The following is a 143,670-nucleotide window of genomic DNA, read 5'->3' on the forward strand; positions in this document are numbered from 1 at the left end:
AGCTGCTGCAGCTCACAGGGTGTAATCATCTTTACATTGAGCCCTTACTCTTATTCATTACGTGATAAAAATGCCAGACACCTTGGCTGAATGAAGAAGAGGATGACTCATATGCTGCTTCCTATTGCCCTCCTATTGTATGATTCGTTGGGTCAGTCTTCCTGGATGGTGTGTGCTGCGAGGCTAGGGACCATTTCTTTCCTTTTTCTTGCTCATGACGTTGAAATCCAGGGAGAACCAGGGGACCAAGGTAGGCCGGCCCATGGAGGCCCAGCATTGGTCCCATCATTGCTAGGGGTTTTTGTGATATTCCCCTGGAAACTCAAGCTGAGACTGTCGCCTCTCTTCCTGCTGCTGGGTGAGTTAGTGGTGCATCTGGGGGTGAGGGTGGGTTGGTAATTTAGGCTGGAGTCCAGGAGAATCAAGACATGCCAGGTCCACTTACGCAGATGCTGCTCATTTGTTTGCAAAGTATCAACTCTTCTTTTTTAACCTGGGCAAAATGTACCCAGGTAACATGTAACAATTTAAAAAAATTATTTTCTCTATTATTTTGTCATTGAGAAATGTTCTGTAACTACTTTTTTAATGTGGTAAAATATATGCAACATAAAATTTATCATTTTTAAGTGCATTTTACTTTTAGTGTTGAGCAACCATCACCACTACCCCTTTTCAGAACTTTTAATCCTCCCAAACAGATCGGTACCCGTTAAACAACAGCTCCGATTCTTCCCTCCCCACCAACCTCTTTTCTGGCTCTGTAAGAGCCTATGCCAGGCCCCTCATGTAATTGAAATCAAACAATATTTGGCAGTTTGAGACTGGCTTATTTCACCTGGTATAATTTTTTCAAGTGTCATCCATGCACTGGAACTTCATTCCTTTTTAAAACCGAGTGATCTTCCATTATATGCGTAGCCGCATCTTGCTTACTTGCTAGTTTCTATGTCCACGAGCTGATGGGTGCTTGGGTTGTTTCTGAAGCCCCACTCCTTGGATGGGATTTGAACCCATGATCACTGATTTAGGAGGGGACTCAAACCCACTCTTTTAATTGAAACCACTCGCCTGGTGTCAGGGCTTATTAAGCTGAGGTTCTTTTGTCTCATTCCAAAAAGAATTCAGCATGAGGCAAAGCCAGAGGCAAAGAGTGAGTTTATTAGTGCAGGATGCTTGTAAGAGATAGAAGTGGGCAAGCAAGGGAGCTCGGCCTCTAGAACAAAGAGAGCTACATCTTAGAGAAAAAGTGAGGAGGGGAGAAGACCACCTCCTTCCTCATTCTTGGGCAGACATCAAGGCTTACATCATTAATTCCTCCTTTGACCCTGTGTGGTCTAACCAGAACTGTGATGGCCCTAGTAAATCATAGGTATATTAGCAAAAGGGTGGTAACATTACCAAACTATGGTCATTCATCTCAGGTTTTGGTGCAATGTCCCCTTTCACCTAGTTTCTTTCCTCCTTCACATATTTTCCTCTCTTGACTACATTCGGAGATTCTGCTCTTCAAGGACCGTTAGCTCCCTGACTTCGCATAACAAGACTCAGATCCCATATTGTCCTGTATTTTAACTGTCAGGGTTTGTGGCTTGAGTGTGCTTGGATGCGCTTGGATGCCCCTGGTCTTCTTTCAAGGTAGTGTAGATTGTTGCTAGGTTACTGGATTCTTTTCTTGAGTGGTCATTAGCTTACAACAGTCTCCCAAACAGCTTTAAAATTCCCTCCCCCTGTCTTTAATCCTGTAGTGAGGTTTCTAAACCAACTATTTTAATTATTCTTCTCTGTCCCTTTCATCGCCACCTTTTGACGGTGGTGAATAATTACTTACCCCAGTGTTTTTAATAAAAGCATACTCATGATGAAACATAACTACATTAAATTTTGCTACATAGTTTCAGATAATAACACACAGAACATAAAGAACTATAATAAGCAAAAGTATAAACAAAGCACGAAAGCAAAAGCACACCTTAGGTTCAAAGGGTGAACAACTCTGCATCATTAAAAAAGCATTTGCTGAAGGCCCAAGATGAGCCAAGCACACACCCTGAGATTCTGGCCATCTCAGGATCATCCTCCCAGGTTGGTAGGGGCTGGGTGTGTGCAGGGGAGACCTCAGCAGGTAGCTCCGCCTGCAGTCAGTTGTGGTTGGTGCTACGAGAGAGGTACAAGCCAGGTCTTCAGGCCTTTTGGAGGCAGGGACAGAACCCCTCGGGAGCTCTCCAGAGGCGGCAGATTTTGGCCCAGTGACTATGCGAGTAGATGAGGCATTGACTGTGGTTAAGTTCCTCGCTCTGCTCATTCTTTTGCTGAACCCAGCTACTAATAGTACTTTCCAGTTTCTTGGGCCTTTTCCTTGTCTTTGGGTTCCTCTAGTTTACATGACTTATAGCTGTTAATCCTGCATTTAAACTGTCCTGTTGCTTAGACTCCAAGTGCCTTAGATTTGCCTGGCCTGGTCCTGCTGTGTGTCTCAGGGCAGTCCCGCTCCCGTCAGCCTTCTGGAAAAGCTGCCTCTCTCTGGGTGATTTGGAGGACAGCTCTTGGTGGGCCAGACCTGGACCACACTGTCTGTCCAGGGGTAGCACCTGGTGCAGGGAGTGTGAGCAGCCCCAAGCTCTTCCTAAGCTGTGTGGCCCTGGGGAGGTTGCGCGACGCCTCTGACCCTCTTGTGTAACACGGGGCACTGGGTGACCTCTGTGGCCCTTTCCAGTGCTATAATTCTATGATTGCCCTATTGTGATTTAATTACCTTCCTCCATCACTCTCAGAGTGAATGACTCAGCAGTCTGTTTCTCTGTTGTTTTTAAGGCAGCCTGGTTATTTTGCCATCACAAGCAAAGGACTGTTCTGTAGTTAAACAGTCTTGACCCAGCTGGAGTTAGGCTGACGCTCACTGGAGTTCTTCCCACTGTCCTCTTTCAGTGAAGCGGCTCAGACCCGGCTGGCCAGAGGCGCCTGGAGCCATGTCAGAACTTTGAGCAAGTCCTGGTGACAGGGACCGGCTGTCACCCACCGGTCTTCCCAGCCCGACTTCAAGATGCTGAGCCTGAAGCTACCCAGGCTGCTCAGCATGGAGCAGGTGCCCCAGGTATGTGCTCTCGTTCCAATGGTTGAGTTCCAGGCTGCGACCAGGGCTGGGCCTCTGCAACACGCCGACTGCTATGTCTCCACCCAGTCTTCTCTGTGTAGACCCAGCCTCTGCAAGGAGGCCCTCACGGATTCCCTTGGGGAATCCAGGCTGCCTGTTTCCCTCACCTGCACCGAACCTGAAAATGGAAGTGATCCTGAAACTATTCTTGAGTTGCAGCGCTCGCCTGTGACATCTGTATTTTATCCTGAAACAGAGCCGTTATTGAGACTACAGAGTCAGGCTGCAGAGATGAAGCCAGCAGCACCGGCTGAGTGGCAGCTTTTTAAGTGTCGTCTCTCATGGGTGCTTGGAAGCAGGCGAGGGGCTGAGTCACCTGAGTGTGGCTTTGCTGTTGTTCCCGTTCCTTGCAGGGGGCCTGAGCCAGGTGTGAGTTGAGGCAATCAGGGAGAGTTGTCGCACCTCCTTTGCCTGAGTGCTCAAGGGCAGCCACCCTGAAACACCGGGAATGCAGTGAGAATCTGTGTTTTCAGTGAGACTTAGGTGAGGCTGTGCTGTCTGTGAGCTGTGGCCAGTGGTTCCTGCCCTTGCAAAGTAATGTCATCTCACTACACCCTTGTTTTGGTGTCTATTTCCTTCCTTTTAAAAAAAAATTTCTTTTTTTTTTTTTTTTGGTCATGAGGCATGTGGGATCTTAGTTCCTGAACCAGGAATCGAACCTGTGTCCCCTGCACAGAGTCTTAACCACTGGACCATCAAGGAAATGTCCATATTTCTTTCCTTTTTGACTGAAAAAGAATAACTGTTATTTCATGGTGAGACGTTTCACCTGGAAGACGTCACGGGAAAGGTGGGTGAGAGCTCCTTTCCACCCAGCTGACTGCCCAGCCCTTATGACCTCCCCCCTCCACAAAAAACAAAGTCCCAAACAATCTTGGCACCGTGAGTGGAAGAGTAAGAAGACACAGAGCACTAGATCCTCTCCCTAAAAGCCTGCAAGGCTAGGTGATGCCAGCAGGCACTGGGGTGAAATCAAAAGGCTGTGGAGCTGTTGGAGGATGGAGCTGCAGATGCAGCAGGTAACAGACACGCTGGAAATGAAGCCGGGTCCCCACAGTGCTGTCGAGCAGGGGTCCTGCCTGCATTCTCACGAGGCTGTGGGTGTCTTCCTGGTGCGTTTCCCTGGCTGGTTCTACCCACAGAGAACTAGTGGCTGTGATGAGTAGGGAGACAGAGTGATCCTTTGATTGATGCACTTGACATTTTTATTGACTGCCTACTATGTGCAAGGCTTTACTGTTTGTGGAGCCCAGAGAAGAATCACATACCAAGCCTGCCCTTAAGGGGCTCTGTGTCGGTTGGGAAGATTTAAAATCATGCAGGAGCACTTCCACGGCCAAGTGGTTTAGGGTGTATGCTCAGAGAGGGGCACATTTGTTCAGAGGAGGGGTTGGTCGCTTGGGGGAGGAGGGGATCAGGGAAGGCTCCGTGAAGGGGATGAGCTGTAAGCTGCATTTTGAGGATGGGTAGCATTTGGGAGGTGGGGAGAGCACTCCAGGTGGAAGGAACGATATGAGTGAAGACCTGGAGCTGGGAAACCATGGGGCAGGTGTGTGAATTCTTGGGGCAGAGGTTATAGGTATCTTCTTGGATGTCTTCCTGGGAGTTTTGGTCAAGGGTGGGTTCAGGACTGTGCCCAGAAAAGAAATACAAGAGAAAAAGTGTTCTCACTGGGGATCTTGGGTTCCCTGCTGGGATTCTGAATGTATGGGGGTTCTGAGGATAAGGACCCAGATGGCCCCTGAGGCTGAAGATGATGTGTCTTCTGTCCAGTTTTCCATAAATGATGGAGATGACAGTTTTCTTTTTAGTACAGTGGCACTAGTCAGAGGCAGAGACCAACATCACGTCTCACATCTGTTTCCTTCAAAACTTTCCTTTGGCTCCCGCATCCACTACTTGGCTTCCCAGCATCATGTGCAAGGTTCATGCGGCCCCAGGGGGAACACAGTGGCTCTGCCTGTCTGGAGGGTGGTTTTATTTGAGGATTTAGTTGGGGAGGAGGAATGACATCTTAAAAATATTCAGATGCAACCGTTTTAAGGAGAAAATGCCTAATTTGCATGCATATTTAAAATAGGAGACTTCATAGAAATGTTAAGCTTACTTTTGGTGGGCTCTTTGGGTTCCAATACTTGGTCCGCAGAGTGACCTTAATCTCCAGACCTCAGTTTCTGCATCTGTAAAATGGGGTGATGCTAGAATCTGCTTCCTAGGGTAGTGGTGAAGATTAAGTGAGGCAACCTATGGGAAGTACGCGGCATGTGATGAAGTCAGTAATGCTGGCTGTTATTATCAACTCTCCTGTGCCCTCCGCACTTGGAGGAGTGGAGTGTGTTGGGAGGAGGCATTGAGCTGCCCCTCCCAGAGACTCCCTCCCCAGCTCCCTGCCTGGTATCCCCTGGCCTGACCATTATCCACCTCCTCCATTGTTTTTTGTCCATTAAACCCACTTCTCCAGCCACACTGGTGCTCTCTCTAGTCTCCCCACTGGATCGGACATTCACTTTTCTTGATCTCTGTTTGAAGAAGGGTTACTCCATCTCCTCCCCTCCATTTCATCCATCCTCCTTTCTGACTCCTGCATGGAGCTGCTGGTGCCCTCTCCCTTCAGCTGTTGGTTGACACCTCTGCACGCTGCTCTGTACAGCCGCCTCTCCCTTCATATATTAGCCAGCTGTGTGGCCTAGGCCACTTCCCTACCCTCTCTGAGCTTCATCCATCCGTGGAGGGGTGGGGCACCACCTCTTGGCATCCTTTATTCCGGCACAATCCTGCTAATGGCTTACTTACAGGAAAGGACAGTTCTCTCCTCCTATGGAAGGTGTGACTCAGGTGCATGCCTTATAATTTCAAGTCTCCCTTGTGCCTAAAAACAGACCTGGGTACATTAGGGAGCTCTGAAAGACGTGAACAAAGAGCTCAAAGAATGGAACAAATGTCTAAGTGTTGATTCCTACACAAACCCAACCTAGAGACAAACAGGGAAGTCTAGACTGCAGGTTCATGTGGAACATGGCATGACCCTTGGCCAGGAAACAAGAGTATTTGGGGTCATATGGAGGATCTTTTGTTAATGATAGCCCTGGCCCCGAGGCTACAGGTAAACTCACCACATTGTCCGGGAGGCCTTAATTTAGGGGCACAGGCAGGAGGGTTCCTGAGGTGCTGGCTCTAGAGAGGGAAAGCAAACCTTTTCTCAGCCTTGCACTGTGCTCTGCCACTTACAGTGGGAATTTGGACAAGACTCGTAGTGCTAAGCCTCAGTTTCCCTGTCTGTGAAATGGGGATAGTATCTATCTCACAGATATACTGTGACGATCCAAGAAAAATGAAATAGACTGTTGGGCTAACAATGAAGGAGCAGAAGCAGAGTCAGATCAGTGGTGCTGGCTGGGTGGGCTTGGGCACCTGGAAACAAGGAGTCAGCTCATAGCAACTGGTTTTCTCCAGCCCAGGATTTCTCAAAGTGAGTGCCTAGATCACCACCATGGGAATCAGAAGCTTTATTAAAGTGAATTGTGATTGCAGGCATTTTTGTATTGTTCTTGATTTTAATCCAAAGAAATGCTTTCAGCATTTTGTTACTTAATGTTAGCTCTTTCTCTGGGTGTGTATATTTAAATAACCTGCCTTTCTATCCCTTGTTTCCTAGGATTTTTTTCCCCCTGTAATCAGTAATAAATTCTTTTTCCTATCATATATCTTCTGAGATGGTCATATATGACTCATTTGAAAGTTGTGATGTGGTTAATTACATTGATTGACTTACTAACGTTAAACCAACATTGTATTTAAATATTACTTGGTCATGATGGAGTATGTTTTTAATCTGTTGCTGCAAGCAGCTGATATTTTTGACTAGGATCCTTCAATCTATTTATTGAGTTGGCCTGTAATTTTTCTTTCTTATACTGCCCTTGCCTGCACTGGGGATTATGATGGTGGCAACCACAGATGAGTTGGAGAGTGTTGCAATTTTATTCTATAGAAAAATTGTATAATATTGGAATTATGCATTCCTGACTACTTGGTAGGCTTTACCTCTAAAGCTGTTCGATCAGGACCATCATGTTGCTTACCTCAGGGGAGCATCATTTATCTCTTACTCTATGTGAATGACATGGTGGAACTGTGCAAGGGACAACTTGATGCTACAGCTGAATTTTCTCTGTTGAAAGTTTTTTTAAACACTTTCATTAAAATATAATTTATGGGGCTTCCTGGTGGCTCGGATGGTAAAGAATCTGCCTGCAATGTGGGAGACCCAGGTTTGATCCCTGGGTCAGGAAGATCCCCTGGAGAAGGAAACAGCAACCCACTCCAGTATTCTTGCCTTGAGAATCCCATGGACAGAGGAGCCCAGTCCATGGGGTTGCAAAGAATTGGACAGGACTGAGTGACTAGCACTACTGCTGCTACCATAAAATACTCCCTTTAAGAGGACACAGCTCAGTGAGTTTTAATATGCTGACCCACACAAAGTATGTTGTACAAAACCGTCACCATGATCAATTTTAGAATGTTGTCATCACCCTAGAAAGAGAATCTGTACCAAGTAGCAGGCCTTTCCCACTGCCCCCTCTCCCAGGCCTGTGGCAACCACTAATGTACTTCATCTCTATGGATGTGCCTATTCTGGATATTTCGTATAAATGGGGTCATGCAGTGGGTGGCCTTCTGTGAATGCCTTCTTTCACTTAGCATAGTGTTTTCAAAGTTCATGTGTGCTATGGCATGGATTAGCACTTTATTTGTTTTTATGGCTGAATAATATTCCACTTATGGATATACCAGTTTGTTTATTCATTCATCAGTTGGTGAACACTTAAGTTGTTCCCATGTTTTTTTGGTTATTATGAGTAATGCTATGTACGAGTTCTTTGTGTACAAGTTTTTGTGTGGACATATTTTCAATTCTCTAGGGACGCACCTAGGAGTGGAATTGCTGGGCCACATGATAAATCTAGGAGTAACTTTTACTTTTATTGTGGCAAAATATGCTTAACCTAAAATTTACCATCTTAACTATTTTTAAGTGCACGGTTCTGTGGTGTTAAATACAGTTACCTTATTTTGCAGCCATCACTACCATTCATCTCCATAATCCTTTTTATCTTGTATAACTGAAACTCTATACCCATTAAATAAGAACTCCCCATTTTCCCCTGGCTGGTCTCTGACGACTACCATTAACACATTTTGTCTTTATGATTTGACTAACTTAAGTACTTCGTGCAAGTGAAATTATACAGTATTTGTCTTTCTGTGACTCTCTTATTTTACTGAGCATAATGTCTTCAAGTTTATCGATGTTATAGCGTATATCAGAATTTCCTTCTTTTTGTAGACTGTCCCTAAGTTTAGATGACTGGTATTTTCTGTTTTTTTTTTTTTGATAGTAGCCATCCTAACAGATATGAGGTGATATCTCACTGTAGTTCCTATTTGAATTTTCCTAAAGATTAGTGATATTGAGCCTCTCTTCATGTGCTTATTGGCCATTTGTATACTTTCTTCAGAAAAGTGTCCATTCAAGTCTTTGGCCAGTGTTTAAGTTGGGTCATTTGTCTTTGTTGCTGAGTGGTATGAGTTCTTTTTTGAATACAAGTCCCTTATCAGATACATGGTTTGAAAATGTTTTCTACCACTCTGTGTGCTGCATTTTCATGTTATTCATGGTATCCCTGGAAACATGAAAGTTTTAAAATTTAATATTATCTAACCCCACTCCAGCACTCTTGCCTGGAAAATCCCATGGACGGAGGAGCCTGGTGGGCCGCTGTCCATGGGGTCGCTAAGAGTCAGACACGACTGAGCAACTTCACTTTCACTTTTCACTTTCATGCACTGGAGAAGGCAATGGCACCCCACTCCAGTACTCATGCCTGGAAAATCCCATGGAAGGAGGAGCATGGTAGGCTGCAGTCCATGGGGTCACGAAAAGTCGGACACAACTGAGCGACTTCACTTTCACTTTTCACTTTCATGCATTGGAGAAGGCAATGGCACCCCACTCCAGTATTCTTGCCTGTAGAATCCCAGGGACGGGGGAGCCTGGTGGGCTGCCGTCTATGGGGTCGCACAGAGTTGGATGTGACTGAAGCGACTTAGCAGCGGCAGCAGCAGCAAATATTATTTTTCATCTGTTGCTTATGTTTTGGGTGTTATAACTAAAAAACGTTTGGTTTATCCAAGGTCATGAAGATTTACTCCTATATTTTCTTTCAAGAGTTTTATCTCTAAAATTTAAGTCTATGATCCATTCTGTGTGTGTGTTAGTTATTGTGCTTGTGTGCTAAGTCGCTTCAGTCATGTCCGATTCTGGGTGACCTGATGGACTGTAGCCCACCAGGCTTTTCTGTCCACAGGGATTCTCCAGTCAAGAATACTGGAGTAGGTTGCCATGCCCTCCTCCAGGGGATCTTCCCAACCCAGGGATTGAATCCTTGTCTCTTATGTCTCCGCGTCTCCTGCATCAGCAGATGGGTTCTTTACCACTGGCGTTAGTTATTGCAGGTGGTGTGAGACAGAGGTCCAGCTTTATTCTGTTTGTTGTTTTTTTTTTTTTTTTTTTTACTATGGATATCAAGCAGTCCCAACAGCATTTGCTGAAAAGACTGTTCATTATTTCTTCAGGAATTATCTTAACACCTTTATTGAAAATTGATTGACTGTAAATGTGAAGGTTTATTTCTGGATTCTCAGTTTTATTCCATTGATCTGTTTGTCTGTTCTTATGTCAGCACCTCATTGTCCTGATTACTGTGCTTTGTTGTGAGTTTTGGAATTGGGCAGTATGAGTCCTTTAACTCTGATCTTCTTTTTCAAGGTTGTTTTGACTGTTCAGGGTCCCTTGCATTTCCTTATGAATTTTAGGATCTATTTGTCAGTTTCTGCCAAAAAAAAAAAAAAATGCAACCAGGATTTTAATAGCGGTTCCTTTGAATCTGTTGATCAATTTGGGAAGCATTACCATCTTAATATTATTAAGTAAATTAAATCCATGAACATGGGCTGCCTTTCCTTTTGTTTAGGTATTCTTTAATTTCTTTCAGCAATGTTTTGTAGTTTTCAGTATGTAAAATTGTACCAGTAAAATGATTTGTTAAGGTTATATCTAAGTGTTTTGTGGTTCTTGATACTGTTGTAAGTGGAATTGCTTCCTTAAATTTATTTCAGATTTTCTTTGCTAGGATATAGAAGTAAAACCAAGTTTTGTATACATTGTATCTTACATGCTTGCTGAATTAATTTATTAACAGTATTTACAGTTCTAACAGTATTTTAGTGACTCCTTTAGAAATCCCTATATGTAAAAATTATATCATCTGCAAATGGAGATAGGTTTGCTTCTGCATTTTAATTTAGATGGTTTTTATTTCTTTTTCTTGTCCAGTTGACTTACCTAGACTCTCCACTACAATATTGAATAGAGGTGGTGAGGGCAGACGTCCTGATGGTGGGAGGAAAGCTTTCTATTATATGTTAGCTCTGGGTTTCTCATAGATGGCCTTTCAGCTTTAAAGGAGTTCTGTATTATTTTACTGAGTATTTTCTGATCACAAAAGGGTGTTGGATTTGTGAAATGCTTTTTCTGTGTCAACTGACATGAACATGTGGTCTTTGTTTTAATGTTCTCTTCTTGGTTAATCTTGCCAGTTTGTCTTTTAAAAAAAAAAATATTTGAAAAGAAGATGATTTGGGCTTGGTGGAGTCTCTCTATAATGTAGTTTATATCTCTGATGTCTCTGCTAGTTTTATTATTTTCCTTCTGCTTTGGGTTTGTTTACTATTATTTCTCTAACTTCTTAATCACTCTACCTCGTAATATAAACAATTAAATATATATATATATATATATATATTTCTTCCTGAGTATTGCTTTAACTGCAGTCCACATATGCAGTTCTAATTAATTTCTAACTTCCATTTTGATTTCTTATGCAACTTATGCTTGCTTAAGCTATCCATAATTGAAATGTGTTAAAATCTTCCACAGTGGTATCATATTTGTGAATTACTCCATGTAGATAAGTCAGTTTTTGCTTTATATGTTTTGAGCCTGTGTTTTTTAGGTCCATCTAAGTTCTTAATTTTATCTTCCTGGTGAAGTAAAGTTCTTATTATTTTTTTAAAAGTGGTTCTCTTTATATCTAGTAATGCTTTTTGTCTTAGCGTCTGTCTGATAGTCCTATAGTAACGCCAGCTTTATTGTTTTTGCTATGTGTCTGATTTATTTCTTTCCTTACTTTGACTAATAATCTCTCCCTGTCCTTATATTTCAATTGTGTCTCATGGAAACGGTACAGTTGGATTTTATCTTGCTTGGCAACATGTGTCATTTAGAGGGATGGTTTAGTCTGTTCCTATTTATAATGAGTATTGAAATACTTGCATTTATTTTGATCATCTTATGTGCATTTGTCCTGTTTTCTCTGTTGTCCTCCCTTTCCTGCATTCTTTAAGTTTTACATTCTTTTCTTTTTTCCTTTTGAACATGCTCTTTTCCCTTCCCTTGTTTTGTAATTAGTATGCTAGATAGATTCTCTGAATTTATCAGTTTAATGGTTACTCCAGCTATCTTTACATGGGATTAATATGTCTGTGGTCAATAATGGTTTGCTTTTCAGAGCAAAGGCTGATTTCTTGCTGACATTACCCAGCTAAGTGGTCAGTGAGGAACTGTGAAGTGTCCAGGAGAATAAAAGGTTAGCCACCTCCTAGCTGCTCTGTCGGGAACATATGGCCTCCTACATCGCCACAGAAGGGGAAGAGGGAGAGATGTCTTAGGTTGGATTTCCCAGAAACAGGCTCTGAGGCAAAAGACCTGCATGTGGGAAATTCATGAGGAACAATATTTAAGTAAGAGGGGGAAGCAGGCTTGGGTAGAAGGAGAAGTCACATCACAGGCCTCAGCTGACCCCACCAGGGAGCTCTGGAGCGGGGTTGATCCTTCAGAATTGTCCCCAAGGAGAAAAGAAGGCCAGGACTTTGTATCCATCCTTAGTTGGGGGGGGGGGGGGGGGGTGGTGCTGCCCTTTAGCAGTGAGCATAAAGTGGGCAATGTAGCCATTTTCAGCCAAAAGTGATTTCCACTGGGGGATGAGTGGCTCAGTTCTTAAGAGTGGAAGGGTTGCATCCCAAGTCCACCATGACAAGAAGGCGTCATTCTTTCACTGCCCTGGCCTGGAATTAATTGCAACCAGATACAGTCAACATGGCCCCAACCTAACAACAGGAAGGTCTGAGACGTGTAAGAAGGCACTTAGAGTATGCGGCGAGCACCAACTGTCTTTACTCTGCCTCGCTTCTTGGATCTGAGGACTAGTGGCTTTCAGCAGTTCTAGACATTTACAGACCTAGGCATGTGATGCTTTTGAATTGTGATGCTGGAGAAGACTCTTGAGAGTCTCTTGGACTTCAAGGAGATCAAACCAGTCCATCCTAAAGGAATTCAACCCTGAATATTCATTGGAAGGACTGATGCTGAAGCTGAAACTCCAATACTCTGGCCACCTATGCGAAGAGCCGACTCATTGGAAAAGCCTCTGATGCTGGGAAAGATTGAAAGCCAAAGGAGAAGGGGTGGCAGAGGATGAAATGGTTAGATAGCATCACCTACGCAGTGGACATGAGTTTGGGCACACTCTGGGAGATAGTGGAAGACAGGGTAGCCTGGTGTGCTGCAGCCTATGGGGGTTGCAAAGAGTTGGACTTGACTATGCAACTGAACAACAGCTATAGACATTTACCAGTTATCTCTTCAAGTATCACATCAGAATCATTGTATTTTCTCCTTCCAGAGAAATTTTTGCAATGTCTCTTATTTGCTTTTTTACATCTTCTATTTCTTAATCTCTCTGACTGCATCCTGGATAGTTTCTTTGAATGTATTTTCAGTTGGCTGATTACCCTGTCAGCTTGGTGTACTATGCTATTTATCCTTTCAATGAATTTTTATTTGTTCTTGTTTGTAATTTCTTAAAGTTGCATTATCTTCTTTTCAAATCTGCTTGTTTATTGTTTCTATGTTTATCTCTTTCTGTAAACATACTTGAACATCATTATTTTATATTTCAGTATCTGTTCTTTGGTCTTTCTGCTGTCTCCTGTTTTTGCTGTTTCTCATCTGTGGCATTTTGTTTCCAGGTGTGTGCATGCTTGTATTAAAATAGAAATTCTTCAGAGAGGATTTGCATTTGTTTTGTTACCCGCCTGAGGAAACTACAAAACTTTGATTTCTGTTTGTAACCATGGTAAGTTTTCCACTTGAGATTTCTCGGACCACGGTGGTGGTATGGATTTGGACCACGGACCCCCTGTGAAGATGAGCTGATGGTCCTGAATTCTTGGGAGAGATTTTTTTTTTTCAGAGACAACTTGTATAACTGTCTTGTTCTGTCTGGTAAGATTTATTTTGCATTCACTTATCTTTAAAGTCCTAGTTTTATTGATGAAGTCACCTGTTAGATTCCCTGCTTTTGATGGGTCTTGGATTTCATCTTTTATTTGCAAAGCTTGGCAGCAGAAACTCTGATGGTGAAAGCAGCTTACCTCATAGAGTTCCTGGTTTCCTTTGTTTGAGGGCTTTATGGCTTCCTTCCTTTTGTGCCATCTTGCTAATACATTTATCCAGTACATGATTCAGGCTTCATGTAGCATTTTAATTGTTTTCTTTGAAGGATCTTCATGACATCTAATCCACCATTCTACCAGAACCAGAAGTTCCCCAGCTATTCTTCCAGGCCCTTTCTGCATCACAAGGGTCCAGCCATCCCTTCCTTCTGAAAACTTTCATAACATCTAGCATATCCATGAAATGTTTGTAGCAATCCTTGACTCCACTAGGCTGGATGTAGTGAAGCATCCTGGGCTTTTCAATCTAACTAACAAGGGTTTGCATCTTACTTCTGCTATTTCTTCTGACTTTGGAAATTCCATTTCATAGAACTTCACTTTCCTCATCTGTAAAATGGGCTTGACAGTCGTTACCTTTCAGTGCTCTCATGATGAACAAATAAAACTGGGTTTTCCCCTGCCATGCACTGGATCTGAATCAGGAGAATAAATCAAGGTCACAGACTATATGTCTAAATATTAAAAGTCGAAATGAAGCTCATATTTACATAAATTCTACCTTGACAAACATCCCTTCATAATGACAAAAAACAATATGTAAAACTGTGATTCCCAGGTGATGCTAGTGGTAAAGAACCTGCCTGCCAATGCAGGAGACCTAAAAGATGCGGGTTCGATCCTGGGTCAGGAAGATCCCCTGGAGGAGGACATGACAATCCATACCACTGTTCTTGCCTGGGAAATCCATGGACAGAAGAGCTTAGTGGGCTACAGCCCATGGGGTTGCAAAGAGTTGGACACAACTGAAGCAACTTAGCACAATGCCAATAGAATGCCAAAGACAACTGAACGAATTATTATTTTACATGTCTGGATATGATGTTGATGAATTAGTGATGTTTGGATGAGTATAATAGCATATTACAAAGCAGAGACATTACTTTGTCAACAAAAGTCTGTCTAGTCAAGGCTGTGGTTTTTCCAGTGGTCATGTATGGATGTGAGAGTTGGACTATAAAGAAAGCTGAGCACTGAAGAATTGATGCTTTTGAACTGTGGTGTTGGAGAAGACTCTTGAGAGTCCCTTGGACTGCAAGGAAATCCAACCAGTCCATCCTAAAGGAAATCAGTTCTGGGTGTTCATTGGAAGGACTGATGGTGAAGCTGAAACTCCATACTTTGGCCACCTGATGCAAAGGGCTGACTCATTTGCAAAGACCCTGATGCTGGGAAAGATTGAGGGCAGGAGGAGAAGGGGACGACAGAGGATGAGATGGTTGGATGGCATCATTGACTCAATGGACATGGATTTGGGTGGACTCTGGGAGTCGGTGATGGACAGGGAGGCCTGGCGTGCTGCGATTCATGGGGTCGCAAATTCCCGGACACGACTGAGTGACTGAACTGAACTGAATACACATAATTCATAAATTTGCATGTTTATTCTATAACATTTATTTTTCTTGCCTTCACTTCAGCAAAATTATGATAACTTTGTAATCAACATTATCACATAATTTGTGTTCTATTAACAGTGATGCCAAATTAGATCATTATTCATGAATCATAGTCCTTAGGTATTTTTAAAAAATTTTTATTACTTTTATTTGCTAGAAATTTCTGTTTTTACTCAACTCTGCTGAGACAGAGGAACTGGAATTATCAAAAATATTCTTAAAGCCACCTTTAGAATCAGAAATTACTATAAATTTTGCTTGTCAGTTTCAAACATTGTAATGCAGTTTCATATAATGATTATAACTGAGCACTAGAATTATTAAATATTTTAATTTCATATGAATTATCATCTTATGTTGCTGTTTTCACTCTCTTAAAACTGTATCTGTATCTATAGTTACTTGATTTTTCTTTCAAGAAAAAAAGATTATAAACAAAAACTGAAAGTAGTATCTTGCTCAGTTAACATTATACTTCAGTCAACAATGTCCAGAAAAGTGATTTCTGTGGGAATCAATTTCAGGATTGTTTGTGAATCTTCTCTTTCATTGTCCACAGACGTTCTTGTGTCCTTATTTGAATTTTATTTTATTGAAATATCATTTTTGTTGAATATCTCATGTGTGGTTCCTTTAGAAAAGGTCTAGAGATATTTAAAATAATTAATAGACATTTTTAATCCCTTTAAAAGTGAAATTAGCCAAATCTAGATTTTTTTGGAGGCTTTTGCTAAGCACCTCCCATAGCAAATATCTGTGGACAGCTCAGGTTCAAAACTAGTGTCATTTCCCAAAAAAAGGTGGGATTTGCTCTATTCGAGGACCTTCTGTTGTTTCATTGATTTCTTTGTCATCTTGCCTAAATTTTATCTAAGTGTTTAATGACATTTATTTGGCCTTCCCATTGCATGCATAAGAGTAGTTTATGGTCAGATTTGATATGTGTTTCAGCAAGATGTGCCATATTGGGGAAGCTTCAGAGGATGTCATATATAATCTTTGAATTGTGTCAAAGCAAGGCATCAGTTGTCCTAGTAAGAAATTGAAACCATGTGCTACCATCTCCAGTTCTAAGAATGGTTTTGGATTTGGGGACAAATTTGACCTAGTATTAGTTTTCTCTTGTCACCATAACAAATTACTGCAAATTTGATAGCTTAAAAAGAGGATAGATTATCTTACAGTGCTGTCAGTTACAAGTCTCACACGGGTCTCACTAGGTGAAAATCAAAGTGTCAGTGGAGGCTCGATAGGAGAATCTGTTTTCTTGCCTCTTCCAGCTTCTGGCAACCACCCACATTCCTTGGCTCCTGGCCCACTTCCTCCAGCTTCAAAGCCAGCAGTGTTGCAGTTGTCAACCGTTCCTCCATAGCCACATCTCCTCCTTTCCTCCGCTTTTAAGGACCCTCATGGTTACATGAGGCCTACCTGGACAGTCTGGATAATCTCCCTATTGTAAGGTCAGCTGATTAGCCACTTGAATGCCCCCCATGACCTTAACTCCCCTTTGCCATGTAACCTAACATACTTACAGGTGCTGGCAGTTAGGACATGGATGTTCTTGAGAAGACATTGTTTTGCCTACTACAGATTTTCCAATCATGTTATCACAAGCTTGCCCATAGCAGATTTTTAAATCAATGCCTAGGATTTGAAATTGGTTTTCTAGTTCTTAGATCAAAGACTATATATTATACTGATGGAATGTATCATTATACTGATATTATTCTATATATGCTGCTGCTGCTAAGTCGCTTCAGTCGTGTCCAATTCTACGCGACCCCAGAGACGGCAGCCCACCAGGCTCCCCCGTCCCTGGGATTCTCCAGGCAAGAACACTGGAGTGGGTTGCCATTTCCTTCTCCAATGCATGAAAGTGAAAAGTGAAAGAGAAGTCGCTCAGTCGTGTCCGACTCCTAGTAACCCCATGGACTGCAGCCCACCAGGCTCCTCCGTCCATGGGATTTTCCAGGCAAGAGTACTTATATAGTATATGTTATTATAGTGACGAAATGCTCCACTGTTTCTCCTTCATCACTTCTTCTATAGATCAGCACTCTGTATTATGCCCATCATTCAGTGGGACTTCTCACCTTGGTATACCCTACCTGCACCTTTTTAAGAACGTACTATATGTCTTTTTTTTTTTTTTCACTTTATTGTTCATTAAAGTATTAATATCCTTTGGCTCCTCCATCCTAGATACAATGATCATTTCTTTTCACTACTTTGTTTCCGTCTTACATGTTTGGTCAGAAGAAATTTACCATCATTTTATATAAATGTGGCATTGAATGTTTGGAAAGCTACTTTATTCTTGACTGAATACTGAACACATTTTTTAAAGAACATTGCCCCCAGTATTCTAAATTGACCTTTACCTGTAATTGCTTAACACCAATAATGGTTGGCTATTAATTCGGTCGATTTACAGTTCTAGTATTTGTGCATGGGTTTTGTACCAGTGATGTTTTATGCTCTTTAGGTTGAGAACTTAAGTGTTTTTCTTTTACCAGGACCAGCCACGGTTTATTCTGCATGAGACAGTGGCTTGATGTCAGACCCAGTGTCGGGGACCTTGCAGTACTCACTAAATGACAGGTTATACTTGACACAGCATTCTGTGGCCTGTTCTCTTCCCTCCCTATTCTCTGCAGGCCTCTGCCCACCAACACCTCACCAGACTCCTTGCTGGTGTCTCACTGTCCCCTCCCTGACTTTTCATGCCCGTGTCTTTGGTTTCATCTTAACTTACCTAAAGGGCACCTCCTCTTTGGTGATGAACTAGATTCCAGGCAGGGAGGTGACAGCACGATGCTGAGCCAGGAGCCTGAGCTGGAGGCCAGACATAGCGGCGATGTCTGCGTGCCCTGGGAGCATGTTGGCAATGCAGACGCCCCAGCCCCACCAACCGCCCCAGTGATCTCAGACACCTGCAGAAGGACTGTGGAGAGGCGCTGGCTTAGAGACTTTGTCACTCAACCTCACCACTCACAGTTTGTCTTAGTCAGCTTGAGCTGCCATAGAAAGTAGCACAGACTGGGTGGCTTAAATTTCTGGTGAGCAGAAATTTATTTTCTCACAGCTCTGGAGGCTGGAAGTGCAAGATCGAGGTGCCAGGAGGGCTGGATTTCTCTGAGGTCCCTCTTTAGCTTGGAGAGGGCCACCTTCCTGCGGTGACCTCCCTGGGTCATCCCTTTGCCTGCGTATCCCTGGGGCCTCCCTGCATGTCCAGATTTCCTCCTCTTGTGAGGGACACCAATTAGATTAGAGTATCCCTCTTGTTTTGACTTTATCACCTCTCTTTTTTCCCTTAAAAAAATTTTTTTTTATTTTTAAATGAAACAAAGATGAATATTTTTAATGATAATAGGTAAAATTCACAAAAAAGATAGACATCATAAATGATTAGACTCCTAACAACAAAGAAGCAAAGATGCCTAAAGCAAAAATCAGAAAAAATATAAGGGAAAAGAAAAAATATATAGTCATAGTGAGACATATTAATAGTTCTCTGAGAATATTTTATCAAGTGCAGAAAAAATAAGAATAGAAGCATCTTGAGTGATGTCATTAATAATTTATATGTGATAGATTTATATTCATATTAATTTCATATCCTATACAAATATATTAAAAATTTTGTATCTCATACATTGTAATTAGATTTCCATAAGACATTAGAAAAACTAGCTAAAGGATAAACCTTACCAAGTTTGAAAAAGTAGAATCCTGGGGGTTTTTTGTGTAATTCATTTATACATATACACATATATTATTTTTGAAAATACTTTCAATTATAGGTTATTGTAAGATATTGACTATTGTTCCCGGTGCTATACAGTAAACCTTTGTAGCTTGTTGCATATCTATTTTTTAAAATTATAGATCTAGCATTCTATTCATACTAAGTCAAACAAGTGGAATCAAAATGCCATAAATGTTTTAGTTAGGATAAAATTCTTAAGTTTTCTAAAAATATATATTATATGTATTATTTCTATATATATATACAGAAGCTTTTCTGCTATGCTTGATAAAGACTTGAGAAAGAACATTAAAAAAAAAGGAGCTGGAGAAATCGGAAAACATAAACTAAGTGAAATGGGAGACTGAATATGAAATAGAAAAAGTGAAAGAAACTAGATAAAAGTAAGAGGTCCTCATAGAGTCCAGTTGTTTTAAACATGGCTGCTCATTAGAAACACATCTGGAGCTTTGGAGGAAAAAAAAACAATACCTGGGCATTTGTATTTTTTAGAAAATTCGAAGATAATTCTGATATGCATCTGTGTTTTAAAAAGTGATTGCAGGTTTCTCTATTAAATGGTAGTTTTGGTGATACAGAATTCTGTTGTTTTTCTGTTGAACAATCCTGATACAATGGTATTGAGTAATAGCTACGTAATCACAATTATAGAGGATGTTTATCAGTTTTTACAATCAATAGCCAGACAAAAAATAAAAGATAATTATAATTGCAAGCCATAATGAACACGTGATTAACCTAACAATATAAAATAATTACATGCACTTTGGAGGATCAAGCAGAGTGATGTGGTAAGTGGAAGTGCATATATGCGCGCTTCATCTGCGCAGCCAGTCCATGTCTGTGCTTGACGTAGTTAATCCACTTACATCTAAGATAATTATCAATATGTATGATCCTGTCACCCTGTTTGTTTAACCTATACCCTGAGCACATCATGAGAAATGCTGGGCTGGATGAGTTACAAGCTAGAATCAAGATAGGCAGGAGAAACATCAACAACCTCAGATATGTGGATGATTTCACTCTAATGGCAGAAAGCAAAGAGGAACTAGAGAGCCTCTCAGTGAGGGTGAAGAAGGAGAGTGAAAGAGCCAGCTTAAGACTAAATATTAAAAAAACTAAGATCATGGCATCCGGCCCCATTGCTGCATGGCAAATAGAAGGGGAAAAGGTGGAAGTAGTGACAGATTTCCTCTTCTTGGGCTCTAAAATCACTGCAAATGGTGACTGCAGCCATGAAATCAGAAGACGATTGCTTCTTGGCAGGAAAGCGATGACAAACTTAGTGTGTTGAAAAGCAGAGACATGACTCTGCCGACAAAGGTCCGTATAGTCAAGGTTATGGTCTCTCGAGTGGTCATGAGTGGTTGTGATAGCTGGACCATAAAGAAGGCAGAGTGCCAAAGAACTGATGCCTTCGAACTGTAGTGCTGGAGAAGATTCCTCAAAGTCTCTTGGACAGCGAGGAGATCAAACCAGTCAATCTTAATGAAAATCAACCTTGAATAATCACTGGAAGGACTGATGCTGAAGCTAAAGTTCCAGTATTTTGATCATCTGATGGGAACAGATGCATTGGAAAAGTCCCTGATGCTGGGAAAGATGGAGGGCAGAAGGAGAAGAGGGGATCAGAGGATGAGACGGCTGGATGGCATCTCCGATGCAATGAACATAAACTTGGGCAAGCTTAGGGAGATGGTGAGGGGCAGGGAGTCCTGGCGTGCTTCAGTCCATGAGGTCGCAAAGAGTTGGACACGACTGGGTGACTGAGCATCAACAATGTGATCCTATTACCGTTTTCTTAATTGTTTTGGGTATTTTCTATAGACGGGTCTTTTCCTTCTCTTGTTTTCTACCTAGAGAAGTTCCTTTAGCATTTGTTGTAAAGCTGGTTTGATAATGCTGAATTCTCTTATCTTTTGCTTGTCTGGAAAGCTTTTGATCACCTCATAATCACCTCTTTTAAAACTATCCCCATGGGACTTTCATGGTGGTCCACCAGTTAAGAATCTGCCTTTCTATGCAGGGACATGGGTTTGATACCTGGTGGGGTGGGAACTAGATCCCACATGCCACAGTTAAATTTGTATTCTGCAACTAAGACCTGGTGCAGCCAAATAAATAAAAATAAATAAGTATTTAAAAACGCTATCTCCAAATACAGTTACATTCTGAGGTGCTAGAGGTTAAGGCTTCAATATAGGAATTTTGTTGTTGTTATTGCTCGGAAACCCAGTCGTGTCTGACTCTTTGCGACCCCATGGACTGCAGCACGCCAGGCCTCCCTGTCCCTCACGATCTCCTGAAACTTGCTCAAGTTCATGTTGATTGCATTGGAGATGCCATCCAGCCGTCTCATCCTCTGATGCCCTCTTCTCCTGCCTCCATCTTTCCCAGCATCAAGGACTTTTTTAATGAGTCATCTGTTCCCATCAGATGACCAAAATACTGGAGTTTCAGCTTCAGCATCAGTCCTTCCAGTGACTATTCAGGGTCTGTTTCCATTAAGATTGACTGGTTTGATCGCCTTGCCATCCAAGGGACTTTCAGGAGTCTTCTCCTCTCCAGCACTACAGTTCGAAGGCATCAGTTCTTTGGCATCTGCCTTCTTTATGGTCCAGCTATCACAACCATATGCGACCACTAGGAAGACCATAGCCTTGACTGTATGGACCTTTGTCGGCAGAGTAATATTTCTGCTTTTCAACACACTGTCTAGTGTTATGGGAGATGCAATTCAGAACAATGACACGTTAAAGAGAAACAACTAAGGTTCAGGGAAGTGTGTGACTGTCCACAATCACACTGCAGGCTGAGAGGGGAAAGCTTCATCTCCAGTGAGTCCCCCAGAGCGGCAGGGAGGATTGTGAGAAAGACCAGGACACAAGGTCTAATGTCTCAGCTTTGCCCCCACTAATTCTGCGATCTTGAATAAATGCCTTCACCTCCCTGGACCTTAGTTTCCTTTTCTGTGAAATGGGGACAGGAAAAAACTGTCCCTCACTAGGCCATGAGGATTCAGTGAGATCTAGATGAAAAATGCAGATTACCACACAGAGGCCTGTGGCCTGATAACCCCACTCTGGCGGCTTCTCTGCTTTGCCATCAAAATCCACTCTTATTTACCGCTAGCCAGGTTCGATTATTTTCCTCAGGTGATTTGCAGTTTAATAGCTGGAAACACCAAGGGTTTGAAATAGTCACAGTGGAGTTTCAGGCATCAGTTGGCAGGTGCACGGGGCCTTTCTTGGAAGCCCAGTGTGCGGCAGGCACTAAGCGGAAAACCTACTGACGTGCCCTTCCACCTGGCTGCCTGGGGGTTCTTGCTCCTAAATTATAGGCTGCACACAATTTGATTTCATTTCACTCTAAATTGGTTGGCCTGCAACCAGGGAGGCAAGGTGGAGTCGAATGAATTTTGCTGTGCAAATAAACCAGCGTCTGCTAACTCAGGGCTGCTTAGAAATGAGGCCCATTTACAAACATTAAGGCAATGACTGTGGTTTGCCTTTTGGGGTCAAACTAGGCACAAATGCAAAATTGTTTTAAAATGTTTTGTTGTTCAGGTTTATGTAGCATGTAAATCCTAGGGACAGAGGAGCCTTGTGGGCTACAGTCCATGGGCTCACAAGAGTTGGACATGACTTACTGATATCTGTTCTGTGAGGATCTACTCTGTGCAAAGTGCTTTGCTGAGGCTGGAGCCAGACTGGAGAGAACTTGTCTCTCTCTGCTTGGAGGGGTTCAGAGCTGGAGTGGATCTAACAGCGCCACCTAGTGGGTGGAAGGTCAAATTGGGGAGGCAGAGGCAGGTTGTTCAGTCACTCAGTTGTGTCCAACTCTGAGACTCCATGGACTGCAGCACGCCAGGCTTACCTGTCCTTCACCATCTCCTGGAGTTTGCTCAAACTCATGTCCATTGAGTCAATGATGCCATCCAACCATCTCATTCTCTGTCGTCCTCTTCTCTTCCTGCCCTCACTCTTTCCCAGCATCAGTGTCTTTTCTAATGAGTCAGATCTTTGCATCAGGTGGCCAAAGTATTGGAGCTTCAGCATCACTCCCTCCAATGAGTATTTAGGACTGATATCCTGTAGGATTGACTGGTTTTATCTCCTTGCAGTCCAAGGGACTCTCAAGAGTCTTCTCCAGCACCATAGTTCAAAAGCATCAGTTCTTCGATGCTCAGCCTTCTTTATGGTCCAACTCTTACATCCGTACATGACTCCTGGAAAAACCATAGCTTTGACTATATGGACCTATGTCAGCAAAGTAATGGCTCTGCCTTTCAATACACTGCCTAGGTTTATCACAGCTTTTCTTCCAAGGAGCAAGCATCTTTTAATTTCATGGCTGCAGTCACCATCTGCAGTGATTTGGGAGCCCAAGAAAATAAAGTCTCTCACTGTTTCCATTGTTTCCCTATCTATTTGCCATGAAGTGATGGGACCAGATGCCACGATCTTAGTTTTTTGACTGTTGAGTTTTAAGCCAGATTTTACACTTTCCTCCTTCACCTTCATCAAGAGGCTCTTTAGTTCCTCTTTGCTTTCTGCCATAAGGGTAATATCATCTGCATATCTGAGGTTGTCGATATTTCTCCTAGCAATCCTGATTCCAGCTTGTGCTTTATCCAGCTTGGTATTTCTCATGATCTACTCTGCACAGAAGGTAAAATAAGCAGGGTGACAATATACAGCCTTGATGAACTCCTTTCCCAGTTTGGAACCAGTCCGTTGTTCCACGTCCGGTTCTAACTGTTGCTTCTTGACCTGCGTACAGGTTTCTCAGGAGGCAGGTAAGGTGCTCTGGTATCCTCATTTCTTTAAGAATTTTCCACAGTTTATTATGACCAATCAAAGGCTTTAGCATAGTCAATGAAGCAGAAGTAGATGTTTTTCTGGAATTCTCTTGCTTTTTCTATGATCCAACAGATCATGCCAACGGATGTCGGTAATTTGATCTCTGGTTTCTCTGCCTTTTCTAAAACCAGCTTGAATATCTAGACGTTCTTGGTTCACATACTGTTGAAGCCTAGCTTGAAGGATTTTGAGCACTACCTTGCTAGCTTGGGAAATGAGTACAATTGTGTAGTAGTTTGAACTTTCTTTGGCATTGCCCTTCTTTGCGATTGGAATGAAAACTGACATTTTCCAGTCCTGTGGCCACTGCTGAGTTTTCCAAATTTGCTGACATATTGAGTGTAGCACTTTCACAGCATCATCTTTTAGGATTTGAAATTGCTCAACTGGAATTCCATCACCTCCACTAGCTTTGTTTGTAGTGATGCTTCTTAAGGCCCGCTTGACTTCGCATTCCAGAATGTCTGGCTGTAAGTGAGTGATGACACCATTGCAATTATCTGGATCATTAAGATGTTTTTGTATGTTCTTCTGTGTATTCTTGTGACCTTTTCTTAATATCTTCTGCTTGTTAGGTCCATACTGTTTCTGTCCTTTATTATGTCCATCTTTGCATGAAATGTTCCCTTGCTATCTCTAATTTTCTTGAAAAGATCTCTAGTCTTTTCCATTCTATTGTTTTCCTCTATTTCTTTGCAGTGATCACTTAGGAAGTCTTCCTTATCTCTCCTTGCTATTCTTTGGAACTCTGCATTCAGAAGGGCAGATCAGATGTTGTTTTTTTGACAGAGTGGCTCCCTTCCTTTCTTTTTTTCATCCTGTATCCATTTGGACTTCATTTTTCTTTTCTTGAGATCTGCTTTCAATCCCACCCATATGGTGTGGTTAATGGGCTTTTCCTCCATGTACGGTTACATGAATGGTAAGAGGGAAGCAGGCTTTCTCCTTTTCTTTTTTAAAAATTGCAGTGTAGTTGATTTGCTATGTTGTACTAATCTCTGCTATACAGCAAAGTGACTCAGCTATACACACTTATGCATTTTTTATATTCTTTTCCATTATGGTTTATCCCAGGAGATTATGGTTCTCTGTACTATACAGTAGGACCTTGTTTATCCATTCTAAATGTAATAATTTGTAACCACCAACCCCAGATCCCCAGTCCATTCCTCTCCCATCCCTTCCCCCTTGCAACCACAAGTCTGTTCTTGTCTGTGAGCCAGTGTGTCATAGTTTAGCTTTCACATATAAGTGATATCGTATGGCACTTGTCTTTCCCCTTCTGACTTTTCGCGCAGCGTGGTGACCCCCGGCTCTGGCGTTAGGTTGTTCTCATGGCCGAGTGATGCTCCGTAGGTCTTTCTCCTTCTGACTTTTCGCGCAGCGTGGTGACCCCTGGCTCTGGCGTTAGGTTGTTCTCATGGCCGAGTGATGCTCCGTAGGTCTTTCTCCTTCTGACTTTTCGCGCAGCGTGGTGACCCCTGGCTCTGGCGTTAGGTTGTTCTCATGGCCGAGTGATGCTCCGTAGGTCTTTCTCCTTCTGACTTTTCGCGCAGCGTGGTGACCCCTGGCTCTGGCGTTAGGTTGTTCTCATGGCCGAGTGATACTCCGTGTGTGTCTGCGCCACATCTTCTTTACCTGCTCCCCACTCATCTGCCAGTGGACACGTAGCTTGTCTCCATGTTTCGGCTTTTGTGAGTAGTGGGAAGCAGGTTCTTTTAATCTGGGCCTAACCCTAGCCTTGCTGTAAGGCATCTTCGCCAGGCCTGGGGCCAGATGCTTAGATATGGTCGAGTTGCCCAGTGTGTGATTTCCCAGCGCCTCTGTTCCTCTCTGGCTGGTGACTCTGTCAGCATCCTCTCTTGTCTCCTAGAATGCAGGGTGCAAAGAGAGAAGGACGATAGTGTACCCTGAGTCACTGTGGACAAAGCATAGGTGGCCTCCCCTCTGGGTCTCGTAGCCACCGTCCAGCTGCAGCCATCACTGTGTCTAAGCTGTCCCGCAGACCTGCCTTGCGTCTGCCCTGTGAGCCACCCGCGCTTGCCCAAGGTTCCGCAGGCCCCTTGTCATAAGATCTCCCGCTGAATGAGATCTGCTAAACTTACTCATATGAAGGAGTGAGTATGAGTATCAATTGCTCCTTTCTGGAGCCCTTGTACTTCAGCAAGCAGCCAATGCTTTAATAAAAAAAAATTTAAGGAAGAAAGCAAGAAACATAAGTAGAATGATAGGCCCATAGTTTCTGCTGGGGGCCTTCCACACGCCCACCAAGCAGGTCCCATCCTCACATGGATCAAAGGCTGAGGCCATTGGCCCATTTGCCTCCTTGTCAGCATGCACATCACCAGATGGCCAACACTGAAATCAGATTGATTATATTCTTTACAGCCAAAGATGGAGAAGCTCTATGCTGCTGCTGCTGCTGCTGCTAAGTCGCTTCAGTTGTGTCTGACTCTGTGCGACTCCATAGATGGCAGCCCACCAGGCTCCCCTGTCCCTGGGATTCTCCAGGCAAGAATACTGGAGTGGGCTGCCATTGCCTTCTCCCAGAGAAGCTCTATACAGTCAGCAAAAACAAGACTGGGAGCTGACTGTGGCTTAGATCGTGAACTCCTTATTGCCAAATTTAGACTGAAAGCAAAGAAAGTGGGGAAAACCACTAGACCATTCAGATATGACCTAAATCAAATCCCTTATGATAATACAGTAGAAATGAGAAATAGATTTAAGGGACTAGATCTGACAGACAGAGTGCCTGATGAACTAGGGACGGAGGTTCGGGACATTGTACAGAAGACAGGGATCAAGTCCATCCCCAAGAAAAAGATGCAAAAAAGCAAAATAGCTGTCTGAGGAGGCCTTACAAACAGCTGTGAAAAGAAGAGAAGCAAAAAGCAATGGCGAAAAGGAAAGATATACCCATTTGAATGCAGAGTTCCAAAGGATAGCAAGGAGAGATTTAAAAAAAAGCCTTCCTCAGTAATCAGTGCAAAGAAATAGAGGAAAACAACAGAATGGGAAAGAGTAGAGATCTCTTCAAGAAAATAGGAGACACCAAGGGAATATTTCATGCAAAGATGGGCTCAATAAAGGGCAGAAATTGTAGGGACCTAACAAAAGCAGAAGATATTAAGGAGAGGTGGCAAGAATACACAGAAGAACTGTACAAAAAGGATCTTCATGACCGGGATAATCACGATGGTGTGATCATTCACCTAGAGCCAGACATCCTGGAATGTGAAGTCAAGTGAGCCTTAGAAAGCATCACTGTGAACAAAGCTAGTGGAGGTGATGGAATTTCAGTTGAACTATTTCAAATCCTAAAAGATGATGCTGTGAAAGTGCTGCACTCAATATGTCAGCAAATTTGGAAAACTCAGCAGTGGCCACAGGACTGGAAACGGTCAGTTTTCATTCCAATCCCAAAGAAAGGCAATGCCAAAGAATGCTCAAACTACCGCACAATTGCACTCATCTCACACACTAGCAAAGTAATGCTCAAAATTCTCCAAGCCAGGCTTCAGCAATACATGAACCGTGAACTTCCAGATGTTCAAGCTGGTTTTAGAAAAGGCAGAGGAACCAGAGATCAAATTGCTAACATCCACTAGATCATGGAAAAAGGAAGAGAGTTCCAGAAAAACATCTATTTCTGCTTTATTGACTATGCCAAAGCCTTTGACTGTGTGGATCACAATAAACTGTGGAAAATTCTGAAAGAGATGGGAATACCAGACCACTTAACCTGCCTCTTAAGAAACCTATATGCAGGTCAGGAAGCAACAGTTAGAACTGGACATGGAACAACAGACTGGTTCCAAATAGGAGAAGGAGTACGTCAAGGCTGTATATTGTCACCCAGCTTATTTAACTTAAATGCAGAGTACATCATGAGAAATGCTGGGCTGGATGAAGCACAGCTGGAATCAGGATTGCCAGGAGAAATGTCAATAACCTCAGATATGCAGATGACACCACCCTTATGGCAGAAAGTGAAGAACTAAAGAGCCTCTTGATGAAAGTGAAAGGGGAGAGTGAAAAGGTTGGCTTAAAGCTCAACATTCAGAAAACGAAGATCATGGCATCTGGTCCCATCACTTCATGGCAAATAGATGGGGAAACAGTGGCAGACTTTATGATTTTGGGCTCCAAAATCACTGCAGATGGTGAGTGCAGCCATGAAATTAAAAGACACTTACTCCTTGGAAGGAAAGTTATGACCAACCTAGACAGCATATTAAAAAGCAGAGACATTACTAACAAAGGTCCATCTTGTCAAGGCTATGGTTTTTCCAGTAGTCATATATGGATGTGAGAGTTGGACTATAAAGAAAGCTGAGCACTGAAGAATTGATGCTTTTGAACTGTGGTGTTGGAGAAGACTCTTGAGAGTCCCTTGGACTGTAAGGAGATCTAACCAGTCCAACCTAAAGGAGATCAGTCCTGGGTGTTCACTGGAAGGACTGATGGTGAAGCTGAAACTCCAATACTTTAGCCACTTGATGTGAAGAACTGACTCATTTGAAAAGACCCTGATGCTGGGAAGGATTGAAGGCAGGAGGAGAAGGGGACAGCAGAGGATGAGATGGTTGGATGGCATCACTGACTCAATGGAGATGAGTTTGAGTAGACTCCGGGAGTTGGTGATGGACAGGGAGGCCTGGGATGCTGTGGTCTGTGGGGTCATGAAGAGTCAGACACGACTGAGCAACGGAACTGAACAGCAGCCCTGGTGGGCAACCGCTGCAAGCTGAGACTCTGCTGCCCATTAGAGAAGGCTGTCCACTGTAATCTGGGAATGTCAGCAGAAACCACGGTGAATCAAAACCTAAAATTTTTTTATTTTAGCTAATCAAAAAATAAGCTAAAACCCAAACCTAATTCAAATAGTACTTCTTCACTGGACCTTCAACCAACTTCGTTTGTCCCCTCCCCCTGGTGGACCAGTTTCACCCAGAAGTGACCCAAGAAGGGAATGTCCTGGCCATCTGGTAAGGTAATGCTGCCCATTTCATAGATGAGGACACTGAACGCTGAGAGCTGTGGTCCAGCTTAAAGTCATTTAGCACGTCAATGGCCCAGATTCGACTCTTTCTCTGATATCTCCCTGCTTTCTCCACTCCTCCAAGAGACCACTTGACTCCGAATCAAGAGGTAGTATAGGTTATAATACATTGTTTATTCTTGTATTTTTTAAAAAAATTCTTTATTATTTTTTAAGCCATTTTGAAAAATAGAAGTATAGTTGATTTACAGTGTTGTCGTGTTTCAGGTGTATAACAAATTGTATAAGCAAGTATAAAGCAAAGGTATAAAACAAAATATGAAGCAAGGTGTGCACTTTGCTGTACACCTGAAACATACATCTATATTTACATACATGTGTATTCTTTTCCATATTCTTTTCCACTATCAGTTCAGTTCAGTCGCTCAGTCATGTCCGACTCCTTGCGACTCCATGAACCTCAGCACACCAGGCCTCCCTGTCCATCACCAACTCCCAGAGTTCACTCAGACTCATGTCCATCGAGTCCGTGATGCCATCCAGCCATCTCATCCTCTGTCGTCCCCTTCTCCTCCTGCCCTCAATCCCTCCCAGCATCAGAGTCTTTTCCAATGAGTCAACTCTTCCCATGAGGTGGCCAAAGTATTGGAGTTTCAGCTTTAGCATCATTCCATCCAAAGAAATCCCAGGGCTGATCTCCTTCAGAGTGGATTGCTTGGATCTCCTTGCAGTCCAAGGGACTCTCAAGAGTCTTCTCCAACACCACAGTTCAGAAGCATCTATTCTTGGGTGCTCAGCTTTCTTCACTGTCCAACTCTCACATCCATACATGACCACTGGAAAAACCGTAGCCTCGATTAGACGGACCTTTGTTGGCAAAGTAATGTCTCTGCTTTTCAATATGCTATCTAGGTTGGTCATAACTTTTCTTCCAAGGAATAAGCGTCTTTTAATTTCATGGCTGCAGTCACCATCTGCAGTGATTTTGGAGCCCCCAAAAAATAAAGTCTGACACTGTTTCCACTGTTTCCCCATCTATTTCCCATGAAGTGATGGGACCAGATGCCATGATCTTCGTTTTCTGAATGTTGAGCTTTAAGCCAACTTTTTCACTCTCATCTTTCACTTTCATCAAGAGGCTTTTTAGCTCCTCTTCACTTTCTGCCATAGGTCATTACAAATATTGTATATTTTTGAATCAAGGTTCTCTCTTAAACTAAGAAGTTGGTAACCCAGATGGGAAATGAATGTCTAGGTTGGAATTCTCCCAGCCTTCCATTCCTCCCACAGCCCTAGAAAACCATATGGAAACCTTTAAAAGTTATTATGACTCGATTTATAATTGGTTCAGTTCAGTCGCTCAGTCGTGTCTGACTCTTTGCAACCCTGTGAACTGTAGCACGCCAGGTCTCCCTGTTCATCACCAACTCCCAGAGTCTACTCAAACTCATCTCCATTGAGTCTGTGATGCCATCCAACCATCTCATCCTCTGTTGTTCCCTTCTCCTCCTGCCTTCAATCTTTCCCAGCATCAGAGTCTTTGCAAATGAGTCAATTCTTCACATCAGGTGGCTAAAGTATTGGAGTTTCAGCTTCACCATCAGTCCTTCCAGTGAGCATCCAGGACTGATTTCCTTTAGGATGGGCTAGTTGGATCTCCTTGCAGTCCAAGGGACTCTCAAGAGTCTTCTCCAACATCACAGTTCAAAAGCATCAATTCTTCAGTGCTCAGCTTTCTTTATAGTCCTACTCTCACATCCATATATGACCGCTGGAAAAACCATAGCCTTGATTAGACGGACCTTTGTTGGCAAAGTAATGTCTCTGCTTTTTAATATGCTGTCTAGGTTGGTCATATAATTGATTTACATTACATAAATTTAAATGTAAAATTTACGATTACTAATATTGTCATTATTATTTGTCTCAATCTACTCATTTTTATTTACTTTTCAAAGATTATAGCAACATTCAGCTAAATCAGTGGTTCTTAACTAGGGGAGGTTTTGCCCCAGGGGACATGGCAACCTTGGGAGACATTTTTGGTTGTCACAGTTCGGAAGAGGGGCATGGTGGGTGCTACTGGCATCTCGTAGGGAGAGGCCACAGATACTACTGACAATGCATAGGACAGCTCCCCCAGCAACAAAGAACTGGCCCTACATGTCAGCATTGTCAAAACTGAGAAACCCTGGTCCGTTAAGGCAAATCCTGCTACTCCAACAAATGAAGTTCTTTCCTTTTCCGTGTTCCTCCCAGCCGCCACCCCACCATGTGTGCTTAAATTTCCATAGTTCTTAGCACCATGGCAGGCCTACAGTTGACATTCCACTTTTGCTTCACTTAATGTTACATCCTGAGCTTTTGTTCCTCATGCCTCATCATCTCCACAATTACTGTTTTTTTTTAAAAAAAAAAATTAATTTATTTACTTATTTGGGGCTTCATCAGGTCTCAGTTGCGGCACACAAGCTTCTTTTGAGTCATGGCGCTAGCTCCAGAGCAATGGGCTCTGTAGTTACAGAACATGGGCTTAGTTGCACCGCAGCGTATGGTGGTAAAGAACCCACCTGCCAATGCAGGAGACATAAGACATGCAGGTTCGATCCCTAGCTCAGGAATGTCCTCTGGAGGAGAGCTTGGTAACCCACTCCAGTATTCTTGCCTGGAGAATCCCATGGACAGAGGATCTTGGTGGGCTACGGTTTGTAGGGTCACATAGAGCCAGACATGACTGAAGCAACTTTACACGCATGTGGGATCTTAGTTCCCTGACCAGGAAGCGAACCCATATCCCCTGCATTGGAAGACGGATTGTTAACTGCTAGACTTCCAGGGTTTCCCTGGTGGCTTAGAGGTTAAAAGCACCTGCCTGTAATACAGGAGACCTTGGTTCAATCCCCAGGTCAGGAAGATCTCCTGGAGGAGGAAATGGCAACCCACTCCAGTATTCTTGCCTGGAGAATCCCATGGGTGGAGGAGCCTGGTGGGCTACAGTCCACAGGGTCACAGAGAGTTGGACACGACTGAGCAACTTCACTTTCAGACTTCCAGGGAGGACCCCACAATTACCATTTTAAATGGCTGTAATGCAGTCCTCCAAGCAGGTTGACACCTTGTATTTTATCTGACCAGTCCAAGTTTCTCATCCAGGATGAGGTGGTTGCCTAGAGCCTTGCCAGGTGGGCTGCCTGAGGTGGGGGGTGTTTGTGTGGGCCTTCTCCTCCACCTGCAGACCAGGCTGATGCCATCATAGTCTTCATCAAAAGGCCTTTGTGAAGCGCTCTGGTGAATATACCCTGGGCCCCGGGGGGATCTCCTGCAGAGATCATCCCACCAGCCCCTGACATGCAGGGCTTGTCGGCTCGGACAGGCAGCATATATGTCAACCATCCAAAGACCGGGCTGTAGGCCCCAGGCAGAGGGTGCAAAACCAGATTCTTAAGCAACATTCATGACAGAAGTAAGTGCCTCTGGGAATGGACAGACAGGCTGGATTCCCAGAGGAAGTCGGGGCCTTGAATCTGCTCCTCCAGCCAACTGCAGGCTCCTGGGAGGACACAAGATTTTAGAAACCATGGGGAGGAAGCGGGAAGCAGCTTGACAGATCAAGGACCTGGGGTCAGGCGTTCCAGGCTCCAGTGGACAAGCGCACAGCCTGGGAGAAAGGTGGATGCTGCCAGGGACGTTCCCCTGAGACCTTCCGGCTGCCCTCCTGTGTAACCTCAGCGTCGCTTTCTCCTCCCCCGCAGGTGTTCCACGAGCAGGGCATCCTCTTCGGCTACCGACATCCACAGAGTTCCGCCACTGCCTGCCTCCTCAGCCTTTTTCAAATGACCAATGAGACCCTCAACATCTGGACGCACTTGCTGCCCTTCTGGTACCTCCCGGCCCCCTTGTCCAGCCGTCTCATGCAGAGCCTGGGAACTGGGGCTTCATTAAACATAGCTGGGGTGGGGCAAGCTGAGGTTCCGTGCTGGAATGTGGGGGACTCCCCCCGTGGTGCGTGAGTGTGGAGCCAGAGGGCATGGGTGAGCTCTAGAGCATGGATTGCCGTAGAATCTGAGGGGCTCCTACAGCTCCCCAGTCTTTCCCCGCTCCCTGCTTCAGGGCCTGATTTGAGAGCATTGTCTTATTCAGCCTTGGAGGCTGTCTGGGTCTTCTAGAAGCCCTTGGCTGACGCTCCCTAGCTTGAACAAGCCACCTCTCTGGGCTTTGCATGTTCCCATCTGCAGAGCAGGAGCAATAGGCAGCACTTTTTCCAGGGCTGCCCCGAGGATTATCAGAGGAGACGTGGGAAGAGGCATCGGGCACAGAGCTGTGGATGCTCATAGTCATTCTGGGGCCGCGGCCGCTGTGAGGCACTTGGTCAGGCGGCACTTTGGCAGAGCCAGCCGAGAGGATGAGCGCTCTGGCAAGCGCTTGCGCACAGATGGGAACTGCCAGGCAGCGGAGCGGGACCTGGTTTAGAAAGATGGGGGCCAAAGACTAGCTTCGCACACCCGGTGCCTGGGCATAGCGAGTGGCGGGTAGAGATGGGATCATAGTATGTGAGAGCTGGAAGGACCTCGGAGGTCACACAGGCCACCAGTCCCCTCACACCGCCACCAGCTGACGCAGATGCGGCCCAGAGAAGGGCGTGGCTTGCTTATATCTCATGGCAAGTTATAGCCTGTTCCAGAAACAGGCTAGTTTCTGGACTCCCCCTTCTGATTGTGTGGAGAACCAGAGAGCAGGAAGGACCCCAGGGTGTGCTGCAGGTGGGGAAGGGCCCGAGGAAGGAGGCCTGCCCAGCCAGCAGTCAGACCGGGGCCAAAATGCGCAGAAGGCTGCTTGAGCCAGATGCATCAAGGGCAGAGAAGAGGGAGCTCAGGCTTGCTGTGGGGTGGGACCACCTGCAAAGAAGCCCTAGGGCCTGCAGCCTGGCTAGAGAGGCAGCAAGGTCTGTTCGAGGGGGCTCTTTGTCATTTTAAATTTAGTAAAGGCAATGGCACCCCACTCCAATATTCTTGCCTGGAAAATCCTATGGACGGAGGAGCCTGGTGGGCTGCAGTCCATGAGGTCGCTAAGAGTTGGACACAACTGAGTGACTTCACTTTCACTTTTCACTTTCATGCATTGGAGAAGAAAATGGCAGCCCACTCCAGTGTTCTTGCATGGAGAATCCCAGGGACGGGGGAGTCTGGTGGGCTGCCATCTATGGGGTCACATGGAGTTGGACACGACTGAAGTGACTTAGCAGCAGCAGCAGCAGCAGCAAACTTACATAAGGGCTTCCTGGAGGCTCAGTGGTAAAATCTGCTTGCCCAATGTAGGAAGCACTATTTCGATCCCTGGGTCGGGAAGATCCCCTGGGATAGGAAATGGCAACCCACTCCAGGATTCTTGCCTGAGAAATCCCATCATGGACAAAGGAGCCTGGCGGGCTACAGTCCATAGGGTCACACAGAGTCGGACATGACTGAAGTGACTAAACAACAACAAAATTTAAGTAAAAAGTCTAAATGCTAATACGTTGTAGCACTGCAGAAGGGAAGAGAGCTGGTGTCTTCTCGCGGCCCCTGTTGCCCTCTCTGGAGTGGCTGGGGTGACCTGCTGCTTGTAATCCTCCCGGGACGCTTTTCTACAGACTGGAGCATCTGTGACGAGTGGGTGCGCCCAGCGCCTGCTTCTCTCCTCCCTCTGCTCCCCTGTTGCTTCTGCCTCGAGGTCTCTGTCTGACCCCCACGCAAGCCTCTCCGGCTTTTGTACAGCTGTGCGGTGTTCCATTTCCTGGATAAACCAGAGGTGACTTCAGGGCTGTTTTGAAGTTTGTGTCACTATGAAGGACCAGCCTGACCGTCCCTGTGGGTGGGGCCTGCGTTGCTGTACGCACGTGCCTTCGTAGCCCCTCCACAGCTGAGCCACGCTGGCCGGAGCACCCCCACAGGGCCTGGCCCCCCTGCACTGCCAGGTCCCTGAGACCACAACGCGGAGCAGCAGGAAGGGCTTGGGGAGCAGGAGAAAGATGCCCCAGGGCAGTAGCACTCGGGGAGAATCCCGACCTGGTAAAAGGATACGTTCTGAAGGACAGCAGAGGGAACGGCTCACGAGTGTGGACACAGATCACAAGTGTAGCCAGAGGATTGAGCGATGCTCCCGCCATTCCCCCGTGAGAAGCTTTTAGTCCCTTCCCTGGGGGAGTTCATGGGAAAGGAGCCTGACTCTCTAGGAGTGGTACGTGGAAGTGAACAGCTTCTGCAGGGAAGACCCCCTCACCTGGGTTATGGGTTGGGCAGATCTGATGTGGATCTGTGCTGTGTTTCTGTAAGAGACGAATCTGGAGGTCTAGGCTTGGCTGAGACTGAGCCTTGGGACCAGGCCCCTCAGTGAAAGAGATGGTTATATTAGTGGAAGAGTAGCATGGAAGAAGGAGGAGAAAATAGTCCCGTTGCCTTCTCGGCTTTCCAGACAGAGGGGTTGTTTCTCTTTGAGGGGTCTTCCACAAGGGGAGCCTGACCAACCATGGAGAGAATGGCAAGGCCAAAGCTGGATCCTACGAGGAATCGTTGAATTCCCTGAGGTTCTTTAATGTGAAATTCAGAGACATGGGGCGGGATTGTGAAGACAGCTGTGAGATGCTTGATGGGTTTGTTGTCTGTGGTGCTGATGGGCAGAACTAGGACTGATTCCAGGGAGAGAGATGCCAGCTCAGTGAAACTTCTAAACACTCAGAACTGTCTTGGGAGGTGGTGAGCTCCCTGTCCCTGGAAGCATGCAAACCAAAAGTGGAGAGTCACCTGGGCAAGAAGCTGTTAAGAGGGATCTGCCACCACATGCCGAGTATGTGGACTGGACCGTTGCCCTTCCTGTATATGTCCAAACAATAAAGGACCCCACTCACTCTTCCTTGCTCCTGGCATGTCAGCAAAGTGAGACCACGTAGGGGCTGGCCATCCCAGGGGAAGGGAAGGCAGGCGACGGTCAGGGGAGGACTGTAAGAGGAGCCGACACCCCGAAGGTTGAGGGTGTACCCCTGTGTTCCAGGTTCTTCTCGTGGAGGTTTGTGAGCACCCTGCAAGTGACGGACATCCTGCATGACAGCTACTCCTGGCCTCTGCTCGTGTACATGGGCGCCAGCTGCTTGTTCCCCCTGGCGTCCAGCTGCGCACACACCTTCAGCTCCATGTCCAGGAACGCCCGCCACATCTGCTACTTCCTGGACTACGGCGCCGTCAACCTCTTCAGCCTGGGTACGTGAGGCCCTGCTCTCGCCTTCCGTCCCTGTGACCGAGCCACCTGCCCCTTGCCCTGGGAGCTGGGGTCGCCGCGAGGCTCTGGTGCACTTGCAGAAGGGTCGCCCCTGCCCAGGTGCCTGATGAGGGTTTTAAAAGAAACGTGTCCAGATGTGCTGGCGAATACGGAACAACCAGCTCCCTGGGGACAGAAGTCCCAGTCTGTGGTGATGGCAGATAGCTATGGTATATGTACTCCCGCCGTGGTGGGCTTCCAGCCACCCACCCTGCCAGCAGGGCCCTGAGCTGTGGAGTATCATCATACCCATGCTCGAGGTGAGCACAGCAGAGGTGAGTTACCCAGATCATGTGGCTTGTAAATGGCAGAGCCAGGGCCTGGGAGCCTCAGGGCCCCTGCCTGTGGCTTCCTCAAGTCCCCGGGCCTGGGCCCACCTCCTTGGAGCTCCTTCAGTGATTCCCTCATTCCCGCTCCGCACTGGGAACAGCTCCCTAGGGACAGTTCGCGCAGCTTCCTCGTCCGGTTTTCCAGTCCGTAGCTGAGAGTCTGACTTGGGGTGTTCAGTAAAGCTGAGAGGAAGGTCTAGTCGGCCGAGAGCGGCTGGGGGTCCGCCTGGGACTCCCTTGGCAGCCGCCTCTCCTCCTCCGTGACCCTGCTGGGAACCCCCAATCCCTGGGGGGTGGCGTTTGCTCAGCTTCCTCCCTGGTGTCCAGCTCTTCCCCTCCCGCTCAGCCCTCCTGTGCACGCGTGCTTTTACTAGGCTCTGGCCATTTTAACCCCTGCTTAAAATCCCTTGGGGGCCCCCATTGCCTGAAAGGGGATGTTCACCTTCGTTGGTCTGGCATCCGATGCTGTGTCCTGCTCCTGTTCCCTGGAGAGCCCCCTCTGCCCTCACGCACCTGTCGGAACCTCCAAAGGGCCAGCGCCTTTGCTGCGCCCACCCATCCTCATCACCCGCCTCACCCTGGAGCCTGGAGGCTCTCGTCAGTTCTGCTTCCCACTGCAGCTCCGGCAGGCGCTGGGGCTCGCTCGCTCTCCTGTCACCCATGGAACTTGGCCCCAGTCAGTATACACAGACCACGTGCCTCCTGGGCCACGTGGGAGCCTTCCCACGGTATCAGGCTGAGAGAAGGGTCTGTCTGTTCTCCTGGGGGCAGTTCCCAGCTGGAATCATGCAGCAGCCTGCAGCAGTGGGGGCGCTGTCCCGGGACGTGGCCATCCTTGGCCCTTTCTGCCTGTGGGACCCTAGGCACATCCCTCAGCTTCCCTAGATTTCAGCAGTCAAGTAGGATCAAAGGCAGAGGCTGAGCTTGTGTGGTTTGAGGCCTGCTTTAGCTTTGAACTCGGATTCCAAGTTCTCTTTATCTTTGGATAACAGGTGACCTTAGCCCTGACCTTAGGCCCTAAGCTGACAGATCTGTGCCTGCCTCTCCCAGAGGGACCTCGGCCTGGAGAGGCCCTCTGGTCCAGGCCCCTGGACACACCTGCCCCCTTTGAAAAGGACAATGCTAGTCCCTGTTGTTTCAAATAAAAGCTGCAGCAGGCAGGTGTCTAAAAGGTCCTTCGGTAATCCTTCTCTCACAAACTCCAAAACCTAAAACCACGCAAAAAGCCAAGGCTAGCATCTCATGCTCGGCCTCTTAGCTGGCCTGTCCCTCGGCCACCCAATGTGGCAGCCCTCCCCTCAGCAAGGGCTCTCCCTCCCCGGACTTTCTCCCCCGCACCGTTGATTATTCCACAAGGAACACTCGTATCATCATCTCAGGGCAAAGATAAGCACACTGGGGGTCATCGTGGACCACAGCATGTGGTTAAAAGCAGGGACTGGTGCTGCACTGCCTGTGTGTGAAGCTTGGCTTTGCTGCTTCCTAGCTGTGTGTCCCTGGGAGGGTTACCAAACGTCTCTGTGCCTGCATTTCCTCATCTGTAAAATGAGGATCAGTGTAGGACTGATGTCCAAGGGTGGCTGTAAAGATTATGTGAGTTAATACCTGTCAAGCCCTTGGAGCAGCACTGGGCTCCCAGAATAATTCTCAGGGCGGGATCTGGGTGGGCAGAGAAGAGAGACGGGGACATACAGGCTGGGAAGGATGATGGTATAGTGAGGGTGGGGTGCAGGACTGCTCATGGTCTGTGGAGATTATGGGGCTCAGCCAGATGCAGGGTGGGGTGGTCTTCCCAGGAAGTCCAGACAGTGCTGAGTCCTGGCTTCTTGCCCAAGGCTGGTTTTGCTCCTCCAGGCTGTGCCATCGCCTACTCTGCCTATGTTTTCCCGGACACGCTGGTGAGCACCACCTTCCATGACTACTACCTGACCCTGGCTGTGCTGAACACCATCATTAGCATCTGGCTCTCCTGCTACTCCAGGTACCCGGCTGCTCTGCCACGGATGGGATGGGGCGAGGGGACGGGTGGTGGTGGAGCACGCGGCTCCCTGGACTGTCAGAGGGGGACGGGGGAGAGGTGCTTGGGAGCCTGGGGCTCAGTTCTGGATGGACTTCCAGTGGCCAGGCGGGACCAGCTTCACAAGCACACAACCTGCACAAGTGCTCAGGGCCCCATGATCAAGAGGGCTTCAAACTTGTCTAATGCCCTGCTGTTGTTGTTTTGAAATACTTGATGATTTTTGAACAAGGGGGGTCCCGTACTCTGCCCTGCAAATGATATAGCTGGTCCTGTTGCTGAACAAGTCACTTACCCTCCTTGAACCTCAGTTTGCTTATCTATAAAATGGGGTCAAGGGAGTTCCCTGGCAGTTCAGGGGCTAAAACATGGCCCTTTCACTTCTTTGGACTGGGCTCAATTCCTGGTTGCAGAACTAAGATCCTACAAGCCATGTGGCTTTGGCCAAAAAGAAAAATAAAAATGGGGTCAACACAGCAACCCTGTGAGATGGGTGTAATATATCCAGAACATTTGGCACAAGCCTGGCCCAGAGGAGGCACTCCATAAACGGGTGGTCTGCTAATAGGAGCTGAGAGGGGCCTGCCTCTGGACACAGGCACACCTCAGAGATGCTGCAAAGAGATCAGCTTCACAGTAGGCAAGTCATTGAACTTTCTGGTCTCCCAGTGCACGTAAAAGTCTGCAATAGCATTATGTCTAAGGAAACGATGTACACATCTTAATTTTAAAATATGCTATTGATAAAAAAATGCTATCATCTGTCAACACAGGGTTACCACAAGCCTTCACTTTGCAAAAAGCCACAATAAAGCAAAGTACAGCAAGATATGCGTGTGTGTGGTGCACGACAGATGACGCTCAAACATCTGACACATCCCCAGGGGAAGCCTGATGGCCATGAGTCATGCCCAGCTCACTGGCTCTAATTCTTTTTTTTTTTTTTTCCTTTCACTCAAGGAAGCTCACTGAGGTGTGAGTACAACAGGCATTTTTTAGGATAACTACTCAGCTCTTGGTAAAAAAACAAACTACCCAAAATGACTTATGAAACCTCTCAAATGACAGTGTTGGGGTAACATTCCTGTGTAGATGGTGCCAGGTGCTGGGGTCCTTCCGTGGTGGGTTAGCAAGAGTGCCAAGGAAGGCTGGTGGTCCTGACCATCCATGCCCCCAGCCTGTGCCTCTCCTGAGCCATGGCCTTGTAGCATTCTTATTCTTGGCAGCCGTAGCTCTTCCCTCCCCAGGAGAAAACCGCAGGGCTCGGGGTGGCGAGGTATGCTTCTGCAACTTCCCCACAATGCTTTTGGCTCCAGCTTTCTTTGGGGGACATTGAGTTTTGTGGGACCCAGAGGTAGGCAGATTTTCCAAACTTGACAAGCTGCTTTTCTTTAAAAGTCAAAGAGTAGAGCCTTAAACAGCATTGAGAGTGCTTGCCCCAACTTGCCTTCCCCTCACCTGTCCAGAGGCAGGCGGGCAGTGTGGAGCTGCTTTCCATGGGGGTGAGTCTCGTTTGCAGGCTCAGTCTCAAGCCTGGGTGTTGTGTTGCTTCATCTCGCGGGCAGGCCTGGGGTGTGCGGCAGGGTAAACCCTCTCTGGGGGAATGTGGAGACGAGGGCGGCTCCGTCCTTGTCCTCATAGAGTGCCCCATGCAGTATGAGCAGCAGACTGCAGACCTCCAAAATGTCTAGACTGAGTCAACATTTCCTTTAAGGACCAGAGGAAAAAACTTTAAAAAAAAAATGTAGCATTACAGAATATAACATAAGCAAATAATGATAATACAAAACGACACACCTGCTTGGATAGCCAGGGTTCTGTGAAGCAGCCTGAGAATCGAGCATTGAGGAAGGTTGGAGAAGAGGGAAGGGCGTTTTGGACAGAGCTGAGGGCCTGAATAAGGGTGAGGGCCTGCCGAGGATGGGACGGCACTGGGAGACAGCAAGGAGCCTCAGAGTTGTGAGAGCCTGTGCAGCTGTCAGGGGAGGGGGATAGAGGCTGAAGAGCGATCCAGAGGTGGGGGATTGGAGGCTCCTCGTGTGTCCTACAGAGGACTGGCCTTGTGCTCAGGAAGGACAGTAAACTTCATAGAAGACAGTTCTGTGGACTCGGGTACTGTGTCCTGTGGGGCTCAGTGGGGGCTCGGGGAACAGGAAGGGAGAAAGAAGCAAACGCCACATGCCTGGAGCCGAGGATGGAGCGGGACGTCCCCCTGTGGGCCCGTCCAGCTTCCTTCGCGTCTCGTCCTCTGTCCTTCCCGTGTGCCGGCAGATCTCTGCTCTTACAAGACCTGTCCCCTTTGTTTTCATTCTCTGTCTTTGTCTTCGGTGTCTGAGGAGGAGGGCTCATGCGTGTGTGGGGAGAGACTTGGCCCTGACTAACTGCAGGGGAGGCAGTGGAGGCAGGTGAGGGCCGTCTGGAGGCCCAGCTTCACAGGCTTGCTGTGTGGCCTTGGGCCAATCATGGCCCTTAAGCAGGGGCCCCTGAGACGAAGTTCCCTGGGTTCCTTCTGTTTAGGCATCAATGATGCCGGCTTCAGTGCCTTTCCCAAGGTTTCTCTCCTTGCCTTCTCCCCTGCATCCCCCAGGCCCACCCCTGCCTCTCCCTCCTGCTGTATCAATCTGTGACATGGCTAGGAGTCGAAGAACCACCTCTTTTCCTGAGCACAAAAGGAGACCATAGAGCTCATGAGTTGTGCTTTAGTTATCCACATGCTTCCCAGAGTAGTGTGGTCTGAATGGCCTTTGTTCCCACATAATACATGTCCTTTAGGTAAATTCCACATAGAGAGCTGGGAGCTTCCCATGTGGCTCAGTGATAAAGAATCCACCTGCAATGCAGGAGATGTGGGTTTGATCCCTGGGTCAGGAAGATCCCCTGGAGAAGGAATGGCAGCCCACTCCAGTATTCTTGTCTGGAGAATCCGATGGACAGAGGGACCTGGCAGGCTACAGTCCACGGGGGCGCACAGAGTCGGAGACGACTTAGCAACTAAACAACAGTCATGGAATTTAGTTCAAAGGAACACGTTCCAGAAAACTGCCTTCTTGTTCTGTAGTGTTTATGGGGGAAATGACAGAACATATGACCTCTCTGTGGCTCTTGGAGCCAGGTGGGTGTGACAGAGACCCTGCTGGCTCATAGCTGCTGACCACCTGCCAGCCCAGGAAGCTTCGCCACTCGCTCAGGAGTGGTAGTTACACGTGTTTGCTGTGCATCACGAGTCACTGTGGGTACTTTTTCATTCATCCATCCAGAGCATCCAGCAGTTGGTTTTTTAGGCATATGCTCGCTCTGTGGAACACCGTGTGGTCAGTGCTGTGAGGGAGAGATGGGTTTTCATCCCTGGAGGAATGTGAGCTGCGCTGTGAGAGCCGTGCTTTGGCAGCGGTGCTGCGGGAAGAGGGTTTGGAGGTCAGAGCTGCAGACGGGAGGCTTAGCAGACGGTGGTTCCCAGACACAGCCAGAGGTCAGAGGGCTCAGCCAGATGACAGACTGCTGCTGGGGCCAAGGGTCAGCAGGTGGAAATGTCCACATTCCTGTTATGTCATCCACACAACAACAAAACAGTCATACTACCACGCCACCCCCACCCCCTCTGTGTGCACGCAGGCGCGCACACACATGCACCTCGGCAATAGAATAATGTTTCCAAAGGCTCACTTGTTTCAAGCATAGTTCTGGAATTCACTTGCACATCTCTCCAGCTTTGTTGCAACAGGATTTATCGGGTTTTAGAATAGACTGGTATTGTATCAGCGCTTTCTTGGTAGAGGCTTCTCCCGAAATCCAGTGTTTCCTGCCCACCTGGTTCTAGGCAGAGGAAGCCTGACTTCCTGACGCCCAGCCCCGAGGGACAGGCGTTGCCTTACCAGGCAAGGCTTTGGAGACTCGGGCGCGGTGTGCTTTGGAGAATGCCGTGGCTCCTTCCCCTCCCTCTGGCTGTGGCGACGCCCTGTGGCCTGATTTGGAATTGCACTGTGGTGATGGGAGGCCCACCGTCTTTGTGGCTGCTGGCGCTTCTGCCTCGTGTTCTCTGCTGCTCTCTTCTATTCTGCTTTTTCTCCTTTTTCCCTCTGTAGACTCGGCTTGGCAGCTGGAGAGGCTGGTTCGTTTGCCCTTGGGGAAGTACTTTATCAGGCCGGCCGCCATGTGTCAAGTCGCAGGAAATCCGTGTTTTGGGGGATGGCCCTCGCCAACCAGAGCCAGCTTCCTTCCTGTGTAAGTGGCCACAGAGAGAGCGTGCTTTAAGAGCAAGTCTCTTTGCACCCAGAGGTGATAGGCGGTGGCAGAGCATGGGGAGGGAGGGAGCAGGCGTGCGCGGTCGGGCAGGGCCGGCCAGCGTAGACAGAAGGCCCTACTAAAGGTGGGCTCTGACTCTTGAAGCAGTGCAAGTGTGTTCCGTTCGCCTCCTGGCACAGAGGGGTGTCCGTAAGAGCAGAGTCTGGGGAGTGGTCTGAGGCTTGCCCAAGGGGAGAGGGTGGGAAGCCAACCAGACGGCCTGGCTGTAAATCCTAGCTGTGCCTCTTATTAGCTGAGCTGATTTTAGGCAAATCACCCAGAACTTGTCTGTTCCCTCCTGTTCTATTTTCTGGTACCACGTGGCTACAAGATGGGGAGAGGGAGAGGATGGGTCCTACAACACACATTTTTTTTTAAATGCTGCTATTTCGTGAGTGTTACTCTGTGCTCTGCACAGCTGTAAGCTCCTAGTGAGCATCATTTGATTAAACCCTTGCAACAAGCCCGTAAGGGATTCTGTAGTCATCCCCGTGGTACACACGAGGATTCTGGGGCTCGGGAGGGTTACATCATGCCATGGATGAGATGGTCACAAAGGTCAGGGACGGAACCAGACTCAGGGTGTCCAAGACAAACACTGTTGCCAGATCGTGACCCTGTGCAGCCTCGCCTATCCCAGGGTTTGTGGTTTCCTCCAAGGCTGGGGTTCCGTTCTGGGGGATGATGAGTTGAAGTCCCTTATTTCTCCTCCTCCTCTTTGAGCTTCTCTTCCTTCTCTGCCCAGTGTCCCAGGGTCAGAAAAGAAGAAGGGACATGCCCATGGGCTTGAGTGCAGTTGAAGCTCATCTCTGGAGGTTATGGGGCTTCTCGGGGTCCATGGTGAACAGGGGTCCCCAGGCTGGGCTGCCGAGCAGATGTCCACATCCTCAGGCACACTTCTGAGCCGGATGCTGGGGATGGAGAGCTGAGCAGACCCAGCCCCACCCTGACAACCCTGGAGGCATATGAGGGTGTCTCTGCCGTATTCTATGCCAGAGGATGTGGGCACAGTGAGCCAGGTGACTGCACTGGCTCATAGAGGATGTGAAGATGCTGCTGGAAGAGATGGGCCTGGGCTGGGGGAACAGCAGACCCTGTTTGGTGGAGAAGGGGCAGGCGAGTGGGCTGGGACAGGGCACCTGGGGAACAGAGGTGAAGAGCAGACCCTACCCCCACCGGAGAGTGTGATGAGGGACAGAACTGTCAAGAAGGGCTGGAGGGCCCCAGTGCCCCCATCATCTTCCAGGCTTCCCCCTAACAGCCACCCTACAAGCCTCAACACCCTGGCTCTGCATATCACCTTTGCCGGGGGAGGCTCTGGCCTCACAGTCCTGTGGGTCGCAAGGGAGAACCCAGCCCCCACAGTACGATGTGGTTTTGAAGCAGGTACCTGCCCTGCCACCGGGCCCAGCCTGGGACTGTGAGCTCTCTCTTGCTCGAGCCCCAGCTCAGGGCTGTGGTTTAGTACAGAGCCTCTCCTTCAACTCCCTTGCCTGGTGTCTAGCCTGCAGTCTGTGCTCCCCACCGCCCCCGCTCCTCCCGCACCAACCCTCAGCTGTTGCCTGCTCCGCAGGCTCGGCCCGAGCCAGCTGAGGCCCCATGGTGTTCCATCCCAAAGGACCTGCCCGTCTTGGCGACTTCCGCACCGCTCATTTTAATGCTGGCTTCCTCTGTCTTTGAACGAGGGGCAGGTGGGGGTGGTGATGACAGAGGGAAGGAAGGACCATGCTTTCTCAGTTTCCCCAGCCCAGGATTCCTGTGTGTGTTATTAAATATTCCAGAAACCTCTTGTTGTTAAACACCTAATTGTACCCCGGGCTTTTGCATGGTAATCACCTGGCGACTCTGACTAGTTGAGCAACTCAACCTTCGCAGAGGTGCTGGCCCCAGGAGTGTGTTTGGACCCGCCCATGCCCCACAGTCTCCCTCTCCTGGTGGCTACTGGTCTGACTTCTCGAAGGCTCTGTGGCAGTTAGATAACTTGTCCCTCAAAGGTTTTTTGCTCCATGCCTCCTCCCTGATTTTGGATAGCATTGCTTCTTATGGTGCCAGGAGATGGTGCCTCTGAACTCTTTTCACATCTGAGATGGAGCTGGTGGGAGAGGTGGAGAGGGCTGGTGGGGAAGCTGCTGGCCGAGGGAGGAGTTTGTGTGCAAATGGTTGCTTTCTGTGGGTTACTCGGCCTTGGTTATTTTTAGTGTGTGTGTTATTGACTGAGACTCCTTTTCATTCTCATTTCTCCCCCGTTTCCTTTCCTGATTTAGGTTTTTTGAGATACAGAAGCCCGGGCTCTGTAAGATGCTTCGTGTCCTGGCCTTTGCTTTTCCCTACACCTGGGACTCCCTTCCCATCTTATTCAGGGTAAGGGCCCTGCTCTGACCCCTCTCTGTCTGTTGGCAACACCAGGGAATCGATTGTGTCCTGAGCTCTGGGGGTCAGACGCTGTCCTGGTTGTGAGGGCAGAGCCGCACGGGCCCCCTTAATGGCACCCGCAGGCCAGTTAGGCGGCACACACAGAGGCCCTGATGGGCATGGGCAGCCACCACCCACCACGGGCAACTAGGTAGGTGGCACCCGGAGATGCATCAGTGGCCAGTGCTACCCACGGGCTCAGGAGCAATCTTGGAGGGCTGGGCAGGGGAGGCAGCCTGGGGTTTAGTAGAGTGAGCAGGAGAGTGGGCTCTGGAGGCAAAATCTCTAATATTCACTCACTGCAAGACTTCGGGCAAGTTTTCTACCATCTCTGTGTCTTGATTTCCCTCATCTGTAAAATGGCCTGGTAATAACACCTCCTTGTGTCAGGCTATGGGGAGGATTACATGAGATAATGTGTACAGTGCTAGCTGGTGGTGAGAGTCCCATAAATGCATTATTATGTATTATCATCAATTAACATAGGCGTAGTAGGGAAGGAAAGCGTATGACTGAAGGTCTTAAAGGATAGATGGTGAACACAAAGCAAGAGGGAATAGGAGGGAAGACAAGAAGAGGGAAAGTCCACGCACTCTCAGATGGCCATACGTTCAAATCCCAGTCCCGCTGCTCACTGGCTGTGTGACATTAGGCAATGAACAAAACCTCTCTGAGCCTCAGTTTCCTTATCTTTAAATGAGGCTGACATCCCCTCCTTCACAGGGGGGTAGAGGAGGAGTCATCAAATAAACAGACCTGAGGGGCTCAGCAGTTCCAGGCCCAGGCCCCGTGGGTGGAGGCAGGTAAGAATCTGGTGCAGGAGGCCAAGATGGCAGCGCCCAGGGCAGAAGGGGAGGGGTCAAGCTGGCTCCACCAGCTGAGACACTGAGCCTGTGCTCCATGCTCAGCCTGCGTGGGTCTGGGGAGACCCAGAAGCGGGGATGCAGCCCACTCCGTTGAATCCTCCCTGGAGGACACAGACCACACCCAGGAAACCAGCTCAGAGAGAACAAGCCAGCCCCACAGGCCACCCCTGCAGACAGCACAGCTTCTTGTCAGGATGAGTGCTGGATGCTCCTGGCACTCGGCCGCATCAGACTCTGGGCAGTAGGGGAGGAGGGGTCTTACCCTGTACGGTGCTGTGGCTGAGCACTCAGGCTCTGCAAATCAGCCTGACTTCTCTACTAATTAGTGGTTGGCACATCACTTTCCAGCCCAGTACTCTCATCTGCAAAGTGGGGGAAGTGGAGTCTGCCGTGTGGTCATTGTTGAGGCTCCGATGAAGTGGTGCACACAGAAGGCCTGGCCTGGTGCCCTCGGTAGGTGGTGGCTGCCGCTATTTTTAACAGTCGTACAAAAACCATTACCAAACTCCAAACCAGGATAATGTCCGTAATTAATAGCTTTTGATGACTCAGAAGGCCTTCCAGGAATTCCTAGGCCTTAAAGCCTTAATTAAGAGCATCAGTTCAAGGGATGTGCTGGTTAAAAGTGGGTTCAAGTGTGAATGGGCCATTTTTTAACTATACTTATATTTTAGCCCCAGGGGTGGGGCTGGGGCAGAATAGTGATAAATCTAGCAGAATTTTTTTTTCCTTTCCTTTTCTCTTCACTTCTGTTGTTTTCCTTTCCTTCCTTCCTTTCTTCATTTTTTTTTTTTTTTTTTGTAACTAAATAACCCAAAGGCTCTCATGAGCATGTAGGGGGTTAAAATACAGTTACCTTAGGTCTCTGTCAATCAGACTCAGAACAGGAAGCCTGCTCACACAGGCCCTGTGAGGTCCCTTTCCAAGCACAGACCCCAGGAGGGAACGGCCTTGGCACATGGAGTCCACTCATGTGCGTGGGGAGGTCTGCAGACCTCCTCTCATGACCTGTGTTTCTCTCCTCTTTAAGCTTTTCATTTTACGTTGGAGTAGAGTTGATTGACAATGTTGTGTTTGTTTCAGGTGTACAGGAAAGTGATTCAGTGATACATAAACAGCTATCTGTCCTTTTTCAAATTCTTTTCCCATTTCGGTTTTTACAGTATGTTGAGCAGAGTTCCCTGCAGTACACAGCAGGTCCTTGTAGGTTATCCATTTTAAGGCTTGGCATTTCTTTAAATACTTGCAGGTATTCCTGTTCGCCGGGGAAAGTGCGGAGAATGAAGCCACCTTGTACCACCAGAAGCACGTGGCCGTGACCCTCCTGGCCTCTTTCTTCTACTCTGCGCATCTGCCAGAGCGCCTGGCCCCTGGACGCTTCGACTACATCGGTGAGCACGTGGTGGCCCCACTGCCCAGGGGCCGTTCCCATCCCTGACCGCAGCGCTGTAGTTGCCAAGGGGAGGCGGGGGCAGGGCAAGAAGCAAATCCTCAGGAAGTTCTCCAGGCCCAGGCCAAGGTGAGTGAGATTGTCAGGTGACAGAGGCCAGGAGGTACACAGACCGTGGATGCCCAGGGAGGGTGGTGGAGGGTGGAGAGAAGTGGGTCTAGGAGTCTAAAGGATTTCTGGCGGGTATGGGGACAGGAGAGTCCCATTATTACCTTGAATGTGAAATCCCATTATTAAGTGACCATGGAAGGCAGCTATAAAGAGGAAGAGGAAAGACAGGGTACAGAAGACTCTGAGGGTACCAGCCGGCGGGGGGCAGTGCCAAGGAGAGGAAAGAGTGTCTCATTCAGGTGGGTGTGATGGTGCCAGGAATCGTGGTAGAGCAGGGGTTCCCAGACTCAGCAGTTCCCAGTCTGGACGAGTAGTCTCAGCCTCACCTGGGAACGTGCGGATCTCAGCCCCCACCCCCGAGACATCCCGTGGGGTGGGCCCAGCACTCTCAGAAGCCCAGTGATTCTCCAGGTGAGCCTGCACGTGCTCAAGCCAGAGAAGCCATGTGGTGAAGAGGAGGCGTCAGAGCTACAGGGGTTTATACCTGCTGGCAGAGTTCTTCTCCTCTGTCGAGGGACGAGGGAAGTGCTGTGGAACGTGTCTCCTCCACCCTGGCTCTGGGACTGGCTGGAGGAGGCAGCCTTGGGCCACTTCTGATGAGGCTGAGGGGTCCTGGGACGGGAGCTCCTTGGATAAGGAGAGCTCCGTGGACATATAGGTCCTCATCCCCAGGTGGCGAGCAGGAACCTCGGTTCTCCCCAGGCCCATTTTGTCCATGAGTTTCCATCTTCTACCCAAGAAATGTGGCCACATTTTGCTTTGACAAGAGTTTCATCTCCTTTATTCCTTCTCCTCTGCCAGAAGGGATCACAATGAGCAAAATGGTTAGAGGGCAGATTTCAAACAAGGAGGGAGATGAGAGGGCCAGGGGATTGGAACCTGCCCGAGGAGCCTGCCCAGCATGTCCACCTCCCTAGCTCCAGCCCAGCTGGAGGAAATAGAGCTGATCATGTACAAAGTCTGGGGTCAGCAGGAAAAACATAAACAGACACTGGGCCTTATTTTGCCAACTCTGGCTTCTTAATAACATTTTATTTACTTACCTCTATCCTGTCCTTTTGGGCCTAGAGCAGAAACATACTCCAGTGGGGGGACATGGCAGAGATGGCAGATAACGACAACATCTTAAACAAGGGCTTTGGAAAGATCTGTGTCCTTAAGTAACAGAGTCAGCCAGATTTTGAGCTTCCTCTCCAGTGCCCACAGGAAGCTCCTCCCTATTCCTGCCAGACGGGTTGTTGACATCACTTTTCCCGCTGCAGGCACATTTCACATCTGTCCAGTGCTCCTGGCTCTTCCATCTGTTTGTCTCCTGCCCTGACGGAGACAGGTGTGTGCCTCAGTTGGTGAGCGCAGCTGGTCACTTCCTACTGCTTGGCCCTGTGTCCTTGGAGAGTACGGTTCTCAGCTGGATAAGGAAACACTTCTGCCACAAAGCACACAGATCTGGAAGTTGTACACAGCCCAGTAGTATGGCTTGAGTGAGGCAGGGTGGCCCCTCCAGGCACAGTATCTCCCTGGGGGATGCAGGCTGGGGTGCTGGCAGCTCCTTGCCCTAAGGAAGTCGTTGGCCTCTCATCCAACTTGCCTGCATCTTCATTCACGACCTGGCTCTGGCTCATTAGGGCAGATGGCCAGTCTGGTCCCTTCTGTGGACTCATTCATTGAATACTTACTATAGGATAAATCCTGGGGGTACAACACTGAATTCTTTTTTTTTTTTTTTTTTTTAACTGAAGGAGGGTCCTTATTTAACTCTTGTATTAGTCTGCCAGTGCTGCCATAACAAAGAACCACAGACTGCATGGCTGATACAAAAGAAGTTTATTTTCTCATAATCCAGAGGTTAGAAGCCCAAGATCAAGGGGATGGCAGGGTTGGTTTCTCCCAAGTCCTCTCTCCTTGGCTTGCCAGGGGCCATCTCCATTTCTTTTCACATGATTTCTCCTCTGTGTAGTGTACATCCTAATCTCCTCTTCTTATAAAGATACCAGAGCGGGTCCCATGCTAGTGACCTCGTTTTAACTTAGTTGTCTTTTAAAAACCCCATCTCCAAATATGGTCACGTTCTCAGGTACTGGGAGTTAAGACTTTCGACATGTGAATTTGGGAGGGGGAGATACAGTCAGCCCGTGAAACATGTAGGGTTCTCATCTCACTCCTGGTTTCTGTGGACTGTTCCCCCCAGGCAATCCCCAGCCCCAGGCAGTGGACTCCTTTTCTCACCAACTACCAAGTCAGCCACCCTCCACTGGACTCCCACCCTCTGGGGAGGCATACATGCTGACCGGGGGCCTGTGAGCTATCAGAGAGAAGGAGCCCCTCATTGTGCCTGGGATTAACCAGCAGTAGGGAGAGGAGCATCTCACAAGTGGTCAGCAGAAAATCTGGCTGGCTTCCCCTTTGGTGCTGAAGTCAGGATCAGAACTAACCAGTGACAGCTCTCAAGAGGTAAACTTTAGTAGAACTTTCTCATGTGAAAAGCGGGACTGGTGGATAAGTTGTTTAAATGGATTTGCTTTTCTCTGTTGGCCTTTTTATTTTTCTCATATGATATTAAAAAAACTTTAAAGTATATATCACACATGGGCTTCCCAGGTGGCGCTAGGGGTAAAGAATTCACCTGCCAATGCGGGAAACACAAGAGTCACACGTTTGATCCCTGAGTTGGGAAGATCCCCTGGAGGAAGGCATGGAAACCCACTCCATTATTCTTGCCTGGAAAAGTCCATGGACAGAGGAGCCTGGCAGACTGCAGTCCGTGGGGTTCACACCACTGAGCAACTGAGTGCACACACACGCACACGTTACATGTAACATAATACCCTAATTTCAAGCGTACAATCTTTTTTTTTTTAGCAAATTTACTACATTGTATAACTATCACCATATATGAGTTTTAGAACACTTTCATCACCCCCGTAAGATCCTTCCTGCCCACGTACTGTTAATCTCAGCTCCCACCCCCTACCCAAAACCACCACTCGTCTATTTTCTGTCTCTATGGATGTGCCTTTTCCGGACAGTGGGTGTCTTGTATCTAGCTTCTTTCACTCCACGTAGTGTTTTTAGCACACGAGCCATAGGATGTTCCCAGGAGGCCATTCCTCTTTTATTGCTGACTTTTGTGTGCTCACTTTAGGTCACAGCCACCAGCTGTTTCACGTGTGTGTGATCCTGGCCACACACATGCAGACGGAAGCCATCCTTCTGGACAAGACTCTGAGGAAGGAATGGCTGCTGACCCACGGCAGGCCCCTGTTGTTCGCCCAGATAGCCGGAGCCATGCTTCTGTGCCTCATCTTCAGCCTCAGCAACATAGTGTATTTCTCAGCTGCTCTGTATCGGATTCCCGAGCCGGAATTACATAAAAAGGAAACCTAATTCATACCATAAGCTTTTCGTACCAAATGTCAGCATTAAGCTACAACATCCTAACTACCATAAGCCAGTGGCATGGTCCCAGTTTACAGTGGCCTAAAATATTTAGAATGCTTGATATCTTGGCATTTTGGAGCGGGTTCAGGTCAATAAGGTATTTAACTGGGGACATTTCTCTAGATGTGCACTGGATTCTCTAAGTACGATTTTAAAAGGGGGACGTGGGTTCAAGTCAGTCCTCATTCATGCAAATCATTATTTCATTTAGCTTTTAATTTATTTAAAGTATGTTCTCCAATTCTGTTTAAACAGCTGGATTAGGCGTACCATCCTTGTAGCTTTACTATTAAATAGTTGGATTAAGCTTTACTACCCTTGAAGTATTACTCTTGGAAAATGGAACACGCTTCATCTGATGAGTTTCATGTAGCAAAGCCTTTCCTTCCACAGTGGAAGAAGATGAGCTGGGAAGGTCAGTCGGGGAACCTGAGAAAGCAGAAATTGAGTCTGTGGGAGCTGTGGGGACTGGGAAGGCATTCCAGAATGAAGAAACCTGGTTTGGGGAGGGGCCTTCTTCCTTTCCCCACCTAGTGAAGGATATGAATTGAAAGAGCGCCCTCTTTTCTCACAAGTCCATTCTGCTTCACCGTGCAAGGTTCCCATGCCATTATGGACTTGGATTTTGTTAAAAGTTCACAGCCTGTGGCTGGGTGTCATATGCTCTGTTTTGCTCTGTTTCCTTGTTGCCGGTTTGATGCTGTGAAGGATTACGCAGCACAGGTGAAGTGTGTTACCCAGAGGGCACTAACTGAATTAATCCCAATTGGTTGTACTCATCTATCACCTTTTAACCAATGACGTCACAATATTTGGGGAGGTTATACATTTAATGTTGCTTCAGCATTTCATATGTGCTTCAGAATTTAATGTTCGTGTGCAGAGGACACTAAAGACTTTGCCAAAGGAATGGAAACACTTGGTGAGCTTGTGATAAATGTAGATCCCCCAGGCGAATCAGGAGATGCTGCTTTATTAGTTTAAAGTGTTGGTTTCCTCCCGAAGGTCTGTGCTGGAACAAGTTCCCCAGGTGATTGTCAGGAGGGCCACGGGCCAAACTTGCAGAAATGCTGGTGTCACGAATTCCAGAATGCACAGGGCCTATCAGCTGTGTTTTGATTGGTCTAACTTTCAGCACCTCACCACCTAAGGCTGTGTCCTGTGCTTTCTACTCTGTGGAGTACTAAAACACTGAATATTTTCTCATCTGTTGCATTATTCATTAAAAGTTCAGTATTTCATGGTGTTTTCATAGAGTACAGAAATGCTGATGCAAAACAGTTTTTAACAGAGGCCCATCACTCCCCGACATGCACTTGCTAACGACTTTAAGGGGCCATCCATCGCAATGCAGGACCCTCTTCTGCTGACTCAGGAACACCCCAGTTTCTTAGAACACTGCCTCTGTGGTTAACTGGCCCAGACATTTGGAATGACCTTGTAAATAGCTCATCAGCTAATACTCTGAAGACAAGTAGCAATTTATATCAGATATTGAGTGGTCAACAAATATGATTTCATTAGTTTTATTGTCTCTTTACTTCCTCTGGGGAAGGTAGACTGATAAAATTATATAGGCTGGTAAATTTTTGGTACATTTATTCCAAGCTGCAGCACAAAATTTGTTATTTTGGCACAAGGTTGACACTATTACTGGAATTGTACTCCAGCAGGGGTTCTGGGCTTCCATTTCATCTTACTGTAACTTTAGTTTTATGGTGGACAGAGGTACGAAGTTTACGTACCCCATTTTAGTAATGCCAAAGGCATGAAGGTTTCTTAATTCTCTTGTTTATAGAAAGTAACATAAGGTTCTTCGTTTAGCTCAGAAGTAGTTGAAAGATCACAGGTGACTAATCTGAAGGACGTTTAGAATATTTAATCTTTGGTTACATTGCTTTTTCAGCATTGCTTAATGATGAAAATGAAATGTTAAATCAACAAATAAGGCCAAGTGTTTCATAATGTTTTTATACATTTGATAAACTTAGTCACATTCTATACTTTTGGACAGTGTTACAATTAAAGTTTATAACAGTTTGCAGTACACTGATTTGGCAGCTTCTAATGTTGAATGAGAATGTGTTCAAATATATTCATTATCATTAAGTACTATGAAGTCTAATGTGAATATAGTTTTGCTAAGCCATTCCAGAAATTAAAAAGATTGGCAGTGGGTCAGTTGAAAACCTCACTGGGAGGATGTCTTTTAATGTGTGTATGTATGCTCAGTTGTGTCCAACTCTTTGCAACCCCATGGACTGTAACCTGCCAGGCTCCTCTCCATGAAATTTTCCAGGCAAGAATACTGGAGTGGGTTGTCATTTCCTTCTCCAGGGGATCTTCCCAACCCAGGAAAGAACCCAGGTCTTTTGCGGCTCCTGCATTGGCAGGCGAGTTCTTTACTACTTAGCCACTTGGGAAGCCTTGTCTTTTAAAGTAGCAGTTCTCAATTTTTTTTTTAAACATCTCAGTACACTTTGGAGATATTCCATATTCCCACTGGTAGCAACTGCTCACCAAGGCCCTGTCTCCTAAGGGGAGAGGGGGAGCAGGCACATTCCTAAAGGAATGTATCTCTTCCCCCTCCCTGGGCTTGAGAAACACTACTCTAGAATTTACCAATCATTGTGATAAAACTCAGGTATGCTTGGATGAGGCCATTTAGTCACTTGCCTCTTCCTTCAGTCACAAATGGAGAGTTTCATTTTCCTTGCGCAGTCTTTGAAGAGGAACGCGCCTTCTTTCCTAAAGATGTGACTTGGTCAGACTTCCCTGGTGGTCCAGTGGTTGAGAATCCACTGCCAGTGTAGGGGACACAGTGTGATCTCTGGTCCAGGAAGACCCCACATGCCTCAGAGCAATCAAGCCTGTGCACAACCGCTGAGCCTGAGCTCTAAGAACCCAGGACTTGCAGCTGCTGAACCACTGAGCCTGAGTGCCCTGCGGCCCCTGCTCCACAATAAGGGAAGCCACTGCTGTGAGATGCCTGTGCATCGCATCTGGGGAGTAGCCTGCACACAGCCACAAAGATGCAGTGCAGCCCCAAATAAATAAAATGTATTTTTAAAAAAGACAAGAAGAGGCCCTTGTTGATTAGAATTAGAAGTGGGATGTTTAGAAGGCTTTTGAATGCAAAGTGATTTAGACACTTGGTCTGCAGCAATCTTTCTCAAAGTGTTTTTTGGAGAAGGAACTCAGTTCCCAGGAGATATTCTGAGGAAGGCAGGATGCTGTTCTGGAAAAGAATGCTTTTGTCAGATGCATCAGAGAAACCTTTCATTCCCATCTGCTTTGTCCTGAATTTGGTTTGGCCATGGTACCCTTTATATATGAAACAGCTCTTAACCCTGTATGTCAACATTTTGTAACATACTGTTGAATGCCAGCCTCTGATTTTTCAGTCGACAATCCATTATGAATGAAAAGGCTGAGACCTGTTTCCAGACTCACAGATGTTCTTCCAGCTTATACTAATGTCTGGTTTTCTTAAACTATGGTAGGAAAAATAAAATTTATTATAGTAAAGTTCTGTTTCTCCTTTGACTTAGTTATGTTTCACCTACTATGCTGAAAACATGTTCACTCATCATGAAAAATAGATTCCTGTATATGTATAGATTGTGAAATCATTCAGTGAATGTTTATTTAGTGCCAGGTATCTATAAAACAAACACTGTCCTCAGAGTTGGGAATATAGAAGTGAAGAAAACCAAAACTCTCCTTCCCTCATGGAGATGATACACTGGTCAGCCAGTAGGACAGGAGATAGAGATAAATTCAGATAATGGTAAGTGCTGGTGGCTTAGATGGTAAAGAATCTGCATCTGATGTGGGAGACCTGGGTTTGATCCCTGCGTTGGGAAGATCCCCTGGAGGAGGACATGGCAACCCACTCCAATATTGTTGCCTGGTGAATCCCCATGGACAGAGAAGCCTGGTGGGCTACAGTCCATGGGGCTGCGAGGGTCGACGGAATGACTAAGCACAGCACATCAAGAAAATAAGCCTGGGGACTCCCCTGGTGGTCCAATGAGCCAGACTCCACCCTTCCACTTGAGAGTCCCCTGAACTGCAAAGAGATCCAACCAGTCCATCCTACGGGATATCAGTCCTGGGTGTCATTGGAAGGACTGATGTTGAAGCTGAAACTCCAATATTTTGGCCACTTGATGTGAAGAATTGACTCATTTGAAAAGACCCTGATGCTGGGACAGATTGAGGGCAGGAAGAGTAGGGGGCAGCAGAGGATGAGATGGGTGGATGGCATCACTGACTCAATGGACATGAGTTTGGGTAAACTCTGGGAGTTGGTGATGGACAGGGAGGCCTGCTGTCCTGTGGTTCATGGGGTCACAAAGAGTCGGACATGACCGAGTGACTGAACTGAACTTCCACTGCAGGAGTTTGATCCCTGGTCCAGGGAACTAAGATCCTGCTCCCACTTGGTGTGGCCAAAAAAAAAAAAAAAGCAGCCTGGTGAGGGAATAGGAAGGGGTGGGGTGAGGCAGCTGAGATTGGATAGCCTCTGATAACCCGACATTTGAGGAGAAACGTAATGGAGCACTAGACCATTCAGGTATGACCGAAATTAAATCCTTTATGATTATACAGTGTAAGAGACGAATAGATTCAAGGGATTGGATCTGATAGAGTGCCTGAAGAACTATGGATGGAGGTTCCTAACATTGTAGAGGAGGCGGTGATCAAAACCATCCTCAAGAAGAAGAAATGCAAACAGGCACAATGGTTGTCTGAGGAGCCCTTACAAATCACTGAGAAAAGAGAAATGAAAGGCAAAGGAGAAAAGGAAAGATATATCCATCTGAATGCAGAGTTCCAAAGAATACCAAGCAGAGATATGAAAGCCTTCCTAAATGATCAAATAAATAGAGAAAACAATAGAATGTGAAAGACTAGAGCGCTCTGAGAAAATTGGATTTACTAAAGGAATATTTCCTGCAAAGATGGGCACATAAAGTATAGAAACAGTATGGACATAATGGAAGCACAGTTCAGTTCAGTCGCTCAGTCGTGTCCAACTCTTTGCGACCCCATGAACCACACCACACCAGGCCTCCCTGTCCATCACCAACTCCCGGAGTTCACCCAAACCCATGTCCGTCGAGTCGGTGATGCCATCCAGCCATCTCATCCTCTGTCATCCCCTTCTCCTCCTGCCTTCAATCTTTCCCAGCATCAGGGTCTTTTCAAATGAATCAGCTCTTTGCATCAGGTGGCCAAAGTATTGGAGTTTCAGCTTCAGCATCAGTCCTTCCAATGAACACCCAGAACCCATCTCCTTTAGAATGGACTGGTTGGATCTCCTTGCAGTCCAAGGGACTCTCAAGAGTCTTCTCCAACACCACAGTTCAAAAGCATCAATTCTTTGGCACTCAGCTTTCTTCACAGTCCAACTCTCACATCCATACATGACCACTGGAAAAATCATAGCCTTGACTAAACAGACATTTGTTGGCAAAGTAATGTCTCTGCTTTTCAATATGCTATCTAGGTTGGTCATAACTTTTCTTCCCAGGAGTAAGCGTCTATTAATTTCATGGCTGCAGTCACCATCTGCAGTGATTTTGGAGCCCCCCAAAATAAAGTCTGACACTGTTTCCACTGTTTCCCCATCTATTTCCCATGAAGTGATGGGACTGGATGCCATGATCTTAGTTTTCTGAATGTTGGCCTTTAAGCCAGCTTTTTCACTCTCCTCTTTCACTTTCACCAAGAGGCTTTTTAGTTCTTCTTCACTTTCTGCCATAAGGATGGTGTCATCTGCATATCTGAGGTTATTGATATTTCTCCCAGCAATCTTGATTCCAGCTCGTGCTTCTTCCTGCCCAGCGTTTCTCATGATGTACTCTGCATATAACTTAAATAAGCAGGGTGACAATATACAGCGTTGACGTACTCCTTTTCCTATTTGGAATCAGTCTGTTGCTCCACGTCCTAACAGATTTCTCAAGAGGCAGGTCAGGTGGTCTGGTATTCTCATCTCTTTCAAAATTTTACACAGCTTATTGTGATCCACAGTCAAAGGCTTTGGCATAGTCAATAAAGCAGAGATAGATGTTTTTCTGGAACTCTCTTCCTTTTTCCATGATCCAGCAGATGTTGGCAATTTGATCTCTGGTTCCTCTGCCTTTTGTAAAACCAGCTTGAACATCTGGAAGTTCACGGTTCATGTATTGCTGAAGCCTGGCTTGGAGAATTTTAAGCATTAATAGCGTTTGAGATGAGTGCAATCGTGCAGTAGTTTGAGCATTCTTTGGCATTGCCTTTCTTTGGGATGAAACAAAAACTGACCTTTTCCAATCCTGTGGCTACTGCTGAGTTTTCCAAATTTGCTGGCATATTGAGTGCAGCACTTTCACAGCATCATCTTTCAGGATTTGAAACAGCTCAACTGGTATTCCATCACCTCCACTAGCTTTGTTCATAGTGATGCTTCCTAAGGCCCACTTGACTTCACATTCCAGGATGTCTAGCTCTAGGTGAGTGATCACACCTTTGTGATTATCTGGGTCGTGAAGATCTTTTTTGTACAGTTCTTCTGTGTATTCTTGCCACCTCTTCTTAATATCTTCTGCTTCTGTTAGATCCCTACCATTTCTGTCCTTTTTTGTGCCCATCTTTGCATGAAATTTTCCCTTGGTATCTCTAATTTTCTTGAAGAGATCTCTAGTATTTCCCATTCTGTTGTTTTCCTCTATTTCTTTGCATTGATCACTTAGGAAGGCTTTCTTATCTCTCCTTTCTATTCTTTGGAACTCTGCATTCAGACGCTTATATCTTTCCTTTTATCCTTTGCTTTTCGCTTCCCTCCTTTTCACAGCTATTTGTAAGGCCTCCCCAGACAGTCATTTTGCTTTTTTGCATTTCTTTTTCTTGGGGATGTTCTTGATCCCTGTCTCCTGTACAATGGCATGAACCTCATTCCATAGTTCATCAGGCATTCTGTCTATCAGATCTAGTCCCTTAAATCTATTTGTCACTTCCACTGTATAGTCGTAAGGGATTTAATTTAGGTCATACCTGAATGGTCTAGTGGTTTTCTCCACTTTCTTCAATTTCAGTCTGAATTTGGCAATAAGGAGCTCATGATCTGAGTCACAGTCAGCTCCCGGTCATGCTTTTGCTGACTCTATAGAGCTTCTCCATCTTTGGCTGCAAAGAATATAATCAATCTGATTTCAGTGTCGACCATCTGATGATGTCCATGTGTAGAGTCTTCTCTTGTGTTGTTGGAAGAGGGTGTTTGCTATAACCAGTGCATTTTCTTGGCAGAACTCTATTAGCCTTTGCCCTGCTTCATTTTGGACTCCAAGGCCAAATTTGCCTGTTACTCCAGGTGTTTCTTAACTTCCTACTTTTGCATTCCAGTCCCCTGTAATGAAAAGGACATCTTTTTTGGGTGTTAGTTCTACAAGGTCTTGTAGGTCTTCATAGAACCATTCAACTTCAGCTTCTTCAGTGTTACTGGTTGGGGCGTAGACTTGGATTACCGTGATATTGAATGGTTTGCCTTGGAAATGAACAGAGATCTTTCTGTAGTTTTTGAGATTGCATCCAAGTGCTGCATTTTGGGCTCTTTTGTTGACCATGATCACTACTCCATTTCTTCTGAGGGATTCCTGCCCACAGTAGTAGATATAATGGTCATCTGAGTTAAATTCACCCATTCCAGTCCATTTTAGTTTGCTGATTCCTAGAATGTTGACGTTCACTCTTGCCATCTCCTGTTTCACCATTTCCATTTTGCTTTGATTCATGGACTTAACATTCCAGGTTCCCATGCAATATTGCTCTTTACAGCATCAGACCCTGCTTCTATCACCAGTCCCATCCACAGCTAGGTGATTTTTTTGCTTTGGCTCCATCCCTTCATTCTTTCTGGAGTTATTTCTCCACTGATCTCCAGTAGCATATTGGGCACCTACCGCCTAGGGAGTTCCTCTTTCAGTGTCCTATCTTTTTGCCTTTTCATACTGTTCATAAGGTTCTCAAGGCAAGAATACTGAAGTGGTTTGCCATTCCCTTCTCCAGTGGACCACATGCTGTCAGACCTCTCCACCATGACCCGTCTGTCTTGGGTGGCCCCACATGGCCTGGCTTAGTTTCATTGAGTTAGACAAGGCTGTGGTCCATGTGATCAGATTGGCCTGTTGTCTGTGACTGTGGTTTCCATCTCTCTGCCCCCTGATGCTCTCTCTCAGTGCCTACCTCTTACTTGAGTTTCTCTTACCTTTGATGTGGGGACTCTCTTCATGGCTGCTCCAGCAAAGCGCAGAAGCACAAGATATTCAGAAAAGGTGGCAAGAATACACAGAAGAACTATACAAAAAAGATCTTAATGACCCAGATAACCAGGATGGTGTGATCACTCACCTAGAACCACACATCCTGGAGTGTGAAGTCAAGTGGGCCTTAGGAAACATCACTAGGAACAAAGCTAGTGGAGGTGATGGAATTCCAGTTGAGCTGTTTCAAATCCTAAAAGATGATGCTGTGAAAGTGCTGCACTCAGTATGCCATCAAATTTGGAAAACTCAGCAGTGGCCACGGGACTGGAAATGGTCAGTTTTCATTCTAATCCCAAAGAAAGGCAATGCCAAAGAATGTCCAAACTACCGCACAATTGCACTTATCTCACATGCTAGCAAAGTAATGCTCAAAAATTTCCAAGCTAGGCTTCAACAGTCTGTTAACTGAGAACTTCCAGATGTTCAAGCTGGATTTAGAAAAGGCAGGGGAACCAGAGATCAAATTGCCAACATCTGTTGGATCATAGAAAAAGCAAGAGAATTCCAGAAAAATATCTGCTTCGTTGACTATGTGGGTCACAAAACATTGGAAAATTCTTCAAGAGAAGGGAATAGCAGACCACCTTACCTGCCTCCTGAGAAATCTGTATGCAGGTCAAGAAGCAACAGTTAGAACCGGACATGGAACACCGGTGTTAGTCGCTCAGTTGTGTCTGACTCTTTGCAACTCCATGGACTGTAGACCACCAGGCTCCTCTGTCCATGGGATTCTCCAGGCAAGAGTACTGGAGTGGGTCACCATTTCCTTCTCCAGAGGATCTTTCCAACCCAGGGATCGAACTTCTGTGTTACTGCTGCTAAGTTGCTTCAGTCGTGTCTGACTATGTGCGACCCCATAGATGGCAGCCCACCAGGCTCCCCCGTCCCTGGGATTCTCCAGGCAAGAACACTGGAGTGGGTTGGCATTTCCCTCTCCAATGCATGAAAGTGAAAAGTGAAAGTGAAGTTGCTCAGTCATGTCCAACTCTTAGCGACCCCATGGACTGCAGCCCACCAGGCTCCCCCGTTCCTGGGATTCTCCAGGCAAGAACACTGGAGTGGGGTGTCATTTCCTTCTCCAATTTCTGTGTTGCAGCCAGATTCTTTACTGTCTGAGCTACAGGGAAGTCCTGGAAGTCCTAACACCGGACTGGTTCCAAACTGGGAAAGGAGCACATCAAGGCTGTATATTGTCACCCTGCTTATTTAACTTATATGCCAAGTACATCATGTGAATGCCGGACTGGATGAAGCACAAGCTGGAATCAAGTTTGCTGGGAGAAATATCAGTAACCTCAGATACGCATTGACACCACCCTTATGGCAGAAAGCAAACAGGAACTAAAGAGCTTCTTGATGAAAGTGAAAGAGGAGAGTGAAAAAGTTGGCTTAAAACGCAACAGTCAAAAAACCAAGATCGTGGCATCTGGTCCCATCACCTCATGGCAAGTAGATGGTGAAACAATGGAAACAGTGACAGACTTTATTTTCTTGGGCTCTAAATTCACTGCAGATGGTGTTGCAGCCATGAAATTAAAAGGTGCTTGCTCCCTGGAAGAAAAGCTGTGACAAACCTAGACAGCATATTAAAAATAACTTGGCTGACATAGGTCCATATAGCCAAAGCTATGGTTTTTTTCAGTAGTCATGTGTGGATGTGCGAGCTGGATCTCAAAGAAAGCTGAGCACTGAAGAATTGATGCTTTTGAACTGTGGTGTTGGAGAAGACTCTTGAGAGTCTCTTGGACTGCCTTGGAGTCCCTTGGAGATCCAACTAGTCAATCCTAAAGGAAATCTGTCCTGAATACTCACTGGAAGGACTGATGCTGAAGCTGAGGCTTCAATACTTTGGCCACCTGATGGGAAGAACTGACTCATTGGAAAAGACCCTGATGCTGGGAAAGATTGAAGGCAGGAGGAGACGGGGATGACAGAGGACAAGATGGTTGGATGGCATCACCAACTCAATGGACATGAGTTTGAGCATGCTCCAGGATGATGACAGGGTGATGGTGATGACCGGGAGGGCTGGCATGTTGCAGTCCAAGGGGTTGCAAAGAGTTGGACTGATGACTGAGCAACTGAACTGAGTTTAATGGACTAAGGGCTTACCTGGTAGCTCAGATGGTATAGAATCTACCTGCAATGCAGGAGACCAGAGTCTGATCCCTGGTCGGGAAGATCCCCTGGAGAAGGGAATGGCAACCTCCTCCAGTATTGCTGCCTGGGAAAGCCATGGTCAGAGCAGCCTGGCGGGCTGCAGTCCATGGGATGGCAAGAGTAGGACGTGACTTAGTGACTAACGCTTCACTTCTTTGATGAGCTATAAGACTTTGCCAGCAGGTAGGGGAAAGGATTTCAAGTCCAGAGAGCTCTAAGTGCAAAGGCCCTAAGGCCAGAAGGTGTTTGTCTTTTTGGCAGAATAGAAATCAGGCCACTCATTCCTGAGATAACCCCAGAAGACACTGGCAAGACTTGACTTGAATTCTGAAATTTCTCCTCAACATTCCTCCTGGGAGATTGCCGAAGGGACTTTTCAACGGCCCCTTGGTATTTGTACGAATTCTTTAACTCTATAATAAATGTTCTTCAACAAACAGTTGTCACACTCATTCTCTCCATGTCAAGAAACAGGTTTCTAAATCTCGCTTTACATTTTTGCCTCCTCCAGAGTGTGGAACCACTAATCTCAAAGATAATTTAACCCAACCTTAAAAAAAATATGTTTGATGATGTAAAATGCACATTTCCAGAGCCCAGATGCCCAGATGCAGAAGACCCAGAGTGCATGCTGGAGGTGAGCATGGTTCTGGAGTTTTGAAGTTTTTATCAAAAACCCCAGTGATTTTTAATACTATAAGAGAATTTAAGAAGCACTGATATAGTCCAACTATCCCTCCCTCTTTTGGACATAATTTCATACTTAAGAAACACGTTGCCAAATAGTAAAAAGAATTCCTAGGTACTTTTCACTTCCCCCCTTTTGGTGTTTATATTACTCTCTAACAGTGAGAAACTTGGCTCCCTTTATCTGTAATATATTTAATGTTGTTTCAGAACTGCTAATCCACGTGTTCAAAAAGGCCAACTAATTGGAATTCAATGTTTCAAGTTCTTTTTGTCTTGAGTCTGAGGGCATATGTGAAGTCTCTCAGTTGTGTCCGATTCTTTGCGACCCGTGGACTGTAGCCCACCAAGCTCCTCCGTCCATGGGATTCTCCAGGGAAGAATACTGGAGTGGGTTGCCATTTCCTTCTCCAAGGGATCTTCCTGACCCAGGGATCGAACCCAGGTCTCCCACATTGCAGGCAGATGCTTTAACCTCTGCGCCACCAGGGCAGCCCTTAAATACAAGAATATAGTCTCTCAGAAAACCTCCTATAGAGACACAGAACTTCAGATCCAAGTCAAAGATTTCAAGGGAGGAAAAAAAACCGGAGGAGATGGGAGAGGGGGGCGAAAGGGGTGGCCTTACAGACGTCTCCTGCCACCTACAGATACCCAAGTGTTGTGGGACTTTTCCCAGGGCCTCCAGAGAAGGGAGGACTGGTACTCGGCCCTACCAGAAATCAGACCAGACCAGAACCAGAATTCGAGTTCTCTGCCAAGAGGAGGTGATCAGTCTCCAATCCTCAGCTCAGGCTGAGGGCCCTTTGACAAGATTCCTGCATCCAGGACCGGGGGACTAGAAAAACGGGGAAGGATAGGAAGGGTTAAGGAGAGGAAAGAGAGAGGGAAGGGGAGAGAGGTCAATAAAGTCTCTTGTTCCTTACCGGTCGGGGCACTCTGGCCAGTTGTCCGCGTCAGGAGGAGACCAGGGACAAAAGTGTCCCAGTTGTGGCCGCTGGGTCTGGTCCACTAGCAGGCAAGCTGGCCCCTGAGTACCCCGAGTGGTCAGGATGTCAGTCTCGGTGAAGAAGAGTCCCCGCCAGAGTCGCCATTTGTTGCAGGAAGAGGGACCCCTTCCAGGGCCCGAAACTGGGCTCTTGTCTAACACTTGGAAATGAATTGTCTGAAGAGACACATGTGCTCACAGAGCAAGAGATTTTATTGGGAAAGGGCACCCGGGTGGAGAGCAGCAGGGTAAGGGAACCCAGGATGTTTCAAGTTCTTTTTGTCTTGAGCCTGAGGGCATATACTGTAGTCTAAATAGTCCAACTTGGGTAAGTGATAGCTCCCTTTCTGTGTGAGTGTTATTCATTTGAAATATGGTTCTGCTCAGATCATCTGTGTTTTTATATCAATGTTACACCCTCCCCCAAGTTTGTTGATTTTATTGTTTTTTGAGTAGGTAAGACATTAACATCCCGCTCATTCATTTTACAGATGGCCTGGGGATGTGAGATTATGTTGGTGAGGCCACTGAAGCCTTTGGTGAGCTGTATGTTGGGTGCTCAGGGCACCTGGTCTCCACCTTACCGCCTTTCATCAAACACTCCAGGCTTTGGTGTTTTCCGGTGCTTACTGGTTACTAGGTTCCCACAGCTGGACTTGTTTAGCTAGGAGCTTGGATTAATTATGGTTTCAAATGTCTGTAGTATCAACCTCTTTTCAGTGATTTACATAAAAGCCTCCCAGTCCGGTTTGGCAGTTTCTTATCAAGTTAAACTTACGTTGAACACAGGACCAGCAATCCCACCCAAGAGAAATGAAAATATCTATTTCTACATAAATAACTTTACACAAATAATTATGCCAGTTTTAAAAAATGGAAACAGCTTAAATGTTCATCAGCCAGTGAATGGGTAGATTGTCATACAATGGAATACTAATCAGCAATAAAAAGGGAAAATATTCCTGATAGATGCGATACATGGATGAATCTCAAAAAGGTTATGCTGAGTTAAAGAAGAGACATTCAGGAAAAGACAGAAATCTAAGGAAAGAAATCAGAAAAGTGGTTGCCAAGGGCTGGGAATAGGGAAAGGTGATTGCAGAGGGGCACCACAAGGAATTTTTGGTGTGATGGGAATATTATACATTTGACTGTGCCAGTCATTACAGGATGGTGTATGTTTTGTCAAATATTTAGATGGTACAAATAAAAAGGTGAATTTTATTATAGGTAAAGGGTACTGCAGTAAACCTGACCTTCTGAATTTTTATTTATTTGTCTTCAGTTGCGGCTGTGCTGGCTCTTCGTTGCCACGCTTGGGCTTTCTCTAGTTGTGGTGCAAGGCCTTCTCGTTGCAGTGGCCTCCCTTGTCGGTGAGCACAGCCTCTAGGGCATGTGGGCTCCCGTAGTTGCAGCTCCTGAGCTCTAACGCACAGACTCAACAGTTGTCGCACAGGGCTTAGTTGCTCTGCAGCAAGTGGGGTCTTCCCAGATCGGGGATCGAACCCATGTCTCCTGCAATGCCAGGAGGATTTTTTTTTAACCACTGAGCTACTAGGGAGCCCCAAACCTTATCTTTTAAAAAGCCTCCCAGTTCTACCCTCTACCCTTCTTCTACCTGCTTCTCCTGAACTCCGCCCCTGCTTGGCGCTCTAATTCTAGGGGGAAATGCAAATCTTTAACCAGCTATGGGGAGTGCCTGACCATTTTTGAACAGAGAAATAATGAATTGGCATTAAAACATTGGCAGTGAACTTTGATAAGAATGTAAATGAGTGAGAAATAAGAAACTGGCCTGAAGAAAAGCTGGGGGTGATAAATTATAATTGGGTCTTCCATGGGATGTTCTGTGAAGGGATGGGCTCATTCATTCCTTCAAACACATATGGAGTATCTTCATTGCTGGGCACGGGGGACATGACTGTGTCGTCTAGTCAGGATCTGGGGATAAGCTGGTGGTGGTGGTTTAGTCACTCAGTTGTGTCTGACTCTTTGCGACCCTATGGACTGCAGTCCCCCAGGCTCCTCTGTCCATGGGATTCTCCAGGCAAGGATACTGGATGGAGTAGGTTGCCATTTCCTCCTCCAGGGGATCTTCCCTATCCAGGGATTGAACCTGCATCTCTTGCATTTGCAGGTGGATACTTTACCACTGAGGGAGTAGCAATCACAAATTGGGATGTGAGCTCTGAAGCAAATCAGAGGGAATGACTTGGAGGTGGTGTGCCGAGGACTATGGATAGAGAGCAGGGATCCAGCATCCAGAGCAGGGGCGTGGGCAGAAGATCTGCTGAGACCTGAGGGTAAGGAGGCATTGTCAGAGGAAGGAAGGGAGGAGAGCTTGACAGCAGAGGGAAAGCTGTGTGAGCCCAGTGTGTTCAGGCATCATGGCTGGAGGGAGGCAAGGGGAAATGAGAGGTGATGAGCTTGGAGAGGAAGAACCCCAGGGCCTGTTGAGGGTGTCCAGCAGTGGGAACTACTGTGGTGTTACATACAGGGAAATGACATGATCAGATCTGTGATTAGTGGTGAGCTGGCTGCAAAATGGAACCAGGCTTGAAAGATGGCAGCAGGGAAGCCTGTTAGGATACTATTTCAGTCATCCAGACAAGAGATGGTAGTGGTTGAGGGGATGGAGAGGAGGGTTTTAAAAGCTATTTAGTTGATAGAAATGTCAAGATTTGGGGACTGTTGGAATAGGAGAGGCAAAAGTCAAAGGGGGTGCCTTGCACTTGGGTGGTGGATAGATGGTGATGCTTGAGGGGGAACAGATTCAGGAGAAGAGATTAGGGTGGTGTTCAATGTGAGGTGTCTGTGAGGCACCCAAGTGAATTCAGCAGGGTGTTGGACATATGGCTCTCCAACTCAGAGGAGCAAATATGAGTGGTATGTAGGCCACAGGAATGGTTGGGAGTGCCTGCAGAGAGGGCATAGCTAGTGAACACCAGGTGAAAACCTTAAGCCATAATATTTAAGGCAGAAAAAAGAACTCACAAATGAGGCTGAGAAAGAGGGGCTAGAAAACTAGGAGTAAAAACAAAGACATGAGAAGAGAGGAAATATTTTTTAATTTGTTAAGAGGTCAAGTCAGCTAAGGGTCAAAAATAGTTTTGGCATCAATGAAACATTGATCTTGGTGAGAAGAATTCCAATGGAAAGACTGAGGCCAAAGCCAGGCTACAATGTAATTAAGAGGTAATTGGCCAGCAGCCCAGGCCAATTCCTAAATAACGAAAATCCCAACCTCACACCAGGCTTCCCTGGTGATTCAGACGGTGAAGAGCTTACCTGGAGTGCAGGAGACCCAGGTTCGATCCCTGGGTTGGGAAGATCCCCCTGGAGAAGGAAATGGCAACCCACTCCAGTATTCTTGCCTGGAAAGTGCCATGGATGGTGGAGCCTGATAGGTTACAGTCCAGGGGGTTGCAAAGAGTTGGACACAACTGAGCGGCTTCACTTCTTACTTCTCAGTCTTACACTTGACAACAAAGTTCAATGGTTCAAAGACTTAAACATAAAAAAGCAATAGGAAAAATATAAGATTAAAGACACTTTTTAAATGTCAGAGTACAAATGACTTTTTCTCTGGTGTGACACAAAACAGAAGCCACAAAAGAGGAGGCTGATAAATATGCCTGCCTTAAAATTTTCCCTAAGCAGTCACAAAGCAATGTAAACAAAATTATGAACTATAAAAAAATTTGAACTCAAATTTTGGATGAGGACTAGTTTCCTTAATATGTGACGAGCTTTTACAAAAAATCAACAAAATCAACAAAAAAACTAACAACCCAACAGAACAAGGAGGCAAAGGATACGAACACGATTCTTAGAGAAGGAAATACAAATGGCTGTTGAATACAGGCACAGACACCCAATCTCATTTACCATAAAAGAAAATTTAAATTTGTGATTTTTGCTTTTCATCTATTAGATCAACATCCACAGAGAAGTTTGGTAACACTTTGCTGTCTGAGAAATGTGGAAAAACAGGTCCTCTCATACATGCCTCCTGGGATTGTGCATTTGGACGTTTATGGAGGACAGCTTAGCAGCAATATCTGTGAAACATTATGTAAGACAAGTATACTCTTTAACACAGTACTCTTCTGTAAAATGATGAATTTCCAAGTTTATTCACTGTAACTATGTAACAGCAAAGACAGGAACCATCTTTATGTGGAACATTATGGGTTGAGGATATTATGTCTATTCTTACTGGTGTCTGGTCCTGTAGAAAGTTGAGGAGAATAGGACTACAGTTCCATGAGAGCAAAGATGTAGGTGCCTATTTCATAGTCATTGGTTTAGGGGCAAAGGTCGAAGTGAGAATCAGTTCATCTTAGAAAAGAGTGGTTCGGGAAGAGCCAGAGAAACCAGAGACGGAGATTCCCGGAAGGACAAAGAAGAGAGAGAAAGGAAGCCAACGTGATGTGATGATCTGGAAGCCAGACAGTGAGTCTGTCTCTGCCTAGGGTACAGACCAAGGACTGGACACTCCTGGGTCGGACCAACTCTGCTGATCTCTGAATCAGTCCTGGACTTGCCCTTCCATTGGACTTACTGGGATATGGGAAAAGAAACTCTCAGTGTCCTCAGAGAATACGGATGGGGTCTATTTCTTAATATCTGAGCCTAGCTTCCCACTCCAGCCCTGGAGCCCAGACACCAGGCTGCCAATGCACTGTTTGCGTCGGTCGCCTAGGAGACGAGCACCACATCCTACTGAGCAGGCGCTTTTTCTGAGGCCACGCCCCCTCCCGTGGGCGGGCGCTGATTGGCCCGTTTGAAATGCGCCGGCGCGAGCTCACCTGGCCCCTCAGCGGCGTTTCACGGATTCCTGAAGCGCCGCGCTTGAGTCGCCGAGTCGCGGTCCCTGTGGCCGGTCCCTGAGGCCCGCCGTTCTCGTCAACCCCCGACCGAGTCCGGCATCCCCCGCGCGCGCGTCTGGGCAGTTCGGAGCTTACCACCATGAAGCCAGCGTGAGTACTGGGCTGCGGAACTGGGGCCGGCGTCTCCCCTCGCCGCGGCAGGCCCCCGGCCGCGCCGTGGGCGCCAAGCCCCCCACCAGGACCGCCCAGGGGGAGACGGGCGTGAAGACCCGTCCTCGTCCACCCCGTCTAGCTCCGCGCCTCGCGGAGTCGGGCGCCTGGCTCCCCGCCCTGGCTACACTCGGCCGCGTAGGGCGGCCCCACGTTGGGAGGGGCGGGAGGTTTGGGCCGGGACCGCCGCCTCCAATCCTTTCTCTAATTCCCCTTTCCTTCCCTGGCCGCCCGCACTCGCGGGTTGCATTTTGCCCAGTTAGTGAGGGTCGAGGGTCGTCTCGCGGGTGGGTCTGCTGTTGTGTCCTGGGTTTGGGGTTGGGTAGGTGGTCTCAGCTCCTGAAGAGCCCTTGGCATCCGGGCGCACTGCCTGCCTTTCCTAGTCTAATTCGGTAGCCTCGGGGCCGCGACCCTCGGGTGTAGGCCAGTTCCTTTTGGTCTGTTCTTTTGGTCTCAGACAACCCCGCCCCCGGCCACAAACGCCCGCATTCCTCGCGTAGTTGGTTGACGTTTGCGCCGCAGCCTAATTCCTTGACCGCTACTGGGTGACGAAATACTTGTGCAAAGTATTTCATGGTATAGCTGCTGCTGCTGCTGCTGCTGCTGCTGCTGCTGCTGCTGCTGCTGCTGCTGCTGCTGCTGCTGCTGAGTCGCTTCAGTCAAGTCCGACTCTGTGCGACCCCAGAGACGGCAGCCACCAGGCTGCGCCGTCCCTGGGATTCTCCAGGCAAAAACACTGGAGTGGGCTGCCATTTCCTTCTCCAATGCATGAAAGTGAAAAGTGAAAGTGAAGTGACTCAGTTGTGTCCGACTCTTTGCGATCCCATGGACTGCAGCCCACCAGGCTCCTCCATCCATGGGATTTTCCAGGCAAGAGTACTGGAGTGGGGTGCCATTGTCTTCTCCCATGATATAGCTAGTCGTTTGCAAAAAAAAAAAAAAAAAACAGCTTGTTTTCTTAACAGGCTAAAGTCAAAATTTTTATCTTTGGAGAAAAAAAATGTTGAGTTTAAGTAAACCTACCATAATATTTTGCACTTAAAACACGAATTTGTATTGTTTCATTGGGAAAGTGCTGAGAAAGTATTTTAAAAACCTGTATAGTCCAAGCCAATAATTTCACTTAGTGTTAAATGTTTATCTCGTCTGTAGATAAATGGAGGGGAAGGGGGGAGTGTCATACTAGAGAAATGGTGAAATAAACCAAAATATCTTTTTCTACTGCCCCCACTTAAGACAGCACAAAATTGCAGTTTGGGGACCACATTTTGTCTGGGAACAAAGGATGATAGTTTTGAGAATTCAATAGTCACTTGTTCTTTAAAAATAAAGACATGAATCTTGATCAAAGAGTGGATTTCTCCATCTGCATTTTTATAATTTAGAAATTAATCACTTGGTCTGCCTTGGCAATGGGCTAAGCACAACATGTGTGCTTTATGAAATGCCTTTTGAGATAAGTGTGCTCAATTATCTGTTGAGTTTTCAAATTTGTAATGCCTGTGAAATTGTTGGTCAAGAAAGCAAACCACTTAACATACAGAACTATAAGTAGATATTAAAAAAACCAGAATTTGATGAGTAAATTGTAAAGATCTTACAGGTTTTATTCAGTGATTCATGAATCAGACAGCATCCTATCTAGCAGATAGAAAAGTGTTCCTAAGAGCTGTACAAAATGGAAGATTTTTATGGGGCGGTAGATGGGGAAACAGTGGAAACAGTGTCAGACTTTATTTTTTGGGGCTCCAAAATCACTGCAGATGGTGACTGCAGCCATGAAATTAAAAGACGCTTACTCCTTGGAAGAAAAGTTATGACCAACCTAGATAGCATATTGAAAAGCAGAGACATTATTTTACCGACTAAGGTCCGTCTAGTCAAGGCTATGGTTTTTCCAGTGGTCATGTATGGATGTGAGAGTTGGACTGTGATGAAGGCTGAGCGCCAAAGAATTGATGCTTTTGAACTGTGCTGTTGGAGAAGACTCCTGAGAGTCCCTTGGACTGCAAGGAGATCAGTCCTGGGTGTTCTTTGGAAGGACTGATGCTAAAGCTGAAACTCCACTTCTTTGGCCACCTCATGGGAAGAGTTGACTCATTGGAAAAGACCCTGCTGCTGGGAGGGATTGGGGGCAGGAGGAGAAGGGGATGACAGAGGATGAGATGGCTGGATGGCATCACCAACTCGATGGACATGAGTTTGAGTGAACTCCGGGAGTTGGTGATGGACAGGGAGGCCTGGCGTGCTGCAATTCATGAGGTCGCAAAGAGTCGGACATGACTGAGCAACTGAACTGAACTGTGGAACAAAGGAATTATACTAGCAATGAGTGGATTGTTTGTAGCAAGGTGAACATCCTTTACTCTATGGCAGGGTCTGTCAGACAGATCACTTTACCAGTGCTGACCAGGTAATTCCAGATTGACTGGTTTAAGATTCTTCTATTGGGAGTGGTTGAAACTGTAAGTTATGTATTAAGTCACAATTTGGTGACATGGAACTTAGCACAGATAACTCCATTTGGGGCCTGTTATTTCTGTTTTTGGTGCCACAAATGTCTCCTAAGACAAATTTTAATTACTTTAAGTTTCGCATGTCACAAACACTCTGCTACTAAGGTAGATTGTACGTATTCACAGTATTTGGGGCATAGTGTTTTGGAACTGTTAAAGAATAATTTTATAACCCCTAGGAAGATTGTCTGTGTATGAATTATAGGTTAGGTTTTTATATGTTAGTGTTGAACTGAAATGTTTTTGTTTCTGTGACCAGGAGGACTAAGACACCCCGGAAACCACCAGTGAAAAAAGGATCCCAAACGAGTCTTAAAGACCCAGTTGGGGTAAGATCTGCCTGTGAATTTGTGTGTTCTTTCTTCAGTCCCTTTATGTTTTGTATGCTTGAAAGGGACAGAGATGTGGAAGTGGAATCAAACAACATTTGGCTAAAAGGACTGTACTAAATTGCTTAAGGCTGATTCCAGCTTTGAAATTTTGTTTCTATGTAGGATTTATTAGTCTAGTAAATTTATTAGTCTGGTTGTCAGTTGCATACTTCCTATAACTACTTATATTTGAAAAGCTAGATAATGAAAAAATATTCTTCAACTACGTTGGAGATATTCTTCATAGTCTCTGGGATGGGGAGAAATTTTGTGCTTGGATGAACATCCTCTCCTATCTTTACGACAGTTAATAGTAACTTATGGCATACTTCAAGAGTAAAGCCCCAAACTCCATGCTTTTGGGGACCACATTTCATAGACTGGTTTAGAACAGTTTCATTTATTCTCGTGACTATTCTATGAACTTCACTAGTTTCAGGCTTGGGAACTTTTAAAAGCTAATGGCAAATAAAAGAACATTGTCTTGCTCTGTTTTTTTCTTTTGTGTTTGTTTGTTTTAATTTTCCCGTCATTGGCACTGGAGTGTTATCTTTGATCTGAGTTGTAGGAATCAGGTGCTTTGCATATACAGCGACCAGTTTTCTCCCAACCCTATTACTGATTAAGAAGATGACGTTTTGAATCTCTCACTTTAGTATATTGTGTTCCACACAATCCTAACAGCTTTTCAGATATTTTTCATTGTGTGACATGTTCTTGATTTTTAGAGTTTTGATTTTATGTGCATTTAAAATTTTCTCATATCTAATATATCTGTTTGCATTTGACAATCAGCAAATTGGGTAGCCGATTTTTGGCTTTTGTAGCTCTAAGTTTATATAGCTCTCAAGTGTAGATGCCAAATGTGGGTTGATGAATGAATAAATGAATGAAGGAAAAGTCAGGTAAAAAGTCAACCTTTGTTGTTTAAGCACCTTCTTGTATTTTCAGGTGTACTGTAGGGTACGCCCACTGAGCCTTCCTGAGCAAGAGTGTTGCATAGAAGTAATCAATAATACAACAGTTCAGCTTCATACTCCTGAGGGTTTCAGACTCAACAGAAATGGAGACTATAAGGAGGTAATTCTGATTGGAACCAACTGTTTTTAATTGATAGGTTTTTTTCTTGAATTGGTTTTCTGTTTTTTAAATATGACAAAATTCCTGTGTTTCCACTTGACTAAAAGACTTATTTACTTCAGTCTAACTACCTACCACATTAAAAGTGTCAAATTTCTGGGTTTTATAAACACACCTTTGGTATACTGAAGTTAAAAGATTGTTTTTAGATGATAATTTCTTATACTGGATATTTATTGCTTTTTAGAGCATATGTTAGGGATAGTTTAATGTGGAATGATATCTGATTGTGCTGCTGCTAAGTCGCTTCAGTCATGTCCGACTCTGTTCGACCCCAGAGATGGCAGCCTACCAGGCTCCACCATTCCTGGATTCTCCAGGCAAGAACACTGGAGTGGGTTGCCATGTCCTTCTCTAATGCATGAAAGTGAAAAGTGAAAGTGAAGTCGCTCAGTCTTGTCCGACTCTTCGCGACCCCACGGACTGTAGCCTACTAGGCTCCTCTGTCCATGGGATTTACCAAGCAAGAGTACTGGAGTAGGGTGCCATTGCCTTCTCCAATCTGACTGTACTAGGCAGTTACAATATATATATATAGTTCCATGTGTGGGATTGAAGTAACATAATAGGCATTGTGTACTTGTATCAATTTCTTATGAAGTGTTTTTATTTTTGTAAAAAAGCAAAGAGTTCAGTTCAGTAAACATGTGCTAAGCTGGACGGTGGAAGGAGACTTTTAAAAATGAATAAGACATGATCCTTGCTTTTATGGAGCTTACAACTTAGTTGGGAGCACAGACGCTAAGCAACTAATGCTCATAGGTAAGACAGAGATGTGCTTAAAGAAGTGGACTCTGGGAGTGCAGGAAAAAAAAGATTAATTCAGGCTGTCAGCTCTTGTAGATGCCTTTACTCTTTTATGTACACTACTCCTGGGAGATTGTTTGTCAGAAGCCTACCAGTGGCCTCTCTGGTGATGTGATGTGATGGACACCTCTTTGTCTTTATCAGAATCTGTTTCTCAGCAGCACTGTTCTGTCTTCCCCCTCGAACTTTCCATGTTCTGTCTTTTATCCATAGCTTTACACATTGATTACATGGTAATAATTTCGGAATTTTTATCTTCAGCCTACATCTTTTCCCTAAACTGGAACATCCACTGTTTGGATACCATGGCATGTCCAAAAGAACTCTTGATTCTTTTTCGCCTCTAGATCAGTACTTCTCTTGTTTTTTCTTGTCAGTAAATACACCATCTATTTGCTCAAACCAGAAACCTTGTCCCTACCTTTTTCTTGGCGGCTTCCCCTAGTAGCTCAGTTGGTAAAGAATCTGCCTGCAATGCAGAAGACCTGGGTTTGATGCCTGGGTTGGGAAGATCCCCTGGAGAAGGAAATGGAAACCCACACCAGTACTCTTGCCTGGAGAATTCCATGGACAGAGGAGCCTAGTGGGCTACGGTGCATGGGATCATAAAGAGTCAGACAGGATTGTTGACTAACTTTCACTTTCACTTTTCTGTTCAGTTCAGTCGCTCACTCGTGTCCGACTCTTTGCGACCCCATGAATCGCAGCATGCCAGGCCTCCCTGTCCATCACCAACTCCCGGAGTTCACTCAGACTCACGTCCATCGAGTCCGTGATGCCATCCAGCCATCTCATCTTCTGTTGTCCCCTTCTCCTCCTGCCCCCAATCCCTGCCAGCATCAGAGTCTTTTCCAATGAGTCAACTCTTTGCATGAGGTAGCCAAAGTACTGGAGCTTCAGCTTTAGCATCATTCCTTCCAAAGAAATCCCAGGGCTGATCTCCTTCAGAATGGACTGGTTGGATCTCCTTGCAGTCCAAGGGACTCTCAAGAGTCTTCTCCAACACCACAGTTCAAAAGCATCAATTCTTTGGCGCTCAGCTTTCTTCACAGTCCAACTCTCACATCCATACATGACCACTGGAAAAACCATAGCCTTGACTAGACAGACCTTTGTTGGCAAAGTAATGTCTCTGCTTTTCAATATGCTATCGAAGTTCGTCATAACTTTTCTTCCAGGGAGTAAGTGTCTTTTAATTTCATGGCTGCAGTCACCATCTGCAGTGATTTTGGAGCCCCCAAAAATAAAGTCTGACACTGTTTCCCCATCTATTTCCTATGAAGCGATGGAACCAGATGCCATGATCTTTGTTTTCTGAATGTTGAGCTTTAAGCCAACTTTTTCACTCTCCACTTTCACTTCATTTCATTCATCAAGAGGCTTTTTAGTTCCTCTTCACTTTCTGCCATAAGGGTGGTGTCATCTGCATATCTGAGGTTATTGATATTTCTCCCAGCAATCTTGATTCCAGCTTGTGCTTCTTCCAGACCAGCGTTTCTCATGATGTACTCTGCATAGAAGTTAAATAAGCCGGGTGACAATATACAGCCTTGACGTACTCCTTTTCCTATTTGGAATCAGTCTGTTGTTCCATGTCCAGTTCTAACTGTTGCTTCCTGACCTGCATATAGGTTTCTCAAGAGGCAGGTTAGGTGGTCTGGTATTCTCATCTCTTTCAGAATTTTCCACAGTTTATTGTGATCCACACAGTCAAAGGCTTTGGCATAGTCAATAAAGCAGAAATAGATGTTTTTCTGAAACTCTCTTCCTTTTTTCATGATCCAGCGGATGTTAGCAATTTGATCTCTGGTTCCTCTGCCTTTTGTAAAGCCAGCTTGAACATCTGGAAGTTCACGGTTCATGTATTGCTGAAGCCTGGCTTGGAGAATTTTGAGCATTACTTTACTAGCGTGTGAGATGAGTGCAGTTGTGCTGTAGTTTGAGCATTCTTTGGCATTGCCTTTCTTTGGGATTGGAATGAAAACTGACCTTTTCCAGTCCTGTGGCCACTGCTGAGTTTTCCAAATTTGCTGGCATATTGAGTGCAGCACTTTCACAGCATCATCTTTCAGGATTTGAAACAGCTCAACTGGAATTCCATCACCTCCACTAGCTTTGTTCGTAGTGATGCTTTCTAAGGCCCATTTGACTTCACATTCCAGGATGTTTGGCTCTAGGTGAGTGATCACACCATCGTGATTATCTTGGTCATGAAGATCTTTTTTGTATTGTTCTGTGTATTCTTGCCACCTCTTCTTAATATCTTCTGCTTCTGTTAGGTCCAGACCATTTCTGTCCTTTATCGAGCCCATCTTTGCATGAAATGTTCCCTTGCTGTCTCTAATTTTCTTGAAGAGATCCCTAGTTTTTCCCATTCTGTTGTTTTCCTCTATTTCTTTGCATTGATCGCTGAGGAAGGCTTTCTTATCTCTTCTTGCTATTCTTTGGAACTCTGCATTCAGATGCTTATATCTTTCCTTTTCTCCTTTGCTTTTTGCTTCTCTTCTTTTCACAGCTATTTGTAAGGCCTCCTCAGACAGCCATTTTGCTTTTTTGCATTTCTTTTCCATGGGGATGGTCTTAATCCCTGTCTCCTGTACAATGGCACAAACCTCATTCCATAGTTCATCAGGCACTCCATCTACCAGATCTAGGCCCTTAAATCTATTTCTCACTTCCACTGTATAATCATAAGGGATTTGATTTAGGTCATACCTAAATGGTCTAGTGGTTTTCCCTACTTTCTTCAATTGGAGTCTGAATTTGGCAATAAGGAGTTCATGATCTGAGCCACAGTCAGCTCCCGGTCTTGTTTTTGCTGACTGTATAGAGCTTCTCCATCTTTGGCTTCAAAGAATATAATCAATCTGATTGTGGTGTTGACCATCTGGTGATGTCCATGTGTAGAGTCTTCTCTTGTGTTGTTGGAAGAGGGTGTTTGCTATGACCAGTGCATTTTCTTGGCAAAACTCTATTAGCCTTTGCCCTGCTTCATTCCACATTCCAAGGCCAAATTTGCCTGTTACTCCAGGTGTTTCTTGACTTCCTACTTTTGCATTCCAGTCCCCTATAATGAAAAGGACATCTTTTTTGGGTGTTAGTTCTACAAGGTCTTGTAGGTCTTCATAGAACCATTCAACTTCAGCTTCTTCAGCGTTACTGGTTGGGGCATAGACTTGGATTACCGTGATATTGAATGGTTTGCCTTGGAAACGAACAGAGATCATTCTGTCGTTTTTGAGATTGCATCCAAGTACTGCATTTCGGACTCCTTTGTTGACCATGATGGCTACTCCATTTCTTCTGAGGGATTCCTGCCCACAGTAGTAGATATAATGGTCATCTGAGTTAAATTCACCCATTCCAGCCCATTTTAGTTTGCTAATTCCTAGAATGTCGACATTCACTCTTGCCATCTCCTGTTTGACCACGTCCAATCTGCCTTGATTGATGGACCTGACATTCCAGGTTCCTATGCAATATTGCTCTTTACAGCATTGGACCTTGTTTCTATCACCAGTCACATCCACAGCTGGGTCTTGTTTTTGCTTTGGCTCCATCCCTTCATTCCTTCTGGAGTTATTTCTCTGTTTTACCCCTCATATCTAGTCCATCAGTAGATCCTATCAGTTCTACTCTTGAAACTGTCCTTTTATTTCTGTCTCCACTGCTGCTACCCTTGTCTGAGGTCTGTTTTAATCATGGAGACTAGTGCTTCTCAAACTGTCTATGGTGAAGAAGCAACTTTTTTATTTTCAGTGCATTGTGACTGATACTTTTATGCAGCTTTGCCACAAGAAACTGTTACACAATTGTTAGGCAAAGTTAGACAAAGGAGAACTGGTTTATAATCTGTTCAGAGTAAGCTCACTGATCACATGCTGGGATGTTGCAGCCATGTGAAATGACTATAGAGGTTCTGAGCAATTACTCTCCATCTCTGTAATTACTTCCCCTGGACAGGAGACAGACAGCCTTCAGAGGGGCACTGGCTCGCCTGCTGACCACACATTGAGTGGCATTGACAAGACTATGCTGAAGCCAACTGGACCACCTGCTTCCATTCTGAATCTTCTCTGATCTATTGTCACAGAGCAGCCAATCAAAGCAGAAGTCAGACCTCACTATTTTCCTTTTTTTTTTTTTAATTGAAGTACAGTTAAGTTACAGTGTTGTATTAGCTTCTGGTATACAGCAAAGTGATTCAGTTATACATATATGTACATATTCTTTTTCATATTCTTTTCCTTTATAGTTTACTACAAGATACTGAATACACCTGCCTGTACTATACAGTAGGATGTTGACATTTATCTATTCTATATATGTTGTTGTTCAGTCGCTAAGTTGTGTCTGACTCTTTGTGACCCCATAGACTGCAGTACACTAGGCTTCCCTGTACTCCACTGTTTCTCCCAGGGCTTGCTCAAACTCATGTCCATTCAGTCAGTGCTGCCATCCAACCAGCTCATCCTCTGTTGCTCCCTTCTCCTCCTGCCGTCAATCTTTCCCAGTATCAGGGTCTTAGTACTTTGTATCTCCTAATCCCAAACTCTTAATTTATACCCTCCCCCACCACTTTTCTTCTTAAAGCCTTCTAAAGGATAAAGTTTTAAAATGGGAAAATCCTATTTAACCTCACCTCTTAGTACTCATCCAATCCCTAATTGCTTGCATAAGCCAGAATCCTGCCTCAGGCCTTTTGCCTTAGCTTTTAGCAGGATGGCTCCTCATCCTCAGGTTTAGCTTAAACCACCTTCTCCGAGAGTCTGTCCAGACCACCCCCATTAGAAGCAGTACCATTCCTCCTTCTGTCCTGGTCTGTAGTCTATACTTCCTTAATAGCACTTATCACAATCTGTAGACTTATTTACTTGTTTATGGTCTCTTTCCCCAGGTGTAATATGCACTTCTAGGGGATGTGCACCTTATGTGTCCAGTTGGCCAAATACTCAGTAAAATGGAGTAAGCATGAAGGAATGGTTTGGGAAGGCATGGAAGAGTGGGGCTTTGAGAATGTAAAATAGTTGAGAAGTAACTTACTGAATTTTACTTTTATTAGAGTTAATTTCATGTATATGTAAATAGTACAAAAGCTTCGGTGGGATTAAAAGTTCTCAGTGTCTTGTGACAGAAGGCAACACTGGATAATGGGAAAAATGTTAGAATGGAAATGGCTTTGACAACAATTAGCTTTATTGGCTTGGGCAAGTTCCTTCTTGGTCTCAGTTTTCTTCACCTGGAAGAGGGTGGGGTTTGTTCATGAAGACTTGGAGGTCATCTGATTGACCTGTCACACAATCCTTTCAGTTCCAGGATTCTGTTTTTCTGTGAACTCTAAAGGTGTTTTCTAAAGGGCTTTCGTCATAGCTCAGTTGGTAAAGGATCCACCTGCAATGCAGGAGAACCCAGTTCAATTCCTGGGTCTGGAAGATCTGCTGGAGAAGGGATAAGCTACACACTCCAGTATTCTTGGGCTTCCCTTGTGGCTCAGCTGGTAAAGAATTCACCTGCAGTGCAGGAGACCTGAGTTCAATCCCTGGGTTGGGAAGATCCCCTGGAGAAGGGAAAGGCTACCCACTCCAGTATTCTGGCCTGGAGAATTCTGTGGACTATAAAGTTCATGGGGTCACAAAGAGTTGGACACGACTGAATGACTTTCACTTTCAAAGCTGTTTTATAGCATTGGAATAAAGACAGAGGTGAGAGTTAGCTGAAGTAAGTGTGTGACATGCTAGACAGTGTTTGAGACATGATTAGTATTGTGAGCTGCTGTTATGATGATGATGTATTTCAGTCCTAATCTATACAGTCTCCTTTTGGGGGACAAAACTGCTAATAGTTTTTGTAAGGGTTATGATATTGATATCTGAGCAGGTTGAATTTAAGATAAAAGGTATAAAACAGGGAAAAGGGGCCACGTGATAAAGGCTATAATCCATAATAAATTCTAGTGAATGCTCAGGCACCAAATAACAGCATTGATGTTCATGGAGCAAAAACTTAAAGAAATTCAAGACACCTACAGGAACAGTTGCAGTGTCTCAGTTCAGTTCAGTTCAGTCGCTCAGTTGTGTCCGAGAAACCATACACTGAAACCATACTCACAGAAAACTAGTCAATCTAATCACACTAGGACCACAGCCTTGTCTAACTCAGTGAAACCAAGCCATGCCCGTGGGGCAACCCAAGACGGGCGGGTCATGGTGGAGAGGTCTGACAGAATGTGGTCCACTGGAGAAGGGAATGGCAAACCACTTCAGTATTCGTGCCTTGAGAACCCCATGAACAGTATGAAAAGGCAAAATAATAGGATACTGAATGAGGAACTCCCCAGGTCAGTAGATGTCCAATAAGCTACTGGAGATCAGTGGAGAAATAACTCCAGAAAGAAAGAAGGGATGGAGCCAAAGCAAAAACAATACCCAGCTGTGGATGTGACTGGTGATAGAAACAAAGTCTGATGCTGTAAAGAGCAATATTGCATATGAACTTGGAATGTCAGGTCCATGAATCAAGGTAAATTGAAAGTGGTCAAACAGGAGATGGCAAGAGTGAACGTCGACATTCTAGGAATCAGCAAACTAAAATGGAGTGGAATGGGTGAATTTAACTCAGATGACCATTATATCTACTACTGTGGGCAGGAATCCCTCAGAAGAAATGGAGTAGCCATCATGGTCAGCAAAAGAGTCTGAAATGCATACTTGGATGCAATCTCAAAAACGACAGAATGATCTCTGTTCGTTTCCAAGGCAAACCATTCAATATCACGGTAATCCAAGTCTATGCCCCAACCAGTAACGCTGAAGAAGCTGAAGTTGAATGGTTCTATGAAGACCTACAAGACCTTGTAGAACTAACACCCAAAAAAGATGTCCTTTTCATTATAGGGGACTGGAATGCAAAAGTAGGAAGTCAAGAAACACCTGGAGTAACAGGCAAATTTGGCCTTGGAATGTGGAATGAAGCAGGGCAAAGGCTAATAGAGTTTTGCCAAGAAAATGCACTGGTCATAGCAAACACCCTCTTCCAACAACACAAGAGAAGACTCTACACATGGACATCACCAGATGGTCAACACCACAATCAGATTGATTATATTCTTTGAAGCCAAAGATGGAGAAGCTCTATACAGTCAGCAAAAACAAGACCGGGAGCTGACTGTGGCTCAGATCATGAACTCCTTATTGCCAAATTCAGACTCCAATTGAAGAAAGTAGGGAAAACCGCTAGACCATTTAGGTATGACCTAAATCAAATCCCTTATGATTATACAGTGGAAGTGAGAAATAGATTTAAGGGCCTAGATCTGGTAGATGGAGTGCCTGATAAACTATGGAATGAGGTTCGTGCCATTGTACAGGAGACAGGGATTAAGACCATCCCCATGGAAAAGAAATGCAAAAAAGCAAAATGGCTGTCTGGGGAGGCCTTACAAATAGTTGCAATGCCTACAAGCTACTAAAACTAGGAAATAATAAAAATAGAATTCCATTCTTTGGACAGTTAGGTCATTTTAGTTTACCTTGAAATGTATTTGTTTACCCCAGTCCCTAATCTTATTTTTCAGTTGGAGGTTGGTAATATTTTCGATAGTACAGCTATACTTTATGTCAAATGTTGAAAGATCTGAGAATTGAAGTATTACTGTACTTTAAAGGTCACAATTATTTAAAAGTTATTTTACATTAGAACACAGATCAAAGATTTCCCTGGGGGTCCAGTGGTTAAGACTCAATCCTTACACTGCAGAGGGCATGGGTTCCATTCCTGATCAGGGAACTAGGATCCTGCATGCCTTGCAGTGTTGCAAAAAAAAAAAAAAAAACTCAGATGAGATTATATTGAGAGTTATTTTCTAGTTTAAAAAAAGCAATACATCAAAACTCTTAATTTTTTACTGTTATGCTATTTTAGAATGATACCTTTATTTTTTAAAAAAAAGCAGTAAAGTAGTATATGAAGTAATGCTTTAGGATTTTCACAAAACTGTGACTGAATTGGTATAATACCTTTTGATCTTCTTTGTCAATTAAAACAAAATCAGCCTTAGTGTATGAAGCATAAGTAGACTTAAGACTTTTCTCTATATGTACTTTTATACATATATATATGTATATAAAACCCTTCGGTAGTTGTGACCATGCTATACTTCAGTACTATAGCCATAAATATTTACCAGTTTATAATTGGTATAATTTAAGTATGTCATGACTTTTTAAAGGTTCCAAGTGTAGAGTCCACTGATATTTTTTCTTTTCATGTCTAGATTTAAGTGTTCATAAGGAAACATCCGAATGTGTTTAAGCAGATGTATTTCTATCCTAGATATAGTGCGATTCCATTTATGTGCTTTTTATTTTTTCCTTCTCCACAGACTCAGTATTCATTTAAACAAGTATTTGGCACTCATACCACCCAAAAGGAGCTCTTCGATGTCGTGGCTAATCCCTTGGTAGATGACCTCATTCATGGCAAAAATGGTATGATTCTGGAGTTTTGCCGAATTTTACTTTTTCTCTTCTGGTAAAACTTTTTTGATACTTACATATTTACTTTATGTTTGGCCTTGAACTCAGTTAATTTGTCAGGATTGTGTTAAACCTACTTTTTTGAGCAGTTGATTTTATTTTTTAATTCACTTATTTTTAAAAATTTCATATTGGAGTATAGTTGATTTACAGAGAAGGTAATGGCAGCCCACTCCAGTACTCTTGCCCAGAAATCCCATGGACGGAGGAGCCTGGTGGGCTGCAGTCCATGGGGTCGCTAAGAGTCGGACACAACTGAGTGACTTCACTTTCACTTTTCACTTTCATGCATTGGAGAAGGAAATGGCAGCCCACTCCAGTGTTCTTGCCTGGAGAATCCCAGGGATGGGGGAGCCTGGTGGGCTGCCATCTATGGGGTCGCACAGAGTCGGACACGACTAAAGCGACTTAGCAGCAGCAGCAGCATAGTTAATTTACAGTGTTGTATTAGTTTCAGGTGTACAGCTAAATGATTCAGTTGTACATCTGTCCATTCTTTTTCAGATTCTTTTCCCATATAGGTTATTACAGAATACTGAGTAGGTTTCCCTGTGCTATACAGTAAGTACTTGCTGGTTATCTATTTTAAATATAGTAGTGTGTGTATGTCAGTCTCAAACTCCCAATTTATCCCTCTCTGGTAGCCTTTGGTAATCATAAGTTTGTTTTCTAAGTCTGTGAGACTGTTTCTGTTTTATAAAGAAGTTTATTGGTATATATATATTTTTAGGTTCTACATCTAAAGGATATCATGTGATATTTGTCTTTCTCTGCCTGATTTGCTTTACTTACTCACTTGGTATGATAATCTCCAGGTCCATCCATGTTGCTGCAGATGACATTATTTCATTCTTTTTATGGCTGAGTAATATTCCGTTTGATATATGTACCATGCCTTTATCCATTCATCGTTGATGGACATTTGAGGTTGCTTCCATGTCCTGGCTATTGTAAACAGCGCTGCAGTGAACACTGGGGTGCATGTATCCTTTCAAACCATAGTCTACTCGGAATGTATGCCCCAGTAGTGCTATTGCTGCCTCCTATGGTAGCTCTGGTTTTAGTTTTCTAAGAAGTCTACATACTGTTCTCCTAGTGGTATACCAATTTACATTCCCACCAACACTGTAGGAGGGTTCCCTTACCTCCACACCCTCTCCAGCATTTATTGTGTGTAGACTGTTTGATGGTGGCCGTTCTGACCAGTGTGAGGGGCTGTCTTATTGCAGTTTTGATTTGCATTTCTCTAATAACTAGCAATGCTGAGCGTCTTTGCATGTGCCTCTTGGCCATCTGTATATCTTCTTTGGGGAAATGTCTATTTAGGTTTTCTGCCCGTTTTTTTTATTTGATTGTTTTGGATGTAGAGCTGCATGAACTGTATTTTGGAGATTAATCTCTTGTTGGTTACATTATTTACAAATGTTTTCTCCCAGTCTGTTGGTTGTTTTTTCATTTTGTTGATGGTTTCCTTTATTGTGCAAAAGATTTACATTTTAATTAGGTCCCATTTATTATTGTTTTTATTTTTATTACTCTTGAAGGTGGGTCCAAAAATTATCTCACTGTGATTTATGTTAGAGTGTGTGCTGCCTATGTTTTCCTCTAAGAGCTTTATAGTGTCTGGCCTTAAATTTAGGTCTTTAATCTATTTTGAGTTTATTTTCGTGTATGGTGTTAGACAATATTCTAATTTCTTTTTTTTTTTTTACATGTAGCTGTCGAGTTTTCCCAGCACCACTTATTGAAGAGACCCTTTTCTCCATTTATCTTCTTGTCTCCTTTGTCGCAAATTGACCATAAGTGTGTGTTTCTGGGCTTTTTTTTCCTGTTCCTTTGACCTCTAGTGTCTTTTTGTGCCAGTACTGTAGCATTTTGATTTCTGTAGGTTTGTAGTGTAGTCTGAAGTCAGGGAGCCTTATTCCTCCCACTTCATTTTTCTTTCAAAGGATTGCTTTGGCTATTGGGGTGTTTGTGTTTCCGTATAAATGTAAAAAAAAAATTTTTAGTTCTATGAAAAATGCCGTTGGAAATTTGAGAGAAACTGCATTGAATCTGTAGATTGCCTTGGGTAGTATAGTCATTTTGACAATATTGATTCTTCCAATCTAAGAACAGGGTATAACTTTCCATTTGTGTCATCTTCAGTTTCTTTCTTCAGTGTCTTGTAGTTTTCAGAGTACAGATCTTTTGCCTCCCTAGGTAGGGTCAGTCCTAGGTTTATTCTTTTTGATGTGATAGTAAATGGGATTATTTCCTTAATTTCTCTTTCTAGTCTTTCATTATTAGTGTATAGGAATGCAAGAGATTTCTGTGTATTAATTTTGTATCCTGCAGCTTTACCAGATTCATTGAGGAGCTGTAGTAGTTTTCTTGTAGCATCTTTAGGATTTTCTGTGTCATCATGTCATCTTCAAACAGTGACAGTTTTACTTCTTTTCCTTCTGGACTTCTTATTCATTTTCTTCTTGAATTGTTGTGGCTAGGACTTCTAACGCTATGTTAAATAAAAGTGGTGAGTACACATCCTCATCTTGTTCCTAATCTTAGAGGGAATGCTTTCAGCTTTTCACCATTGAGTATTGGCATAAACTGCAGGTTTGTCATATATGGCCTTTATTATGTTGAGGTGTGTTCCCTCTATGCCCACTTTCTGGAGAGGTTTTTGACAAAAGCATTTTCTGCATTTATTCCTCAGTTTGCTAATGTGGTGTATCATGCTGATTGATTTGTGGGAACTGAAAAATGCTGTATTCTTGAGATAAATCCCACTTGATAATAGTTTAAGATCCTTCTTATGTGTTGACTGAAAAGATTTCCAAGTTGCGAGTTAAGTTTTATTTGGGGCAAAATGAGGACTGCAGCCCAGGAGAAAGCACCTCAGATAGCTCTGAGAGACTGGTTTAAAGAGGTAGTGGGGGAAAGTCAACAAAAAGATTTTGGTGAAGGGGGAGTTAAATGCAATCAAGCCCTTACTTTAAAAAAGCTTTTCTGCTAGTCATTAGCTGATGTCACTATGAAGGGATTTAGTGATTTTCTAGATATGAAGACAGGCAAGGATTTGGATCATGAAATCAGTTCCTGAAAATATCTAACTATCTAAAGACCTGTTCCACCAGTTTCCCTAGAGCACAGAGTGACTCACTCTCCACCCTGAATTCCCCAGGGTGGGTGTTGAAGGTTGGCAGCTGAAGCAGCATAGGGTTCAGGTGGCAAATGCTCTTGTTGTTCAGTTGCTGGCAAATGCTCTTGGCAAGTGCCAGTTTGTAGTTGATAATGTATTGTTGGTTGTGCTTTGCCTAGTATTTTGTTGAAAATTTTTGCATCTATACTCCTCAGTCATGTTTGCCTGTAGTTTTCCTTTTTGTGATAATTTCTCTGATTTTGGTATCAGGATTATAATGGCCTTATAGAATGAGTCTGGGAGAGTTCCTTTCTCTGCAGTTTTAGAAGAGTTTCAGAAGAATAGATGTGAACTATTCTCTAAACATTTGATAAAATTCTCCTGTGAAACTGTCTGGTCTTGGACTTTTGTTTGTTGGGAGTGCCTTTTTTTTTAAATGACGTATAGTTTTACAGTGTTACGTTAATTTCTTCTGTACTGCAGAGTGACTCAGTTATACACATGTATATTCTTTTTTATGTTTTCAGTTATGGTTGTCACAGGATAGTAAATATATTTCCTTGTGCTATATAATAGGACCTTGTTCATCATCCTATGTATAATAATTTGCCTCTGCTAACCCCAAACTCCTACTCCTTCCCTCTAGTACTCCCTTCCCTCTGAGACCACAAATCTGTTCTCTATATCTGTGAGTCTGTTTTTGTTTTGTAGATATGCTGATTTGTGTCATATTTCAGTTCCACATATAAGTTTTATCATGTTATTTGTCTTTTTCCGACTTAGTATGGTCATCTCTAAATCCATCCTTGTTGCTGCAATGGCACTGTTTCATTCTCTTTTTTTTGTGGCTGAGTGGTATTCCAGTATCTCTGTGTATGTATGTGTGTACACCATCTTTATCTATTCATCTATCAGTGAACATTTATGTTGTATCCATGTCTTGGCTATTGTAAACCATGAACACTGGGGTGCATGTATCCTTTCAAAACATGGTTTTCTTTAGATATATGTCCAGGAATGGGATTGCTGCATCTATAATAGCTCTAATTTAGGTTTTTAAGTAACCTCCATACTGTTCTCCTTAGTGGTATACCAATTTACAAACCCTCCAACAATATAGAAGAGTTCCCTTTTCTCCAGACCCTCTCCAGCATTTGTTGTTTGTGGACTTCTTGATGAGGGCCATTCTGACTGGTATAAAGTGGTACCTTATTTTAGTTCTGAATTGCATTTCTCTAAGAACTAGTGATGCTGATCATCTTTTCATGTGCCTCTGGGCCATCTGTATGTCATCTTTGGGGAGATGTCTGTTTAGGTCTTCTGTCCATGTTATGATTGGGTTGATTGTTTTTGTAAAAGAGATGCATGTTATTGTTGTTAAATTGCTCAGTTGTGTCTGCTCTGTGACCCCATGGACTGCAGCACGCCAGGCTTCCCTGTCCTTCACCATCTCCCAGAGCTTGCTCGGACTCATGTCCATTGAGTCAGTGATGCCATCCAACCATCTCATCCTCTGTCATCCCTTTCTCCTTCTGCCTTCAATCTTTCCCAGCATCAGGGTCTTTTCCAGTGATGTTGGCTCTTCGCATCAGGTGGCTAAAGTATTGGAGCTTCAGCATCAGTCCTTCCAATGAACATTTAGGACTGATATCCTTTAGGATTGACTGGTTTGGTCTCCTTGCAGTCCAAGGGACTCTCAAGAGTTTTCTCCAACACCACAGTTCAAACACATCAGTTCTTTGGCACTCAGCCTTCTTTATGGTCGAACTCTCACATCCATACATGACTACTGGAAAAACCATAGCTTTGATTATATGGACTTTCGTTGGCAAAGTAATGTCTGCTTTTTAATACACTGTCTAGGTTTGTCACAGCTTTTCTTCCAAGGAGCAAGCGTCTTTTAATTTCATGGCTGCAGTCACCATCTGCAGTGATTTTGGAGCCCAAGAAAATAAAGTCTCTCTGTTTCCATTGTGTCCCCATCTATTTGCCATGAAGTGATGGGATCAGATTCCATGATCTTAGTTTTTTGATTGTCGAGTTTTAAGCCAGCTTTTTCACTCTCCTCTTTCACCTTCATCAAGAGGCTCTTTAGTTCCTTTTTGCTTTCTGTTGTAAGGGTGGGCTCACCTGCATATCTGAGGTTATTGATATTTCTCCCTGCAATCTTGATTCCAGCTTGTGCTTCATCCAGCCTGTCATGTCACATGATGTACTCTGCATATAAGTTAAATAAGCAAGGTGCATGGGTTGTTTGTATTTTGGACATTAATCCCTTGTTGGTCACATCTTTTGCAAATGTTTTCTCCCAGTCTGTTGGCTGTCTTTTCATTTTGTTGATGGTTTCCTTTTCTGTGCAAAACTTGTAAGTTTGGTTAGGTCCCATTTGTTTCTTTTTGGTTTTATTTTTATTGCCTTGGGAGACTAACCCAAGAAAACATTTGTTACTGTTTATGTCAAAAACATCTTGCCTATGTTCTCTTCTAGAAGTTTTATGATATCCTCTTATTTGTTTGCTTTCTGCCCATTCCATCTGGCATGCAGGATAGTTACCCAACCAGGGATTGAACCTGGGCCGCCACAGTGAAAGCACCAAATCCTAACCAGTAGACCACTAGGGAACTCCCAGTGTCTTAGGATTGGTTATATTATTAAGCCATTTCGAGTTTATTTTTGTGTATGGTGTGAGGGTATGTTCTCCCTTCATCGATTTACATGTGGCTGTCCTCTTTCCCAATACCACTTGCCAAAGACACTGTCTTTTCTCCATTGTATATTCTTGCTTCCTTTATCAAAGATTGGTTGTTAAAAAAAGATTAGTTGTTTATAGGTGTGTGGGTTTGCTTTGGGGTTCTCTATTTTGTTCTGTAGACCTACCTATCTGTTTTCGTGCCAATATCTTATTGTTTTGATTACTATAGCCTTGTAGTATTATCTGAAGTCTGAGAGAGTTATGTCTCCTGCTTTGTTCTTTTTCCTCAGGATTGCTTTGGCAATTCTGGGTCTTTTGGTTTCATGTTAATTTTAGTATTATTTGTTCTATTTTGGGGAAATAAGAAAGCCTTCCTCAGCCATCAGTGCAAAGAAATAGAGGAAAACAACAGAATGGGAAAGACTAGAGATCTCTTCAAGAAAATTAGAGACACCAAGGGAACATTTCATGCAAAGATGGGCTCAATAAAGGACAGAAATGGTATGGACCTAACAGAAGCAGAAGATATTAAGAAGAGGTGGCAAGAATACAGAAGAACTATACAAAAAAGATCTTCACGACCAAGATAATCAAGATGGTGTGATCACTCACCTAGAGCCAGACATCCTGCAGTGTGAACAAGTGGGCCTTAGAAAGCATCACTACGAACAAAGCTAGTGGAGGTGATGGAATTCCAGTTGAGCTATTTCAAATCCTGAAAGATGATGCTGTGAAAGTGCTACACTCAATATGCCAGCAAATTTGGAAAACTCAGCAGTGGCCACAGGACTGGAAAAGGTCAGTTTTCATTCCAACCCAAAGAAAGGCAATGCCAAAGAATGCTCAAACTACCACACAATTGCACTCATCTCACACACTAGTAAAGTGATGCTCAAAATTTTCCAAGCTAGGCTTCAGCAATACATGAACCATGAACTTCCAGATGTTCAAGCTGGCTTTACAAAAGGCACAGGAGCCAGAGATCAAATTGCTAACATCTGCTGGATCATGGAAAAAGGAAGAGAGTTTCAGAAAAACATCTATTTCTGCTTTATTGACTATGCCAAAGCCTTTGACTGTGTGGATCACAATAAACTGTGGAAAATTCTGAAAGAGATGGGAATACCAGACCACCTAACCTGCCTCTTGAGAAACCTATATGCAGGTCAGGAAGCAACAGTTAGAACTGGACATGGAACAACAGACTGATTCCAAATAGGAAAAGGAGTACGTCAAGGCTGTATATTGTCACCCGGCTTATTTAACTTCTATGCAGAGTACATCATGAGAAACGCTGGGCTGGAAGAAGCACAAGCTGGAATCAAGATTGCTGGGAGAAATATCAATAACCTTAGATATGCAAATGACACCACCCTTATGGCAGAAAGTGAAGAGGAACTAAAAAGCCTCTTGATGAAAGTGAAAATGGAGAGTGAAAAAGTTGGCTTAAAGCTCAACATTTAGAAAACGAAGATCATGGCATCTACTCCCAACACTTCATGGGAAATAGATGGGGAAACAGTGTCAGACTTTATTTTGGGGGCTCCAAAATCACTGCAGATGGTGACTGCAGCCGTGAAATTAAAAGACGCTTACTCCTTGGAAGGAAAGTTATGAGCAACCTAGACAGCATATTGAAAAGCAGAGACATTACTTTCCCAACAAAGGTCCGTCTAGTCAAGGCTATGGTTTTTCCAGTGGTCATGTATGGATGTGAGAGTTGGACTGTGAAGAAGGCTGAGCGCCAAAGAATTGATGCTTTTGAACTGTGGTGTTGGAGAAGACTCTTGAGAGTTCCTTGGACTGCAAGGAGATCTAACCAGTCCATTCTAAAGGAGCTCAGTCCTGGGTGTTCTTTGGAAAGAATGATGCTAAAGCTGAAACTCCAGTACTTTGGCCACCTCATGGGAAGAGTTGACTCATTGGAAAAGACTGACGCTGGGAGGGATTGGAGGCAGGAGGAAAAGGGGACTACAGAGGATGAGATGGCTGGATGGCATCACTGACTCAATGGACGTGAGTCTGAGTGAACTCTGGGAGTTGGTGATGGACAGGGAGGCATGGCGTGCTGCGATTCATGGGGTTGCAAAGAATCGGACACGACTGAGCGACTGAACTGAATTGATTTTTGTGAAAAGTACCATTGGTAATTTAATAGAAGTCACATATAAATCTGTAGAGTGCTTTGGGTAATCAGGCCCTTTTAGAAAAATTAGTTTTTCCAATCCACGACCGTGGCATATATGTTTCTATTTCTTTGAATCATCTTTAATTTCCTTTATTAATGGTTTGTAGTTCTCACTATATAAGTCTTTTACCTCCTTGGTGAGATTCATTCCTAAGCATTTTATGTTTTTTGGTGTGAGTTTAAAAGGGATTGTTTATTTGTTGTTGTTCAGATGCCAAGTGTCCAACTCTTCACAATCCCATGCCAGGCTTCCCAGTCCCTCCATTTCTTGTTTATTTACATTCACTGTTTGCTATTTCATTGTTAGAATGGAACTGATTTCTGTATGGATACAAGATTAATCTTGTATCCTGCTACAGCTTGCTGAATTTGTTTATCAGTTCTAGTGGTTTTGTGTGGAAAAACTACTTTAGGGTTTTCTGTATATGTTATCATGTCATCTGTGTATAATGACAATTTTACCTCTTTCCAACCAATGTAATTGCCTTTTATTTCTTTTTCTTGTCTGATTGCTGTGACTAGCACTTCCAATCCTATGTTGAAGAGAAGTGGTGAGAGTGGACATCCTTGTCTTATTCCAGATTTTAGTGGGAAGGCTTTCAGCTTTTCACCATTTTCTGTGGTTTTGTCATAAATAGCTTTTATTATATTGAGATATGTTCCCTCTATACCCAGTTTCAGAAGGATTTTTGTCATGAATGGATATTGAATTTTGTCAAATGCTTTTTCTGTAGCTGTTGCACTAAACATGTGGCTTTTGTCTTTTCTTTTATTAATGTGGTGTATCACATTGATTTTATGTATGTTGAATCATTCTTGGAATCCTGGGATGAATCCAACTTGGTTATGCTCTATGACTTTTTTTTATATATTGTTGGATTTCAGTTTGCTAGTATTTTGTTGAGAACTTTTGTGTCCTTATTCATCAAAGATAATGGCCTGTAATTTTCTCTTTTTTTGTGGTATCCCTGTCTAGTTTTGCTGTCAGGGTGATGGTGGCCTTGTTGAATGAGTTTGTGAGTGTTCCTAATTTTGAAATTTTTTGGAATATTTTCAGAAGGATAGGTGTTAACACTTCCCTAAATGTGTGATGGAATTTTCCTGTGAGGCCATGTGATTCTGGAATTTTGTTTGCTGGAGGTTTTAATCACAGTTTCAATTTCAGTACTTATGATTGGTCTTTTCATATTTTTTCTTTTTTCTGAGTTAGTCTTGGGAGATTATACCTTTCTAAGAATGTGTCCATTTCTTCTCTGTTACCCATTTTATTGGCAAACACTTAATTGTAAAAAAAAAAGTTGGCTTAAAGCTCAATGTTCAGAAAACAAGGATCATGGCATTTGGTCCCATCATTTCATGGCAAATAGATGGGGAAACAGTGGAAACAGTGTCAGACTTTATTTTTTTGGGCTCCAAAATCACTGCAGATGGTGAGTGCAGTCATGAAATTAAAAGACGCTTACTCCTTGGAAGAAAGGTTATGACCAACCTAGATAGCATATTGAAAAGCAGAGACATTACTTTGCCAACAAAGGTCCATCTAGTCAAGGCTATGGTTTTTCTGGTGGTCATCTATGGATGTGAGAGTTGGACTGTGAAGAAGGCTGAGCGCCAAAGAATTGATGCTTTTGAACTGTGGTGTTGGAGAAGACTCTTGAGAGTCCCTTGGACTGCGAGGAGATCTAACCAGTCCATTCTAAAGGAGCTCAGTCCTGGGTGTTCTTTGGAAGGACTGATGCTAAAGCTGAAACTCCAGTACTTTGGCCACATCATGCGAAGAGTTGACTCATTGGAAAAGCCTCTGATGCTGGGAGGGATTGGGGGCAGGAGGAAAAGGGGACTACAGAGAATGAGATGGCTGGATGGCATCACCAACTTGATGGACGTGAGTTTGAGTGAAGTCCAGGAGTTGGTGATGGCCAGGGAGGCCTGGTGTGCTGCGATTCATGGGGTCGCAAAGAGTCGGACACGACTGAGTGACTGTACTGAACTGAACTTCTGATTGTATGTATTTCTCTAGTCTCCTATTTCAGTTCTAATTTTCTTGATTTGATCCCTCTCCCTTTTTTTCATGAGGAGTCTGGCTATAGGTTTGTGAATTTTGTATACCTTTCCAAATAACCACCTTTAGTTTCATCGCTCTATTCTGTGGTTTTCTTCATCTCTGTTTCATTTATTTCTGCTCCAACCTTTATGATTTCTCTTTGTTCTCTGAGTTCTGTTTGTTCTTTCTCTAGTTGCTTTTGATATCAGGTTATGTTCTTTACTTGAGATTATTCTTGTATTTTCTAGTGCTTTTTTTTTTACAATTGCAAAAAGCTACTTATCTTTTTAATTCAAATATATATAATATAATTTGTATATATTTATAAGGTTACAGCACCTTATATGTATATTTAGATCATTTATATATTGTAATGTGATTGCCATTGTAGCAATAATTAGTACCTCTATTATATTTCATAATTATTCTTTATTTTTAGTAGTTGGAATAATTAAGTTCTAGTCTCTTAGCTAGTTGGATATTTGTAATACAGTTGTTATTTAGTCACTAAGTCGTGTCCAACTCTTTGCAATCCATGGGCTGTAGCCTGCCAGGCTCCTCTTGCCAGGATTTCTCAGGCAAGAATACTGGAGTGGGTTGCCATTTCTATCTCCATTATAATATAGTACTGTTGTCTATAGTCACTGTACTGTGCATTGTATCTCTAGGTCTTATTTAGCCTTGTTGTAAGTAGTAAACTTAACATCTCTTCTCTCCTCCCACTTACTGTTTCCAAATAACCACTGTTTTACTTGATTTTTACAAGTTTGGCTTTATAAAATTCCACAAATAAGTGACATCAGAGTATTTGTCTGACTTAGCTCACTTAGCATAATGTGCTCAAGGTTTATCCAGGTTGTCTCAAATGGCAAGATTTTATTCCTTATTCTGAAAGTGAAAGTTGCTCAGTTATGTCCTACTCTCAAGGTTTATCCAGGTTGTCTCAAATGGCAAGATTTTATTCCTTATTATCAAAGTGAAAGTCGCTCAGTTGTGTCCTACTCTTTGTGACCCCCATGGACTATACAGTCCATGGAATTCTCCAGGCCAAAATACTGGAGTGGTAGCTGTTCCCTTCTCCAGGGTATCTTCCCAACCCAGGGATCGAACCCAGGTCTCCCACATTGCAGGCAGATTCTTTCCAGCTGAGCCACCAGGGAAGCCCTTTCCTTATTATGGCTGAATAATATTCCATTGTGTTTATATAACATGTTTTCTTTGTCCATTGGTTTGTGGACTCTTAGGTTGTTTCCATGTCTTAGCTATTGTAAATAATTCTGAAATGAATGGGGGGGCGGGCGGTGAAAATATCTTTTCAGGGTAGTTTTTTTTATTTTCCTCAGAAACTTTATTATGTTTAGGTATGTTTCTTCTGTACCCAGTCTGCTTAGGGTTTTTATCATGAAAGAATGTTGTATTTTGTCAAATTGTTTTTCTGCATCTATTGAGATGATCATGTGATTTTATCTTTTATTTTATTAATATGTTTGTTGATTTCCTTACGTTCAACCATTCTTACATTCAAGGCATAAATCCCACTTGGTTGTTATGTATAATTCTTTTTAACTGTTGTTGAATTCAGTTTGCTGATACTTTGTCGAGACTTTCTGTTCCTGTGTTCATCAGGGATGTCGGTCTGTAGTTCTCATTTCCTGTGGTGTCATAACCTGGCTTTGGTTTCAGGTTAATGCTGGCCTCATAGAATGAGTTTGAAAGTTCCCTTCTCAAATGTTTGTGAAGAGCTCGAGAAGGACTGATGCTGGTTACTCTTTGAGTGTTTGGTAGAGTTCTTCAGTGTAACCATCTTGTCCTGGGGTTTTCTCTGTTGGGAGGTTTATGATTACTGATTTAATCTATTTGGTTATTATTGGTCTGCTCATATTTTCTATTTCTTCCTGATTCAGTTCTCTTTTTAAAGTTTATATTTTATACTGGAGTGTAGTTGATTAGGAATGTCATGTTAGAGGACAGCAAAGTGGTTCACTTCTGCATATTCTTGTATCTGTTCTTTTTCAGGTTCTTTCCCAGTTTAGGTTATTACATAATACTGACTAGAGTTCCTGTGCCATATAGTAGGTCCTTGTTGGTTATCTGATTTAAATAAGTAGTGTCTATATGTCAATCCCAAACTACCAGTTTACACCTTCCCTTTGGCAACCTTGTTAAGTTTGTTTTCTAAGCCTGTGAGTTCGTTTGTTTTGTAAGTAGGTACATTTATCTTTTTTTTTTTTTTTTTAGATTCTGCATATAAGCAATATCATGTCATATTTGACTTCACTTAGTCTGATAATCTACAGGTCAATCAGTATTATGCAAATGGCATTATTTCATGAATTTTAATGGCTGAGTAATATTCCATGTGTGTGTATACCACAGTTTCTTTATCGCTTCCTCTGCTGATGGACATTTAGGTTGCTTCCATGTCCTGGCTATTGTAGTCTTGCAGTAAACACTGAGGGGCATGTATCTTTTTGAATTATAGTTTTCTCCAGGTATATTCCCAGTAGTGAGATTGCTGGATCTTCTTTTCCAGTTTGGATTCCTTTCTTCCCTGTTTTCTGTGGCTAGGACTTCCAAAACTATGTTGAATAAAACTGGCGATAGTGGACATACTTTTCTTGTTCCTGAGCTTAATGGGAATTCATTCCACTTTCCACCATTGAGTAAGTGACGTTAGCTGTAGGTTTTTCACATATGGCCTTTATTGTGTTCCGTTAGTACCCACTTTCTGGACAGTTTATCGAATGCTTGCTGACTTTTTTCAAAGGCATTTCTGCACCTATTGAGATGATCATATATATGGCTTTTATTCTTTAGTTTGTTAATGTAGTGTATCACACTGAGTGATCTGCGGATATTGAAAAATCATTGCATACTTGGGATAAATCCCTCTTGATCATGGTGTGTGATGCTTTTAATGTATTATTAGGTTCGCTTTGCTAGTACTTTGCTGAGGATTTTTGTGTCTTTGTTTATCAAAAGATGAGCAGCATATTCATTTGTGTAAATTTTTTTTGAGGTATTCTTGACTTTTAAAATCAGGATTATAATGGCCTCATAGAATGGGATTATTTCTTCCTCTGCAATTTTTTGGGGATAGTTTCAGAGGGATAGATATTAACTCTTCTTTAAATGTTTGATATTTGCCTGTGAAGCCATCTGTTTCTGGACTTTTTTGTTGGGATTTTTTCAGTCAGTTTCAATGTTAGTACTTGTGATTGGCCAGCAAACCAGATTTTAGTTTTATTGCTCCTTTCTGTTGTTTTCTTCATCTGTTTAATTCTGCTCTAATCTTTATAAATCCTTTCCTTCTACTTGCTTTGGGTTTTGGTTCTTTATCTAGTTGTTTTGGTGGTGATGGTGGTGGTTTAGTTGCTAAGTCGTGTCCGACTCTTGTGACCCCATGGACTGTAAGCTCCTCTGTCCATGGGATTCTCCTGGCAAGAATACCGGAGTGGGTTGCCATTTCCTTCTCCAGGGGATCTTCCCGACCCAGGAATTGAACCTGGGTCTCCTGCATTGCAGGCAGATTCTTTACCGACTGAGCAACGAAGTTGCTTTAGGTGTAAGGTTAAGTTTTTTGAGATTTTTCTTGTTTTCTGAGGTAAGACTGTATTGCTATAATCTTCCCTGTTAGAACAGCTTTTCCTGCATCACATAGGTTTTTAATTATTATGTTTTTGTTGTCATTTATCTTTAGGTATTCTTTGATTTTCTCTTTGATTTCTTCAGTGATCTATCAGTTATTTAGTAGCATTGTTTAGCCTCCACTTGTTTGGGTTTTTTTGACAGTTTTTTTTCTTGTGATCCATTTCTAATCTTCTAGTGTTCTGGTCAGAAAAGATGTCTGATATGATTTCAATTTTCTTAAATTTACTGAGACTTGTTATCCAGCATATGATCTATCCTGGAAAATGTTTCATGCGCACCTGCAAAGAATGTGTATTCTGTTGCTTTTGGACAGGATGTTCTATAAATATCAGTTAAGTCTCTTTGGTGAAAAGTGTCATATAAGGCCTGTCTTTCCTTATTGATTTTCTGTGTGGATGGTCTGTCCATTGATGTAAGTGGGCTGTCAAAGGCTCCCTATTACTGCTTTACCGTGATTTCTCCGTTTATGGTTGTCAGCATTTACCTTATTTGTTGAGCTATCGAGTAGTTAATATTAAGTGTTATCTAATACAGTATTAGAAATATTATAAGAGAAGAACTTTTAAGATAGAATCCGTTGTGACTTTCACTATATAATTGTGGCTTCTTTTGTTGTAGGTCTCCTTTTTACATATGGCGTGACGGGAAGTGGAAAAACTCACACTATGACTGGTTCTCCAGGGGAAGGAGGGCTGCTTCCTCGCTGTTTGCACATGCTCTTTAACAGTATAGGGTCATTTCAAGCTAAGCGATACGTAAGTGTGTATGTGTGTTTTAAATTAAATTGTGACTCTCACTAAAAGACATAGGTGCCAAAATACCTGTGACTATAATTACTAAGGGAGAACTAAGGCACTAAAAACCTTTCAAAACCTTAAATATGTTTAAATGTTAACTGTCTTGTTTCTGAAATATATTTCTTACTATTTATGACAAAGTCTAAAAATTATGGTCTGATTTTTACCCTCACTTCAGGTTTTTAAATCTAATGATAGGAATAGTATGGATATACAATGTGAAGTTGATGCTTTATTAGAACGGCAGAAGAGAGAAGCCACACCCAATCCAAAGACTCCCTCTAGCAAGTAAGTAATTATATTTTGTAATACTGGCCTCATGGGAACCCTGTCTGGTGGTCAGAAGTGGAGAAGTTGGTGTGACAGTTGACTTTAGTGAGATAAAAGTTGAGGGATGTTCTTAATTATGTTTGCTCAGATGTTCTATTTGGTTTTGAATGCACTGCCCTTGAATCACTATGTAGGGAAAAGGTGCCACTCTGGGTGAAAGAAGGTGTAAAAGTCTGTGCTGTGTATCTGGGAAAACATGGGAGAACATTGGCCCAGCCATGAGTATGAATAAAGTTGCTCTGTGCATTCTTGCTTGTAATAAAGGTTATTTCTCATAATGTGTAAGATGAGATTGAGACTTTTTTTTTCTTTTTTCAGACGACAAGTAGATCCAGAGTTTGCAGATATGATAAATGTGCAAGAATTTTGCAAAGCAGAAGAGGTTGATGAAGATAGTGTCTATGGTGTATTTGTCTCTTATATTGAAATATATAATAATTACATATATGATCTATTGGAAGAGGTGCCATTTGATCCCATAAAGCCTAAGTAAGTAGTGGAGAGAGTTCCTTCTTAGCTGACTAACCTTGATGAAGTCACTTCACATCATTGACCTTAGTTTCCTCAGCTATAAATGGGGATAAAGCTTACTTCTGTTTTCAAAATGAAATATAACTCATATATCATGTAGTTGGTGTGTGGTGAATAGTTCTGTTATTTACTTGATATGTAGTTAGTTGTATTAGGAAAACCAGTGGGTTAAAGCATCTAAGGAGAATATTTGCCTTACACTTTACTTTTGGAGAAGGAAATGGCAACCCACTCCAGTATTCTTGCCTGGAGAATCCCGTGGACGGAGGAGCCTGGTGGGCTAAAGTCCACGGGGTCGCAAAGAGCTGGACACGACTAAGCGACTTCACTTTCACTTTACTTTTGAAAACTCTTGGCCCTAGGCTGTATTTTGAGAAGGATCTTAATTGTATAAAGAAGTGTCCCTGTAGATGTGCCTTGGGGCTACCTTTCAATAACCTAACACTTAATGTTGGGAATTTGCAGCTTCTAATCTGTGTCCTGGTGATCTCCACAGAATGGAGCCTAAAGCTGCTGTCTGCACAACTAATAGTCACAGATCTTCCATCATTGATTAATAAGAAGCGACATCTGTATTGTCATTGCACCAGAGTTAAAAAGACTATGCCTTAGATTTCCTTGGGTCTTGCCCTGCTGAGATTGAAGGCTAACTACAGTCTGGCATTACAGATTACCTTTGTGCCAGAGTGGACTCAGGAGTCTCATGTCCAACAGTACCTTGTTCATAGTCTTAAGCTGATGCTTGTCTTCAGTGCTGTCTCTGTTAGGGCCTCTTAAGCCGTGAATAATGTGAAGACCTGTATTATATATTTAACTTTCACATATATGACTCAATCAGATATTATTTAAGGAACAGCTACATTTGGAAAACCGTTACACTGAGGTGTCAGTATATCTACTTTATATTATAAATATAATACTTATATTACAGTTTATAGACTAATTCATAGACAAATTACTTTTTAACTTAGTATTTATATTAGAGACTTTATAGACTAAATTATTATCAGGCTTCCCTGGTGGCTCAGTTGGTGAAGAATCCACCTGCAATGCAGGAGACCTGGGATCGATCCCTGGGTTGGAAAGATCCAGGGAGAAGGAAATAGCAACCCACTCCAGTATTCTTGCCTTGGGAATCCTATGGACAGAGGAGCCTGGCAGGCTACAGTCCATGGGGTCCTAAGAGTCGGACATGATTTGTCAACTAAACCACCACAGACTAATTACTTACTTGTTTCAAAGTGTCAGTTGTATGTACCCGTTTTCCGAAACTTTTTTGATGTCATTTGTTGCTACCAATCACTTGCACTCTGCACATGCACCAAGTTTCTGTTCGATCTGTTCCAGATGGGATTGTTTTCTAAGAAGCCTATCTTGTTTATATTATGTGAATGAAGACTGACAAACGTGACTGTGTGCCTTGTAACCTTCCTGGTAACACCGTGAATGAACTCACAGGGTGCTTATCTGGCAGTGAATTCATTTTGTTAGGGTGGTGTTTAACCTGTTTTGGGTTTTTTTTTGAGCTGATTTAAGGTTTAGTTTTTAGTACAATGAAGGAGAATTTTTAAGATATGACTCACTGTAACTGTCACATACTCTAGGCTGAATGTGTTGTTATGAGATGGCTGCTGTAGAAACAGTAACTTCTGCCTTATTCCTTTGGTAGGTGGAACAGTTGCAGCACACCCATGAGGAACACAGATTTTGTGTATGTGATGTGTTGACTCTTTTCTTAAGGAGAAGGGTGCAGTTATACTAGTGGTTGGCATTGTGGCATGTTCGCATGCAGGTGATTTTCCACTGGTCCGGGGCGGGCTGCTACCTTATATAAGCCCCTCCTTCCTGAGAAATCTGCCATTGGCTGAATAATGGTGGCTGGTAACTGTTTCTGCCCCTACTATTCACACTACTGAGGCCAAACAGGCAGCATCTTTCCCATCTCCATCCTACCTTAAGAGTAAAACTTGACCAGCCACTTTGAAAGGATTGCCACTCCTGGTATATACCAAACTCCTTCTGAATTTGTTTTTTTGGTGACAGAACCAGCTCGATCTGTTGATCTTTTAAAATTAAGAAAATGCTAGATTTTAATGCTTAACCTTTGCATGTGATGGTGCTTACCACTACTTTGATCTCTGTTTAGTAAGTGTTGTTTCATGTGCTTTGTAGGAATGAATTAGAGCAAAGCTTTTATAACAAAATAGATTCCTGTTATGTAACTAATCTTAACTGTATATCCTTATTCTTATCCAAGTGTAATATTCTTCTGGAGTCTTGCTTAGGCTTATTCCCGTTGTAAGAATGGATATCATGTTACCTGACATTTTAGTCCTTAAGTCCTGAGATAGTTTAGGAAACTAATGTTTTTTTCTTTCCCCTAGACCTCCACAATCTAAACTGCTTCGTGAAGACAAGAACCATAACATGTACGTTGCAGGATGTACAGAAGTAGAAGTGAAATCTACTGAGGAGGCTTTTGAAGTTTTCTGGAGAGGTTAGAAGCAGGGTTAGAAGTACCAATATATAAAGTGATAAATATAATCCTGAATGTTGCTACTCTACTGACAGTACTTTTTAGTTTGGTAGAAAGTATATACACTGAAATGAGCAATGATTTCTCTCTCACTGTAGGCCAGAAAAAGCGACGAATTGCTAACACACATTTGAATCATGAGTCCAGCCGTTCCCATAGTGTGTTCAACATTAAATTAGTTCAGGCTCCCTTGGATGCAGATGGAGACAACGTCTTACAGGTAAAGGTTTAATGTGTGGAGTTTTCCTGTTCTGAATCCTTAATGTAGGAATTAAAGTTAAATCATGAAGGTTTCATTACACTGAATACTGTGCTAGAGTTACCTTATGTGTAGGTGATGACATTTTAAAAATGTTCCATTAATTAGGTAGATAGTTCTAGAAGTGTCAGTTGCTCATGACTCAGTCGTCTGTTTGACACCGCACGGACTGTAGCCCTCCAGGCTCCTCTGTCCAGGGAATTCTCCAGGCAAGAATACTAGAGTGGGTTGCCATTCCCTTCTCCAGGGGATCTTCCCGACCCAGGAACAGAACCTGGGTCTCCCGCCTTGTAGGCAGATTCTTTACCATCTGAGCTACCAGGGAGACTCTTGTTCTAAGAAATCGGCTGTTAAATCTTAGAACCTGGAATTTTGTTGTGAGAAAGGTTTATAAATCTTAATGAATATCTAATAGAGGAGATATATGTTATGATTCATTGTTTTTCTCTGAAGACTCATTTTGTATGTAGAAATTGTTCCTGTTTTTAAAATGTTACCAACAAACTTTCCAGGAGTGGTCAGTTCTAGACTGTTCTCTCTTGGTGACAGGCCAGTGGAGCCCGCAGCTGCTGGTCACTGTTTAATGCTGGGCCTGTCATGCTGCAAGGCTTAATTAGTAACAGCATCTGACCCTGAATGTAAAAATCATTTAATGAGTTTAAGGTATTAAAATGTAATCCCATTCAAAACATACCATGAAACTGTGGTATATCACAAAGGTTTTCAGATGGCAGTAGATGGTACGGCATGGTACTAAAGACCACCAGGATTTGAATTCTGGTTTGTATGCCTTTACTAGCTGTCTTACCTAGTTGTAATAAACTCCTCTACGTAATAAATAACTTCTATGTAATAATTTCTACATACAAAATGAGTCTTCAGAGAAAAACAATGAATCATAACATACTTTATCTCCTCTATCAGATATTTATAAAGATTTGTAAACCTTTTTCACAACAAAATTCCAGTTGTAATGCTGTGAGGATTAAAGGAGGTGATGCATGTCAAGTTCTTAGTCCATTGCTTGGCTTACAGTCAGCACTTGATAATGTTAGCTAGAAAATGCTTCTAAGTTTCTATCCACTTGCTTTCCTCTGAATCACATCTAATGTATTAGTAATATCAGTTATGTGTCTCTTGACTTATAAAAGTTATTAGAGTATTATGAAATTATTAGGCTGTAAGATTATTAAATCTCTCATTATACAAATATTTAGTCTTGCTCTAAACTATTTAGCAGACATTTATTGAGCTCCTTCTGAGTACTTGAAACTGTGCAAGGTGCTGGAGATGAAGTGGTTAAAAGACAGAGTTCCTGTTCTTGTGGAGCTTACAGTATAACACTGTCTGCAAGTAATGTCATGAGGATATTTATCATATGCTTTTAGTAAACTGTTCCCCCCAGACATGTATCCTTCCCCCTTATTATGCATTTTGTATTATGTAAACCTAAGACTTAATTTCACTTGAATATAAAGAACACTGTAAACCAGTTATAACTCATGTGATTGGCATTATCTTCCCTTCAGGAAAAAGAACAAATCACTATTAGTCAGTTGTCCTTGGTAGATCTTGCTGGAAGTGAAAGAACTAACCGGACAAAAGCAGAAGGGAACAGATTACGTGAAGCTGGTGAGCACAGTATTTACTTATTGCTACAACTTTCAAAAACTTGCAGTGCCAGTTTATTGCCTACTTACTGATGGTTTAAGCCTAACTGTCCTCAATCTGACTAAAACTTTAGAGGCTAAGTTAAGTGACTAGTGCTTTTTCTTTAGTTATGCTGGTTTCATGTTGATCTATTACACCAGTTTCTCTAAGAATGAGGTGGTGGTTTAGTCGCTAAGTCATGTCTGACTCTTGTGACCCCATGGACTGTAGCCCTCCAGGTTCCTCTGTCCGTGAGATTTTCCAGGCAAGAATAAGAATACTGGAGTGGGTTGCCAATTCCTTCTCTAGGGGATCTTTCCAACTCAGGGACTGAACCTGCTGCAGGTGGTCTTCTACATTGCAGGCAGAGTCTTTACTTAGCCACCAGGGAAGCCTAAGAATGAGGAAAAGTGACTAAATATAAAGTAAGTTATATTCCTGTTGAAGGTGTTATATCTATGGCTAGAGTGCCAGTACTGGGGCCATAAAATTAAGTGACTTAATAGTTCCTCCAACATTTACAGTGGTAAAAAATCGGCTTCTGAAGATAGGAAAAATCTTTGAACACAAAAGCCATTTGAAATGTTTTTGTTTTTTTTTCATTTAGTACAGCCATTTATGATATGATTTATGCTAATAACATTCATAGAGTACCTGCTGTGTTACAGGAATTGAAGACATACCTAGTACAAAAGAGGCAAACAGCTAGTAGATCATGAGGGAGGTGAGCAGCAGGTGCTGTGGGAATACAGAGCCGGGCGTTCCATCCATTCTGGGGCTGTATGTGAGATGGGGTTTTGGGGAAGAATGCGTGGAGCTGAGGCATGAGCTCTTAGAAGACCGATGGGATTAAAGCCGTCCTCCCTGGGAGAACATGGCACGGTCAGGGCAGCTGAAGTGGGGGGCGTGGGTTGGTGAACTGTGGCCCCTGAGGCAGGAGGGCAAGGCAAGTTCATGAAGACCCCAGACTATCACATTAGTGTGAATTTCTTGTTGAAGGCATAATGGTGACTACCGATTATTAAGGGCTGAGTATTTATCATAGAATCTACTATATATGGGCTTGATTTCTTGATTCTGACTTTACAGGGTTGGATCATACCCATTTTGTCAGACTGGAAGAGGTTAACTAATTTTCCCAAGGTTAGAGCCTGGTTCGAACCCAGGTTAGTTGAACTTCCAAAACTTGTATCTTTCTGCTGTTACACAGCCAGTGAAGGATCAGTTTTAAAGAGATTTTCCCAGTGTTGTAGATTAATTTATCAGAGGCAAGTCTAGAGAGATGAAAACCAGTTGGGAACCTTTTGCAGTAATTCAGATGAGCAGTCCTGTCACCTGGAGGCAAAGGTCAGCCAAAACTTAAGAGACAGTTTGGAAGCAGGCCCACCTGGATGTGGAGAGGAAGGAAGATGCTGCTGCTAAGTCGCTTCAGTCGTGTCTGACTCTGTGTGACACCATAGATGGCAGCCCACCAGGCTCCCCCGTCCCTGGGATTCTCCAGGCAAGAACACTGGAGTGGGTTGCCATTTCCTTCTCCAGTGCATGAAAGTGAAAAGGGGAAGGAAGAGAGGAGGATAAATCAAAGAAAACCTTAATTAAGGAGTAGTCTGAGGTGCAGGTGTGGGCAGCTAAGAGTTGTATGTTGAACATATTAAATTTACTCAAGTGTAGGTATCTAGCAATTGGATACAGAAGTAGATAGATATGGAAGGAGAGAGATTTGACTTGAGGCTTATAGGTTTAGGTTTTGCTAGTGAAGACATGATTGAAGCAATGGGGAAGAAAAGATTATTCATGGAGTACAAAGCGGAACACTGAGGGCAGGGCCTCGAGGACCACAGATCCTTGAGTCTGGGAAGGAGAGTAGGGGGTAATAGCCAGGTGACTTGGAGTTACGGAAGGACTGAACACACACTCTTTTTGTTTTTTGCTGTGCTGAGCCTTTGTTGCTGCCATGCTGTCTCTGGTTGCAGTGAGGGGGTCTACTCTCCAGTTGCAGCATGCAGGCTTCTCACTGTGGTGGCTTCCGTTGTTGAGAAGCAGGGGCTCTAGAGCGCACGGTCTTCAGTAGTTGCAGCTCAGCAGCTGTGGCGCGCTGGCTTAGCTGTTCTGCCTGTGTGTTCAGTCATGTCTGATTCTTTGTGACCTGGCGGACTGTAGCCCACCAGGCTCCTCTATCCATGGGATTTTCCAGGCAAGAATACTGGAGTGGGTTGCCATTTCCTTCTCCAGGGGATCTTCCCAACCCAGGGATTGAACCTGCATCTCTTGTGTCTCCTGCATTGGCAGGCAAATTCCTTACCACTGAGCCACTTAGGAAGCTCCAGGCTTAGTTGCCCAGGACTAACAGCACACACGCATTATATACGTCTATATGAAAAGACAAAGCATCCAGAATCCAGATCACAAGAGGAAGGATTGACCTTGGGAAAGCAGGTTTAGCTTTGGGGACAGGAACAGAAACCGTATCAGTGTTGACATGATGGGGAAGAGCTGACACAGTTAGGGAGTTAAAACTAGACTGGGGCTGGTTTGTGGCTGGGGCACACGACAATCTCAGGTTTCTAGAGGTTTCGGAGTTCTGAGTGACAAGGTTCAGGGCGTGGCTATAAGGCTAAAGAGAGAAAGATTTCCTGGACTTGCGGCCTGGGCCCTCTGATGGCATGTTAGAGTGACCTTCCTGTTAGATGCTGAAGTTGACCCAGGAGCTGGCATGTAAGGGGAATGTGTCTTTGAAGAGCAGCAGCAAGGGACTAGGAAAATGCAGCTGGCTGCCTGCTGCTCACCATCCTTTTAGTATGTCAGGCTTTTAGAAAGCAGGCAACTTTTATTCACAAGGCTTCAGGAGAAGCACCACTATTCTAGGAAATAAAAAGGTTGTAGGGTTTTGCATCATGGGTGGGGTGAAGCCTGTGGATATGATTCAGAATATTTTAGAATGTATAACATAAAATACAGGGTTACAGAAGAAAGCAATTAGACGGAAATGTGTTTTTAAAAGCACTTAAAACCTTTGTCATACAGTAATTTACGTACTTTCTTAATGCCTTAAACCTGATAGCATGTCTATGACTACATAATTTCAAAGTAGTAATGAATATAAGTATCTTGAGATAAGCAATAAACTGTTATAAAAGTCATCTGTGACTTCTGTTGATTAAACACAAGTACTACTACCACCATTACTATAGGTGTTTGGTCTACATTCATAATTGAAGAAACAGCTAAATTTCAGAGGCTAGTAAGAAAAAAGATGCATTTACTTCCCAACCACGTATGCACACTCCCTGAAGTGTACCCGTGGACAACATCCAGATCACAGGTGGCCATTAGAGAGAAATGGAATGGATCATTCTGTGAGAGGTCTGAGGGTATGGCAAGTCTGTTAGCAGGGATGTGGGTTTCGAAGAACACGTGGAAGAACGGAGGAAGGACAGTGCGAGCGGGGGTCAAGGAAGAGAAGCATGAATCATGGAGTATCATGGAGGCACAGATGAGCTCTGTATTTGAAAGGGGGCCAAGAATGAAAGCATGGCTTCAAAATGAACAAACTCTTCTGTGTTGTAACACTTTTGGGGTCTCTGCAGGTGACATCTCCTGTATCATTGGCTTGGTAGATCTGTCAGACTTGCCCTAACTCAGAAATTCAGACGAGTGGCCAGGACTAACAAGCATGCTGTCTAAGAAACCTTCTTTAGATACAGAGGGAACAGATTTAGTTGGCTCTTGAGACACCTGACTAGTAGAAACAGGAGCTCCTTCTGGTGCAAGGGAGACATCGATGTCTGGATGGAGCCAACTGTAGCCTGAAATATGGGCATGATTAGTGCCGAAGAATTGATGCTTCTGAACTGTGGTGTTGGAGAAGACTCTTGAGAGTCCCTTGGACTGCAAGGAGATCCAACCAGTCCATTCTGAAGGAGATCAGCCCTGGGATTTCTTTGGAAGGAATGATGCTAGAAAGAAACTCCAGTACTTTGGCCACCGCATGCAGAGTTGACTCATTGGAAAAGACCCTGATGCTGGGAGGGATTGGGGGCAGGAGGAGAAGGGGGGTGACAGAGGATGAGATGGCTGGATGGCATCACAGACTCGATGGACGTGAGTCTGAGTGAACTCCGGGAGTTGGTGATGGACAGGGAGGCCTGGCGTGCTGCAGCTCATGGGGTCGCAAAGAGTCGGACACGACTGAGTGACTGAACTGAACTGAAACATCTGTACTCAATATACTCTTCCATGGTATTTAAGATTTGAGAGAAATCTTACGGGTCATGAAGTATAATATGGCATTCAGTGGAAAGTCTTCACGTAAGAGTCCCAGCACTTACACTCTACTGCAGCATTGCCAGATAGGGGCAGTTCTTTAAGCTGAGCCCACTAAGATCTGTCATTTGTAATTTCCATCTAAGAGTTCTAGGAAGTAGATATTTCACAAACAGACCATGCTCTAGCTACTCCACTGGTGTCTTCAAATGACTTCTGTGTACTTTTTTCTGTCAGGTAACATTAACCAGTCACTAATGACACTGAGAACATGTATGGAGGTCCTGAGAGAGAACCAAACTTACGGTACTAACAAGGTGAGCAGCAGCCTTTGGTTGTTTGTATACTTTGTATAGTTTTGTTTGTGTGCAGTTTCTGCCTGATGTATTTGGGTTTGGATATATTTATAGATGGTTCCATATCGAGATTCAAAGTTAACCCATCTGTTCAAGAACTACTTTGATGGGGAAGGGAAAGTACGCCTGATCGTGTGTGTGAATCCAAAGGCCGAAGATTATGAAGAAAGCTTGGTAATTTTAATGCCTTTATGGAATCAGATTTTTGTAGACAAAACCATTTACATGTGAAGAATAACATTTTGAACATTTTAAAAACTGATATAGAACCACTGGTTACAGAAGTGAACTAATGTCCAATCTATTACTGTCTCATTTACTGATTTCTGAAGAAAGACTGCAAATGCTTATATATAAAAACAAAATCAAACCCTATTTTGTATCTTAGCAAGTAATGAGATTTGCAGAAGTGACCCAGGAAGTTGAAGTAGCCAGACCAACAGACAAGGCCATATGCGGTTTAACACCGGGGAGGCGATACAGAAATCAGGCCCGGGCAGGTCCTGTTGGAGATGGTATGAGCTGCTGTGGCGTCATCTGCCTGCTGATGAGTCTGTCTCTCTTTTTTTAAAAATCTATTTCACTTAAGAAAACTGTTCACTTTCTTTCCCCTCAACAAACAAGTGCAAAAAAAGTCTGAACCAAAGTATAAATTCACACTTCTTTTATTATACACTCTCACATTTTTTTTCATTTTTTCTTCTTTACAACTCATATAACTCATTTTTAAGGAAATATGATGAGCCCAACGAAATACACTGTTAATTTGGACTGGGGGCTCTTACCAGTGTTAAACTTGTTTGAATAACTCTTTCTCGCCTGTGTAACTTTTTTTTTTAAACAACTCCATACAGAACCGCTGGTTTCAGAAGTGGTTTTACAGAGTTTCCCACCTTTGCCGTCCTGCGAACTTCTGGATGTCAATGATGAGCAGACTCTTCCCAGGCTGATCGAAGCACTAGAGAGACGACATCAGCTACGACAAATGATGATTGAGGAGTTTAACAAGCAGGGTAAGAGCAGACTGTCTATAGTCATTTTAACAGGAGAAACTTGCAGGGAGTTTTGTGTTGGGACAGCATCTCTCAAGGAAGGGTTGTCTCTGAACTTAGGAGCCCCCAGGGCATCATCTTATATCCTAAGAACGTAAAGCAGAAGATCAAAGTGGATGTGAATTTCTCCCTTTTAAAAATTATCAGTAATGATGAAAGGGATAAGAGCTACTTCTTAGCTCCTACTAGTTATTTATATGCAAGGCATTTAACATGTATTATTACATCATAATAACTGTATCTTTGAGAAAATTACTTAATCCTTTATTTCTAGTTTCTGTCTGCAAAATGGGATTGTAATTGTTCCTACTTCAGAGAGAGGGTTGAGATGATATATAAAAGTCATGTATGACATCCTGGTACATAGGAAGTACTCATTGAATGTATGTATTCTTATCACCATCGTAAGAAAAATGTGAGATAAATGGTACTTAAATCTCCATCCTGAAATGAAGAAACATGCTCAGAAACAACTTGCCCACGTCACATGACTAGTGAATGGTGCACAGGGATTTCAACTTGAATTAACTGTCCCTAAGGCTAGTGTTACTTCTGTTTCTGCATTTGTTCTGAAACAAATTATTTACGCTATAGTGCAAAATGAAAAACTTAAGTGTTTTTTCAGTAACAAAAGTGTCTCTTTTGTGGATTTGAGAAACTCTTGATTTCCTTCCAGACTTGTTTTCTGATTATAGACTTTCAAAGGGGTATTTGCTGAAAAGCTTCATTTTATATAAATAGCAGTTATAAAAGTTGACTTCACCAGTTACTTTGGAATTGGGGTAAACTTGGCCTGCATGCTTTTGTTTCAGCTATTACTTTTAAGGCTTTGTTGCAAGAATTTGACAATGCTGTTTTAAATAAAGAAAACTATATTCAAGGAAAACTAAACGAAAAAGAAAAGGTGATCTCAGGACAGAAAATGGAAATAGAACGACTGGAGAAGAAAAACAAAACTTTAGAATATAAGGTTGGTTTTGGGATTATAATGGATGTATATGCTAGACATTTAACACTGGTCTTTGATTTAGCTATTCTGCTATATGGACCTGCAGCTGCTGCTTCCTTGGGAGTTATCACTTGGTTATTTCCTAATCTTCATCCCATTCCCCCCATAGAGGAACTGTTAGTGAAAGGCAATAAAAGGGTAGAATACTCTTTATGAGACAGACCTTACCAATTGAAGAGAATGTTCTGGTGTTTTAGTTTTGGTTATAAATTGTTTTTTGACTTACTACTGAGGATAATTTAGGGGATACATGATTCATTCTAAAGAGAAGCTAATCTCAACTGATACAGTGTTCTCTATTCTAAAAATGGCCTTTATAAAAACAAAATTTTAGGCCTTAGTTTTAGGGAACAGTAATTTTCACATGAAATCAATTATAACTTCATCTTTCAGTGAGGAGCTTGTTTAAAAGTCCTCATTTCTAGGAACAGAGATGGGCATTCAGATGACATTTCAGACGAAAAGGTTTTCTCCATGATTCTTCTTTCCATAACTATGCTTGCATAGGCAGATTATGAGAGAGATTATTTTAAAGCTACTTGAAATGTTTATGGTGTAAATTCCCAGGTTGAGATTTTAGAGAAAACAACGACCATCTATGAGGAAGATAAGCGCAATCTGCAACAGGAGCTTGAAACCCAGAATCAAAAACTTCAGCGACAGTTTTCTGACAAACGTAGACTAGAAGCCAGGCTGCAAGGCATGGTGACAGAAACAACCATGAAGTGGGAGAAAGAATGCGTGAGTGTCATTCCTACAGCTCCCCTCTCATGGCTGACTGATTTCTGACTGCAGGGTTCTGAACGGCTTGTACTGGGGTCCCTGGTGGCTCAGCTGGTAAAGAATCTGCCTGCAGTGGGAGACCTGGGTTCAGTCCCTGGATCGGGAAGATTTCCTGGAGAAGGGAATGGCAGCCCACTCCAGTATTCTTGCCTGGAGAATTTCATGGAGAGAGGAGCCTGGCAGGCTACAGTCCGTGGGGTCTCGAAGAGTCAGACACGGCTGAATGACACACAGTGTTTTAGTGGTGGGGGCAACAGCAGCCACTACTCCGTCCCTTTTACTTTTTTCTCTGCTCTTACAAGTCACAGCAAATAGCATTATGAAGAACTGTCATCTTTAGGAAATAAAATGTTCAGGTGAACCGATGCAGTTGGTTTGGTATAACTGAATTAGACTACTTATTGCCATTCATAAACCTTCAGGAGCGTCGAGTGGCAGCCAAGCAGCTGGAGATGCAAAATAAACTCTGGGTGAAAGATGAGAAACTGAAACAACTGAAGGCCATCGTCACTGAGCCCAAAACTGAAAAGCCAGAGAGGCCCTCTCGGGAGCGGGATCGGGAAAAAGTTACTCAGAGATCTGTTTCTCCATCACCCGTACCTGTAAGTTGTCTGTAGTTGTGTAGTAACTTCACAGTACTAGAGAAGATTTGTTCAGATTAGCTGACTATTTCTATGACAATCAACTAGCTATTTCTATGAGAATCAATTTTTTTGTTTTAAATTTATTATATTTCTCAAATTTCTATTTATACTTAAAAATTTAGTATAAACAAATTTAGTGTAAAATTAGTAACTCAGTACAAAAATTGTCTTAAAAAAGACAAGTTATAAATTGTCTTCATGCGCTAAAATTATAGCAAAATAATGAATTCTCAGTTTTTCAACTCCTGCTCATTAATTTCTCTTCAATTTTTTTAGCTTTCTAGTAACTATATTGCTCAGATTTCCAACGGCCAGCAACTCATGAGTCAGCAGCTACATAGGCGCTCTAACTCTTGCAGCAGCGTTTCTGTAGCTTCCTGTATTTCGGAATGGGAGCAGAGAATTCCTCCGTACAACACACCTCTCAATGTCACATCTATTGCGAGGCGTAGGCAGCAGGAGCCAGGACAAAGTAAAACTTGTATCGTGTCAGACAGAAGGCGAGGGATGTACTGGAATGAAGGCAGGGAGGTGGTTCCTTCGTTCAGAAGTGAGATAGAAGTAGAAGAGGATCACTGCAGCAGGGTTAGTGCCAGTTATCGTTTTAAAGCATTGTAGCAATAGATTTTAATGTTGTGTATTTTTATAACTGGGTTCTGAAAGTTCACCGGAATGATGGGTGAGCTCTAATGTCTAAGCAAGGTCTGATTTTTCTGTTAGTTTGAAAGATCAGATCACCCTGAAACTGAGGCCTAGCTCTTCATCTGAAAAAGCCTAGCTGCATCTGGCACAGGAAGTGCCTTGTGTTCAGTGAACACGTGCTCTTCAGCTGCATGGACTGATGAGCATCCACAAAATCAGTGACTGTCTTAGAGCACATTTTCCATTCTTTTCTTTTGGCTTTTCTTCCTCAAATTGGAGTTTTTACTTTTTTAAAATTTCCATTTTTAAAACTGCTTTCCCGGACTTTTATTTTAAAAAATAGATATGTAAATTTTTTTTTTCTTCAGCCTTTGACAGTAGTAAGTCATAGACTTTGTGTCTTACATACATAACCACAATCTTCATCATACCTGAGAAAGTTAGTGGTGTCCCAATAATGGCTTTTCATTTTTCAAATCTTGGTCCTATCAAGGTGAATACATAATATGTGGTTATTCTCTCTTTAATCTTTTTAATATAAAATAGTCCATCCTCCCCATTTTTTTTATTTCCACGATACTATTTTTTGAGGAGCCCAGGCCAGTTGTTTATAACTGCCGAAGGAAGGTTTACATGTCCAATAAATTGCTGTTAATCTCAAGGCCTTTGTCTCAATTTAGAAGGGCTCTGCCTCATTCAAGGTTGTTTAAACAAATTCATGTTTATATTTTCTTCTTAAAGATGAAGGTAAAATTTTCCTCTGAATCTGAGTAAGTTGATAAAGTTAATATTGTGAATCTACGTTTAGTAAAATTTTAATATATCTAAGAATTTTTCTTCTAAATAATTTTATAGTAAATATTTGCTTTAGATTTTCTTGGGGTACAGAAAATATTTCATTGAGCTGTCCTGCATTCCTGATTATTAAGGGATGATGATGAATTACAAGGTATTTACCAAAGGCAACAGATAAGTCTAAAGTCGCTTAAGCTTCTTTACTTTGCAGATTTTGCTTTAAACCTTTTTGGGGAGCAAATTATATGGTGACTGGTCTTTCTGATCAACTCTAATAAATCCTCCTTATTTCATGCAAATCTATAGCCTGAAAACTATTCAAGGCCTACTTAATGCTGGTCAACATTAACACAGTATCTAATGTGGCTATGAGATACTTAAGAGAATTTACTAGAGATCCTTTAACTTCTTCATTTGAAATCAAAATCTCTTTAGAAGTGCAGCAGAATACACATCTAGGTTTGTTGGTCAAAAATTATGTCAGGCGGACTCGACTTATATACTTCAGTGAGGAAGACAGCTTAATTATTATTTATTTCATAAATGAGAGTAGAGTGTAAGTAAGGACAGTCATCTTTCCCAAGTTTGTTTCACAGTGTCTCTACTGCTTAATGTGTTTGGGAAAACTATCACCTTTGCTAAATGGGAGGTCACGAGAACCTCTTTCTTCCTCGTTCAGCATTAAGCCATTTTAAGAATGGGACGTTTCTTGCTTGTTGTGAGGCTTGGGTATCCTTAGTGGCAAACGCTGTTGCCCATGTTTTGGTGTCATGATTTTGTCACTGGTGCATTTGTTTCTTATAATTGTACAGGGGAAATACTTCAGTTCTCCAGATACACATTTTAAATTAGGTGTCCACACTTGACCGGTTTTGAAGGATTTGGCCTGTGACAGACCCTTTCATTTGCTTTCAGTTTTGCAAATAAAAACTTTGCAAAGTTACAAAGAAACTATTAACTATGTCTGTATGTGATTTCCACACCCCCTTAGGTTGACTGCTAAACTTAACTTTCCTAAATTTATATAACATTTTACTGGAAGTATGTAGTTTTTTATTGCATGGTAGAGACTGATTTGATAGTGAATTCTTTATCTGGTTCTTGTAACCTTTAGGAAATGTTTGTGAACTATTCATAAAGCTACATTCTGAGATTTTTTAAAGTATGCAGAAGTACTTTATAAACATTCTTTTAATCATTTTATACACAAGGTTCTTAAAATACTTTGTTTTTTAGCATGTATGTACTATACAGCTCCATCAGCTTTTGCTGGGGGGAGAGGTCTATTTTTTTAATAGGAGTATCTTCTCTTTTGTTTAGAGGCCTATGATATGTTTAGGGCTTTTATTGATCTTTTTGAAGCTTTTAACATAGTTGTGGACCTAACAGATTACTTCATGACAGCAGGAACAAATACTGGGTTTTGATCAAGAATGCAAAAATGAATTATTTGTCCTAAACATCACCTACACAGGAAAGACTAGCAGCATTACCAGAACTTTCCCTTCCACTCTTTGTTGAAAGGGAAGATCTCTAGTAGAACATATAATACATACCTAAAATGGTGTTTAAATATGTTTGTTGGTTTTGTGTTTACATACAAAGAGAACATTTAAATTGCTTGAGTAACATAGCTTTTGAAAAGGTTCATGCATTTGTTTTCATACTGTCACCAACTAAAGTAGCCAAAACTGCTGCACTTCTAATAGTACCCTGAAATTAATTCTGGGTTATGCTTGTTTCTTGATTCCTCTCTCAATCTGATCAGAACGCACCACCAATCCGTCTGCGACACAGACGATCACGCTCTGCGGGAGACAGATGGGTAGATCATAAGCCTGCCACTAACCTGCAAACTGAGACAGTCATGCAGCCACATGTCCCCCGTGCGATCACTGTGTCTGTTGCAAATGAAAAGGCACTAGCTAAGTGTGAGAAGTACATGCTGACACACCAGGAACTAGCCTCCGATGGGGAGATTGAGACTAAGCTAATTAAGGTAAAATTTACACAAGAGAAGGAAATATTCAAAAAGCAAGAAACCATTTACTCTTCTGTTCCTCTGATGATACACAGGCAGTGTCAACTAGAAGATAAATGGGTATTTGATAAAACCTTTTTGTTTGTTAGAAAACTCAAGTTACTCCTTGGGTTCAAATCTGCTAAATTGGAACTAAATCTGCTGAATGTGTTTGTTAGAGGAACTCCAGATATATACTTTTAATTAATGTGCATTTTGTTTTAAATCAAACAAGGAATTCCTGCCTTTGCGTAAGAGTACTGTCATTGGAGGGAATTCCTTGGCAGTCCAGTGGTTAAGACTGTGCTGTCACTGCCAAGGACCCAGGTTCAATTCCTGGTCTGGGAACTAAGATCTCATGAGCTGTACATAACGGCCAAAAAAATAAAAAAGACTGTACTGTCACTTGTGTATGAGAGAAGGGGAACATCTAAAGAGGAAAGTATATTGCCTTGGAACATTTAGAAACTTGACAGGTTGCTTGATCTTTACTGTAGTTTTTAAATTACTGGTTGAATAAAAAGGAATGTTATTTTCTGCAAGTAAGAATGCTATTAATTATACTGCATTGGACTTCTTTTTTAGTGAGACATGTACACAAATCTTTAAAGTATTTTAAGGTGTAGACCCAGCAGTCCAAGCACCATCTGGTTTTGTGGATCAGAGTTTTCATTAAAGTCTTAAAAAATCAGTTTGAAATATATATGTATGTTTATCATTTGGATGTATAAAAGTGTAATGGTGATCTTTTCTCTTGGCTGTAGGGTGATGTTTATAAAACAAGGGGTGGTGGACAATCCGTCCAGTTTACTGAAATAGAGACTTTAAAACAAGAATCACCAACTAGGTGAGTGAGCATCAAACTGCTTTATTTAGAGGGCTGTAGTTTTCTTAGCTACGCATTCTTGAGGAACAGATTAGCCTGTAAAAACGCGTCATTAATTCTCTGAAGGAGTATATATGGTATTTTTCTGTTTCTAATATTTCTCCTGTTCTTAGATGTAAAAATAACTATTGCGTCGTTCCTTTTTTCTGTAGTCGAAAACGAAGATCGTCTACAGCAGCACCTGCCCAACCAGATGGAACAGAGTCTGAATGGACTGATGTAGAAACGAGGGTAGGATAAGATATCTGTAGGGGTGTATTTCTGCTCTGGTCTTACTGGATGGAGCTCTTCAATTCGAAGCCCCTGTTTTTAGTGTAGTGGGTCTGTGCCCAAAAATCAAGTGAGAGAGCATCACCTAGAAGAACAAGAATGTCCATCAAGCTGATGGGAACCCTCTCAGGAGCAGAACTGTTGTTCCTGGGGACAGATTCACATAAAGAGTGTGGGAAGGTGGGGGCCAGGCTCCAGCCTTTGCCACTAACTTTCTCAAGAACTCTTTCTGATAGAAAATGAAATTACCTGGATGGTCTCTAAAGACCCTCCTACCTCACAGTTTTCCTCCTTGTGGTTTTCTCCCCAGTGCTCTGTGGCTGTGGAGATGAGAGCCGGCTCTCAGCTGGGGCCTGGGTACCAGCACCATGCACAACCCAAGTGAGTAATTTTTCCTAAGAGGATCTATGTGGTTTTGGTTTACCCTCTGGAATATCTGGGCCCTACTGGCAGACTACAGTAGGCAGTAACAGTGCTGAGAACCCTGGAGGTTGGATAATAGCAATTAGAGCTGTAAGAACACTCACTCTTCTTCCTAGTTTGTGAGTGCTCATAAAGCTTTCAGAGGCCTAAGGGAGATCACCTCTAAGGAGGGGAGGCTGGGGTCAGGGGTGACAGCTCCTCACATAATTCCTTCTTTCCTAATCTGCCTCTTGTTATAGCAAGAAGTGTTCATTAAAATGAAACGGAACAGTGAAATCTGTGGTAGGGAAAGCAATCACATATTAAAGATATACCCAAGAGTCTGGCCCATTCTTTCACTGTTTTAAGCCCCCTGTTTTCAAGTATCTAACTGAACAGGTTCATGTGTCCATTCTGACACATGTATGTGCTCCTTAGGCAATCTGGAAAATCAGTGCAACAGGATAAAGATGGGAAGTCTAATTAAATACCGGATAAGCATATTTTGCTTTCTTAGAAGGACTTTAACTTTTCCCATGATAAAACCGGAATTCTCTCAAAGCCCTCCTAGAGATTCATTGCAAAATTCAACACTAAATGCTGGCTTTCATTTTAGGCGCAAGAAGCCATGAATTGACAGTTTCAATAACAGAACAACATTTTCATCATTTGTGTTGGTGATTTCTCCAAAGCAGTGCCTTCTGAAAACCATCTTATAAAACTCCAGCTTTGTTGAAAATCACAGACCTCATGTCATCACACACTGGCCTCCATCAGGGATTCCCCTGTGGCTCCAAAGATATCTAGGATTCTACAAACTTTTTATATTCTACACCTTGCCGTATTTAATATTAGCAGAGAAAGAGCCCTCTTTCTCGTTGCTGTATGAACTTTTTTATATTGCTATTTTTTTTGTATATTTCTTGTATACTTATAAACTAATTCATGGATGTGTTTGTCTTGGATAATTAAGGAAAAATATATCTAGATCACGCTTTGCCTTTTATTGTGACTTTTCCACCTGTCGTCTGAATATTTCTTAAGGATTTATAAACAAAAAAAATGCTGCTATTGATTAGCTGCAAGAATGCACTTTAGACATATATTGGACAATTGAACCTGAGATGTCAGAGACTCGCCAATACTAAAACCGTTTTAGGAAGGTGTTTGGAATTTTGTATGTATGTACTTTCTGACATTTAGATATGCCAAAAGAAATGAAATAAAAGCACTAAGGAATACAAGGTTATGTGATGGTAATTTAGCACGTACTCCCAGAACCTAGCATCGTGCTTTTCATTTAGCTGGCAGTCATTTGTGGGGGAATGAAACAAAAGCACTAGAAACTGCTGTCACCATGCTGAGGATACCTGTTTCTGCATGCAAAGAAACAGGTTTGCAAGGGGCTATTTACTCTGCTGAAAACTAGGAATACCCTCCGAGCCCACACAACCCGCTGGTGCACTGGGGTCCACAGGCCATCCTTCGTACATAAACTGTGTTTGACCTGGAATCCTTTTACTTCATTCAGCTAACTTAGGGTTTCAAGAGCAGCACTCAGTCTGAGAATTTTAAATTACTGGTATTATACCCGACTTCCACATGCAGATAAAAAGTAGAGGGGCAAGTGATGGCGGCAGCATGGCAGTGTGAGCTGTTCCCTTTCTCCTTTTATTCACAGCTGACTGGTTGTTCATGGGCTTCCCTGGTGGCTCAGACAGTAAAGACTGCCTGCAATGCAGGAGACCTGGGTTCGATCCCTGAGTCATTCATAACTGAACGAAAGTTTCTCTGTACACTACATCAGAACATGCAAAAGATTTCTACCAAAAAGTGCTTCAGAACATAGGTGGGGAGACCTTAGCAGGACTGTGGACCCAAGAGTTCAAGAGCCTGCCTCACCCTCACCTGCTGGGAGGAGGGGCGGAAGCCAGACTGGAGCGTGTGGAGACCGGAGAGTGTGGGGCACCGGAGAGGGCATCTGTGGGGAGCCAGGCAAACGGCTGGGGGACAGAAACCAGTTTGGAGGCTGAAGAGGAGCAGCAACACACAGGGCTTCCACTGCCAGGGACCACCGCCGCCTCCCTCAGAGGTCTTAAGGTGACCGCCTGGCTGCCTGGCTGGGCACAGCTGGAGGAACCTGTTTCTCTCCAGCAGCACTCACTCCTCAGGAGCGACTGGTGGGAGTGGGGAGACGAGAACAAGGGCACTGAAGGATCTCACGCCCTGCTGCCTGCCTTGGGTTTCAGCGGGAGGTCTGTGCACGGCCCTCTGGGGGGTTTACTGCAGTGGAGGGTTCCCCCTGCCTGCTGTGGACGACCACGGGTGCTAAGCCCACACCTGGCCCACTCTGCTGCCAGCTTTTTCTAGGCTGACTTTTTAACAGGCTCTCCGTGGCATGGCCCTAGAGCCAGCTCAGGTAGAGAAACCAAAAATTGAGCTATGCCGCCACCTTGTGGAGAACAAAAGAAAGGTCTCTAATGGTCCGTGTTGAACTGGAACATCTAAACAACTAGTAATAAAGAGGTGTGCTACTTGAAACTCAGTGGCAGAGGCACATTTTTACCAAACTAAAAAAATCACAGTGATATGGAATCCCAAAGAGAAAAACAATAATTCTTCAGCAACTGAGTCCACAGGTACAGTGATCTGATAAAAATCCATAGGCACTGTGATCTGATAAAAATTAGAAACAGCTGTGATGAAGGTACAAGAACGCTTAGGCAGTTATTTACCAAATATAGGTGTTATCTGCCAAATATATTGAATTTTCAAAAAGAACCAAATTCTTCAGCCGAAGAATTCAATGAATGAGATCAAGAATACGTAGAAAGCTTAGGGAATCAGGCAGATGAAATCTGGGAAAGCAACTTGATTCTTAAAAGGTGAAGAAAACCCAAGAGAATTCTGATACGTGATGAGTTGAGAAAAACAAATGTGAGGAATAATGGTCTATCCGAAGAAGCAAAGAGAGAGAGGAGAGCAGAGAGTGTATATTTAAAGAAATAGCCGAGAATTTCCCAAGCCAGGCAGGAAATTGGACCTAAAAGCCCAACAGGACACCCTATTATCTTAATGCCAAAAGACCACCTCCAATTACATCAAAAGTCATTAAAAAAAATTCATAAAGTCAACAGTGGGGAGAAAAAGTAACTTACCAATGAATGCTTGCAAGGCTATCAGTGGATATCCCAGCAGAAATCCTACAGCCCAGGACAAAGTGGAATGACATTCAAAGTATGGAAGATAAATATGGCTGGCCAAGAATACTTCATCCAGCAAAGCTGACCTTCAGCTATGAAGGAGAAATAAAGGCTTTCCCAGACACACAAAACCTGCCTTACAGGAAATGTTAAAAGGAGTTCTTAAGCTGAAATAAAATGGTGCTAACTAGTGACACAGAAACAAAGTGCACATCAAAAGAAGTAAACTGTGACATCGAAAGGATAAAAGGCGAGGAATAAACAGGGTTGGACCATTACAGGAGAATGAAAACAAGATGCTATCAGCATGAGAAGGACTACTTTACTGATGAGATGTATTATGAAAGCTGCAAAGTAAGAGGTCAGTGAAAAAGCTGGCTTGAAACTCAACATCCAAAAACTAAGATCATGGCATCGAGTCCCATCACTTCATGGCAAACAGAGGGGAAGAAGTGGAAGCAGTAACAGATTTTTATCTTCTTGGGCTCCAAAACCTTTGCAGATGGTGACTGTAGCCATGAAATTAAGAGATGCCTGCTCCTTGGAAGGAAAGCTATGACAAACCTAGACAGCATATTAAAAAGCAGAGACATCACTTTGCCAAAAAAGATCCTCATAGTCAAAGCTATGGTTTTTCCACTAGTCGTGTGTGGATGTGAGAGTTGGATCATAAAGAAGGCTGAGCGCCGAAGAACTGATGCTTCTGAACTTGGAGAAGACTCTTGAGAGTTCCCTGGACAGCAAGGATATCAAATTAGTCAATTCTAAAAGAAATTACCCTGAATATGCATTGGAAAGACATGCTGAAGCTCCAATACTTTGGCCACCTGATGTGAAGAGCTAACTCTGGAAAAGACCCTGATGCTGGGGAAGACTGAAGGAGGCAAGAGGGGAAGGGGGTGGCAGAGGATGAGATGGTTAGACGACATCACTGGATGCAATGGACATGAGTTTGAGCAAACTCTGGGAGATGGTCGAGGACAGAGGAGACTGGTGTGCTGCAACCCATGGGGTCACAGAGTTGGACACGACTGAGTGAACAACCACCACCACCGCAAAGCAAAAAAAAAAACAGGCAAGAAACATTATAAAGAAAAAATGAGGAGCAGACAGCAAATCACTAAGGAAAACTACCACTTTACAAAGGTAGAAACAGGGACAAGATAAAAAAGCAAGGCAAATGATAAGACAGCAATAGTGAGTCATTATCAATAATCACTGCAAATGCATTATGTTACTTATAGGCAGAAGCAAAAAAAAAAAAAATTATAGAAATGAGCCCATTTACAAAACAGACAGACTCATAGACTAGAAAACAAATTTATGGTTACCAAAGGGGAGGGATAAATCAGGAGTTTGGGACTGACATAACGCACTTTTATATTTAAAATAGGTAACCAACAAAGGCCTACTGTGTATAGCACAGGGAAATCTAAACGGGAAAAGAGTCTGAAAAATAGATACGTGTATATGCAGAACTGAGCCACTCTGCTGTACGCCTGAAACCAGTACGACATTCTTAATCAACTACACTCCAATATAAAACAAACTTTAAAAAGAGGACTGAGTCAGGAAGAAACAGGTAACATGAGCAGGCCAATAATAACTAAGTAGACTGAATTAGTAATCATAAACCTAGCAGAGAAAACCACAGGACAAGAGGGCGACACTGAAGGATTCTACCATTCAAAGAATCATCATCAATCCTTCTGAAACTCTTACAAAAGTTTGAGAAGGGAATACTTCCAAACTCATTCTATGAGACCAGCATTAACCTGAAACCAAAGCCAGATAAGGACACAACAAGAAACGAAAAGGACAGATCAGTACCCCTGATGAATATAGGAACAGAAAATCTCAATAAAGTACCAGCAAACTGCATTCAAGAACCCTTACGAACTGTATACCATGACCAAATGGGATTTATGCCTTGTATGTAAGAATGGCTCAACATACATGAATCAATAAATGTAACTCACATTAACAAAAGATAAAAATCACACGGTCATCTCAACAGATACAGAAAAGCTGTTTGACAAAATACAACATCCTTTCGTGATTAAAAAAACCTTAGCAGACTGGGTGCAGAAGGAACATACCTAAATATAAAGAAGCTCATGAATAACAAACAGTTAACATACTTTCACTGGAGAAAGAAAGCTTTTCTTCTAAGATCAGGAATAAGACAAGGATGACTATTCTCATTATTCTTATTCAATATAGTATTGGAAGCCCTAGCTAGAATAATTAGGCAAGACAAAGAAATCTATCTGAATACAATGAAAACACTACCTTGAAAAGATATCTAACCCCCGTGTTCATTGCAGCATTATTTACAATAGCCAGTAGTCTACCAACCAATGAATGGACAAAGAAAACATGTTATATATAATCACAGTGAAATACTATTCAACTATTAACAAGTAATAAAATCCTGCCATTTGAGACAACATGGATAAACCCTGAGCACATTTTGTTAAGTGAGGTAAGTTAGACAAGTACTGTCTGATGTAACTTATATACCCATCTGAATGCAGAGTTCCAAGAATAGCAAGGAGAGATAAGAAAGCCTTCCTAAGTGAACAAGGCAAAGAAAAGAGAGAAAAATAATAGAATGGGAAAGACTATAAAGATCTCTTCAAGAAAATTAGAGATACCAAGGGAACATTTCATGCCAAGACGGGCACAATAAAGGACAGAAACAATATGGACCTCACAGAAGCAGAAGTTATTAAGAAGAGGTGGCAAGAATACACAGAACTATACAAAAAAGATCTTAATGACCCAGATAACCACGATGGTGTGATTACTCACCTAGAACCAGACAACCTGGAGTGCAAAGTCAAGTGGGCCGTAGGAAGCATCACTGAACAAAGCTAGTGGAGGTGATGGAATTCCAGCTGAGCTATTTCAAATCCTAAAAGATGATGTTGTGAAAGTGCTGCACTCAATATGCCAGCAAATCTGGAAAACTCAGCAGTGGCCACAGGACTGGAAATGGTCAGTTTTCATTCCAATCCCAAAGAAAGGCAATGCCAAAGAGTGTTAAAACTACCGCACAGTTGCATTCATCTCACACGCTAGCAAAGTAATGCTCAAAATTATCCAAGCTAGGCTTCAATAGTACATAAGCCGGGAACTTCCAGATGTTCGAGCTGGATTTACAAAAGGCAGAGGAACCAGAGATCAAATTGCCAACATCTGTTGTATCATAGAAAAAGCAAGAGAGTTCCAGAAAAACATCTTTTTCTGCTTCATTGACTACGGTAAAGCCTTTGACTGTGTGGATCACAACTAACTGTGGAAAATTCTTAAAGAGATGGAAATACCAGACCGCCTGACCTGCCTCCTGAGAAATCTGAGTGGAGGTCAAGAAGCAATTGTTAGCACCGGACATGGAACAACAGACTGGTTCCAAATTGGGAAAGGGGTACGTCAAGACTGTGTATTGTCACCCTGCTAATTTAACCCTATACAGACTACATCATGCAAAATGCTAGGATGGATGAAGCACAAGCTGGAATCAAGATTGCTAGGAGAAAATATCAATAACCTCAGATATGCAGGTGACACCACCCTTATGGCAAAAAGTGAAGAGGAACTAAAGAACCTCTTGATGAGACTGAAAAAGTTGGCTTAAAACTCAACAATCAAAAAACTAAGGTCATGGCATCTGGTCCCATCACTTCATGGCAAATAGATGGGGAAACAATGGAAACAGTGATAGACTTTATTTTCTTGGGCTCCCAAATCACTCCCATGACTGCAGCCATGAAATTAAAAGACGCTTGCTCCTTTGAAGAAAAGCTATGACTAACCTAGACAGCATATTAAAAAGCAGAGACATTACTTTGCTGACAAAGGTCTATAATAGTCAAAGCTATGGTTTTTCCAGTAGTCGTATGTGGATGTGAGAGCTGGACCATAAAGAAAGCTGAGCATCGAATAACTGATACTTTTGAACTGTGGTGTTGGAGAAAACTCTTGAGAGTCTCCTGGACTGAGAGAAGATCAAACCAGTCAATCCTAAAGGAAATCAGCCCTGAATACTCACTGGAAGGACTGATGCTGATGGTCCAACACTTTGGCTACTGATTCGAAGAACTGACTCACTAGAAAACACCCTGATGCTGGGGAATGTTGAAGGCAGGAGAAGGGGACGACAGAGGATGAGATGGTTGGACGGCATCACCGACTCAATGGACATGAGTTTGAGCGAGCTCCTGGAGTTGGTGAACGACAGGGAGGCCTGGTGTCGTGCAGTCCATGGGGTTGCAAAGAGTTGAACGTGACTGAGAGACTGAATCCAAACTTGTAAAACTCAAGAGTATTATGGTGGTTACTTGGGCCTAGGAGGTGGGAGGACCCGACAGATGTTACGTTTACTACATGCAGCAAGTATAAATGAGCCCTAGAGATGGAGTGCACAGTACAGTGAATGCAGACAACAGTGCTGTACTGTGAGGAGCTGCCCAGGTGGCTCAGTGGTAAAGGATGTACCTGCCAATGCAGGGGACGCAGGAGACACAGGTTCAGTCCCTGGGTCGGGAAGGTGCCCTGGAGAAGGAAATGGCAGCCCATTCCAGTATTCTCGTCTGGGAAGTCCCATGGACAGAGGGGTCTGGTGGGCTACAGTTCACAGAGTCGTGAAGAGTCGCACACGACTGAGCACGCAGCACACACACACTGTATCATAAATGTCAAACCTGCTGAGAGACTAGAGCTTGATTATTCCAACCGGTAAAAAGAAATAATTCTGAAATGTGATACAGGGGCTAATTATTACTACGTGCATGGGTGCTCATTCGTGTCTGATTCTTCGCAGCCTCACGGACTGCAGCCCGTCAGGCTCCGCTGTCCGTGGGATTCTCCAGGCAAGATTACTGCAGTGGGTTGCCATTTCCTTCTCCAGGGAAATCTTCCCCACCCAGGGACGGAACCCGCATCTCTTCCATCTCCTGCATTGGCAGGCAGATTCTTTTATCACTGCGCCACCTGGGAAGCCCAATTATTACTACAGTGGCAATCATTACAATACATAAATGATCTAATTATACGAGATGTTGTATACCTTAAATTTACACAACGTTACATGTCAAATGTATTTTAATAAAAAATGAAAAGTAGATTCTTGCAATTGTAAAAAAAAAAAAAAGGAAGCACTAGATAATATAAAAATAATTTGCCACAAAATGACAAATTCAGTGAATTTCCATGACAACTGTATGTGCTAAAGCACTTCAGTCATGTCTGACTCTGTGTGACCCTGTGGACCGCAGCCCGCCAGGCTCCTCTGTCAATGGGATTCTCCAGGCAAGGATACTGGAGTGGGTTGTGATGCCCTCCTCCAGGGGATCTTTCCCACCCAGGAATCGAACCCAGGTCTCCTGCACTGTAGGCAGGTAGTCTACCCCTAGTGCCACCTGGGAAGCCCAGAGTATCTATGTATTAACCATGCTCTTCTAGACATTTCAACAAAAAACATGGTTTTGGGACAAAATCAGACATAGTACTATGGAACACCATGATGACACAGCCATTCTTAGCTGAGTGAACATACATTTTTCTGGTTTTTTTTTTTTTTGAGGCTGATTTTTTAATTACTAAAATTTTTACTAAGCCACAAGTTTGTGTACACAAAACACAGTGAGGCCCACCAACACCAAAACTAATTAGAGTCTGGAACGGAGAAAAGTTTATTACAGATTCATACAAGGAGATGGGTACCTTATGCCCTAAGAACCCCAAAGTTACTGAAAGCTTTCAGCAAGGTCCTTTATTCAGCAAGCCCCTTTCAAAGCAAAAGGTGAGGGAGGGGCATGGTTAGTTGCTGCAAACTTCCTGGTGTCCGATCCTATGTTCTTGAGGCCAGGTCATGGTCGGGTAACGATGTTCCTGTAAACCTCTACCAGGTGAATGTTATTCTCTGTCCTGATCAGAAAGGGCAAAGTCCCAAGGCACAGCTTTCACCCTCCAAGGTCCCCGTCCTGCCTAAGAGGAGGCAGAGCTCAGCTGGCAGCTCCTTTAGGGCCAGGTTCCCACAACCTGCCCAGCTGTCGTCCCTGAGCTCACCCAACCCACACTTGGCCCTGTCTCCTCAGGCTGCGCAAATGGGGGACACCGGGTCTCACAGACTGCAGCCCAGGCAGATGGCCACTGCTAGAAGGTCACAGAGACAGGGTTGGGAGAGAGGCCCATCAGTGCCTCCAGGTCTGGGCCACGGCTAATGGAGGCCCTTTGTGAGGGCTCTGGAGCTTTGCAGGACGTGGTCCCCAGTCCGTTCCTGGGCCCTCCAGCTCACCTGCTGGCCCAAGGCTGGGTGAGCAGTAGGGGCCACTAGGAGAAGGCCTGACCCTGCCTCTTAACTCACTCTCCACCTGATGACCACCACACCTCCGACCCTTGGCTAAATTGGTTCCCTAACGGTCCCCCATCAACAGGTACTTGTGAGCAGGGCCCACTGCGGCGCTGACCAAGAGCTCAGCAGGACACTAACAGTCGCTCACTGACAGCTGGTTGCTAGAGGGCAGGGCCCACTGAGGCACCAGAGCAGTGGCTGAGCAAGACCTGTCGCCCAGTAACAGGGAGCAGAATAAAGAGCGCAGCAACGGCTGCCTCCTAAGGGCTGTGCTCATCTTGCTCCCTTAAAAAATGACAGTTTCCCTGTTTTTTAAAATTTTATTTAATTTTAATTGAAGGATAACTGCTTTACAATACTGTGTTGGTTTCTGCCATACATCAAGATGAATCAGACATAGGTCTATATATGTCCCCTCTCTCTTGAAACTCCCTCCCACCCGATATTTATTTTATTATTATTAATAGTGAAGGTGTGATATTATTCCTAGCAAAAAGCATATCCAAACGTTAGGCAAAAAGACAAAATCCACTTATTTGTAAGCAAGGTCATATGTTTGTTTCTAGAATGCTTCAGAGTACCTCTCTTAATAGCTGTTACTCTATTTCTTGACTATTTTTAATTTTTTTAAATGTCACATTGCTTAGTCTTTTGAAAAAAAATTATTTTTTTTGGCCTCACTACACCGTTTACGATCTTAGTTCCCCCATCAGGGATTGAACCCGGGTCTCTAACAGTGGAAACGCTAGAATCCCCATGAGATAGATCTTAACAGGAAGTTTTTACTATGCTATGGGAACATGGGGTAGTAGAATTTGTCTGAAGTTAAGAGCATGTTGAATCCGTAAGTCTCTAAAAGAGAAATGCATCAGCAACTGATGTTTTGCTCAAACAGTTCAAAATAGTTACAAAGAATAGCTGCAGTTAATTGGGTGCTCGGTCTCTGACACCCTGTAAGGGTGTTATTTGTCATTTACAGGTGAAGTAGACCGGAGGCGAAGGGAAGGGGGCGGCAGAGGATGAGATGGTTAGATGGCCTCACTGACTCAGTGGACATGAATCTAAGCAAACTTCAGGAGGCAGTGGAAGACAGAGGATCCTGGGGTGCTGCAGTTCATGGGGTACCAAAGAGTTGGACACAACTTAGCAACTGAACAACAACATCAAACTAAAAAGCTTCTGCACAGAAAGTGAAACCATCAACAAAATGAAAAGGCAACCGACTGAATGGGAAAATAGACTTGCAAATCATGTGTCTGATAAAGAGTTAATGTCCAAAACATACTAAAAATTCATACAACTCAGTAACAAAAAAGCCCCCAAACACTTGAATTTTAAAAATGGGCAGATCTGAATAGAGGTTTTCTTCCAAAGAAGACATACAGATGGCCAAACAGGTACTGGAAAAGGTATGCGCCATCACTAATCATCAGGGAAACACAAATTAAAACCACAACTCACACCTGTTAGGAATGGCTATCATTAAGAAGTGTTAATAAATGTTAGTGAAGATCTGGAGAAATGGGAACCGGGACGTACTGTTGTTGGGAATGTAAACTGGTGCGGGCACTATGGAAAACAGTATGGTGGTTCCTCCAAAAATTAAAATTAGTATAAGATCCAGAAATTCTGCTTCTGAGTTTTTACTTGAAGACAACGAAAAACAGTAACTTGAAAAGATACCTGCACCCCCATGTTCCTTGCAGCATTATGTACAACATCCAACGCGTGGAAACAACCTTGGTGCCCACCAATGGACAAATGGATAAAGAAAATGAGACGTGACACTATTCAGCATAAAAAGAATAAACTCTAGCCACCTGAGACAACATAAACGGACCGTAAGAGCAGTATGCTAAACGAAATGTCTGACAAAGAGGAATACCATATGATCTCAGTATATGTGCAATCTTAGAAAAACAAACACAAAAAAACCCCAAACAAGCTCATAGATACAGAAAACAGGCGGTTGACAGGTGAGGTTGGGGGGAGGGGAGTGAGAGAAATTGGCGAAGGGGGGTCAAAAACTACAGCTTCAGTCATGGGGATGTAAGGTACAGCATGGTGACTACAGTTAATAACGTATCACACATTTAAAAGTTGCTTATAGAGTAGACCTTATCACAAGAAAAAAAAAAAAAACTGTTGTCTATGTTTAGTGATAGATGTTAACTAGACTTATGATGGTCACTTCCCAATATAAACAAGTTACCTATTATGCTGTATACCTGAAACAAATGTCAATCACACCTCAACTTAAAAAATTGTAAAGAAAACCTCTCAGTATGAATCCAACACCAATTTTCTTAGGCTCAAAGGACACAAACCATCAGCAAAACACCTAGCGAAACAGCAGCTACATCAAGAGGTCTTTTAACATCACAAGTGCTATTTCAAAGCTTTTACACCGAACCAGAAGGTCCTTTAAAAAAAAAATGAAGTTGAAGTGGAAAGTTCCCCTATATTCCTAATATATCTTTTATGCTTTGGGAAGAAAAAAAAAAGGACAAAATTAACTTATAACCCCCAAACCCATCCCTCTCTGCAAACAGAAGCAGGAAGCACTGAATTTAGGTTCCCAGATTTCGAATCCAGGTTCCGTCTCGCGGTAACGCGGAATCTCGGGAAACCAGGATTACATTTTAATTTTGCCATTACAAAGTGCAGATAATAGTACTTACCTCTTACACTGGGTGAGGCTTAACTGAATCTTTGTAGAGTGTGGCCCAGTGCCTGGGACATAGTAGGCGCTGAAACGCTCTGCTATTTTAACGCTGCAGATTTCCCATTTTCTCCTATATTCAGTATTTTATCGGAGACGCTGTCCTAGGCACCGGGACCTCCCGGCTAAACCCCAGTTGCTGCCCTCCAGCAGGTCGCTGCTCGCCGAGGGTGGGGATTGGGGAGTAGGCTGACACCGTCATTAAATGACTGCTTAAGAAGTGTCATACGGGCTACAGTAGGTGGGAGTGACACCTATTTCCCTAGGTAACTTTTCCGTAAAAGTATTCTTACTGTTCACAAACCCTGAGAGTTTAACCCAAACCAAAGAAGTTAGCATTCACAGCTGCCGGACAACTTGATCCCGCGAACTACTTCGAACTAGTTACAGGTTTGCGCAGGCGTCTTCAGCGGTAAGTCGCGGTTTGAGCTATCCCCGCCCCTTCCGGCCACGCCTCGTCCGGAAATTCCGGGAGCCGATTGGTTCGCGTGACTGGTATAAGAAGCTGCGCGCAGGCGTGCGGTTCTCTTTCCTCCGCTGCCGCTAAGGTGCTCGGTTCTTCCGAGGAAGCTAAGGCCGTTTTGGGGTGAGGCCCTCACTTCATCCGGCGACTAGCACCGCGCCCGGCAGCCCCCACCTAGCACTCGCCCGCACCATGGCCTCCGTCTCGGAGCTCGCTTGTATCTACTCTGCCCTCATTCTGCACGACGATGAGGTGACGGTCACGGTGAGTGCGGGCCTGGGCCGGCGGCGTGGCGGCCTGTGTGGGCGGCCGGTTCCCCACCCTCGCAGGCGTCAGAGGCAGGCCCTTCCGGTGGGAGCGGCGGCCGTCGACACCGGGCGGAGGTCGGACAGACGGGACGGGCACCCATCGGATGGGCCCATGTGCGGGCTGTATGGGGCATCGGCCACGTGCCCGCCCTGGAGTGAGTGAGTTTCACTTAACAGCGGAGCGCTCCGACTTTGAGAACTTTTTTTAATTTAGAGAAACGTGTGCAAGCCGTAGCCTCATGGCGCAGCCATATAACGTGTCCCAGGACACCGTATCACCTTTGGGTGTAATTTCCTTGGTCCTCTCAGTAGGCCTTGTGGGGCCTGGCTCTGTGGTGTGGTGGAGGACACTGCGCTCTGCTCCACCTCTGGCCTTGCCTCACAGCTTAAAATAGCAGTGTAACTTGGGGAGGTCCCAGCCTGTGAAATGGCAGCGATGAACTCGAGGCCTTGCCAAGTACCTGGCACACGGGAGTAGAAGCATTTTTTTGCCTTAAGAGTGGAAGAAACTGTCGTCTTAGATTAGTATACATGCAATGTCAATAGAGTACTCGGATTGGTAAACGGTACTTTCGTACTCAGGTTATGAAATGGCAGTCCACTCCAGCACTCTTGCCTGGAAAATCCCATGGACGGAGGAGCCTGATAGGCTACAGTCCATGGGGTCGCAAAGAGTCGGACACGACTGAGCGACTTCACGTTCACTTTTCACTTTAACAGTTATTTGCTTTCGATTTGCAGTATTTTGAAGACATTTACGAAAGTGCTATCTGATGGGGTGCCCCTCTTATTTGTTTTAGGAGGATAAGATCAATGCCCTCATTAAAGCAGCCGGTGTAAATGTTGAGCCTTTCTGGCCAGGTTTGTTTGCAAAGGTAAGGTGATGGTGAAAAGGTGATTTGTTTGGAGAAGCAAATTTTGGGAAGACCTACTGATTTATTAAAACAAGTGCTCGTACTAACCTCCAAAAGTGCTGGAAGGCCCCATGTTTCACTGGGCTTGTCTAAGCAGAAGGGGTATTTCCTCACATTCTGTCTCTAGGAGCGAATTATGGTTTTGCTCTGTGGTGTCTTTTTCTCATGGTCTCATACCCTGCTTTCTCTTTTCTTCTGTTCTAAAATCATGAGGAAAATATATTACCAGGTCATTCTTTCAATATATAAAAAGGTCATCCAAGATATACTATACATGCTGTTCCAAGTAAATCCTGCCAGCATGGTGGTGACATTTTATTGATTGCTTATTCTTTATCAGAATATAAAAGATCAAGGAATTTAGCAGTGGCCACCTTAGTATACATGCAATGTCAAACTAATAGCCTCTCTTCACCTCCTGTTCTTCAATCCTGAGATTGGAAAGATTGGAAACACTGTACCTATATCTCTGTTAGTGAATTCCCTTGGGAAAATTATATAGAATTACCTAGCAGTCTAAAAAAATATAATTCACTGTTAAGAGGAGACATGAACTGTACTTGTAAGTTAAGCCAGCTTTTCGGTGCTACAACAGGCCAGAACTAAGCATTTACCTGAATATGCACATGTGTTGCAGGCCTTGGCCAATGTCAACATCGGGAGCCTCATCTGCAATGTGGGGGCTGGTGGACCTGCCCCAGCGGCCGGTGCTGCACCAGCAGGAGGCCCTGCCCCCTCCACTGCTGCTGCCCCAGGTAGGAAACTTGGTATTGGAGTGAGGAGGGTGGAGATACTAGGGACAAAGTTGCTCTTCATTTGCTAAGAGTAGATGTGTAGAAATCTTAAGAGGTATCATTTGATGAGGGAAAGTTAACATATTTTTGACTATGTGAATGGTAGGGCCTGGAGCTCTTTGGAGTTTTAGTGAGGTAACTGACTGTTTTTTGCTTTGTTTTTAGCTGAGGAGAAGAAAGTAGAAGCAAAGAAAGAAGAATCTGAAGAGTCTGACGATGACATGGGCTTTGGTCTTTTTGACTAAACCTTCTTAGTAACACATTGAATAAAAAGCTGAGCTGTTTGCTGCTGTTGGTCTTAACTGATAGTTCTGGGGGTGTGTCGTGTAAAAATGGAACTTTGGCTTTCAGTGTGTTCTACCAGGACAGGAGCTGGGTGCAACATTGAGAACTGCATGGGGAGGCTGGAGGAGAAAGGCTCAGAGCAGACACCTTGTGCAGATTACTCACATGACTTCATGATTGCAGGATTTGTTCTCTAGACTGAATAGGAGTCACTGTTGGGCATGGGGCTGTGTGGTCCAGATCTCAGATTTTTGAAAGATGAAGAAGCTCTGTGGGGAGGGGTGGCTGAACAATGGCATGAAGGGTAAATTGGTTCACTTTTCAAAATGCCAGGGCCACCCTAGAACTTGGATTCATATAAAATGTATATTCAGAGCATCTGTTAGGTGCTAGGCACTTGGGACATCTCTGCATTTGATAGGGACATGAGGTTGAGGTTGTAGGACTTTCTGGCCCATGGCCCTAAACATCTTCACTTCAGTGTATAGGACCACTTTGTATACGTTATTGTAGCCAAGTCTCAGTGGTCCATCGAAGAGTAGGACATGACTTAGTGATTGAACAACAACATTCAAACAAAATAAGTGGCCCCAGACTGTCAGTGGAAACCACAGATGAGGATTGTAAGGTGTAAACAATTTAGGACAGGTGGGGTACAATGAGAAGAATGACAAAAGTGTCACTCAAATTTTGGAGATGTTCAAAATGCATAACGGCTAACCTAAATGAAGGCCAGCATTATGCTAATAAGTAATTAGCACAGTAAATTCATGGATTAAAACCATGTAATGACTCCAAGTAAAAGTCTGCTCAGTTGTGTCCAACTCTGTGGGATTCCCCAGGCCAAAATACTGGACTGGGTAGACTTTCCCCTCAGGGGATCTTTCCAACCCAGGAATCAAATCATTGCTGGCGGATTCTTGACCAGCTGAGCTATCAGGGAAGCAGTGACTCCAAAGCCTACTTTTAACTGCATTGTTCCTCATGTTCCTGCCCTGGCTGTTCCTGCATCAGCTTTCTCATGTAGTGAAGGAAGTAGTGCATTTAAGATTTATTACTTTTGGTTCGTGCTGGCTTTGCCCAGGCTTTAAGTGCTGCAAGCAGGGATGGGGACTCTGTTGTGTGCTGGCTTCTTGCGGTGGCTGCTTTTGTGGAGCACAGGCTTTTAAGTGCACGTGCTTAGTTGATCAGTGATGGGATCTTCCCAGGCCAGGGATCAAACCTGTGTCCCCTGCACTGGCAGGCGGATTCTTAACCACTTGGGAAGTCCCCAAAGAAATCTTAATATAGTAAAAATCTATTCAGTTCAGTTCAGTCGCTCAGTCGTGTCCGACTCTGCGACCCCATGAATCGCAGCACGCCAGGCCTCCCTGTCCATCACCATCTCCTGAGGTTCACTCAGACTCATGTCCATCGAGTCCGTGATGCCATCCAGCTATCCCATCCTCGGTCGTCCCCTTCTACTGCCCCCAATCCCTCCCAGCATCAGAGTCTTTCCCAGTGAGTCAACTCTTCGCATGAGGTGGCCAAAGTACTGGAGTTTCAGCTTCAGCATCATTCCCTCCAAAGAGCTAAAAGTTTTTCCAAAGAATGTCCTGATCATCACATTAGGAGGCCATAGCAGTCTTATTCATTTGACACCAAAAAGCCTGCCCAGTTTCACCGACCTTCCAGTTCCCTGAACCTTGATTTCCTTTGCAAAGTGAGAATCACCTACTTATATTGGAGAATGAACCAAGTAACACTTGCTGGCACACGCATGTTACTTCCCTTCTGCATAAGGTATAAAGAACACAGCTGGCTTCCCAGGTTTCCTGAATCCCAGGCAAGCCTTGTGCTCCCCAAGTCCCTTTCCTGCTGATACTGCTGGATCATGCAGCAGCTTTGGTGTCTCATAGCTAGTTTCACACGTCATACTTGTTCACCAAGCATACTTGTTGACAGTTGCATTGTTAAAATTCTGTTCACTTCTGTGGCCACTGGAAGTGTAGGTCCATGGACAGCTCGCTCACCCCTCTAATGCTGCATTACCAGGAAGCCAATAGAAAAAGCAAGAGAGTTCCAGAAAAATGTCTACTTCTGTTTTATTGACTATGCCAAAGCCTTTGACTGTGTGGATCACAACAAACTGGAAAAAGGGATTGGAATACCAGACCACCTTACCTGCCTCTTGAGAAACCTGTATGTAGGTCAAGAAGCAACAGAGCCAAACATGGAACAACGGATTGGTTCCAAATTGGGAAAGGAGTATGTCTAGGCTGTATATTGTCACCCTACTTATTTAACTTATATGCAGAGTACATCATGCAAAATGCTGGGCTGGATGAAGCACAAGCTAGAATCAAGATTGCTGGGAGAAATATTAACCTCAGATATGCAGATGACACCACCCTTCTGGCAGAAAGTGAAGAACTAAAGAGGCTCTTGATGAAAGTGAAAGGAAAGTGAAAAAGCTGGCTTAAAACTCAACATTCAAAAAGCCAAGATCATGGCATCCTGTCCCATAACTTCATGGCAAATAGATGGGGAAACAATGGAAACAGTGACAGACTATTTTCTTGGGTTCCCAAATCACTGCAGATGGTGACTGCAGCCATGAAATTAAAAGGCTCTTGTTCCTTGGAAGAAAAGCCATGACCAACCTAGACAGCATATTGAAAAGCAGAGACATTACTTTGCTGACAAAGGTCTGTTTAGTCAAAGCTATGGTTTTCCCAGTAGTCATGTATGGATGTGAGAGTTGGACCATGAAGAAAGCTGAGTGCAGAAAAATTGATGCTTTTGTACTGTGGTGTTGGAGACAACAGAGGGTGGGTTGGCTGGATGGCATCACCGACTCAATGGACATGAGTTTGAGCAAGCTCTAGGAGTTGGTGATGGACAGGAGGGCCTGGCGTGCTGCAGTCCATGGGGTTGCAAAGAGTCGGACATGACTGAATGAACTGAACTGAACTGTTCAGTCTGGACTGCAGCACGCCAGGCCTCCCTGTCCATCACCAGCTCCCAGAGCTTGCTCAAACTCATGTCCATTGAGTTGGTGATGCCATCCAGCCATTTCATCCTCTGTCGTCCCCTTCTGCCTTCAGTCTTTTACAGCATCAGGGTTTCTTCCAGTGAATCAGTTCTTCCAATCAGGTGGCCAAAGTATTGGAGTTTCAGCTTCAGCATCAGTCCTTCTAATTAATATTTAGGACTGATTTCCTTCAGGATTGACAGGTTGGATCTTGCAGTCCAAGGGACTCTCAAGAGTTTTCTCCAACACCACAGTTCAAAAGCATCAATTCTCTGGTGCTCAGCTTTCTTTATGGTCCAACTCTCACATCCGTATATGACTACAGGAAAAACCATAGCTTTGACTAGATGGACTTTGGTTGGCAAAGTAATGTTTCTGCTTTTTAATATGCAATCTAGGTTTGTCATAGCTTTTCTTCCAAAGAGCAATATGGGCTCTAATTCTCATGTTTAGAAGAATTTTAGGAATGAACATGCTCATTAACAAACCATCTAAGAAAACAAACAAAAAAATCCATGTTTTCACTGAATGTGTTGCACAATGGGGTAGGTTTAAAAAAAAAATCTAAATGTCCTTCCTGTCAGCTGTTAATGTTTTATTGTTGTTGGTGGTCTTCTCAACAAAAATTGATGAGGAAAGATCCATGTGTAAAATGTGAGATTTTAAAACCACCTTTTGGAAAGGAGAAAAGGAATTGAAAGGATTCAAAGTATTTATACAACAAAACAACTTGGTATATTACTTAAATTTAAATATTATGTATCAAATCCTTTCTTCCCCATAATTTGAAGGAGTATATACAGTAAAATTCTGAGGTAGCAATGTGACCAGGTGATTGCTGATTTGGTTGGGTAGGACTTTATAAATAATTCACACATTCTCCCATTCTGAACTTCGCATGTCAGAAGAACTTAATAAGCCCTGCTTATATATCAAGAACCAGTTCCTAGGAGAGTTTGCGTGCCCAGTCAAGTTCACACAGCTAGTAAAGGGCCTGCCACCTCATTTGTCTCAAATCAGCTGTTCTTTTACCAGATCTGGTGTCCCTTCCACACATGGCTTTTGTAAGGTACAGCAATCAACTTGATTTTTTTCTCTGTCACTTTACAAGCCACTTCTCTCTCATTTCCTTATCTTTGCAATCAAGCCTGGACACATAAGCTTGAGCTGGGAGCTGTTTTTAAGAGAAGATTGATGTTTTTATTTCTGAAATAGCCAGAAGATGCCCCCCAAAGTCAGAACACAGACACCACAAAGAGTGCTTCATGGAACTTGGGCTGTTACCAGATTCAACAATCTTCTGGAATATTAATGTGTTCCAGTAGTCATGTATGGATGTGAAAATTGGACCATAAAGAAAGCTGGGGACTGAAGAATTGATGCTTTTGAACTGTGGTGTTGGAGAAGACTCTTGAGAGTCCCTTGGACTGCAAGGAGATCCAACCAGTCCATCCTAAAGGAGATCAGTCCTGAATATTCATTAGAAATTATGTGGAAGCTGAAACTTCAATACTTTGGCCACCTGATGTGAAGAACTGACTCATTGGAAGAGACCCTGATGCCGGGAATGATTGAAGGTAGGAGGAGAAGGGGATGACAGACGATGAGATGGTTGGATGGCATCACCGACTCAATGGACATGAGTTTGAGTAAACTCTGGGAGTTGGTGATGGACAGGGAGGCCTGGCGTGCTGCAGTCTGTGGGGTCGTAAAGAGTGGACACGACTAAGTGAACTGAACTGAAGCTTCCTTCTGGACATATTGACCTGTCACCTCCCCTGTCACATGTCCACAGGCTCAGGGGCCGTCTCATGGTTGTACAGGATTGCTCAAATAGTTATGGGCTTCCAAAAAATCAAGTTCTACTCAGTTTAGCTCACTGAAACTTCTACTCCGTTTACTTGTATACTTTGAGGGTTATTATGATGTCCAATTAAGGTAAAAAATATGTTTTTCACCTTCCAGATCTTTGTATTTGCTGTGTCCCCCATCTCCCTGGGCCACCCACTGCCTACCCCAGTTAATTCTACTCCTTCCAGACTCAGGAAGCCCACCCTAGGCTGTATTAAATCCCTCCTCTAAGTTCCCTGTATACCAGTTCTTAAAAGTAAATGTGTAATTGGGCATTTATGACTTCAATATCTTACCTCCACATAGTGAGTTCCAGGATCAGGCTGTCTGTGTTGCTCACCTGCACCCCCACTTATCACACCGCCTGGCTCATTGTTGGCATTTACTATTTATCACAGCCCAGCTCTCTCCTTTCACACGGAAGGTAATCAGGGCCCAGGCAGGAGGACCTTGCTCAGCAGCAGTGACTGGAGCTGGAACCCGTCCCTGGGTCCGTGAATGCCCTTTCCACTGCAGCAGGCCTGCTCCCCACCACCAACCTCATTCAGTCAATTCTCACTTAGTGCTCACCTGCCAGGTTGCCACGTACAGGTGTGGATGTTCACGCCCTGAGGTGGGAACCCAGGGACCCAGATGATGCTTACACCAGGTCTGGCTTTACACATTCCTTACCTGCAGGACCCGGTTTCTCCGACTCAAGCGGGAGCATCTTGTCATTCCCCCACGTGATGCCCGAGCAGCCCATATTGACGAACGTGGAATTTTCAGTAGGTAGGACAGCGGAAGCAAGGCGTGGCGCCGGGCAGCCTTCAAACTTCCTTCTGAATACGGTGACCTGTCACCTCCCCCGTCGCGTTCACATCGCCTAGGATGAAGGAGAATATGCAGGAAAGCTTGCGGACTGAGACCAGGCGGCCGGGTGAAGTGTTCTCAGCCCACTTCAGCCTTATATTCCGTAGAAACCCGTCTCCCTCAACCGGCACTGAGGCCGCGCTTGGAACACCCGCGCTCAAGGTCTTGTGGTTCGCCTCTAGCCAATCAACCTCCGCGCTGGGAGAAAGGGGCGGGACGGGAGGCGGGGATAGAAGCCGCGGGTGGCCCAGGCAAGCCGAACTCCTCAATTGCACTGGGACCTATTGACCGCTAGGGGCGCGCATGCCTCCTCTGGGCTTTTCTGATCTGTCTGAAGGTCGCTCAGTCGTGTTCGACTCTGCGACGTCATGGACTATACAGTTCGTGGAATTCTCCAGGCCAGAATACTGGAGTGGATAGCCTTTCCCCTCTTGAGGGGATCTTCCCAATCCAGGGATCGAACCCAGGTCTTCCGCATCGCAGGTGGATTCTTAACCAGCTGAGCCACAAGGGACCCATGCCCATTAGCATCAATTCCACGAACAATTTTTAAAGTCTGGATTGAGAACAGTATCGCTGTAGCGGGCGCTGGTTACTGGATCGAGGCAAGTAATCTGTTGTGAAACAAGAGATTCCTACATTTTCATCAACCAACAGGAATGGGATGGGGCATATTTGTAAACTGGGAATAATGAGCCTGTTCCTGCCACAAGGCTGTATTTTTGAGGGGTTGGGCGCAATAATAGATATTGACGTTTGGGTATTACTAGTTAATATAACGGTGTCAGTTCCCTATTCTGTTATTTTGGGGGAAGTGGATCCTGACTGTTCCCAGCACCTTGGTTTCCAGAGGAACAGAAACCAAGGAAAACCAAGGAAAATGGTTTCCATTTTTTGCCCAGAGAAAGAAGCGAGATTTGCTCCACTTTTGGCTGCTTATCATTCGCTGAGTCATCTGGGAAGCTGTTAAAACGACACAAAACAAAAAACCTGAATGAAACAAACAACTAAACAGCTTCCTGAGTAGGGCTGGGAATTCCTGGTTAGGGCAAAGCCAGCTTCTACGCAGTGCCTGCCATGAAAACAGTTGGTAATAGGCCGTGTTTAAAGGAATGACTGTACACCTGAAACTAACACATTGTAAGTCAATATGAAGTAAAAATTAAATAAAAAGAATGACAATTAATAACTATCTTCAGACACTGAAGGAAGATTTCACAGAATATAAACCATGTTGTCAGCACTTGGAAAACAGACTGTTGCTATAAGTGAAAATGACTACAACTTTTTAAGGAGTGTAATTGGCTTCTCTCTCACAGAGTTACTAAGTGTCCTTACCTTCCACTCAGGAATTTCACTTACAGGAATCCATCCAAAAACATATGTACAGTCTCACTGGAGCATTGTTTGCAAGAGGAGGCTTTTTTTAAGGGCATGAGAGGAGGCTTTTATGTAGCCATTAACAGGAGAGCTGCTATTGAAAGATATCTATGACACCTGAAGTGAAAAAAGGCAAGTTGCAGAGTGTTATACATAATATGACCCTAAAATTTCATATGCATATGTTTATGTGTATAAAGAAAATTTCTGGAAAGATTCAAAAGTAACTGGAGTGATTACCTGTGAGAGGATAGATTGGATGGGGCAGGAGAGAGATTTTTTTCCATTTCAATGTATCCTTTTCCATATTGCTTGCATTTTAAAAAACCATGAGCATTTTTAAATGCCTTTTAAAAAAGAGCTTTACTTTTAATAGTTCTTACTTGCTTTTACTTTTAATGGCTCTTTTCACTTTCATGCATTGGAGTAGGAAATGGCAACCCACTCCAGTGTTCTTGCCTGGAGAATCCCAGTGACAGCGGAGCCGGGTGGGCTGCCGTCTATGGGGTTGCACAGAGTCGGACACGACTGAGGTGACTTAGCAGCAGCGGCAGCAGCAAGTCTGGTTTAGTAATGGTAATGTGGTCGATGGTGCTAGTGAGTGACTTAAGGCAACTAATCTAGGCAACTAATCTGTTGTGAAACCTCTATGTCAGGATCGTCCAGCACTTTTCATTAGCCAGCAGGTTAGGATGTAAATGGGAAATAATGACCCTGTTCTTGCTGTAGGGCTGGTTGAGGGCTAGGGAGCAACAGTGAATGTTATTATTAATTCTTCAAAAATTAAAGGGGCATTAGTATGGAAGACTTCCCTGGTGGCTCAGACAGTTTAGCGTCTGTCTACAATGTGGGAGACCTAGGTTCGATCCCTGGGTCGGGAAGATCCCCTGGAGAAGGAAATGGCAATCCACTCCAGTACTATTGCCTGGAAAATCCCATGGACAGAGGAGCCTGGTAGGCTACAGTCCATGGGGTTGCAAAGAGTCAGACACGACTGAGCGACTTCACTTTCACTTTTATTGTGGAAGAGAAACTCACGTTATTCCAAAGAGCTCTGGAGGGAAGAACTGTGACCACTTTTGAGAGCATTTTAGATCAAAATGAAAAACTTTGCTGGACATTTAGTCTGAGGCTGATATGAAGAAGACACCCTCTGTTTAGGGAATGAGTGTGGATTGATACCTCTTCCAGCCATGAGATCCCATTGGTCTTTTAGGATACAAGCTTAAGTGCTCTGATGTCGGACTACCTGTGTTAACTCAAATCCCACTCTGCCTCTCAACAGCGCTGTGTGACCTTAGGTGAGTTGTCTAACCTCTCCGTGCCTCCGTTTCTTCCTGTGCTTGATGGGGTTAATGGTGATACTGACCTCATAGAGTTCTTGAGGGATTCAATGAGATGGCACATGTACAACACTTAGCACAGTTCCTGTTTTAAAAATATTAGCATTTCTTTGCTATCTCATATGATGGGCTGACACTTAAAAAATTAAAAAGAGCATCTGAGAAATAATTCCTACTATTGGAACAGCTGTTTTAGGTTTACACCCTTCAAATATTTATGGAAATAGTCATATATTGGATTATCAGGATTAATGGAATTAGAAGATTGGTAGAATTGCATTCATGCTGGATGGCTTTGCTTACAAAGGCAATTTTGGAAGTTTTTTCTTCCAGATGCTTGCTCATTGCTGCGACCATGTGGTCAATCATAGGAATAACTACATGGACAAGTTTGCCTCTTTGATAGGCGAGCTTGGGTGGGCTGGGGAGTGTGAGGCAGGCAGGTAGGGGTGCGGGCTGTTGGCCCAGGGGGAGTGAGTCAGTCCACACAGCTGAAAGGAAAGGCATCTTTGTGCGCCCACGAGTGACCCAGGTAAGAGGGAACCATGCACATTTTCATATGGGTTGCCTCCTGTGTAATTGCCTTAGCACATTTCACTTTTCCTCTTACTATGCTTAAGTTCATTTCTTGTCTAAAAACAAGGAAGAACGTTACTGAGCTGCTGTGCAAGCTGGTGTGGGCTTGGCTTGCCTCCAAGGTTCTTGGAAGAAACAGCCTCATGCAAACAGCTTCTGCTTTTGCCATAAAACTTATGGAGGCTGTTGTGCTGTTACTGTCTCCCAAATAGGGTCTTGTGAGAAGAATTCTTTTAAATTTAGGGCCAGGAGAAAGTTTGTATCCTCCAGGGAAATGGTAGCCATGCCTCCTTTATAAAAAAAGAGCGCTGTGACTTATCACGCTCACTTCTGTGCCTGAGAAACAACAGCAGGCTTGATGCCCAACCATGGCAATTAAATTGACCTAAATGGATAATGGACTTGCTTCCTCATTCTCTTCTTGGTATTGATTAAAAAAAAATTTTTTTTTGTATGTGTGGCTCTTGTAATGACTTCACAGCATACTTTGATCTCTGTTCTCATACCCTTTCAAGAACAAGGAAAGGAGTCCAAAAATTAAACAAAAAGTGGAATGATTCAAGTTGGTTGAGGTTTGTGTATGTGTGTGTGTGATAAGTTATTTGAGACGATTTTAAGTCAGTGGTTGCACTTAGGTTTGGAGGCTAACAAGTTTATGGGTCAAAGATTTCATACCCCAATTTCTTTTTTTTCCACTTGGGAAAATGAGAAGCTCATGTAAACAAGGCTGTCAAGGAAGTTACGAGGTGTGGGCAAAGGACCAGAAGCTATTAAGGTTTGTTTCCTTAGCCACTACCATTAAGGATAATATTGAATCAGTGTTAATATTTGGAGACAGAAAGTTGGTCACCTATTTGGACCAAAAATATTTTCCCACTTCTGTCTTCATTAAGGCTTCACTTCCTTGAAGTTGTCTCTAAGTATAAAAATTGTCCTGGGAAGGTTCAGACATCAGCTCTTTGACACGTCAGAGCAAATGAGATGGACTTCCAGATTCTCCTTTCTAAGGGTCTTTTCAGAGTCTAGGTTTTTGCCTCCTCACCAAGAGAACCGGCTCCTTGGGGGAGCAGAGGCTGTTGGGTAAGAGTGGTCTATTTCTGCTCCAGCTGACTGTGTGATAATCAGTAAGTCCCATGACCTCTCTGATCCTCCCACCCCATGCCCCTCCAGCATGAACAGCTTGCATGAACTGCTTGCAAAGATGCTTCTGCCTCACACGCGGCCAATCCCAGCTCCTTCCCAGGGCCCCACAAAGCAGCCTATGCCAGCAGAGTTGCCTTCCAGCCCTCGGGCGCACCTCAGCTCCTGGCTCTGTTTACTCTCAAGTAAAGCCTTCCTTTTGTTTACTCAGCAAAGATTCTTTTAAGACAGGCTAAGCACACGGTTTACTCTGCTAACAAGCCTTGCCATTTACCGTGAGGACCTGTGTTGACTTATTCTTGAGTCTCCGTTGACATTCACTGGGAAACGTTAATGCAAACACAGGAGACATCTTGGGAGCTCCAGGCCTGACAGAGTGCTCTGGAAAAGGCCATCCTTTCTGTTTTGGTTAGAACCACCTCGAGAGTTACAGACAACAATCATGTACTGCACCACGACATTCTAATGATCTCCCTTTAAAAAAAATTATTATTTTTTTTATTTAGGTTGCCTCAGGTCTTCGTCGAGGCATGTGGGATCTTAGCCGAGGCATATGGTGCACGGGCTCAGTGTTTGCGGCACGTGGGCTTAGTTCTGAGACATGTGGAATCTTAGTTCCCTGATCAGGGTTTGAACCTGCATCCCTGTCTTGGAAGGCAAATTCTTTACCACTGGACCACCAGGGAAGAACCCTGCCCCTTTTCATTATTAGATTCAGTATCTGGACACTTCCTAAAGGAAATCAATTCTGAATATTCATTGGAAAGACTAATGCTAAAGCTGAAGCTCCAATACTTTGGCCACCTGAAGCGAAGAGCCGGCTCATTGGAAAAGACCCTGATGCTGGGAAAGATTGAAGGCAAAAGAAAAAGGGAGCTACAGAAGATGAGATGGTTGGATGGCATCACCAACTCAATGGACATGAGTTTGAGCAAACTCTGGGAGACAATGAAGGACAGGGAAGCCGTCCATGGGATCTCAAAGAGTCAGACCTGACTTAATGACTGAATTCAGGCTAAGGGGCTCTAGGAAGTGAACACAGCTCTGTACCATGTCTGTACCAGCCTCCTTCTGGGCACAGCTGCAAAGAACCTGAGCTGGGGGTTCAAGTACAGCTTGGTGTCTAGGTGGCCCTGTGATTCTGAGACAGTTGCTTCCTTTCTCTGGCTCTTGGTTTTCCCATCCATCGTTGAGGGGAAGTGGTTTCCTCTCTCATCTCCCCAGCTAGACTGGGCCCTGGGCCCAAGCACAGGTCCTCAGAGCACTCAACAATGTTTGTTGAATAAACGAATGAATAAGACATGCCACCTGATCCCTCTTGCCTTGCTCTAGTGCCCGAATCCTCCCTGAAGACTGGGTTGGCCTTGAGTCATCGTCTGACAAGATCTGCTAACGGGGTCATTGCAGACAGCCACAAACCCCCAACGTCTGAGCCGGCTGGGGCTGCTGCCAAGGGGTTTTGCCTGCCTCCACCTCCCGCCTTCTCCGGCTCCCCATCCAAGCTGATGCTTGTAAAGGAAACATCTTTTCAGGTGAGGGGACTGTGTATTTGGTTTGTCTTTGTTGCCTGGAAACTGTTGACATCCTGAGACATTCTATTGCCTGCACTGGCTCATGAAAAATTGATGACTTTTTTTCTCTGTCAACAAACTCGCAGCCTGTTCACCTTGACTGGGAAGGGGTGGGAAGCTTGCTCCCCGCTCTGCAGCTGTTTGCTTTCTTTCTAGCTGTTGAGTTTGCTTTCCTTAGAGGCGGGGGTGGGGCCAGAGACAGTGGGGCCAGCTGCGTGTGGCCGTGGGTAGGCGGCTTCTGCTAAGGTGGAGAGGGCTGGCCTTGCTTCCCTTGAGGTGCTCCTTCAGTTCCACCAAGTACCTTCCCCAGCTGATCCGAAGCACCTTTCCCTTCTGAGGCATCCCCTGGGCGCACCCTGCCCAGAGGCCTTCCCTGGCCTCTCCAGCCCTGGATCCTCCTTGCCCTCTGGGGTCAGCCTACCAGGAACGACTACTGTCCATGTTCATTCCTCTCGATCTGGTTTCTCCTGTTGGCAGTGGAATAGCCTTGCTGCCCATCTCCCCAGACCAGTGCACGTTAGGTTTAGGAGGGATCTCAGAGAGCATTTGTGGAAGAGGAAGCTCAGAATGGCAGGGTGATGTGACCATCTAGTTGGTTTTTGGCCTCGTGTACAGCATTCACTGGTGGTCTCCCCCACCAGTGAACGAACTTGTGCCCCCTGCACGGGAGTGTTTTTCTTGTGCGTACGTGTTCAGCCATGTCTGACTCTGGACCATCATGGAAGTCCCAAAGAGTAAGGCCATTTTTTTTTTTTTTTTTGGTTGTGCTGTGTGGCATAGACCATATAATTTTGGACTCAAACTCCCCTTTGCCCTACATCAGATTAAGACCCCCACCCCATGCCTCCCAGCTTGCCAGTGGAAGGATCTGTGTCCCCACTGGCCTCCTTGGCTTCGACAGCCTCAGCTTTCTTGCAGATGGAGAGATCTGCTTTCTAAGCACTGTCTTTGGGGTCTGCCCCAGGGATCCCTAAGGCCTAAGCTATCCCTTTGCTCCAGCTGCCCATCTAAGGATGCACCGTGAGTCAGCATCAGGACCCAAGTCGCAACATGGCAGAGTCCTTGCCTCTGCTGAGTCAGTGCCCCAGGGAATGGACTCCTTTATACCTGGCCATAGGACCTCAAGCAGACCTTTTTGCCCAGTGGCCATTTGGACGAGTGCCGCTCAAAGTGTGGTCCCTGAACTCTGCTGGCTCACAGACTGTTGTTACTTGAAGACAGGAACAGAGGTACTCAGTGAGAACTTGAGAGGAAGCATTTAGAAACTTTTATAGCAATTTGACATTGCCTCATCATTCAAGTAGCATTTTATTTTTAAAAAGTAATTTGTTTTTATTGAATTTTAATAAGAAGTATTGATCCATGACAGATTTAAAGTGGAAAGAAAATGACAGTTTGGTCCTTCTTCATGGATGTCTTAGGAAGCCCTGCAGCTGACCCCTTTCCCCCTCCGCCCTGGGGTGTTCCCCAAGGGCTGTGGTCTGGTGAAGTTCTCCTTTGGGGCAGGAGGGGGCGACAGAGATATAGATAATCCATCTTTCCCCAAGCAAGGCCGGTTCATTCCCCAAGTGACCTCCATTTGACCACTTCTGGATGCTGGGACATGGGCAGGAAAGTGTAGATGCAGGCCGGGAACTTTCTTCCTGGGGAAAATAGATGCAAACCCCTGGAGTGTTCCCTTTGTGGCTTTATTTTTCTAAGTACTATTTTTTTTCTAACTTTTTCCTGCTTCACGTCTCTGCAGCTTTGCACAGACTCTGCACATTTCGTACTATATAAGGCATCGCACTACGGGAAGGCCCTGAGACATGGTGGTTATGAACCTTGAACCCGGAGCCAGGCTGTTTGAGTTGGGATGCTGGCTTCATGTCTTGCCAGCTGTGTGACTTTGGACAACTTGCTTGACTCCTCTGAGCTCTCCTTATTCTGCCTTATGTATTGCTGTGATAATCGAGTGAGGCATTGTGGGTGAAGGCCAGGTGACCAGGAAACATCAGCAGATGAGGAAATCGAGGCTTAGAAAGGAGATGCCTTGCCGTGTATTAGACTCTAGACATCCCCCAGCAGAGAGGCGGGCACTTTTGTCCCCGGCTGGCAGATCTGGGAACTGACACGCCGTTTATGCACATCTGTAGGACTATGAAGAGTTGGGTTGCTGACCTCCAGGGTCTAACACAAAGCCCAGAGTTCTCTGCCTGCTACGTAGCAGGAAGATAGGACTGTGTGGGGTTTTTTGGACCTCTTAGGTACAGACCTAAAAGCCCAGAAATAACATCAGACTTCTCTCTCTGATTTGCCCCAAAGCTAAAGAACTTTCAAGAAGACAGTTCATGAGAGACTGGGGTTCCTCTTTGGGGGAATCCCCAGCCTTCCTTGGTGGCTCAGATGGTA

The 143,670-nt window shown here is 44.0% G+C and overlaps 3 protein-coding genes across 3 annotated transcripts; all 3 read left to right on the forward strand.

Annotated features, from left to right (window-relative positions):
* The first annotated feature begins 4,152 nt into the window (after nt 1-4,152).
* Nucleotides 4,153-50,971, forward strand: PAQR5 (progestin and adipoQ receptor family member 5). Its single transcript, XM_052646867.1, has 7 exons — nt 4,153-4,266; nt 32,584-32,711; nt 35,858-36,063; nt 38,305-38,431; nt 45,013-45,109; nt 47,276-47,417; nt 50,730-50,971. The coding sequence occupies exons 1-7, from the start codon at nt 4,153-4,155 to the stop codon at nt 50,969-50,971; spliced, it is 1,056 nt and encodes a 351-aa protein (XP_052502827.1).
* A 17,172-nt stretch (nt 50,972-68,143) lies between these two features.
* On the forward strand, nt 68,144-114,489 carry KIF23 (kinesin family member 23). The gene is made up of 23 exons (XM_052646868.1): nt 68,144-68,154; nt 70,990-71,059; nt 72,053-72,181; nt 81,429-81,534; nt 95,900-96,036; nt 96,257-96,366; nt 96,727-96,897; nt 98,609-98,650; nt 99,324-99,436; nt 99,574-99,695; nt 101,264-101,366; nt 105,885-105,964; nt 106,058-106,177; nt 106,392-106,518; nt 106,858-107,016; nt 107,868-108,025; nt 108,632-108,805; nt 109,270-109,449; nt 109,768-110,076; nt 112,697-112,927; nt 113,713-113,795; nt 113,987-114,065; nt 114,415-114,489. Exons 1-23 carry the CDS (start codon nt 68,144-68,146, stop codon nt 114,487-114,489), a joined length of 2,889 nt encoding a protein of 962 aa, XP_052502828.1.
* A 12,819-nt stretch (nt 114,490-127,308) lies between these two features.
* On the forward strand, nt 127,309-129,552 carry RPLP1 (ribosomal protein lateral stalk subunit P1). The gene is made up of 4 exons (XM_052646602.1): nt 127,309-127,516; nt 128,361-128,435; nt 129,112-129,229; nt 129,434-129,552. The coding sequence occupies exons 1-4, from the start codon at nt 127,445-127,447 to the stop codon at nt 129,511-129,513; spliced, it is 345 nt and encodes a 114-aa protein (XP_052502562.1). The 5' UTR covers nt 127,309-127,444; the 3' UTR covers nt 129,514-129,552.
* Nucleotides 129,553-143,670: the final 14,118 nt, after the last annotated feature.

This window comes from Budorcas taxicolor, chromosome 10, assembly GCF_023091745.1.
Source record: "Budorcas taxicolor isolate Tak-1 chromosome 10, Takin1.1, whole genome shotgun sequence".
Lineage (NCBI taxonomy): Eukaryota > Metazoa > Chordata > Mammalia > Artiodactyla > Bovidae > Budorcas > Budorcas taxicolor.

What these genes read in the sequence shown, in the direction of transcription:
- KIF23 (XM_052646868.1), top strand. An exon ending in TTTGATCCCATAAAGCCTAA is followed by an intron (nt 96,898 to 98,608) that starts GTAAGTAGTGGA and finishes TTCCTTTGGTAG; the next exon opens with GTGGAACAGTTGCAGCACAC. An exon ending in AAACAAGAATCACCAACTAG is followed by an intron (nt 113,796 to 113,986) that starts GTGAGTGAGCAT and finishes TTTTTTCTGTAG; the next exon opens with TCGAAAACGAAGATCGTCTA.
- PAQR5 (XM_052646867.1), top strand. Translation starts at nt 4,153, where the DNA reads ATGGAGCTGCAGATGCAGCAGGTAACAGACACGCTGGAAATGAAGCCG. An exon ending in ACGCACTTGCTGCCCTTCTG is followed by an intron (nt 32,712 to 35,857) that starts GTACCTCCCGGC and finishes CCTGTGTTCCAG; the next exon opens with GTTCTTCTCGTGGAGGTTTG. An exon ending in CCCTTCCCATCTTATTCAGG is followed by an intron (nt 45,110 to 47,275) that starts GTAAGGGCCCTG and finishes AAATACTTGCAG; the next exon opens with GTATTCCTGTTCGCCGGGGA.
- RPLP1 (XM_052646602.1), top strand. Translation starts at nt 127,445, where the DNA reads ATGGCCTCCGTCTCGGAGCTCGCTTGTATCTACTCTGCCCTCATTCTG. An exon ending in GGCCAGGTTTGTTTGCAAAG is followed by an intron (nt 128,436 to 129,111) that starts GTAAGGTGATGG and finishes CATGTGTTGCAG; the next exon opens with GCCTTGGCCAATGTCAACAT. An exon ending in CTCCACTGCTGCTGCCCCAG is followed by an intron (nt 129,230 to 129,433) that starts GTAGGAAACTTG and finishes CTTTGTTTTTAG; the next exon opens with CTGAGGAGAAGAAAGTAGAA.